Source organism: Scomber scombrus, chromosome 18 (assembly GCF_963691925.1).
Source record: "Scomber scombrus chromosome 18, fScoSco1.1, whole genome shotgun sequence".
NCBI classification, from domain to species: Eukaryota; Metazoa; Chordata; class Actinopteri; order Scombriformes; family Scombridae; genus Scomber; species Scomber scombrus.
The window spans coordinates 19,346,638-19,470,322 of NC_084987.1; the positions used below are offsets into that span (position 1 = coordinate 19,346,638).

Below are 123,685 nucleotides of genomic sequence, written 5' to 3' on the forward strand. Positions count from 1 at the left end.
CACAGAGATCCAACACACATCTGCAGACATGAACAGGCGCCTTCCCTCACCCACAGCTGGGGAAAGGAGAGAGACCCGCTCCCCTCTAAATCCCCTAGAGGACTGCAAGGAGAATCGGAGCCCAGTAAGCCCAGAATAAGCAGCCCTGATCCTGAATTAATGCATGTTGCCAGATCTGATCAGCCAAACACCTGGATGTCCATGAGCCGGCACGCAGTCTCACCCACAGAGCCACCCAAATTCCGTCAAGAAATGACCAGCAACTCAGAGAAAGAAAAAGAGAAGAGGGACAACAGAAGGAGAAACGAGAGCAGGGAAGAGATAGGGGAGTGGAAGAGATACAAGCTGGATAAAGCGGTAAAAGAAAGCAAAGGGGAGGCAGAGATTAGAGAAACTGAGGCTGAGAGACAACAAGGTGGTTGGTGGGAGGCTGATAAATTGGACGTAGAGGGAAAATGGGGGGCAGGAAGAGAGCTGGAGGAGGGAGAGAGGCCCAGCAGCCGCAGCAGCAGCGTCAGTTCTTCAGCGAGCCAGGGGAACGGCAAGGACGACGGGAGAAAAGGCAGGAAGAAGAAACAGAAGAAGCACAAAAAGGAAAAGAGACAGGCCGGCCCAGAGCTGGAGGAAGGAGAATTGAAGAAACACAAGAAGAAGAAATCAAAGAAAAACAAAGAAGGAATCAAGGAGGAGAGCAGTGGAGAGGTGGATGACAGATGGAAAGAGGAGGAAGACAACATTGAGCTTCCTTTTTCAGTCCAAAAAGTGCCTGGATTTAATTTTTGACTTTTTTTTTTTCCCTCCCAAGATACTTTTTTTTTGTATCACATTAATATCTAATATATGCATTATCCAAAATTAAATTGAACAAATTGTGAAGGAAAAGCACTTTACTATGGATATGAAAAATGAATGTGAATGAAAGCAAATGTTAAGATCTTTGACCTCTTGAATGATTTAAAGTTCAAGGACTTTGCACACGCTCACAAGTCGCTCAGGACTGCCACCAGCTGTGGTTCACATTCACTGAACCTCCAAAGTCGCAGCTTGCATGAAGGAGTTTTCATTTTGCCAAAGAGGTCAGTCAGTCATTTGATTTGTCTCACACAGGAGTGCACATAGAAGATTGTGAGGAAGAAATGGTTTGTGATCCATTTAAAACTTAAACTGTGAATATTTATGATTTGATCCTCTGTGTTGTATTTTATTTTTATTTTTAATTTTGTAAATGTTTAATTTAAAAGACGCTGTTGGATGGACACATGATTAACAGAGGAAAGTTTAGTTGTTCCTGTTTTGAAGGAAATAAAAGAAACATCCATAAAATGTATTTCTGTCTCTATGATTTCTTCTGTTGCTTTTAGGAGTTCACCAGTGATAGTAATGCAACTAACATCTCAAATATAGTGAAAAAAGTGATATGCATACACTGGAAATATGGATTGCAGACAATAAAAATGTGCACAATTTTCTTGAGTCAAATGTTTCAAGATTCTTTATAAGGGACAAGAGCATTAAAAAAAATAATCCCACAAGTTGCTACTGCTTATCAGATAACCTTTTGCAAACTTGGACCAAAAAAAGTTTTTAAAGTTATAAAAGTACTCCATTACAAGAAGAAAATTCTGACTTCAACATTTTCAACATTTTATTAAGGAAAAAGTACAAAAATATCAGCAAAAGGTACTTAAGAGTCAAAAGAAAAATGACTCATTATGCACAATCTCCCTTGTCAGTGTTGTATTGAAATTATATTGGAATATTATTACTGATGCATTCATGTGTCAGCAGCATTTTAATGTAGTTAGTGGAGTTGGAGGTAATATCAACTATTTTACATACAGTTGGGTAGCATCATACAGTATTTATTGAGATGTTTTGTATGTATAATCTTAGTAACTATAACTGTCACGTAAATACTTTGATCTGAAATGCAGTTGAGTCAAAGTTTAATGTAGCTTAAAATTGAAATACACAAGCACCTCAAACCTGTATTTAAACATATTAAGTTCCACCATTAAATCCTGCTTATTTTTTTATGTATTTATTTTATCGGTAATTCGTGTTTTCATTGTTCTAGTTGCTGGAGCTTTTGATGGAATTGCTCCTAATATTACATTAACATTGTTAACTATGAGTACAATTTATATTTTTTACTCAAATCATGAAAAGCATGAAAATCTCCTATGTGCCTTTAAAAATTCATCTTCTTGGGCACTAAGAGAAAGACCAGAATGCATTTTGACAAACTAGATGTCTTTTTTTAAAACCAGAAAGCAAAACTTTCTTAATAGGATTTTGTATCCTGTTAACTACAAATTAGATACACTCTCAGAATTGTCTTCATTTTCTTCATCGTTTTCCAATAATTTTAGTTATTGCCAGTACAGACTTGAAATCCTCCTCAAAGTCATCTGGGTGTGACACGATGTTCTTACAGTAGCAATCACAAAACAAGGTAAGTGGTCTCTTCGGGCACCTAAAGTACACTCATTTAACATCTCTATGCTGTTCCTCTTTCTTCATTTGTCCATCTTTCATTCCAGACACCACGTTAGCCCCCCACCCATGCAGACGTCCCTAAAACCTCAGACAGTCGGCCGAAGACTGAACACAACATCACCTCCCCTCCCCTCATCCATCTTCTCACCCACATGCCAGGTAAGGATGCCCACACTGAACGCAACAAATATACACTTTTTGCTTTAATTATATTACCTCTGTGCATGGCACTCCTGCTTTAACTCAAAAAGCAGTAAAAAAAAAACATTAATGGAGACATCAAACGTGCAGTTTAACCATGAACAAAGCTGTGCTCACACACTCAGTTTTCAGAAAGGTTGGTGGCTGTCCGCTTTGTTGGGGTTTATTGTTTGTGCAGAGGGAGGCAAGATGTTTAAATAAATACGACAGACATGTTCAATATGCCTGCTGACTTTTCTGGCTTGGGTTATTGCGCCCGCTGTGCGTGTGTGTATGTGCAAGTTGATGTTTGAAGTGTATCCCAGCTTTTCTTGCTTCATTAACTCACTACAAGGAGGAAATGGCAGAGATCCAGCATCCCTGTCTGTCTTTCTGTCTTCTCTCTGTTTTTTGCCTTTGTGACTGCAATCGCTCGCTGTCGTGCCAAAGGCATGCTGGGACGGAACAGAGGAAACCTGATCGGTATGGGATGCCCGATTTGGCTTGCGTACAAACTTTTGGCAAATTGATGAGATTGGAAAGGTGTCAGATAAAAGGCAAGCATCTCTATCATGCTTTCACAACAAAAGGTATAATCTCCCATTGGCTCGCTGTCCCCCCCCCCAAAAATGGCCACCAAACTTCACGAGCTCTCCATCAGCATCCCAACTCAGCTCTGCTTCCTGCGACGTCTTGGCTGCTTCGTGTGTAGGTAACACTGCAGCAGGCAAACAGACAATAGCATGTGTATATGTACATGGTAAACTGACCAATAGATGACAGAGGAAAGCAGAAAGTGTGAGAGACATCTACAGACAGACACATAAACACAGACCAGATTGACATAGATAAAGCAATAACTGCAGATTAAAATGTAAAAAAACACAGACAAACACTGACCCTACATAACACAAAGGCACATTTGAAATTATGAGACAGCAGCCAGACAGACACAGACATACAGACAAAGATCCAGGCAGGCAGAAGGACAGACAAGTGGACCCTGTAGCTGCGTGGATCAGAAACGAGGTACGCTTTGCTGGATTTATCATTCAGAAGCCTTATGTCTCTGTCGTTTCACCATCCGCCGCGCTTTGTTTCCTCCTCTGTGTTCTTATTTTAGCCTCTTTCTTGTTTTTTTTTGTTTTGTTTTTTTGTCTTTCTTTCTTTTTTTCTTTCGTCTGGGTTTCCTTCCCTCCTTTGTGCCTGTGATGTGTGCCGACGTCTCAGGGCGCTGTGCCAACGCTGCCCTGATGTACCCAAGCTGTGTGTTCTCTTGTTTGTGTGTGTATGCAGATTGGCTTGTTTGGGGGCCGGCGGCAGCTGCAAACACTTGTTTGTGGCATTACATGCGTGTGGGGTAAAAAGCCCACTGCCAGTCCGTCCTGCCATATAAATGTGTCTTTCCTTATTGCTTGTTGTAAAAAATATATGTATATATATTCAAACAAATTCATCAAGTGTTGGATGTCACAGAATATTTTAAAAAAGCCAAATTGACGTGAATTTTTCACAGTATGCAAATTTGCTTGTTGTCTTGATTTGACTTTGTGACGTCATTTCTCATCAGTGTAAATCTCCTCAGCAGCTTGCATGTGTCAGCATCCTTTGATGAACAAGCAAGAAGACTTTTGAGTGTCCAATACTCCATCCTCATGTTTCTCATCAAGTTGTTTGTCTATCGAGATGAATAGAGACCAGAAACTGTAACAGTGAAAGAAAAGTACATGCGATTTGTTGTCAATGGGCACAGTACAGTAAACATGTAAAACCATAAGTAAGACACAAAACTAGTGTGAGAAACAAAAAGGCACCAGAGACCTTCATTTATTGAGTCTCAGGCTGCAGTATGTGTGTGAAAATACATGAAAATATGATCTAACAACAGAAATATTTGTTTTTGTAATTATTTTCCTACAACAACAGGTGGAGTATATGGCGCTAATGCTATGCTGGGGCTCCATAATTATTTGCACCCACAACAATATGAACCGCTTTGAGTTGAAACAGATTTCAAATGTGGTTTGAGTTTAGTTGACTTTCCTGGGTTGTTGTGCAATAGCTGAAGACAGGAAGCAGGTGGACATTGACTAATGTTTAGCTGAAGGTCATGGGAGGTCAGAGACTCTGTGCCTTGCTCAAGGACTCCATCGCAGTTACATAATCACACGTACGCACACACACACACACACACACACACCGAATGTGTGGACGCAGTGATGCAAAGCTCCTTATAGTTTATAGCCGATTGGGAAACAACAAAATTGTGGGTTTTGTTGTTACATGACTTTCCTGTCAGTTTAAATGAGAAAATGGTAATGCTTTATTTCTGTCGGGGAGTATAGAGTCTTGGGTTTAATGACCTCTAGTGGAGAAGTGTGGTTAAACAGGATGCAGTTGATAGGATGGGAAAATCAAAGTCAAGAGATTTTGCAGGTTGAATAATGACACAAATGAAACAAAAAAGGACATGGCCACTCATGCTGCAACACCCTAAAGATTCTCAGAGTGATGTTGTTGCATATAGTTTCTGCAGCAAGTGTTTCTATAACCCTACTTCGTATTTTTGCCACTCGGTCCCCTCTCTCTCTGTTTCATGGAGTGCCAAGAGGAAAGCTTGCTTTGAAAGAAAGAGTCTATTGATGGCAGATGTTTCTCTGGCAGTGCTGGAATGTGTGTGTGTGTGTGTGTGTGTGTGTGTGTGTGTGTGTGTGTGTGTGTGTGTGTGTGTGTGTGTGTGTGTTGTGTGTGTGTGTGTGTGTGTGTGTGTGTGTGTGTGTGTGTGTGTGTGTGTGTGTGTGTGTGTGTGTGTGTGTGTGTGTGTGTGTGTTTGCAATTGTGTCTATGCAAATTAGGGCTGCTTTTGTATTTTTTTTTTTTTTTCAAATCTTGTATGGTATTTAGCATTTGTAATGTGTCATGACAACATGTGCCTCGCTCTGTGTGTGTGCGTGTGTGTGTCTGCACTCCTGCCTGGCCCTGTCTGTGACCACAACTGTGTGCAGAATAACAATGAGCATCTCAGGCTACCCAGACTGCATTTGAGAGTGTGTGTGTGTGTGTGTGTGTGTGTGTGTGTGTGTGTGTGTGTGTGTGTGTGTGTGTGTGTGTGTGTGTGTGTGTGTGTGTGTGTGTGTGTGTCTTTGCCAAGGGCTAGTTTTGCCCTATTGAGTTTAAGAACAGATTTAAATCCCACCTCCTCTCTCCTCTCTTCTCCTCTCCTCTCCTCTAGTCAAAGGTCGTATGTGTAACTTAGTTGGAGACTTTACCTAGTTGATGTGTGTGACAAGACCATTTTCCAAAGCCATAAGTTATTTTTTTGTCATTTCCTTCCTGTGAGAAAGCCATTTGTTTCTATTTCAGCTCGCTATGACAGTCAACATACTTACAGAAAAGCTCCTCTTGGCTGTAAACATTTGCCGGCTTTATTTTTTAATGTATTTACAAGCAGGAACTGTTTTCCTGTCCTTGCTGTTATGCTCATGGATGCTGCAGAAAAATGTTGCATCCCTAGGCTATATTTTATTAAAAACTGCTGTTTGGCAGTTGACTGCGACGTCTTTGATGTTAGTGTTATCGTGTGCATCTCAACACACCAACAAAAGCTCATTTAAAAGAGTCACAGTGATGTTACAATCTCACCTCAAGGTCAACTTGTTAGCTTCCTGGAGAATTCAGTCATACAGTATCACATGATCTTCGTCAGCAGATGAAATGTGTTACAGAATTGGAGATGTTCAAATGTATTTTTCCATTTCTCAACCACTTTAAGGACTTATGGCCCATGTTGTCTTAAAAAAATGAGCATCAAGGAGTTGCTGTCTAAAGTAGATGTAAAATGTTAAGTGTTCAATTAAATGTGTGAGTTTAATACATGTAAAAAATACATGGTGTTGGTACAAGATGTACCACAGTTTTAATGACTAAACACTAGTTAGGAATATGGATTAAAAAAAACGAAGAGATGGAGGGAAGAGGAAAACACATGAAAATGGGAAGAGAGAATTGAACATAAAAACATGTCGATCCCTGTTATGGTGTGAAGATGAAAACATTGCCTCGTGTGCGTGTGTGTGTGTGTGTGTGTGTGTGTGTGTGTGTGTGTGCCTACAAGTCTGTGTCTCTCCTTGTGATGATGTGTTTTTTTCCCATGCGTTTGTTTACATACCTCTAGCTCTGTGCATCATTGTTCGTGCATGTCTCTCTCTCTATTTCTCTCTCTCTCACTTCCTCTCTCTATTTCTCTCTCTGTCTCTGCTGATTTGTATGTTCAACACACACCAGGGGCATACTGACGGCTGTGCTGTCTAGACACCTTATTTATGGTTGTGTGTGTGTGAAAGAGAAAGAGAGAGAGAGAGAGAGAGAGAGAGAGAGAGAGAGAGAGAGAGAGAGAGAGAGAGAGAGAGAGAGAGAGAGAGAGAGAGAGAGAGAGAGAGAGAGAGAGAGAGAAAGGTATTGACCACTCTCCAAAGAAAGGTAGTCATGTGACTTTTTTTTGCGACTTGCACACACACACACACACACAAACACTACCTACAGTGTTTAGCTACTGGGTATCTAAATCACACTTCACACAGAAAAGATATTTACCCATGTGTGATATGTGTGTGAGTGTGTGTTTGTGTCTGTGATGTCTACATTCCTCTGTACTCCTGATTGGCTGAGTGTGCAACATTATGTTTAATTAGCGCGTCCATAGCAACAGCTTATTAACATGCGTAGGGGAGGGAGAAGAGGGGTGGCTGTGGGAATTATGCAAATTGGCGTGATGTCTTGTCATCAAAATAAAGCCGGACTGGCATTCTGACACACACTCAGTCATGTGCTTGTGTGTTAATTATAGATTCATTGTTTTTATTTGTCTAAGTAGATTTATTTCCGATTTTTGGTCAATTGAGGTATATTATGCATTTACATTATTTTCTTTATCTCAGAATGACAAATTTCTATGACATTAATTATGCTAATGAAGCCGTATTGAAGCATTTTCAGGATACAAGACTTCAGTCAACAGCACCAGTTTGCAATATTTAGTTTTTGTTTTAATACTGCCAGTGAGAGTACTGGGCTTTATCATACATAGTACACGAGGTACATGGCATAGTTACAGCGGCTCACGCTGGTTTGGTCTGCTTAGATTTTAGTATATATCCACTACACTATATAGTCTGTCATGTTGTTTAGTCTGTGTCCTCCTAATTATAAAATATGGGTATATGGTGATACATATTTTTTCATCTCTAGTTATCGTTTTTGGCCATCATTTGTCCATGTGAGAGAGTGCAACACACAAAAGTAAGAGATGGGTTTAGGAAGTAGGAGAAAGAAAATGAGGGAGAAAAAGCCTGTCTGTGTGTGTGTGTGTGTGTGTGTGTGTGTGTGTGTGTGTGTGTGTGTGTGTGTGTGTGTGTGTGTGTGTGTGTGTGTGTGTGTGTGTGTCTGTGTGTGTGTGTGTGTGTCTGTGTGTGTCTGTGTATGTCTGTGTCTGTGTGTGTGTGTCTGTGTGTCTGTGTGTCTGTGTGTGTGGCTGCTGGTGTGAACCATCTACTTGATTGTCCTGCTGCCATTGATATGGAGATGGAGAGGGAAGACATTAACTCAGCCTGTGTGTGTGTGTGTGTGTGCGTGTGTGTGTGTGTGTGTGTGTGCGTGTGCATGCCTAACTGTATTAAAATTGCAGCGTCATAAAATGTTTAGAGTGTTGTAAAAATCTAAGACGTTTGTTAATTTTATCCAGAAGTGGATAAACAACACATTTGGGATGCAATAGACAAAGCAGTAAATCAATAAAATGCAGAAATCAGACCCCAGCATATCATCACCCACTGTGGTGACATTTCATCTCATGTTACTGCAATCAAATTTAACACTAAATCCCCAAACGTGCCATACAATACAACATTTAGCACAGTAAAACATAAGATGCACAATTATAAGTGTGCAGAAACTCAGGCTTTCAAATGTCTTCACACTATTATATTGTCCCAGATCTTCTTTAATTCCACATAGACATGGCAACTTTTCAACCATTCTTCTTCAGCACGTTGTCCTTCCATGTAGATTTTTGTTGCCAAGCACCTGCAAAAATGTCTGGATGTGCCCATTGATGATTGCATGATAAAATACCTGAACATAGAAATATTGCAGCTTTATGTTATCAAAAGGACTCCACGTGTGCATGAGGTGTAATAGAAAAGTGCCATGCTCCTTTTCAAACAACTGAACAGCGCAGTATTCACAGATTAACGTAGATGTATGAAAAGGTGTTAACAGAAAGGGAGTGTGTTTGGTGTAGATTCACTCTTAAAGCATTAACAGCATGCGCATTACAGCATTTGCATTTCTGAATGTAAATTAAAATGAATGACTCCCACCTCTCATTGTAAAACTCTCACCCTCATCTCACCCTCCCCTTTATTTTCCTCTCTTACACTCTCCATTTCTAATCTCCACTCATTTCTCGCTCTGTCTTCTGTGCTCACTGAGATGTGAAGTCTGTGCAACCCCTTCCCAATGTTATTCTCTCTTTCTCTTTCACTGTTTCTCTCACCTCGGTCTCTTTCTCTCTGTCTCTTTCTCTCTCTCTCTCTCTCTCTTTCTCTCTCTCTCTCTCTCTCTCTCTCTCTCTGTGGCTCACATGCTCTCTCGCTCTCACACTCCCTCACTTTGACTGTCATTGCTGGTCTTTTGTTCTTGGCAGAATGAGAACCAATTGCAGTTTGGCACCGGGCCAGAATCCAGCAGAGATGGGGAGGGGAGCGCATACACACATATAAACACACAAACACACACACACACACACACATATATATATATATATATATATATATATATATACATACAAGTACATATATATATAAATATATATATATATATATATATATATGATGATATATGATACATAATGATTAGGGAAAATGTTTTGAAGTTTAAAAGATCAATCCATCCATAGAAACTGCATTCATACATGAACGGATGCAGGCATTCTTGTCTTCATCCTATAAAGACTGGAGTGAATGAATTCCAGGTGGTGGTAGCTGTTTGTTGTAGGCAAATATATATGCAGATACTTATTAAAGGTGCTGCTGAGGCTATTGATCAGTGTATGTGGCCATTAATACACCACTTAAAGCTCTTGTTGAAATGCATCTTGGCACTCATAGCTCTCAGCTCAGATCTAGAGACGTGTTTACTATGACAACAATGAAGGAAAAAAAGGAGGCAATATTATTAATAAACACTGATGGACCTACAGCTACCTACACCTTGAGTGTCACAACACCTCCCACACATTTTCTTGCCCAGAGAGGAGAGAATTATTAGCACAGTTGCTTTGCTTTCCTTGCTTAAACGAAAAGTTGGGTAAAGACTTGAATCTGCCCTTCTTGAGTTCTTTATGTTGGGTCTGACTGTGTAACACCTCTCCAGGAGCTTTCTGACAAACGTGTCATATCCCCAGGCTTTCAAATCTCTTAAAAAAAAAAGTTTTTTAAATGAGCAAGCAAATTATATGTTTGTAAGACATGCTATACATACTTGTGCAATACATAATTTACACTATTTAAGGTTGTGGCCTCTGTTGCATTGTGCTCAGATGAACAGAGAGATAGAAAACTTATAAATAACTAATAAATAGCCCATACGTCCATGAGGCACCTTTATATTCTTTAACAGATTTGAGATGATGTGTTGGGTTCACTGGTTGTGGCTCTTACTGTTTCTAAGCAACTACAAAGAAAATGTTTGAAGTACACCACAGATTCAGGCTGAAATGTGTCAGGAACAGAAAAATGTTCTCCAAGCAACAATATAAACACATTTAGTAACACATAAAATATCACATTAAATCCATCTGTACTGACACCAGTAACTGCTAAGGATTATTTCTGGTTGTAGAAAATGTTCTTTTTTTTTTATGTAAAAAAGCTCATGCAACTTTAAAAAAAAACAAAAAACTTTCTTTTTTAATGTTGATCTTGATGAATAGAAATCATCAAGGAAAGCATTTTCTTCACAGTCTACAGACAAGAAGTTTGGAAATGAATCATTTGGATCATCAGTCTTTGAGATAAACTCCACTGCAGTTTAAAGTAAGACTAGTTTGTTCGTATGTTGCATTTTAAGCTAAATCATTTATTGTTAAATGTAGCTTATTATTGTCTGTGTGTCTCATGAAAAGGGTAATATCTGTGACTAGCAGTTTAGACTTTTGTACTTGAGAGACTACATGAGTTTTGAGAGGTTGGTCTGTTCATTTTGCTTGCCAAAATATAACAAAATGTACATTTTGGCACCAAAGTCATCCAAAACTTACAGTACAAGAGATCTTCCAAAAATGTTCTCCTCATGTAACATCTTTAGATCTCACTATTAAAATGTGTTTAAAGTTGAATTTGAGTGAAGCTGCTGTGAAAATGTTAGTGTGTGTTTGGGCAGACTGTAACTCTACACTGTTATAAATAAGTCATGTAGACACAACCTCTACGTGAACACCCGTCTCCTTGCATACACACATCAGAACTGATACGTACTTTTATCTCGTTCTTTTTTTCATCTGTACACCTCTCTCTGTCACATACACACACACTCTGGGTCCTCTTCACTGTTGGGGCTTAATAGTGTGAGTAACCAGGGTTTATTAGAAGGCTGCTGGGAATCATCATGGAGGACAAGAGATGAAGGAAAGAAATGGGGAAAAATAGAGATACGTGATGAGAAATGAGTGATGAATGCAGGGTCTGCAGAGGGAGGAGAGAAGAAAGGAAAGAGTTGATGATAAAAGGGAGACAGGGACAAGATGAGGGAAATGTTAGGGGAATGAGTGTGTGAGGAGCTTTTGGGATGTTACTTGTGCGCTGTAGATGAAAAAAATAAATATTTTCAAATACTTACTTAGGTGCCACAGTGGAAAAGTGTGAAAGGAAAGAAACCACTACACAACAGATGCTGAATGTTCTAAGATGCATCCCAAAATCCCAAAATCTAATTCATTCAAACTGAAACCAGCCAGCTCTCTTTGACTACCATTAGCAAAGTGGAAGGTTACACTTAGATCCCTCTCATTGTTAGATTATGTAGCTCCCATTTACACAGTGTTGTACCTTTATGTTTTTCACTGAATCAAAACTATTACAAAGCAGTTGCTCATTGTTTATGCCGGTGAAGCATCAACAACTGCTTGGAAATGTTGAAATGGTCAGTCACGTAAGAGCCAATGGAAAAGATAAATATGATCCAGGAGTGAGCCCACACATGTCTCCACTCTATACAAGAATTATCAATAAACCGCTATATATCAAAGTTCATGTTGTAAGAATATTCCTCACAGAGAGGAACATCATAATTTACTGTAGGTAGAAGGAGTAAAATAACTGTTTCCTCTGAAAAGGTTTTGCAAGTGGATGCTTAACTGTGTGCACATGCACGTGTGTGTGTGTGTTTGTGTGTGTGTTTGTGTTTGTGTTTGTGTGTGTGTGTGTGTGTGTGTGTGTGTGTGTGTGTGTGTGTGTGTGTGTGTGTGTGTGTGTGTGTGTGTGTGTGTGTGTGTGTGTGTGTGTGTGCTATTGTGTGTGTGTACGAATGTGTGTGTCCAGATGATTGCTGGAACCAGGCAACCAATCATTCATCTTGAAACAGAGGATAAGAAAAGGAGGACTGAATATTTAAATCAGAGTTGGTCCATCATGATAAAACTAATCTGCATTGCTAACCAAAGGTCTACTGCCAATTTAGTGTGAGCGTGTGTGCGTGTGTGCGTGTGTGTGTGTATGTGCGTGCATGCGTGTGCATGCATGCGTACGCATACACGTGTGCTCATGCCTGTGCACCATCCTGTAGAAATATGATGCATTGCATCTGGAACCTGCTCTGGCGTTGCCATGGTAACGCCCGTCACGCTGGCAGGCCCCCGTTGTGCATTCAAACACACATACACACACACACACGCACACACACACACACACAGTGGTAATGAGAGACCGAGAGACTGGCAGCATGCCAGGACAATCTACACACACCCCTTCCCCCCATGCGCTAGAACATTCTGAGCACACACACACATTCGCACTTCATTTTGGGCTGCTGGCATGGGGGTTGGGGCAGTGTGTGTGTGACTGTGCGTGTTCGACGAAGGTAGAGAAAAGAGGAACATAGTAAATTTCTTTAAAGAAGCAGAATAGGAAATGGAAAAATAATATTCCATCTTCACATTTTTTGAAGCCTTAACTAGATTGAGAATAACCTTCAATAAAATTAAATTTAACTGAGGTCTTTGCGACAGAAATACACAACAGGAGAGTTGAGAAAGAGGTCGATTAGACTTCTATGACGACATTTAAAGTGATGAAATCCTTTACTGTCACCTTTGCCAGCCTCTCTCTGTCTCTCTTTCCCCCTCTCATCTCCTGTGTCTGACACTCTCTCCCCTCCCATCACATCATTCTCCTCTTTGTCATTCACACTTTGAACTGCAGAATCACACACACACACACACACACACACACACACACACACACACACACACACACACACACACACACACGCTCTCCACAAGGGGTCTGCTGGCCCGTCCAGCATTAACAAAAGGCCAGCAGTGGCTCTGGCTCTGTCCATGACAATGGCTCTCAGGTCAGCCTGCATTCCACACATTGCATCATGAACACAAAACTGTGCTTTCTGTTACAAACTTCCAGTAATGTGATACTAATTGGCCAGCCTCCATTAGTCAAATGTTTTGGACTTTCAGTAAAACCACAGTTTCATTTTCAAAATCACACAAAGGTTAGAAGGTTCTGTACTAACAATTTAAGTAAATATTTACGTTTAATGTTTTAAAAATTGTATTAATTCAACTCAAATGCTTCATTCTTCATTCTTCTCGTGTTAAATTGTACAAACTATTCATTTGTTTGGTCTTTAAACTTAATTTCTTGTGAAAATTGATGGTTCATATTGGACCAATAGTAAAAGTGAAGTTTCAAGCTCTGATTTTTTTCAGACTCATCAGAGACAGCATACATAATGTGGTTTAACTTGACTTTCTATGCTGAATTAAAAAATAATAATGATCTGTAAATATTTACTTTGTAAGGCAGGAATTCTCCATCTCTCTCCATCTCTCTGAGTGATTCATCCTGCCATTACTTTTTTTCCATGGCAGGTTAATGATGAATTTTAGTTTTCCAAAGAAAAGGGTGACTATTTGTGGTTTCTCTGATACGACAGCCCTAATGTGGAATAGCTTGTTAAAGAAATGTTTTGAGTGAATAAATGTCTTTGACTGTAGAGTGCCAGCTGCTGTCTGTGGTTTTATCAAAACATGTTTGTCTGCTCGCCAATTTTGCAAGTGATATTTTTAGGGTTAAATGATCCTATTCATGCTGGTAAAAAAAGAGGCACAGTCCAAATAACAATCTAAAAAAATCTTGTCTCTCACACTGATACTTTAACTATTTGACAGCTTAAATGAATAGTTCAAGTGGGAAATATGCTTATTAACTCTCATTATGCTACTCTCATAGCTATCTGTAAGCTGTTGGTTTGTGTAGCTTAACACAAAGACTGGAAGCAAGAATAAAAAGCTAGCCGAGCTCTGGCCAAATGTAATAAAATCCATCTACCTGGACCTCCATAGAGTTACTGCACCCATCTAAGAAGTAGTCAGCATATAATCCAGTGTAACACTACTATTTGTCATCTCTACACTGTGGTTTGTGTGTAGATTAAACAACAAGATATAACTTCTTAATTAGAAAGCTTTCGAGGTGCTGGTAGATTGCTTTTGGCCAGAGTTCAAATGCCTGTTTCCAGTCTTTGTGCTAAGCTTAAATTTCAATCTTTTCCTTGAATAAGCATATTTCCTAAAATTTCACACTATTCTTTTCATATTAAGTCTGGAAAAGTTAAAGTGGACTTTTCTAACCTTTTCTCTGATATATGTATACATTTTAAGATTAAAGTTTAGCTTATCTGAAGTCTTCACAAAACAAGTTATAAAAAGTAACACTGGCTCCAGAAGTGAGCTCAGGCTGCATGCTTTTCCACTGAAATGCGCAAAGTATTTTGTGTTGGAGTGGCTGGCCTTTGAATGTAGACTACTGAGCCAAAAGGACATTCTTCTTTTACCTCATCTCCCCTCCCCTGACATCAACCCCCACTCACCACACCTACACATGCACTCCACTGAATGAACAATACAACGGTGCCAGAGCTGTCTTTGGCACTTTCATGGACTGATGTTAGCACATGGTGGGGTGCATGTGATGATTCCTGTACTGTGTGTATCAGTGTGTTTATGTATGCCAGAGATGAATGATAGTAAGACCAGCCAATCACTGTGCCCTGTGACCACTGATCTGCATGAGCTGCTGTGGTAATAGAGAAGCAAGGCCAGCATTGGATCAGTGATATGAATATAAATGAGGGGGAATTTGAATAAAGAGGTACATTAGAATATGTTATTCTGTCACCCAGCACACATATCAAGACTATCTGCATAATCAAGTCCTGGTGATGGATTATAGGGACCTAAATGGAAAGATTTGCTGGAAATAATGCAGTCGCTGTCTCTATATATTGCAGAATAACCTGTAGTTGTGTGTATGTGTTGTGTGACTGTGCAAAACAAACGCTAGGGTGAATGAAAGTCATCTGTGTGTAAAAATCACAAGCAAAAGACTTGATGGATTAGGTTGGTATTATGTTTGTTGATGTGTGTGTGAATGCACTGAGAGCTGAAAGGATGAATGTTCAGGTAATTGGTTGAAGACCAGGTGCAATTTAGCCAAAATAAATCAATTTCAAAGCTTGGATCCAGTCAATGAGAGAACTTTAGAGATGGAGAGACACAGAAAGAGCTCAACAGAACAAAGAAAATATCACATTTTGGTTCTTTTTTTAAAAGTCTGTGCAGTCAGTTTATTCCTGCAACTGTGCCAAAAAAAGAGCTCAGTTTCTTGTAAGGATGAGAAACTGCTCTTGTTTTAACGAGATACTTGTGTATAAAGTATGTCATATATCAACGAGATACTTGATACACAAGAAAGAGCTCAACAAGATATTTTTCAAATCACTTCACATTAATGACCACACAGCTAGGCTGGAAGTGTAATTGCCATTGGTTAGGAAAAGTGAAAATAATGGTTTATATGGTTTGATTAAGTTCTGTTTCATGCTTGGGATGGGTTTAGTTCATTGGTGGATTTAGATACTATAAAATAAGTTATCTTTAATGTCAAGGTTTCCCCTTTTGGATTGTAGCTATAGTTTGAACTCATATTGCACTTTGAAACATTTTTGCCTTTACGGTGAGTGGTGGGTTAAGGAGATTTTCCTTTTCTAAAATATTACTGCAATCAAACAAATGACACCTAAGTTTATTTTAGAGTTGCAAGCTAGCCCAAACTTGCAGATTTTCAAATTATGATAAACTGTGTAGCGTTTGGAAAAGGCAAAACATATCTAAAATGTGATGTGAGCAGTTTGTGTTAATTCCAGTCAAAAAAATACTAACTGACCCATCCAAACTTTAAAGGGACACTGCATCGCCGCACATTCATTTGAGATGGGAATTGCTGTTGGATTTGTTTGTTGTTTTTATGATTCGTTTTTATTTATTTATGAGGGCGATTCATATTTTTAAGCACAGGGAAAAAATAATTAAGAGCATCAGAAATTCAAAGAAGCATAAGTCAGTGTGTGAGTGTCTGTGTATGCTCTTGTGTTTGTGTGTGTGTCTGTGCCGATAGAAGCTGAAGGAGGAGGGTGGAGGCAGGGAGAAGATAATGACGTTGGAGAGGGAAAACATGAAAAATGAAGGGGCTGTAGTGGTGGTGAAGTGTAGACTGGATGGGGGAAGGGGGGGTTTGAAAGAGTGATGATTAGGATCAGACTCAAAAGAACAGTGAAGAAAGAGGCTGAGCGACATTAGCATCACTGGCACACTTACCTTACACAGACACCCACAAGCACTACATATATACATATTGATTGCAAATTATTGCTTATTTGTGGTTTTGTACATGCTTTAGAAACGCAGCAATAGAGGCAGCAGTGATTCTGAGAGGTGCAGTGGCAGCTAGTTTAGGCTGGATGGCTTGCAGAGGAAGTAATGCACTACCTGCACATGCAGTGTGCTAGACACACACACACACACACACACACTCTGCAGCACTATGAACACTGCAGCTTAGTAGTGTGCGTGTCTGTACTCAGGACAAGCCTATTACTACTTGACATGCAAATCTCTTTTCTGACCTTCTTCTGTCTGTCAGTCTGTCTCTCTCTCGCACTCTCACCCCCAACACATAATCTCTCTCTCTCTCTCTCCCCTCGCTAACTTTATCTTCCCTGCCCCTGCCTGCTCACTTTCCCTTTTCCTCCCCTACATTCACATTTCAGTTCAATTTTCTATGCCCCTTTCTCTCTCTCTTCAGTTCAATGGTCTTCCCGTTTTTACACACTCCCTTACTCCTGCAGCTGCAACTGATCACTGTGCCCTGTGTGTGTGTGCATAACCCACAATAAAGACACTTATGTGTGTGTGTGTGTGTGTGTGTGTGTGTTTGTGTGTACGCGCATATGCATGAAAGTGCATTTAAGGTTTTGTGGCAGTTGTGGTGATGGGTACACATGTGTGCAATTGCATAACATTATCGCAGCCTATGCTGTGTCAGTAAATGTGAGCAAACATGTCTGTATGCATTTGTTTGCCCAAGTAACCGTGGACTATTTCCTACATTTTAACTGTGTGTGTGTGTGTGTGTGTGTGAGTGTGAATGATTAAACCTTGGCTTGCTCTGTATACACGGCTCTGTCTGTCAAGGTGACTGCCTTGTCACAGACTATTACCAAACTCTTCACTGCCCCCAGTAAACCTATTCATACGCACACCTAGCTGAGTTTCAAAACTGTAGATTTGTTATTCATTGTGACATGCGGCCAAAAAGTAGTTTTCTGCCCTTTTAAACACACACACTGTTGGATATTGGTTTGTAGGCTATTTTAAAATAAAATGTATAAGCTAAAATATAGTTCTTACTGTGTGTACTTGATGTTTCCTCTTTTACTCTTTCTGTAGCAAAGTGGTGTTTTGTTCTACTCCTCTCTGTCTTGCTTCATCAAGGTTTTAACTACGACTGTCTCTGGACTTTTCTGTTTTGTTAGCTTAATCTCATTTTAGTTTGCTTCAGTACATCCTAAAACCAAAAAACATTCCTTCTTCTTCTTCTTCTTTAGTGTGGTTGACCTAATGTTTAACCTCACCAAAGTTCTGGGTTCTGACACAACTTGACCATGGTATAGAAAGCAACTTCCTTAAAACCTACAATTAAGTTGCTCTCAGCTATACAAAAGTAACTGGATTTTTCAAATTTATCTTCACCAAACTTGCAAGATTCTAAGTTTGACTTTCTCCTAAAGTGTAGCTTCATTTGGCACCAAATTAAACCAAAAAGCAAAACAAAAAACATTACTAGAGTTGTGACTTGCCATCTTCTGTCAAAAGCTGTTATCACTTTGTGATAGGTTTGTGAACTCTGGCATTTGTTTGCATGCATGTGTCAAAGTGCCCAAAACCATCTGCTATCATGTTAGTTTGTCCAGTAGACTCTTGGTATGTTTTCCTGTCTACCTCCAGCATACATTCAGAACAACTGTGGGATTTGCAATGAGAGCCAAATAACGTTGATGTAGGATGTTTGGATGAATTTATGAATCTGTTTTAGAAATTGAAATACAGTACAGTATGCTATCAAACATGCACTAGCATCCTGGAGCCTTCAGGTTGCCAAGCAACTAATGCTAAATCATATCAATGTATGATTATTTTCATTAAAAAGTTCTCTAAAAGTCATGACTCCACGCTGAACTTGCAGAAAGATTTCAGTTCTTGACAACCTGCCATTACTTAGGAATGACGATGAGATAACAGCAGTAAAACATATATGGTAAAGCTGTTATACAAAGGATTTTGTAAGCAAGAAATGCCCCAGTTTCAATTAGATGAGAGGTGGTTTATTTACTGTATAATCTAATCTCACTGTCTTTAATACCTGGTCAAATCAAATCATTACTTGGCAGTAAATGAACTCTGCCCCTCTCTCTCTCTCTCTCTGCCTCACAGTCAAATACACACAGATAAGGGAGGTAATTTGTGCACAAGGTTGGGGGTTGTTTTTGCCATTGGTGGGTCAATGGTCACTGCTTTGTTGAGCAGGCGACACACAGACACATAAACACCCACACACGTATCACCGGTCTCTCCTGTAAGCAGCCATAGCCTTTGTGTCATTGGTGAAACGTTGGCAGATTCCACTCTGTATTTGTTTCTCTGCTGTTCGGGCATCTTTCTCATCTCTTTCCTCTCTGTCTCTTTAAAAAAAACTATTTTTAATGGTTGTTTTCCTACACAACCAAACTCATGCATGGACGGTGGAGACAAGCTTATGAAAACAGTCCTTCAGTCTAGGTTTGTAAATGTGTGTGGCAGATATTTGCCTTTTTCTACTGTACATACCTTCACACTCAGCACACACACCAGGTCATTTACATTTTTTAATAGGGTGAGTTCCAGCTAATGCAATTAAACATAATGACAAAAATGAGACTCATTATATAACTGTCAAGGACGTTCTTATTTCATGTGATATCTCCTCCACAGGGAAGTCAGAGGTCAGAGGTCACCATTAGGGATTCACTTTTGTGCTAAAGGACACTTGAGCAAGGCGGATGCAGACTACTAAATGTCGATGTGGGGGTCTGACTCAGGGTCCTCCTGCTGATGGTCTGTCTCCCCCTACTCTTTCTGAATAAATTATTAACGCTATTGTCTGGAATCTGTTTCCTGTGTTACCTTATGTAGTTTATGTTTGATGTGTATCTTGCAGTCTTTCTTTACACATTTCTAAAGGAATATTTGAATATATTTATTTTTATGAGACAATAATGTCTGTCAAGAGGAGCAGATTGGCATAAGTTTGTGCAACTTGATGCCACTAAGTCCTACACACTGGTCCTTTGAGACATTAAATTTGACTTCCTATGACCATTCAGTGTAATTTGTTGAATATCAGCTGGACAGGGCTGCAGCTACCACTTATGACATTGAGGTCCAATCTTCTATTTATTTTATTCCTGGCAGTGTGGGGAAGGTTTTAACAGCATTTTACACCTTAATTTAAAGAAAATACAAGTTGGGAAATGATATTAGAACCGTTAACTCAATAAATGTAATGTGGAAAAAACAAATTATTAAAACATACCTTCTTAAAGCTTTCCTTTTGGTTCTTGGTCATAACTACCTGAGGGTGGTGAGGGGTGTTGTGGGACTAGTACACCTAAATGTGATTTCTGTACCTGATAAATAATTTTAAAAAATGATCGATGGCTTCTGGTATATCTATTTCTACATGTTTCTCAGCCCTATATATTGTCCTTATTAGCCTATATGGTTGCTTTTTTTATTCTATAAGGAATTACAACAAAACACACCTGAAAGGCTATTGTTTCCCTCTGACGCATTTGGTACCATGATTACGTTACTCACAGCATTGTTAATTTTAAGTCACAGAGCTGTTTTCCTTAAACACACATGCTTTCGTTTTTCTAATTTCCCTCGTTACGATTCAGTCACTTTTGGATGTGTTTAGCTTTCACAGTCAGAGGATGTGGTAGATGCGTTTCCTGCTCAGAAACACAGACACATACACAGAGAGAGAGAGAGAGAGAGAGAGAGAGCGAGTGAGCGAGAGAGAGAGAGAGAGAAAGAGAGAAAGAGAGAAAGAGAGAGAGAGGAGGGGAAAGCAGAGCTCCAGCGAGAGAAGGTTAGCCAGCAGCGAGTGAAGAAAATGGCGATCATGCAGGACGAATGCCTCCCCTCGTAGATGCTGCAAACGCGTTGAATTTTTTTTTAGCCTTACAGCCGGCTTTCCTTTCCACTCTGTTGCACTTTATACTTCAATGAGGTGAGTTCGTCTTTTTGACTGTGTGTTTCTTTTTCGAGCTAATGCATCATTTAAGGGAGCAGGGAGACCCGGGTGAGAAGTTTTAGTTGTTTAGTTTAGCCGCGACTGAGCTAAAGCTAACACCGGGCAAGGCGGCTCGGTTGCATCGCAGTTTGCAGCCTAAGTAGCAAACGCATAAACAGGCTAATCAACGGATTATGTTTGCCTGCAGGTGACTGTCAATTTTAAAAAGCATGTTTGACAGGCGACGTTTGCCTTTTGTAGGCAGGTTAACCCAATTAGTGCTAACTAGTACGGGCATTGGTTAACCTTAGCTTGCCAGCTGTGCGTACATTTCTATCAAAACCGATATTTCGTAAGATATTGTTTTTTCCAAGGATTTGTTTATCCATAAGCCATCGTTGTTTATGGATTTCATATGCTGTTGTGCTTATTAAAATAGCGGAAACGTTACATTTGAGGTAAAACGGGGTAAGGTGGCGTTAACTAGCCACTTCGTAACGTTAGCTTGTAGCTAGCATTAGCAGTCATGCAAATTTGACGACGCAGGTTGATTCGGCGGAAACTCAAACAACTAAGTGTCTGGCGTATTGGTAAAATGCAGATAGGACACAGCTGTCCAAATGGCGATACATATTCAAAAGTGTGTGGTGAGTCGTACTATTGATGTAAATTTGGTGGGGGAATTATTAAAACCCTGCAGGGTTGTAATTCGGTTTAACACCCTCTGTCGGCAGAAAGGCTCAACATTAGATATCCGATATGATGGTTTTGCAGTCGTATTCACCTAACTTTTATGCACTGGCCCGACGAGGCTGCAAACACGTTCAAGCCACATAATAACTGAGTTGTATCGACTGTAACAAGGCGCCTTTGCGAGTCTGTTTGTTAGTCTTGGTTGCGCTGGAAAAATACCAGGCTCGAGAGAAGCCATGTTGGTTAAGCTGTAAGTCAGGCAACAGCTGAGATAATGGCCGATCAGGACCCGAGCTGTAACTCTGACCTACACACTCACACACTTCCTTTATCTGTCACTCTCAGACACAGATACAGACACACACACATACTCTCCATTCACCTTCCAGGCCCTGGTCGTGCATTGCCCTGTTATGCAGATCAACCTGCATTTCCACATTGGCTTCTTGAAATAGTTCTCATGTTACCGCAATTACTGACGAGTCTCACTGTTTGTTTTTGTTTGCGTGTCCTTGCATAGACTGTGTGGGTGAGGTGCACCTCTGTTAACCTGTGCACCACAAACAACAAAACAACTTGAGGCATTTAATGAGAGTTATGGTTGCCATTTCAGGTTTAGCAGAGATGAATCAGGAGCATCAGTCTGTATAATCCTCTCCCATGTAGTTTTTACAAGGTATTTCCTAATCATAATAAACCAATATAACTGCATCACACACACTGTGTGACAGTACATTAAATTCATGTTTTGTTATGTATCTTAGATCATGGTTCAATATGATTTTGGTTCAGAAGGGAATAAAAGAAATTAATGAAATAATATTTTAGGCTTTCATTTTGAAAAAAATGTAAACATCCAACAATGGCTCATTGGTTCAAAACTATTTCGGAAACAGTTTATTTGTGCTGTAGTTGAAAAGGAAAACAGCCCTTCTGTTTCCTGCATGAACTCAGGACACCTGCTGACAGCTGTTTTATGCTGATTTATGGTCGCTCAGAACCGGTTGTTACGACGTGCTGTTCAACCGCGACGGAAATCAAATGTGTTTACAGTTGTTTCGAACAGTTTCACTCAAAGGCGAAGTAAAAAGCAGAGAGCAGATGAGGAAATGGTATTCATTTGAATACAGGAAAACAACACTTATTTCATTAATGATGATCACAGGGACACTACATGAGCATGGGTAACCAGGGTAACTTGGCTAAGCCGCCCGAACACACACCCATGAGCGTGCTATCCACATGTTACAGCTGAGCGGTGCACAGCAAAAACATTGTGGTTGGAACTAAAGTGCTAAAATTATTGTTCTGCACATTGGAGTTACTGGATTAAACTTTTTTGACAGTAATAGTTTGGGTCAGGAAGCGTACCGAACCAAGGAAAGTCATATACCAAACCGAACATCCTTTACCAAGTGGTTTGGGATTAATTCACATACCATTACACCCCTAAAACACGCAGGCTGTGATTGATGTTTGTTGCTGTGGTAGTTCATATCTAAGAGATTAACCTTCTTACTTATTCTTATTTTTCAGAGATTTGGAATTGGAAGCTGTTGCCACCAAAGAAACTGAAGCATCTAAACAGGTGAGTGTGCCACCATTAACACGTACACACACTAATTTGTATCAAGTGTGTGAGCTAAGGACCAATTTAGGTCACATTTCTAGCCACTTCTCTGTGAGTGTCTGTGTGTGTGGTGGTTTACCAAAGGGCCTGTGTGTGTGTGTGTGTGTGTTAGGGGGACATGGGATGGGCATCTGCTGCTTATGCAAGCACATGCAGTTCCGTTTGAATTGAATTGGAGGGTCTGGGTTGGTCTAGGCCGCATTGTGCTGAGTAAGCTCTGCTGTTTTAAAATCGCTAAATGAGAAGCCAGAGTCCTGATGTTTTGTGTGTGGAGAGGTGTTTGTGCAGCTCATTGTTTCCATACAGTTGGTCTACATGCAGCCGCACAAAAGAGCCACGGAGCACAACTAGTCCATCACTCCGCTCCAGTGGCCCTGTTTAATCTGTTTTCTGTTTTTAGATCCTAAATCTGTTCATGAATCTTGTTATCATGTGCAATTTCCTGAATTGTTTTTTTTTTTTGGATTGTGCTGTAATTATGGAACCGCCAGTACATCAGCTCTTTAACACATCATCTCCAACAGTGTCGTTTGTTGTCAGTGTTCCACCAAATATCCATCCAATGTGATGTAAAACAAGTCAAGTGCCTTGTTTTTAATGCTGATTCAGCCACATTTCTCTTCAAATATATCGGCTGTGTGTCATGGTTTAAAAATATTATTAGCCAATTGCCTTTAAGGTATTCTGTTATGTTGGTTTGTGTTGTTTTTTCTCACATTGGGACATAGGTCTTAGCTGCATGCATGTGGGAGTGACTGCTGCTTATTAATGTAGTGGGAAACTATATTAAATGAAATATTTTAAAGTCATGATGCATTTGTAGTTTTATCACACACATCCCAGACTAACATTCAAATGATTTGCCTCTCAGGAATTATGTTTCATTTGATCTGAAAAAAAACAACTGAATACATGAGCCTAAAATACATTTCCTACAATTTTACTCCAAAATAACATTTTTTATTGCGTTAATTAAATGGAAACTCTGTTTTTGTTCCATGAACAAAACCCTGCCAACAGTGCAGTGCTGCTTGAGGCTATTTCAGTTTCATATCATAGTTTTTGGAAAGTGGTTTCACTTTAATGTTTAAAAAAAGAAGTCCGTCCTCAAGTTTACAACATTTGGTGGATGCTTCTATTTAAGTCAACTCACAGTACATACATGTAATACATTTATAGCAATGGCACCAGTGGGAATTAAATCCTTTAGAGCAAAAACTGAATAAATCTCCAGCACTACTTCTCTCAGGCCTTCGAGTTATTCAGAAGAAAAGTTTTGAGACACAGACTCAACATGCAGAATATTGCATGTGAACAATGTGTGCTGCATAGCCTGACTTTCACTTTTGATTTGTCAAATAGTGACACATTTTTTCACAAGTTTGTGATGTACTGGTGTCAGAGTACTCTTATAGTCTTAAGTTACATCAAAACATCCAACATTTACTCATTATTTGTAATTGAATACTGCAGTGCTGTAAATTCTTGGCTGTTGCAGTGCAGCTACCTTGGAAAAGTATCAGGTATTTGACCATTGCCCCTGCGAGCAGTGAGGCCACACCTGCAGATGGATCATGAAACTGAAAAGAATCAAGGAGCCAAATTGAGCAGTTGTATCTGTTGACCTCTGCAAGCTCAGGCAGGATGAACAGTCCATTTTACACAAGCAAGGATGGGAGAAAGTGTCTTTGGCTTTGTGTTTTGAATTTATTTAATGTAGCTGATATAAGATGTTTGAAACTTCACAAAACCTCAACTCCATTTTCAGTCTCGGGTATAAAGGTTTCGACTTAAAACCTGCACAACAAAAGTATCATATTTAAATCTAATATATCATTGGACTCCTGTCTTTCCACTATTTAGCATTTATATGTTACTTGACGCTGGTTAAGTGTAACGGCCTTTAGGAAATATTTTGATTCACGGCTTGCCCCACCCTCTGCCAGCATCAAAATTAAATCGCTTTTCCAGCCAGAAATATCATATTGCCGTTTTTAAGTGACCATGACCTGAAATGAACCGTCCTGATTTCGGCTGTGCTGTACAAATGGCTCATTTAAAACTGACAGGCTGGAAATGTCACATCTTTCAATGACGCCTCACAAAGCCTCCACTGTTAGGCTGTTTGTGACGAGGAGATAACTTGTTGTCATCCCCTAATTGAGTGATGGCTTTTCTGAACGGGCCTCCAGTGTTGGGCCTCGGTGAGAACATGCTAATGCAAATTGATGCAAATGATGCGGTGTTGTACATGCAAATTAGCCACGCGACTATCCTCTGGTTTTTTGTTCTTCAAGGACAGACAAACCCTTGTGAGTGTATGCGTATGCAAGTGTGTATGGGTTATGTTTGGGTGTATGTCTGGTGTTTTTTTGTGAGAAAATGACTACTTCCAGAAAGCTACAAATAGAATCAATACTCTCTCCCATAAATTTAAAAAGTCCTTGCCGACTTCACTGCATGAGTCAATACTGGGAGTGAAAAACACTCCTACGGGGTCTTAAGGATGGAGTAGTCTGAAGCCTCTGATGTCTGATCTCTACCTCCTCAGAAGCCCAAATATAGTTTGATTATTTTTAAAGTGTTTCAGTTTTATTTGACAGCAGGCAGAAAGGAGTTGACAGAAAGGCGAGTGGGAGGCAGAGGTAGCTTTAAACTGAACCGAATGTAGCTCATCCCCCAAAGTTAAGAGTTGAAAGAAATTAAGCATAAAATGTTGAATAAAGCAAAGGAGTAATATATATATTTTTTTAATCCGAACCAAAATACTTTGAGAACATGGTGTACTCCAGTTCTTTGTTTACCAGGACATACGGGTTACCCCAAATTGTTGAAGAAGTTATTAGTTTAACCTACGGTGCCGCAGAGCCGTGCATAACATCGCTATTGACCTTTCACAACTATTTTCCTTGTCTTTCATCTGTCAGCTGCTCTTTATTCCCCCCCCCCCCCCCCATCAGCCCTCCGTCTGTCTCAAGATGGAAAAACCAAAAGGTATTCGCTTAATAGTGGAATCAACCGTCCAGATTGTTATTTTATCCTCTTTAAACACGACAAAGACCATATTTAGAGACGAGATATTTTTGGAAAGCATCTCCTGTTCATCAGTCTGCTGATGTGTATGTTACAGTGAAACTGGCTACGCTTTGTTGTGAAATAATGCAGGACCTTGGCGTTGATCTTAAGGGATATAAGATGGAGCTGTGTTTATAGTGGACAGTATTATAGAGTTGAAAGTAAAATAGACTTTTTCTTGCTGAGTTTCATGTTGAGTAAACTTGAAGTAAATGTTTCCGGTTGGCTTGATGGACTAACACGATGAACCCATTTTAGGCAACTTGGACAGAGTATGATTTCATAACTTACATTTTACTACAATGATTCAAGCATATAATAGCAGTGACTATGATAACTGCAAGTTTGTATATGCTAAGTTTACTGCAGACACTGTTGTTTCTTCAAGCACCTTTCAGACAACAAGGAAGGACAATTTATGTTTATTGCTTACCTAATGTGTTTAGATTTGTATATTAACAGACTTGTATAAGAATAAAAACAGAAAGCACATGGTCAGTGGCTGCACTTATTAACTTTGAGGTAACCTAGATTAAGGAAGAAGTACTGGTAATCCGGTTTAGCATGTTCCTAAAGCCACAATTTCTCCATGTTTTGAATCATGGCCCACATACAGAATAAAAAGACTGAAAAAGTCAAAGTACAACAATATTAGTACATTTCTCAGGCAGTAAAAAAATAAATAAAACCAAGGTAATTACTATTGGAGTGACTTGCTAGTCCTGGAAAAGCAAACTTTGTTATTATTTCTCTATGCGAGTCCACCTTCCTGAACCCTGACACACTAAGACACATACCTCACCTGCAGCCATGAACTGAAAAGGTGATAGTTGAGGTGACTGTCCAAAAGGGCTGCGTTCAAATCGTAAACATTCATCAATCAAAAAAAATGTAAGAGACTGTGTAGGTGTGGGTGTGCTGCTACAGGCTCCAATGAGATAATGAAACGCAAACCACAAAGTCCAGCTTGATAAATACAACAACAAGTTTTAAGTCTTATCAGATACCAACACTCCACTGAGCTTTATAAATACTTTGAAAGAAGATTTAACATCTCTGGAAAGTCCGGCACTTTCTCCTCCCTCTCAATGATTGCTAGCTAAATAGAAGAAATGGCTCTCAATTAATCACTGAGTTAACTTACTATAATCACTGTAAGTGATAAATAATGGCCAACTTGTATTTACATGTAAAATATTAAAGGCTCAATGAAACAGAAGGTAGAGCGTCTTTAGCTTCTGCACTGTGACGTATTTCCCAGTGAAACTATTTTTGAGGTGCATAGTTACAAGAAGAGGGATTTAAATCAAATCCTTTGCTTTAAATTGCTATAAAAGTGGGCGGAGTATACAGAATAAAGTGTGATACAGAGCTGTAGAGGACTGTTAACTCCACACACACCTCCCTCACCTGTTGTAAGACCAGGAGGACCTCTATGACATTGTTTTGGAAATGAAGTTTTTTCCCCACTGAAATTCAAACACACAGCTCTTCTTTTTTTCTCTCCATCTTACTTAAACCCATAAAAGATGAAGTGTGGTTTTATATGATCAGTGTGTTTAGCTTCTGGCCCAAAGTGACATTTGATTGGATGAATTTTTGTAAACGCCTTTAAGTGCAGGATGAGTCATCAAACATTTGAAACTGTTGTGCAGGGAGAGAAAATACATGGATTTTGATGCAAAAATACTCTGATACTGATTTTTTTTTTTTTTTTTAATATAATGAGACAAATGAACAGTTAACACAGGGACGCAGATTTAGAACTGGAAAGACGTATTTTTCATTTCATTTTCATTTACGACATGGCAGATGTGTCCCTACTTTAAGATAATAAATATTTATTGCTCCTAATTGGACAGTTAAGTAAAAAGCTCTCAGGAATAAACACTTTTAGTTGGATTCATACAATAATGCATTTTACATTTTATTATACTGATATTTGTCAGCTGTTAAAATGCAGGTTTACATTTAGGTTTTTTTTCTCCCTCAGCACCATCTGGCACTAGAATAGGATAAAACAAACCATAAAACATATTTACAATTGAAACTTTGATGTCTCCTGTTTCTCGTCTTTCCCTCCCCCTGCTCTGACTGCCTTGTTCTTCTTTATCCCTCCTTTTGCTTTTGGTGACTTGTGGAGCCCCCCCCCCCCCCCCCCCCCAATCCCTCTGTCAGCTGTAGCTGTCGGGGGATGGGCAATTGTCGGCCCATTCATAAACAGATGCTGTCCGTGGTGTGTGTGTCTGTGTGTGAGTGTGCACTCCAGGAGGGCCCCCACCATGCTCTGCTGCTGTTGTTGAACCCAGAACCATCTGCTGAAGCACTTGATGGTTGGAAAGGAGACGAAAGGGGGGGAAGTGTGGGAACAGAGGGAGGGGGGGTGGTGACTTAAGGTGCTAGCAAAAAAAGGAGATTCTGTGTTCATTTACTGTTGAATTATAACAGATGAAACCAAACGGCTGATGATTTCAGATGATAGTTAAGGGAAAACATTTGAAAAGTGTCTGACTTTTAATACTCGTAGCAGCAATGTATGTGGCTATCCCATTCTTGGACTGCTATTAAAGGTTATTCTCTGGTCACTATCAGATGTATGCAACTGTTGTTCTGCATGCAACACTAAAACATAAATTCCCCTGCATGAAATAAAATGTACAAGGCCTTTTTCTCTCATATAGATGTCCTATGGATATACAGAAGGCAGCATAATAATCACTGATCATTGCTGCTCAAAGTAACTCAGTTACATTTTCCCCCGTGCATATCTGAATATGTAAAACAACCGGTCACAAAAAAGCTTGCATCACTGATATATGCTTAAAATATCTGTTTTCTGATTTATTGTCTCAATTTTTTATGCAGAACATTTTATCAGCATTGTGTGACAGTTAGTGACATTCGACACCAACATTTCTTTGTGTTATTATTGAACTCAAATGGTGCCAAATGATTATACATTTAATGTTGCAGTCGTCGTTTCAGTATCTCTGTACGTCTGTCTGTTTATAGCAAAGGTAAGTGCTGTGCTGTAATCCCATTAACGGATTAGACTGCAGCCCGCAGCTTTCTCCTGCAGGCTAAATGGCACACCCACAGGGCCCAGTGTAGCTAAACTTAACACTCACTGAGGGAGAGCTACAGTCTGATTACAAACTAATAGGACACTGATAGGAAGATTTCTTTTTGGGGGCCAAAATGAGCCTAAAGTAGGGAAAATGTTTTAATACAGATAAGTGTAGAAGTTTCTCTGTTTAGAAACCAAACGTCTTCATCTTTTTTCATATTGTTACCAGGCGGTGTAAGCTTTTGAAATAAAGTCACAAATAAATAAAAATTGATGTGGAAGTGCTTTATCTATTAAAGCACAGCACCATAGACTGAAAAATGAAAGGGATTAGATTCATTCTGTATTAATTTGTCATACCTTTGTTTTTAATAAAATATATTGAATCTAATTAATCAATCAAATAAAATGCCTACGGCCAAGTCGACTTCAAGTGGTTTGTTTTTTTTGTCTGATTGATGATGTTGGATTTGTGAAACCTGAAAGATATCACTTGCTGTTGTAGGATCCCCTCATCTGCCATGACAGTTTTTTTTGGTTCTGTATAAATTGATCTTGTCCCTTGTTTGGATTTCTGCTGCTCGATTTTGTTGCGTTTGATGTCAACTTGTTGCAAAAAGAAAACATTCACTCCCTTAAGTTTGGTTTGGGTTAGAGAGAATTTAAATCCTCAAAAATCACCCGTCATCTCTGGTCCACACGCTTTCTTTTCACACGTTGCCATTGTGCCTCATTAACAATAGCAATTAAAGTGCAAGTAATGATTCCTCCTCTCGTATCATCCACAGGGAACACACCCACAGAGGGAAGAACAGTGGATGGAAGAGAGAGAGAGACGGAGTGTGTGACGAGGAAGGAGGATAAGAAGATACAAGACTGGACAAAAGGTGAGAGAAGTCACGGCATTCGGTTTCATCTTTTCAGGAGCTGTGGGGAAGTTGAATTTGTATTTCAAGTGTGAAATAAAACCTCCAATCAGTAGTTTAGTTAATTTTATTTACATTAGGTCTTGTTTTTATTCATTTGACATTGTAAAGGAAGTCTCCCTCTTTGAGGATTTGTTGTCTTTGTGATGTATTAGCAAACACTGCTTCTAGGACACAAACATCTGTTCACCTTGCACAGAGCTATTTAAATTACCAATGTGTTGTTTAAAAAAAGTCAATTTGTCAGTGCTTTCTCAACGTGTTAACTTCTGCGAAGCACTAAATACAATTCTGCTGAGAAACCAAAGGATATAATTAATGTTGAATATCGACCCAATTCTAGGTAATATAAAAGGATCACAATAAACTTAAAATAGTATCACAACCCTCAGTGCTGTGGTTGTGTGGAGGAATGAATCTGGCAACACATGAGGAAGGAATAAGAATTGGCACAGTATAAAATAGCAGAGCATGCTCCACTCCCTGAAGGCTTAACAAAGTCCACTTGCTGCTTGGCTCAAAAAACATCAACTTAAAAGAGAATGACCGAAAACACCCCAATTGATTTTTAACTATTAAAATTATAAATATTAAACTGCCCCCCCCAAACATTTCTGTCCGAGTCTTATCCCTATTTGTCTGCCCCTGCAGTGATATGTACTTTGCTCTAATGACAGAGAGAGCCGGTGTACTCTGCCATGTGACGTAGTGCTGTTTTCCATTTGAATTGCTGTTACAGTTTCCATTGAGTCGTGTTTGTACGAGGCGACTACTGTTACAGCTGCAACTACTGTCATGACCGGCTCAGGCAGGAAGTCTGACAGCCTCTATCTCTGACCTTGAGCGTGCCTTCATGTTTCAGTTGCTCTTTCTCAGTCATCCTGTTGTGTCTGGGGCTCGGTTTCACCCTCTTACTATGTTGTGAGATTTGGGTCTGTGTCAGTGTCAGTTTTACCACTGATTGTGAAGTAACCATTAATTGTCATGGTGGCTCTTCCCTCCAGATAATAGTACAATAACAAGAGCGTAATCATTGTTATTCTGAAAGACTGTTTAAACTATAGGCCTATTTGTTTCAATTCAGTTCAATTAACTTTGATGTTGAATTCAACAGAAATATGACATAATAAGACCAATATATTCTGCTTCCAGCTTCTGTAATGTGAGGATTTGTTTTTCCTGTGCAATAGTATGCAATTTGGTTTGTCTGACAAAAACAAGCAGTTTGCTATTTTTTTTCCATTTTATAGACCAAATGTATAATAGGTTAATTAATTAAATAACCATTAGATCAGTGAGTAATGAAAATAATCATCAGTTCTATACACTGGAAAGAAACAGGACAAACATGTATAACTTGTTCTCAGTGGTTTGAATGCATCTGAAGTGTTGAAGTGTTTAATCAGTGATATGAACATGTAAACAGATGCGAGTACAGCATGATAATCAGCAGGAGTAAATCTGATTGATGGAATTCCCGGTCATTAATTAATTTCAAGAAAATACAAAAAAAACGTCCCAACACTAGCCTGTTATCTGCCAAACTGGCTGCTAAAGATGATATGAGTTTAACCTTAAAATAATTTCACAACCCTCAGTGCTGCAGTTTTGTGCAGAGACATGAATCTGGCAATGCATGATAAGAGTTGGCGCAGCATGAAATAGCAAAGCATGCTCAACTCCTAGAAGACCAAGTCCACAAACTGCAAGGCTCAACCTGATAGGTAAAAAAAACAAAAAACAACATTGCTATTGATGAATTTTTAACAGTGTCTAGAGAAGTTCCTGAGAAAGCGAGGTGGAAAGCACTACCACTGGCTGTGGGAGGACAGGTGACTGTAGAGTGAAATAGATGACTGATTAATGAGCACAACCTCGCAAATGAGTCATAGGCAGAAACCTTAGGCGTGCACTTTTGCACATAGTTTCTTACGTGTGCCCCTCAAAACCCCTCCCATAGTTGACATGACATCAGTGGGGAGCATGACTAGTACGCTTATCTGCTTCTGCACATTCACTGCAAAAGCAATCTCATGTAATGCATACTGTTTTGAAAAAGATGCAGACATTCACAACACACCACAACACAGTCACATGTGCACTCCCGTAAATGTCACCTCCTCTTCTCTACTCTTCCTCATGCTCTTCAATCTTTCATGTTGAACTTGTGTTAAACTAGAACCGGAAAGAAGAAAAGATTCAGACTGCTCGCTTTCACTCCCAGGTTTCCCGCAGATTTCTCTTTAGATTAATAAGAGGTTTTATTTGCAAGTGAGACACTGGCATTCACTTCTCGTGTTGTTATCTTGCTCGGACAAGCCCAAAGGTGCTGGGAGTGTTTAGGAACGTTGCCTTAACAACGGGGTCTTCCCTAATAAGAGCTCTTTTTCTGGTTAGTTCAGTTCCAAAAAATAGATTAAAGGTTGGGCAGCTCCAACAAGGATTAAATTCAACTGAGTTTGCTGATAATCACATGGAAGATCATTTTTTAATCTGTCAAAAGTACTGTATAGTATGAACAGGTTGAAGACACGGAAATACACGCCTCAAAATTAAACATGTCGGTGAGTATGAGGGATGTTTGATAATTTCCTTGTTGGAGCTAGAGCAGATTTTCAAATCCAGCAGTACAGAGGCAGGGTCAGAAGACGAGGAAATATGGCCATGTATGAGGAATGTTCGAGTGTGTATTCCTGCCCCAATTTTTGTCAGACATGCAGTTCTGTGCTGACCAAAACCTGGGAGAGACTCAGCAGCCAGACATTTCTCTGTTTAGGAGCGGCTGAGATTGACAGGCAAAAGCGGGTGCACCTTAAAGGTCAGTCCCCGTTAAGTGAGCCCGGACAGGTTAGGCTAACCCATTGTCGCCAACTTCCTTCACTTTTTAAGCAGTGTGGGAAGCAACAGACGAGACCTTTCTTGGTCTTGGACTGTACATTTACTGTGAGATTAACAACTTCCTGCTAACCTTTTCCTCTGTTATGCTCACATTCACTGTCTTTTCTCTGCCACCCGCACTTGCTTAACCCCACCCTTGTTGCACACACACACATTACGCACAACCCTGTTCCTTAAAGCAGCTGCTCTGCTCTTATAACAGCACCTTTCGTGTAGATAATTGAAGAATGAAGACAGGGAGGATTCTGGGATTGGACAGTAACATAGTGTGTTGTCATGGTTTCATAATATATGAGTGAAAATCTTTAATAGTCCGTTTCAATGAATGATTGCGTGCGTGGTGCTCACTCTGCCGCTGCAGAATGAATACAGGGGAAACACTATCAAGTGAGGCTCTTTAAGTTACAGATGAGATGAATTTTACACCAATACAGGACAACTATCATTTATCTCCTCAGGTATGTTTATTTATACTAGTTATATCAGCCACTCTCAGCGCAGCCTTAATTTTCAGATTTTATTTCAGTGAGGTTTGTTTTTTAATCAATAGTGCTGAGGTTCTGATGTTTTACTGACATGCAAATTATTTAAAAATATGTCAGCTTTTGACGACAAAGCACCATGCTTCAAATAGATTTTGCAGTTGCTATGCAACTGCAGGACACATGAAAAGTGCCTTTAGCTAAAACCAATGTTCAGTTGACTGTCACTACATCCAGTGTGTTTTCAAACTGTGCAAAGCTTGTACAATTCATCTTTTGTCCATATAGGTCTCCAGTAATTGTTTGGCTGGACTTTACCCATTTCAGGCAAATTGAGCTACCCCTAAACCCAAAACACACTTGTTATAAATGGGGAAGGAAAGAGATTCAAAAGATGGACCTTGAGAAGTTTGAGATCTTCTAAACATTGAAAAACCAATGAAAATTCAGCAGCCCACCTCAAATGTCCATATAAAAATATCTATTTATCACAGGGTTTGTCTCTGTTCAACAGACATTCATTCAAAAAAAGCCCACCATGTCTATTCAGATGTATCTTGGTTTAGATCCACCTCTGTTCCCCTCCTACTCTGCAGGTTAGTTTATGTAACTGGTGAGGTATGAAACAGGCTTGTAACACTTTTCTCATTGCTTCATTTTGTTGTTCCTTTACTTCTATCCAATGTTTCAGCATGTTGTCGACATTGTTCCTCCAACACTGGTTTCTTTGCGTCTTGCTTTGTCTGTTAAACTGAGTACACATTGTACTGGATACATTTGCCACTGACTTCAGGAGTTTGACCTCTTTGCTTTTTATACATGTTAGAAGCTGCAGCTGCATTCCTCTTACATCAACCTCAATGACAGGCTCTCATCGCCTCCCCGTCCCTCCTTTTTTCACATTCCACTTCTCCTTGTCTTCTCCTTTTTTTTCTATTCCTATTCTTTTGTTCATATTTCTTTCTCTTTCCCCAACTCTCTCACTCTGTCTCTCTTTGTGTCTTGTCCCTATATTCCCCCCACCACCACCACCCCTCCGCCTGCTCTGTCTGTAAGATGATAGCAGCAGTCGGGTTGCTGCCAACTCCAGGGGCCTTAATGAAAGCCATTCTCAGATGGAAGCAGGGGGAAAGGGGAACAAACTGTACACTATGTACTGAGCTGCTGCAATGAACATGCTTATGCACACTAGGTTTCAGTGATGTTAATAGTGATGTGCGGTGTATATAATTTCCTAACTAGCTAAACAGATGACTAAATAAATTGTCCATCCAAGTAAAAATCCTTGCAATTTTAAGACTTACTTCAATGTGTAGACACATTTACACCATACTGTATAAACTGGGGATTTCATGCATGGAAAATAAATGCTCAGAAAAAATATTATTACCCCAAACTGTACAGGCATATCCAATTATGTCTTAATATGTGATGAGCACCTCCCTTATGTGAAGTGTTAAATGTCTTTCTCCATTATCTTGATTTGCAATGCCTTATAAGGATAAACACTTTGCCTGCGTAGCTGCACTGAATCAGATGCTTTGGGGTTGACAGAGGACTTTCTGTGTAAGAAGGTTGAGTCAAGATTCTTTGAAGTAAACAACACTGTTTTCTGGATGGGCCATATTACAGCTGGGAACAGGTGCTGGGAGGGGGCAGATCTACTGTGTGGGCAATGCTCTACCTCTCTCCTCTTTCTTGTTTTTCTTTTGATTATTTCTATCTTTTGGTTAATACTTCTTCTTTTAGGGCCTCTTTCTTGTGAGTTTTTTTGTGATGATATCATTGTCCTGTCTCTTTTTTGTTTGGTTCCAGAGGGCGACTTAGTACCTTCTGGCAGGCTTTATGTTTAGATGCTGGCTGTATGCCCAGGTTTAGCTAGTGAGCTGTAAGTTAATAAAGGTGGAGTTTAGCCTCAGTTAGGTGCGTCTGGTCAACATGTGAGATTTTGATCCTATCAGTTGCTGGTTTACATGAGAACTTTTTCATGATATTAATTGCTATAGCTAGATTACATTTACTTAAATTATAATAAGGTTTCTCTTAGCACATTAAGCTCACCAGATGGCACTGGATATCAAAATCAATAAAATTTGTAACGCAAGCTCCAACCTTGTAACACATGCATGCTTCATTGGATCTGCACACTTGCTCATTGTCCACACATGGGTTTGTTTGTTCACTTATCATGTTGGCTAGTGAACATAGTGGTTGCTATTTGAACTCAGTGGTTTATAAATAGACCTGTGTACTGCTGCTGCAGGCAGAGAGTGCTACCACACTTACTAACCTGCACTAAGAAAAGGTCAGGAGACACACACACAATTTTCTCCTTGCTGTCAAATACACTGGTCCACTTTCACTGAAGGGCGCCTGTGTCCCACTCCTCATTTGCTGATTTGTGCCTTCCTTCCACCTTTTATTGTCTTCTCCTCACTCACCCTCACTGCCTTTGTCCCCTTACTTTTTCTCTTTCTCTGCTCCAGAGTAAGAGGACAGTGTTGCCAGCTGTAAGCCTGTTGTGTAACTCTAATCTAGCCTAGTCTATATCCCCCCCCCCCAGAAGGTGTGCGGGGTGGTCAGTCTCAATCCTCCACTCACTCTTTCTTCATGGCACATTTCTGACAATCCTAGCTGACGCACAGACTTGTCTCACACTCTTGTACCATAAGCAGGCGAGGAGAGATGGGAACTAATTTGACTGCTTCAATGGGAGAGTAGGGAAGAGAACAGAAGGACGGGAAAGGCTTCAGGTGTTCAGTCTGCAGTTATATCACAGACTCTTTATCACCATTGCGGGGAAAACTGTAGGTCCTGGCTGCAGAGCAAACACCAGTTGTCCCCCCAGCTAGAGATCAGTGACCGCAAAGACGACATCAAGCAAACCAAAGAAGAGCACAAGAATTTACTTGAATTTTGTGCAATTTAGTAGTTCAAGACACGATTCGTGGCGATCATGACCTGATCACAAGGAATAAGAAAAGTACAGTGGCTTACATCAGAGTTAATAGTGCAGCAGAGAGACTGCTCTCCACTGCTGGAGATATGACGTTCGTAACACAGTGGTGCACTCCGTCTATCCCTCATTTTGTAATTCTCATACCGGCACGAGACTTTTATTTATCAATTATCTATCTATTTATCCATCTATCCATTTATCTTGACCATTTATTTAATTGCAAGTTATCTTCCATCAGTTTACTAAGGACACCAGTGAATAGTTTGGCACACAGTATACTGGAGCAAGAGACTGTAGTGCCCTCTTTTCTGTTCATTCAGTTGAGAATTGTTTTGAATCGAGAAATGATTATGAATCGATTCGGACATCCAATAATTAGTCCGGTTGAATCCTCAGATTCCCAAAGATTTACATCCATAATAACTGCAGTTACTCAGGCTATTGATAATTGCACAAATCAGTCCTATTTTCTGTAGCTTGATCAGGTAAACCCTATTATCGTCACCCCTTTACAAAGTTAGTAAAATAACATCTGCATTTTTAAAGTGTATGAATTTGTGCGTCACATCTCAGTTGCTATGGATTAAGATGAAAATGTGCGTATTCTGTGAAAAAGACTAGTTACCTTTCATAAACACTGGTGGGGTGGATTGGTGATGATGTGACTGAGTGATTCACAAGCTGAGTATTATGTTTTTTTAATTACTCATAATGGACACATACTGTATGATGAATTAACCTACCTTTTCCCCTCTTTTCTCTGTTTTAATCTGCAGTGCCAGAGTATACCAAGTCCAGGCAGAGTCCTAAATCTTAACCACGCCGCCCCCATCCCCCCTTCCCACACACAAACACACACATTCAGTCTTCAGCACGTCCTCAGCGATGCCAAGGAGGCCCGATCAGCCTGCTGCCCACTCTGAAAAGCCCTGCCTCTTCACCCCAGACCCTTGAGGCTGTGCCCTCTGAGATTTGACGATTGACCTCCCCCTTGTCAACCTGGGAACCAGAGGTCACCTGTTCTCCACTGAACCCGGGGAGGCCCTCCTGCCTAGTCAGGAGCCGCAGCCACGTGCCGAACTCACAGGTAAACTATGAAAAGAAACAAAAAAGCAAAAGCAAACACGCTGCATTACATTCAAAATTAAATCTGTGTCTCTAGTTGCATACAGAGATGCTAGCCCACACAAGCACACTGTCTGCCAATAAGCACAGTGTTGGATAAGCAAGGAAACAATTACATTTAAATGGCAAAACATTTTAAAAATGTGGGTGTGCTCTTGCTCACAGACCATGATGAGGTTTGTCATCTACCTCTATCCTGAATAATTGGGATATAATTAATTCAGAGAGGTGGCTTTTCTGAATGGCATCCTTAACATGATTCACTTGTTTTGAGATAAATGTTTGGCTTTTGAATTAAAACACATTAAAATTGCTTAAATTATTTTAAGCAGCATTTAAGGTTGGTCACAGCTGTAATATTCAGCAAAATAACTGGAACATTTATTTTAAAGTATTTAGTGTGCCACCATGTTATCAGAAACAGGTTGTGCTGAAAGGGTAAAACATTCAAATCGATGATCAGCATCACCAAATTCAGCTCAGATTCATCACTGCATGCTGAGACCCAGAGTTACTTAAATTCAAATAGTACATTCATTACTTTGTATTACAATATGCATAAACAACTAACTGCCAGCAGCCAGCTGTGTCTGTTTACTAATACTCTGACTTGCAAGCCCTTCTCACTTTGAACCCCTCTGACTGTAACACTCGTATTTTCTCCTGTTTGCTTGATTCCCATTGATTGATCTTTCTGTCTTAATTATTTTCTTTTTGGTCATGCACATCTCCCCACTCTGTTTGTTTTCTGGCCTTTTTCTCTAACTCCCTCTAAGTCTGTTTGACAGTCTTTCCTCTCTCTGTTTCTAGGCATGGCTCCCATTCGGGATTCCGTCAGCCACTCCCCTAATCAAACAGGTGACTACACATTACCTACCTTCTTCCCCCTTCCTCTGCATTTCATTCTTCATCCCAGTGTCTTACTTCGGTTCTCTGCTGATATCGTCAGACTGAATAGACACAGTCTGACCTGACCTTGACTGATTATGTATTTTATTCATGGTATATCAGAGAGACAGAGAGACATAAATGAGTGTGAAAGGGTGCGAGAGGAGACTTGGCAGCCGAATAGGTTAAGCGCCACAGAGAGCTGGCAACCGTTTTATGTGAAAGTGAGAGACACTTGGAGTGAAATGGAGTAGGAGATGGGCTGCCAATTGGTTCGAGGGACTCGTGGTTGGTAGGTCACAGTTTTGGTCTCAGCAGCAGACAGCTGGTGAGGAAATGGGAAAGTGAGAACAGAAATAAGCGGTAGATGTTGTCATGATGGAAAAATATGAGGACTTAACCATGAATTCTTAAATGAAAACTGGTATTTATGTGATAAAAGGGTGCTTAGCAGCTTCAGAGCCATTGCTTTGGGCATGTTGGTCTTTATACTTTAAGTCCAGCGGACAGGGACATCAATAGGGGAAAATCTGGCACCTCTAACTCCATCTTTCTTCCTTTGTTGCTCACAAACCAAAAACAAATGTGTTTTTTCAGACGCTCTCCTTTCAATTATTTTGTCCTCACAGCATTTCAGATCACCAACTTTCTGGCAAAAACGTGAAAGAATAATTTCTATTTAGTCTGTTTGGCAAAAAAACAACCTCAACTATATTATTAGCTAACATTGTTTTCAACACTGTCAAAGGTTATAGTACTACCAAAACATTAAAACACAGTCATGATCAACAACATCTTTAGCCATTAAAAATTAGCTTACCACAGCAAATCATTGCAAGAATGCTGACAATATGCTCAAAGAGTTTCTGTGGTACTGAAATTCAGGTAGTCGCCATTATGACTGATTGTGTGCATAAAAACTATGAAACCAAGTCTTTATCTTTTCATTCGCCACCGCCACATTTACTCCATTTCCTCTCATCACTCCCTCCATCCTCCCTCCCTCCCTCTCTTTACACTCAATTGCCATCTCCCCTATGCCCTCCATCTCTCCTCTCCTGCTGATCTCCGTCCTCCGCCTCCCTGAATCGTAGTTTATAGCTTTGGCATGCTTTTGGGTCCCGCTGTGGTGACAAAATGGTGGCAGCTGCGTCCAGACTCAAGCCTGGCGCTGATCACACCCTAAACAGTTGGACAGCTGAAGCTTGGAGCGAATGGAAGAATATAAAATCAACTGTGAATATGAGGAAATTTAAACCACTTTGGTTTTATCATTTTAATTTTGTTAAATGTAGTGCATCTCACTGATATCATTTTTTGACAATAATTAATTAGTTCCTTCTGTCAGTGCTTTATTAAATTTCCTCAGATTTTGGTTTTGAGCAACAAAAGAAATTTAGATTTTTTAAATCGCTAATAGAAGTCATGTGCACCATTTCTCGTTCCAGGTCTTGAGCATCCTGGCTTGGACTCGCAGTATGAGCCTTCTCCCTGGTCCTCTGGCTCTCCCTGCAGCAGTGACAGCAACAGCAACTGGGGAAAAGTCCTAGTGGACGGAAGCACCGACAAACCCAACAACCCTTCTTCAACTAACTCTTCCGTCTGGCCCCCCTCCTCCTCCTCATTCTCTTGCTCCTCGTCTTCTTCCTCCTCTGGCTGTGGGTCAGGATCAGACCCTGAGTTGGCATCAGAATGCATGGACGCAGACTCTAGCTCCTCGATCGGCTCAGAGAAAAACCTCGCCGCTGTTGCTGTGACAACAGTGATGATGATGTCAGCAAATGCTTCTTCCTCTGTGTCTTCTACGACGTCTTCTCCCTCCTCTTCTATGGTGACTTCTGCCATGATGGTCGGGGTTTCAGTGAACGGAGACAGCAACGGCAACAGTCGTCAGGTTATTAGCGGAGGAATGGGAACCATCAGTGGTGCAAATAATGGAAATAATAATATCACCGGGCCCTCCCACTTCTCCGTCGCTGGGTCCAGCAGTATTGGCAGCAATAACATGGGTAACCACAACAACAAGCTTGTCAATAACAGTGGTGTATGGGGTACCCAGTCAGGCAGCAACATGATCACCACCGGCGGAAGCACCCCCTGCATCAATGGAGGGTTAACCCAAAACACTTTAAACCCAAATGCCAACCACGGTGCCTGGCCACAGAATCCAACCCCAAGCCCAGTGTCCCAGGGCCAACGGCCTCCACAGGCTCAGGGGATGAGTTCCAAACTGGGTATAGCTCCCCAACAGGGCCCCTTGCTGGGCTGGGGTGGCATGGCAGCTCCAGACAACAGCAGTATGATGGAAGACACTGAGGTGAATAATGGTACAGCAAACAGCAAGGTGTTAGGAAGCAGCAACAGTGGAAATGGTGGCCTGCAGCCTACCAACCTTAACACTGAATCCAATGGACCAAATAACACTATAATGATGAATACTACTACTACTACTACTAACGCCACAATGACCTCTAGTCCACCAAACTCTACCGCCTCACCCCAGCTCAGCGGGGACTGTTCCTGGGGTTCCATTGGAGGAGGGAGTGGGGGTCCGCTGGCCAATGGAAACCCCGCATCAGCCCCCCAGCACCCCAAAGGAGAGTTGGGGGGTTCTGGGGCCTTCGGTACGCCTTGGGGCGCAACTACCTACCCTGGAGACAATTGTCCCCCAAATGCAGACACTGTGAACCCCCAAAACCCTGCCTTAATGCAGGCTGGGAACCCCCAAATCTCCTCTACTGCTGCTTACAAGAGTAATAATAACCACAATAACACTGGGGCTCCACGCTGGGACCAGGGGCCTGCCAACAACCCAAACCAGCCTCAGAGCAGCTTGTCCTGGGGTGTTGGCTCAAATCAAATCCCAGCCTCTGCAGGCCAAACACAAGGAACTGGGAACCAAACTACAATGGGCCCTCCAGTAGGGATACCTCGCCCCTGGGGAAGCAGCGCGTCCTCTTCTTCCTCTTCCTCATCGTCCTCTTCCACATCTAACAACAAGATGTCAAATGGAGAATGGGGATCAACAATTCCTGGTAACAACCACACAGATGCTGGAAGTCATAAAGGAAGCGCTGCCAACAATGGCTGGAAAAGCCTAGAGGATGACGCCATGGGCATGGGAGGTGGAGGAGGTGGAGGTGGAGGAGGAGGAGGAGGAGGAGGAGGAGGAAGCCATAGTTTAGGCAGTGTGACTGGAGGATGGGGTCGCTCTGGAGGAAGTGAGGGAAGTGGCGAGAGCTCTGGAGGCCGATCCAGCTCAGACAGAGACAGCAGCCAGCAAAAAGGGGTAAACCGCAGAAAAGGTAACGTTACTCCAACATTAGTAACAAATGTGAGCAGGGTTGATCTGGACCCAAGGGTTCTGTCCAACACTGGATGGGGACAGACGCCCGTACGGCAGAACACCGCCTGGGATGTAAATTCTCCTGCTAACAAACAGCCCCAGGGTTCCAGGGGAGACGAAAGAAAGCATAGCAGCGGAAGCTCCGGATGGGGCACAGCAACACCGGCAGCTCCTTCCCAGGCCTCTGGAGGTATGTGTGTAATCTGTGTGAAGCTTGGCTTTTATGGACATCAACAGAAACATTGAAAATTAATTGACCTCTCTCTCATATATTTGCAGGTTGGGGAGGTGGGCCAGGAAGCTCAGGCCCAGATACAGGAGGTTCTGGCTGGGGAGAGCAAAGGTCAACCTCTGGTTGGGACAACAAAGGCCCAGCAAGTGGAGGAAGTGGGCAGAGTGGCTGGGATGATGGATCCAGCTACAAGGGGGGCAACAACAACAGTAACACCTGGAGCAACAACATAAACAAAGATGACAGGTAATTTCAGTCTATTATAAAAAATACGAATTATAGATATGTTGTCTGCATTGAATTCAAGATATTTTGGTCAGTTGTTCATTTTATAGATTTAAACAAAAACCCTTTTTTTCCAGATCCAATACCTGGACTAATGCGCCCAAACCGCAGCAGGGCTGGGGTTCCAGTACTGGAAATGGAAGTGAAGGCTGGGGTAATGGTGGAGATCATCCTAGAGCCAGGGCCAACAACCACTGGGGGGAGCCCCAAAAAAGTGCAGGCTCAGCGGGCTGGGACAGCGACAGTGACCGATCTGGCTCTGGATGTTGGAGTGAGCCAAGCCGAACCAACACCAGCAGCAGTAACACCTGGGTAGGGAGCGGAGGATCAAATACTCCAGACCAGAGCACTCCAAACCCAGGCTCCAACTGGGGCGACTCAGTCCACAAAGCCAATTCTCAGAGTAAGAGCCAGGGCTGGGGTGAGCCAACCACTAACAACCACGGAACCCAGAACTGGGGTGAGCCGAATCCCAAGACATCCAATGAGTGGGGAAAAGGTCCTGAATCCAACATGTCCAGAGGCAATCAAGCCCCTAGCAAGCCCACAGGTAGTTATAAAGTGTATTCATCTGAACCAGTGACTGGAACAAACATTTTATTTTGTTTATGAGCAAGTCCTCATTGTTGCATGTGTATTTATTTAGTTATAATGTTTAGTAAGGGACGCTGTAGTGCTCCAAATATGGATTCTAACTGAGATACTGTATATTAATACTTTTTAGTGTAAAGACATAAAATTGATGAACCACTTTCATTCTTCTATCAGGCTGGCTGGGAGGGCCCATTCCCACAGGAGCTCAGAAGGAGGAAGTGGCAACTGGGTGGGAGGAGCCTTCTCCAGAGTCCATCCGTCGTAGGATGGAGATTGATGATGGAACTGCAGCTTGGGGAGACCCTGGTAAAAACACTCGCAACACTGGTAAAAACACTCACAGCACTGTACATTTCTTTAAAAAGAGCCGAGCACGGTCTGGTCAAAATCATAGGAATTTGGAGGTCATTTTCAGCTGATGACTCACCATCCAATTAAACTTTCCTCCTAGGTAAATACAGCGGTGGATCTGTCAACATGTGGAACAGGACTGGCCAATCAGACCAGGAGGCGATGGGTCCAGGCCCATCCTCTCAGCACCAGTCCCACCCAGCACACAACACAATGCATCCTCCACCACAGCCCATGCAGCAGCAGCCCGTCGCCCAGGACAAAAGCTGTAGTTCTGGTAAGTGGGAATATGTGTGCATCTACGTACAATAACAAATTAGGTCTGATCAGTCAGGAATAGATGTGGTTTTAAATATTAATAACTATTTACAGACTGTGTGAGCTGAAACGCACAAGAAGCCTAATTCTCCTTCACAGTAATACACTGCATGTTTACAGTCAGGTGGGAAAGTCATTAAAATATGCCGTGATTAAGTTCATATAGAGGAATAGTGACATTAAAATGTACCAGAGGCCACCACATTTGGGTTTTTACAGCTAAAAGGTTTCTTTTGGGGTCTTGCTCCCGGACTTGCCTAGCAGGCTACTTTTTTTCCACTGGCTGGCTTCTCCATATCCTTGTGGAAAGCCCTGCTTTCCTGAATGAGAGTTGCAGTGAAATCTAACGCTTGTAGTGACAGCAGGTTTCATTAGCTTTCAGATAAACATGGATTCACCCACATATTGTTTTAGTTATAAGATACAATATTAAAATGCATTTGCAAATGTATAAAGTTACCAGGATATGAGCCAGTTCCTACATGTTAATGCAAGCCCTCTAGTGCAGTCTGTAAGCCTGAGGAATGGATAAGAAGGTGCAAGACCCTCTTTTTGAAAGAAGGACTTCAAAGGATTTCAATTAGACCGTGCAAACACAACAAGGTTGGATGCACTCACAAATTGTATATACAAAAGCATATACAATTTGCACAGAGGCATGAAGAAAAAACAAACACGCACAGCCATTCTCCTTCATCTCCCTACGGTGTTGTCTATGTTGAGGGATTTTTGTAAAGCCGGTTGAGTCATCCGTTTGGAATGCTAAGAGCATCGATTTTTCTCGTCTCTCACTTGCCTTTTTTTCTCCTCCCTTTCTCTCTCACCCGCCAATTCTGCTAGCTGTAGAAACGAAGGCTTTTGTGAGGTTTCAGAGAAAGAGAGAGACCATGAGAGGGTAAAGGACAAGGTTTGGTGACTGAGTAATAGGAATGGCATCAATGTAAGAGATGGGAAAACTAAAACGAGTAAGGAAGCTTTTCTGTAGAAGTGGGCTGAGAAGGGGACCAGAAGGAGGGTTTATTAGGGTTATTCAAGGTTGCTGACTAGTGAGCTAACTGGAGCTGCAAAGTGGATGGATAGGAAGGGTGTGGCAAAGTAGACGGCTACTTCATGAGGGAAAAAAATCCAGTTGTAGATTCTTTTTCTAAACACTGAAAACAGCAACATGGCTAATTTAGAGAAGATTATATGGGCAATAGATACATACTTGGACACAAAATTTAAACATGGGCTCACTCTTGTACACTAAAATGTTCTGTCTTAAAAATACTTAATTTTTCAGTCTGTGTTGCTGGCAACTAAATTCTACAAATTGTCATACATGCAGAGACAGACATTGTGTTTGTCATTCCCAATTTATTCTTGTGATCGCTGATTCGCCTACATACACAGGAAAACATAGCTATAGATGCTGGCCAGGGTTACAGATTGTCAATTGGTGTGTGTGTATTTATCTGTGCACTTGCACAGAGGGTCCAAAAATAACATCCACCAAGTGCCAAAGTCAGGTAAATGTTCCGTTTGGCAAGTATGTCTCAAAGGTTATCTGCAACACTGGCAGGTAAATGTTTGTACCAAAATGTTCATGTGATAAAGTATCTGGCATGATGGCCACAGAGGAAATTACTTTGTCACTATACAGAGTAGATGTGTGTTTTTACATTCATTTATTAATTTGACTGGTAGAAAACATGCTTGCCCAGTGCATTTTTTTTCTACCACTCCCCTTGGCAGGTGACTCAAAAAGTTGATTTCAGACAATGGTTGCACCAAAACCCCTGTTGATAGTCAATGGTTAAATTAGCTTCAGTGCATGCATGTATGTTACAGTCAGTATGCATGTGTCTACCTCTGTGTCTGTCTGTTTAGCTGTATGCGCATGTTTCTTTGTGTGTGTTTGTGCATGCCCTGTCACATGAGGGACACTGAAGCCTGAGGCCACCCCATGATCTGTCCTATTTTTACAGGGAGGTATCCCTGGCATCTCCCCAAACGCCTCCTGTGGAGGGAGAAAGTAGCGGGTCTGGGTGGTTAGCTGTAACAGGAGCCTTTTGACCTCATACAAACACACACATCAACACAGATAGTCTCACATTTGAAAGTGTATAAGGGCCCCGCACACACATCTATATACCCACAAGAGTTAAAGTAATCAACACTTACATAAGCAAGTTGACACGGGGTTCCCCACAGACATGAACATGGCTCTCTCCTCAAGCTGTGTTCTCTGATTCCAGCAGAGAGAAAAAACAATCAACTCGCGGGATCATTGTAGTGTAAATATTAAAATGTAAGTTTAGCTCCAATAGTGAATTTATGCATCTACATTGATGCCACTGACCTTCCAACTCGTGACCAGACACACCTGATTTGGTGACTCTGAATGAGGAGAGCTGTGATGAAACAAATTAATTGATAAATGAAGCTTCATTACTCATACATTATGTATTACTGTATGAATATTTAGCTCTGCACAGGTTGCAACATCAAACCAAACAAGGTTTAGGTGTGTTCTGCCAGCAACGATTAGACTTCTTGTACCTGACTTTAGCCTCAATAATTGACACTTTCAAAAGTAAGATATATACTTAGTTTTTTTTAAAACAATATCAAGATTATTTGATAGTGTGAGAACATAGAGTAATCTCAACAGGAATATTCTGACATTTATTGTTGCTGCTGCTGACTGATCGTGTCAGACTTTGTGTACAGTGACATCACATGCATACTCTATATGGTCAAAAATAAACATTTACATATATAGGAAAATGCAAACGTGAGGAAGAGTGTTTGGTCTCCTTTATGCCCTCTGTGTATATTTCAGCTTTTGGATCTCAAGATTAGTTTTGTCCTAAAACTGGTCGTCAGTTTTCATTATATAAAATCCATCCACTACATGTGTTTTTTATAATAAATGAAATGAATGCAAAAATGTCTAATTGGTTGCAATTAGTATTGATGTTTAGTTTAAGATGTTGGTTTAAGACTTAATCTCTGAAAGTATATCCTCCTTCTCATGTTACTTTCCTCTTTTCCTCTAGGTTGGGGTGAGCCCTACCCCCAGCAGAAGGAGTCCTCAACATGGAGGGAGCCTACCACTGCTCCGCCTGTGACAGTGGACAACGGGACTTCTGCATGGGGGAAGCCCATGGACACCACATCCAGCTGGGATGAACGCAGCAGGGAAAGCAGAGAGTCTGGTTCGGGATGGGGCAACCAGCATAAGTCTGGTAGGTGCACACATGAACATGAATATTCTGCAAAAACCTGAGTCTGAAGAGAATTATTAGGTTAAAACTACTGTGAACTCTGACCCTTCTGTGAAGAGTAGCAGGAGAGAGAATTTTTCTTTAGGAAGTGCATTAAAAATGAATAACTGAATCACTCGCTAGTATTCAGTTTCTAACTCTTCCCTCCCACTTCAGTAGCTCCAGGTCCCAAGCCCATGGAGACATGGTGTGGTGAGGAGGTGTCCATGAGCAACAGCTGGGACCAAGAAGAGGAGGTGGAGATCGGCATGTGGAGCAACAGCCAGCAGGACAACAGGTCCCATGACCAAAACACCTGGAACTACAAGCATAAAGGCTCCAACAAGGTTTGTCACCTTAGTTTTGCACATTTGTTCATCTCAAAAAATTCAAACATTTACCCCTGTTTGAAGCAAACACTTGCTGACATAAAAGTAAAGCAGTTTAATGTAAAATGTATACTTCTCTTAATTAACCATGTGAATTTCTGACAGAATAGCAGTAGTTTCAGTAGCAACATTTCTGTAAAATATAGTAATGCTTGAAATAGATTATTTAAAAAAAGGCAACCCTGCTAATGTTTCAAGTGTCTGCAGTGACTTATATTGTTAATAAATGTGTTTTCTGTGTTTCAGATGAACAAATCAGTCAACAAACAGGATGAACCATGGATGAAACCTTTCATCAACCAGTTCAACAGCATGAACTTCCCTGTGAGTACTGATTCTCATTGTCAGTCATCTTTAAATGACTGTGTTGTTCTGTTGTCTACAGATCTTATGTAAAAAATGTATGTTGGTAACAAAAACAAACAATATTATCATGGCAGTAAAGCTGTTGTTGCATTCAACTTTATGTGCAGAAGTGTAATTTCTGTAGTTTTGTAAATGTATTATTATTTAAGATGGTTGTTTGATGATTATTTTTGCTTTTCTGTTTCTATAATCCAATTTCCTTGTCTTGTCCCCTTTCAGCGAGACTCTCCTGACGACTCCATGAAAACAGGAGCAGGGATGGTGCAGGACAAGCGTATGGACCTGGGCGCTATGGGAGACTACAATGGAGTGATTGGGAAGAATCCCGGGTCTCGACACCAGCTCCACAAGGAGTCTGCCATGGATCGCAGCTCTTACTATGACAAGGTAGGCAGAAACACTGCTGTTTGCTGGGTGTATTAGCAGTGGGGGTAAAAACATAGTACACAGAGGTTTGGTCTGTCTTTCTGCCGTTGTGGTGATCATGAGGTAGGTCTAGAGCGTCTGAGCTGCCTCAATTGTGTGCCACTCTCAGCCCTGTTGTGCCCCATAGTGGTTGTTTTAACACACTACATTTGATGTGGAGACTATTGAAAGGGATGTTTCATTTGATACTTTGTGTTTGCATGACCTTGTATCTCACCTCTGCTTTACAAATGATCAGTTATGCTTTGTTACTTATGAGCAACAAAAACAAATGAAAGATGACCACTAACATGCTACATTCAGGGCTTAAAGGTCTCAGGCACTCACACCTGATTTCAATGAATGAATGTCCATTTAAGTTTTAAATGGATATAATACTTAATTCAGCACATTGTACACATTTCTTCCTGGAAAACTTTTCAGGTTCACAAATCTTCCTCATCTTTAATCCCTGTAAACTGTTACAATAGCAATTGACAGTTTGTGCGAGTGATTTTGTAATTAGGCAGGTACAGTAATGATTAATTTCCTTTTATAGTTCTGTAGAAAGCTATCGTGGGTTTGTTTGGCTTTGCTGCTTTTCCTTCTGCGCTCAAAGCTGCTTTCTCTGCTCTTTCACGCTTTCCTTCACTACTCAATCTCTCTTTTCTGTCTCCACACTACTCTCCTCCTACTCCCTTTTTCCAAAATTAACTCTTTTCTTCCTTTTCTCCTTCCCTCTCTGCCTGATGATGTGCTTCCTGTCCCTCTATGCTTGCCGTCCATCTGCTGTGCACCTGGCCTTGCTTCTGCAGCTGTCTGTTTCCCCCTCTACTTACGATAGTCCAGCTTCTGATGGGCTCTCCTCCAATCAAAGCGTGAGCTTTCCCCCTTCCAATTCTGCTCAGCCTATCCCTTGTTACGACTCTGGGCCGTCTCCTGCCCACTCTAGTCCTGGGGCTGCTCGACAGGTGAGTGTTGAAGGATGAAGAGGATATTTTCGTTAGGTCTTGAGTCTATGTGTCTACGCTCTGCCAAATACTCTTGGGATACTAATATCTGTCACTTCAACTTAAAAAATCGACATGAATTGAATGTGTTTTGCTTGCATTTTATATGGATGGAACTCCAGCAGGGTGCCCATCAAAAAGTTGTTAAAATGTCATTTTCAACAATCTGACATTTAATTTTTTATTGTACTCCCTAACGACTTCATTAACAGCCTGTGCTCACAAATTGTTCAGCTTGTGTTTAATTACATTGAATGAAAAAGAAAGTGTTTCTTTGTTGTTTGACCATTATGTGTTTGTGTCTTCCCTGCTTAGAATGTAAACCCTATGTTGGGTGGCAGCAGTGTAGCACAGGGCCGTGGCGGCCCCCAGTCCCAGATCCCCCCCCAACCCAACCTTCGTAACCAAGTGCCTCCGCCCATCCTGCCCTCTCAGGTAGCACATATACAAAAAAACACTTTTCCCCCCCCCATTTCATTTATTTTTATCTCAACTGTGCAGCAACATAGCTGCCATTGCATCTTCTGCTCATTATGTTTTAGGCTGCTCTTTCTCTCCCTCTCCCTCTCCCTCTCCCCCTCTTGCTCAGAGTTTGATTTCATGTAAACACAATACAATAAAACAAGAAAAACAAAATGATTGTAATAATGGCCACTAAAACCAGAATCTCGTCTGTGTTCAGGTCCCTCCATCCCTGTTGAAGTACCCAGGAGGTAACGGAGGCCTGAACCCTCTGTTTGGCCCTCAGCAGGTGGCTGTGCTCAACCAACTCTCCCAACTCAACCAGCTGTCACAGCTCAACCACATCAACCAGTTACAGGTAGAGTGATGTAAACACTTAAACACACATACACACACAGCCATGGAGAAAATGTAATTAAAATGTCTGCTGTCTGAATATATCAAGGTTTTAGATTTATATTCAGTGCTGTGTTGCCCTGAGATGCTGCTCACTTGGTGCAGTTTGTAGGCAACAAAGTTCAGACAATTATAACTGTGTTACAGGATTACAGCATCCATATTTGTGGTACCTAATGAAAAATGTTCATTTCTATGAACTGAAATGAGTCAGATCAGCTGTTATTTACTTTTTTCCACCTTAACTTTCCTCTGTCTGCAGCGTCTTCTCCTCCAGCAGCAGCAGCAGCAGCAGCAGCAGCAGCAACAGCAGCAGCAGCAGCAGCAGCAGCAACAACAACAACAACAACAACAGCAGCAACAACAGCAGAAGGCTCAGAGCCAGAGAGCCATGCCTGTAGGACGACAGACTGAACAGGTGTGTGTGTGTTTACCCACAATTAAAGGGTTTTTATTGCAGAATACATCAGTGTCTCTGTGGGGTTGTCTCATTGGTTGTTTTCATCTCCTGTTCTTAGACACGTCCTATTGGTTCGTCTCCATCAATGATGCAACCGCCACGGCACCTGGACCCCTCCCTGCTAAAGCAGCCCCCACCCCTCAAACCGTACATGGATAACTACATGTCCCACAATACCCCTGACATGCAGAAGGATGCTGCAGCTCTTGGATCCTTCAGCAACTTCCCTTTAAGTACGTTATCTATCATTTTTGAAAATGAATTAGTCATTGCATGCACAGTACCAATCAAAAGTTTGCTCAACAAGAAATTCTTTGTAAAATATTTACTATATCATATATTTGAATTACGTAAATTACTGACTGTGACATTTCCTCTCTCTGCTGTTTCTTCTATTCCTCCGTCATTCCCATCAGGCTTGAACTCTAACCTGAATGTATCCCTGGACATGGGTGTTGGTGGTGGTAGTAGCGTAGGCGGAGCTGTGAGCTACAAAGAGCCACCCCAGTCCAGAATGAAGAAACTTTGGGCTACTGACCCTCTGGAGCAGAACAGCAAACCTGGTACAGAAGAACCTATTTGTGTTAGAACAGTGCATGCTTGTAGCATCAACTGAGAAACTCAAAGTGCCAATGTTTATGCTTAAGAAATATTTCATCCCGCAGGTGCTATGTCGTCTGGGCTGCGTCTGGAGGACTCTCCCTTCTATGACTTCCTGTCTCCTGGCCCATCTCCCCTGAGTCCTCCCGGCCAATCAATGGGCTCGGTGGGCGATGGCTGGCCACCCCGTGCCAACTCCCCCCCGCCCCATGGAAACACTGTCACCTGGCCCCCAGGTACACCAGCTTTCACATACAAAAACACACAAATACAAGGAAGATGTTTGCATTGAAAACCACTAATCGCTGTGTGTTTGTTTGTGTGTGTCTGTAGAGTTCCGGCCCGGGGAGCCTTGGAAAGGTTACCCCAACATTGACCCTGAGACTGACCCTTATGTGACCCCCGGCAGTGTCATCAACAACCTCTCCATCAACACCGTCCGCGACACAGACCACCTCAGGGACAGGAACAACGGTAGGTCACGCACGTGGCAGAAAATGAACACAGACTATGGTTGAGTTTTAATCAGGAGTTACATTCTGCAACTGGTCCGATCTTGATCTCCTTTTTTCTTAGCCTAAAAACATACTGATGTGCACTAAGCCTTCTCTTTATGTCGCCCAGGGCCATCCTCATCACTGAACACCACGATGCCTTCTAACAGTGCCTGGTCATCCATTCGTGCCTCCAGCCACAGCGGTTCCCTCACCAGTACAGCACAAAGCACTTCAGGTGTGCACTCCTACTTGTTATTCAGCTCTTGCAATCTATTCCGATTCCCTTCACCTCTCAGGCCAAATCATTTTCACAAACTTTAAACCTGTTGAATCAAATCACATTCATAGATCTGTTAGCAGAGGCCAAACCATGTGAGAGATAAATGATTAGATTCAAGCTTTCTCACAGCAGAGAGAGGTCCAGCTCACTTTAGACTGATTTCCTTTCCCTTCATGTAAAAGCCTTCACTTTGCTGTCCTCTGTTCTAGCAGCCAGACCCAGTGAGTCAAAGTGGTCTCCCAGCGGCGGTTCTGTGTCTAACTCCTCCCTGGCCCATGAGCTGTGGAAGGTCCCCCTGCCTCCCAAGGCTCTGTCTGTGGCGGCCCCCTCCAGACCGCCACCCGGCCTCACCAGCCTGAAGAACAGCTCTGCCTCCTCTGGCTGGGACAGCTCTGCCCTTAGGCTGGGGGGGTGGGGCTCCACTGAGTCCAGATACACACCTGGTGAGAACAGACACACACACACACACACACACACACACACACACACACACACACACACACACACACACACACACACACACACACACACACACACACACACCACACACACACACACACACACACACACACACACACACACACATTCACACACTATACTGCTACCTGCAGTACTCTATGTTTGAGCAACTTCATCACAGACACAAAAGTGCCTATTGAGGCAGACTGTGAACAAGTAACTCACGAGCCATACATCCACACATCCACAAATAACTTACTTTTCATTTTGCCTTAAAGTTTTAGTGTCAAAAGCGACTATATTAACAATTTTCAAACACTTTATTTTTTAAATTTTGTGTAGTAACCACATTCCTGTGCCATTATTTTGTCCAGTGTCAGTTTAAAGAACACTTGGAGGGATTTCAGAGCAACATCAGCTGTATGTGAAAAACACAGCTGTCCCTTTTTAGATGCATTAATCCTAAAGCTTGCTCATACGTTCTCATTATAACACCAAATTGTTATGCATGTCCAGTATGTGCTCCAGATTTACCTGATAAACTTTGTATCAGGCCACATAGCACTGTCACATTATTCAAATGTATTAACTGCCTTTGAAGATTCATCTTAATGTGTCTGCGCAGAAAGAAAAACGACCAAGTTCTGATTAATAAGACTTGCTTTCCAGACAAGTACTTTGAAAAAGCCTGTATGAAGATCCTCTTTAAGTGGAAATGCAGGAGTATGTGAGCCAGTTGCTGTATTTTAGACATGTTAAATGACTAGAGGACACTTATAAGCTGTACTCGTGAATTGTTAAACCTTTGTATATTTGCACTAAAATCCCGCTTTGTGTGTGTTGGCAGGTTCCAGTTGGGGTGACAGCAGCAGCTCAGGGAGAACCCAATGGCTCGTTCTGAAAAATCTCACACCTCAGGTACTCGCACAAAAGTACTCACACAAATACATGAATGCATATGATAGATGTAGCACTCTCATCACACTTTTAGATATGTGCTTTCTTCCCTCTGGTGAGTGACACTAGTATTATTATTAGTATAGTAAGTATTTTAATGTTTTTTGAACACTCTTCAGTATTTTAGCTGCATCGTTTTTCAGTAATCCGCCTTACAGATGGATCTGCTTCTTTGTTAATCAATACAGCCTTTCATCAAAGGCTTCACTTGTGCTATTTGTGCTTCAAGTGTATTTTCTTCTGTTTAATGTGCTTGTAACAAACTGTTTATCCTCTGTCTCTGTGTGTTTGTGTCACAGATTGATGGCTCTACCCTGAGGACCTTGTGCATGCAGCACGGCCCTCTGATCACATTCCACCTCAACCTGCCGCACGGTAACGCTGTGGTATGCTACAGCTCCAAGGATGAGGCCGCCAAGGCCCAGAAGAGCCTGCACATGTAAGGACATCAGACGCACATACAACATAAACCCTTTAGAACTGTATTAAAGCAGCTATTCAGAACCTAAAGCTCATAATGACATTTTGACCAGCTCTTTCAATACTTGACTCAGTTCTGCTCTTCCTGAAGCTGATGGCATCATTCCTCATTGTTGTATCATATCTCTGCAGGTGTGTTTTGGGGAACACTACTATTCTGGCTGAGTTTGCCAGTGAGGAGGAAATCAACCGTTTCTTTGCACAAGGGCAGTCATTGGCCACTCCCTCCTCTGGCTGGCAGACCATTGGCTCCTCTCAGAGCAGAATGGATCAGCCCCACCCCTTTCCCAGCCGCGCTCCTGAACCTAACCAATGGAACAGCAGCGATCTTCATAGCTCCTCCCTCTGGGGCGGGCCCAACTATTCCAGTAGCCTGTGGGGGACACCCAGTGGCACCGAGGCGGGGAGGATCAGCAGCCCTTCTCCAATCAGCTCCTTCCTCCCGGTGGATCACCTGACAGGGGGTGGGGACACCATGTGAACCGCCTCCCAATCAAACAGGCTGGGGGAAGGGTCAGTAGAGAATTATCAATAATCAGCAGAAGAAAATATTGAAAAAAAAAAAAAAAAGTAGTTATAAACGCAATGGCACTAGTTGGACTCTTTCTCACTTACAAGATATTCAACAAAACGGGGTCTCCCCTGTGGAAAACAAGTTACGTTTCTCTCTGCACATATGTCCACTTTGTTTTAGCCCAAAAACATATCAGTCGGAATACTTGAATCATGCAGGCCAATTCTATAATGTGAACGGATGGATATTTGCTTCCAGGTAGTGCTCTTTCAGACCGAAAAAAGCTTCAATCGAGCTCATTACTATATATATATTTTTTGTTTCATTCGTCATGTTTATTTGAATTCCAATTCTTTTTATTTTTAACGTTTTCTTTTTGTTTTTTTTCTTTTTGTTTTCTTTTGTTTTTTTTGCATTTGTTTGCTGACAATGTTGGAGAATGAGCTTTTTTAACTTTGCACTGAATGTGGTTTTTTCTCAGTATATATAATCTGCAATATAGAGGGAGCAGCCAGTTTTTCCAGTGTAGCTGTTTACTCATTGAGGTCCTTACCGTATGTGTGTATGCGTGTGCACGCGCACCTGTGTGTGTGTGTGTGTGTGTGTGTAAGTACTGTGTGTGCGTGTGTGACTGCGTGTGTGAGAGTATGTGTGCGCTCCTCTCTGCCTTGGCACGCCTACCTTACTGCGTTGTCGTGGAGTTCAAGATCAACAGATAGTTAAAAGAAGAATAAAAGCTGACTTAGGAGGATTATCTGGTGATAGTAAAAGTGACATTAAAAAGTATTGCACCAATTTTGTTTTAAAACTAAAGAACGTTGAGCTCTGCAGTGCAAAGGACTGTAGCCGCAGCTGGGACTAGCAAGCCCCGCCCATCCTAATATAGGGGGCGGGGCCTATCTAGCAAGCCCTCCCGCAAGCCTCCTAGTGGGCAGGGGGGGAACAGCACTTTCAGAATAGGCTTTCAATGTTTTGGAGGTGCCACACTGCAACCTCTTGTTTACAAGACTTAGGAGGCGGAACGTGTGTTCATTCTTCATTTTAAAGAGAAGATGGAATAAAATAGAAAAAAAAACACAAAAAAAGAAAGATAAAACAATAAAAAAAAAACTTTAAAAAATGTATAAAACGAATTAAAAAAAGGACAAAAAAAATTTAAACTCTTATTGAGGATGAAGACGATGCTTTGTAACTCTGGGAATTCGGATCAGTGTTTTTGGCCATGGCGTTGGTTATTTGAACTATTCCTCTTTGTCTGCTAAATAACCAGCAATGGTTCTCAGGAAATCAAGCCAGTTTTCCCCCCCTTGTAGTTGAATAAAAAAAAACTACTACTCCTTGTAGGAAAGGAAAATCCAACTTCTAGCACTGAAAACTATGTATAGGTCTGTAAGTTTTTTTTTCTCTGCCAAATAACTGCTTTAAGCTGGAGAAGCTCAACACACTGCTTTCAATATGCTGTCTTTTGAGGGAGGGGGGATCCTTGAGTGTGTGGGGGGGTTGGAGGACGGGCTTTATAAATCCCAACGCTCCCTCTCTCCTCCTCCTCCTCCTCTCCTCCTCCACTCCTCCGCTCCACTGATGTAAAAGAAATCAAAGTGGGGAGTGTTTATTGTGTGAGTGTGTGACTGTCAGTGGAAATGTTCTGTCATGTCGGACTTATAAACCAAGAGAAAGGCGAATCTGTATCTATGCATACTGTAGCCTCTCACATGGCCTACAGAGAGGCGGTTTTTTTTTTCTCGTTTTTTTCCCATGTCTCTCAAAATGTTTTAAATGTTTCATTAAGAACAACAAAATGCGAACTATGACTTGCTTTCTTTTTTTTCTTTTTCTTTTTTTAAATCGCTTTCATTGCCACAAATGGTGTTTTGAAAAAAAAGGAAAGAAGAAAAACTTTACAAATCTTGTTTTGGTTGAAGATAATATTTTAACAGTGCAAAAGTCGTCCACATTTCATTGCCTTGATCCTAATTGTGTCCGAAGATGCAACAACAAGTCAAGTGGCTTCTACCTGTTTACAAATAGAATATGATTGTATTGTTGAACTGTTTTTGTTTTTGTTTTTCTTTTTTTGTTCTTTTGGGAGGGGGAGGGGGGGTACTCATCTGAAGTTCTTGACCTGATGAATAGTGTGTGTGTGTGTGTGTGTGTGTGTGTGTGTGTGCGTGCGTGTGTGTGATAGGATGCTCTGTACCGGCAGATGTGAGGTCTACCGCTGGAGGGGAATGGGTTTAATGGGGGGAGGGAGGGTTGCATGAGTGTGGTAGAAACAGCGTGAATGTAAATCCACCAGTGGTGTTTGTCGACATGAAAAAAAAGAAAAAAGAAAAAAAAATACACGTGTGAAATAATAGATTTACCTATCTAGCAGTGATTGTGTAGTTACTACGATGCACAAAATATTCGGGGAAAAACAGAAGCTTCAGAGAGTGCGTGCACGAGAAGTCAGCATTAGCGAAGCCATGGACCTTAATTTCTTTTCTTCATTGTGAACTGATTCTGTTTAAGCCTGTCGTGTGTGTTTTCCCCCTCCAGTATAGGTTTTTATTTCAGAAGTACTACAAACGTTGGCTTTAGTTGTGTTTTTAAGTTTAGTCGTGAATATTTAACAGCTTCAAAGCATATGTAGTGAGACAGAATCTTGAGTATTAGCCAGACTTGACAGTGGTGTGTGCCAGTATTGAACTGCTCTCTACCAAATAATTCAATCATACAAAATATTAGTTTACTTAATTCCAGTTTTTTTTTTGCTTAAACTATATATTATCTCTTATTTGTGTTTTTCTTTCCTTTTTTTGTTTTGTTTTGGTCTTGTTTAACAATTGTTTTCAAGTGGAACATCTGAACCATGTTTGTCATTTGTTTTTTTTTGAGTAACTTAATTGACAAATTGAACTGAGGAGCCTTGGATTTTGCACTTGGGTGGATTAGAGGAAAAGGCAGAGCGAGTGGGGAGCAAAGCCCAGACAGAGGGTCAGACAGGCGACAGCGGAGTAGTTTGGTTTTTCAGGTCTGTCTGAGGGAGAAGGTGTGTCTGTGACAGTATTGTGACAGGGTAACGTGTGTGTGTGTGTCTATATGTTCTCAACTGAAGTGGAAGGTGTGTGTGTGTGTGTGTGTGTGTGTGTGTGTGTGTGTGTATATGTATGTATGCGCGCGCTGTGACTAGAGAAGATGGTGCTTTGTTGGTCCCAGTGAGGGAGTGAGAGAATAGGGAGGGTGTGAGTCGCCCTCTCCTGGTTTACCTCTCTCTGTTCACTGGGCCGGCCAGTCAGAGCGGCGACCTCGCCACGCCGCCCGCGCTGAGCCAGAATGTAGCTGAAAACGGTTTTTAAAGTATATGCGAAGGCCGAAGCCTCAATCCGCCTTCTCCGGCACCTGATCAGCCTAAAAATAAAAAACATGGAACCACCGCACAGGAAATCAAACACAGTAACCGACGCTCGTCGTTTTTCGTATTCGAATAAGTATTCAACTACTGCTTTGACCACACCTTGGTTGTCATGGTAATAGATTTGGTTGGCTGTTCCCGTGTTGATGCTCGCATCTTGAGCTTGACTGAAACGAGGCGAGGCTTCTCGTTGGCCTGGTAGTGACTCAGGCAAGGGGAAGTGACTTGTGATTGGCTGGTTCTTCCTGGCTTTTCAGGGACACAGGGTTACACTTGCCTCTCTGCTGGCTTATCCAGGATCAGCTCTCCCTCTCCGACTCCCTAAGCTTAACTACAGGAGAGGAAACCCACAAACTGACAGGAGGCAAGTGAACTCTATATAGTCTTTATTCCCTTTCCGCTCTTGTTGAAATTATTTTACACTTCGTTCATTCTGATTTTGGCGATGCAGCTTTCCTAGCACTACTCCGGGAGCAGTTTTGTCCCTCCTCAGTATCCTTACTTTCACCATGAGTGGGACAAAACTGAGCTCTGGTCAGCAGCTGAGGAGGCAGCACCGCTCTGCTGTTAGAGAAGGGACAAGCAACGTCTGTAAAATGCCTCTCATTGATGTTCATGTTACTGTTTAGGTTCCCAGCTTAATCTCGCCCTGTTTCCGTCTCGTCCGATCTACTGTTAGTGTGTGTGTGCCTGTGTGTATGGGAAGATGCAAAAACCCAGTCTTGTGCAGAAAAAGTGTATGTTCAAACACATTATCATGCCAAATTGAGGAGGGAGGGTGAGAGGGAAGGAAAGGGATTAATACTTTTTGGGGGGGTGGGAGGGGAGGGGGGTTGTTGTTGTGTATGTGTGTGTACGTGTATTTAAAAAGCTGGACAATGTTAAATGCTTGAAGAAAAAAATGTCATTTGCAAAAGGATGATGTGAGGAAAAACCTTTTTTTCAGTAAGTGAAAACCACCATGAGCAATGTACAATCCCCAGGGCTGCCAAGCAGCTTCCCGACAGGGCCAGACGAGGGGAGGAAGGAAGGAAAAGAGTGTAGGAGAGGAGGGAAGCTGGCTGGTGATACTCTACTACTTTTTAATATTTAAGAAAAATAATGTGACTTTGTTTTTCTCTTGACTTAACTATCCTGTGAGCAAATGCTATATTATATCATAATACACACCCAACGGCTCCTACTGTCGATCAAAAGCGCTACGGCTATTTTTTTTTTTGTGACTTTACACACAAAAAAACCTAAAAAAAAAACCTACAAAAAAAACAAAAACTGTGAGAATCTGCTGTCTTTTTTGTCATTTTACATTTAGTATGAATACACACAAACCCTGAAAAGCTTTAGTCTAACCAGCACAAAGATGTGGGTGGGGCGGGTGGGTTATCGGGGTGGGCGGGTACAGCGTTAGAAGGGGCGGGGTGGGTGTCGCTCAGAGAGACTATGCAGTGGAGTGTTGAACCCAGGCTTCCATGTCCACCTTGGGTTTTTTGCTTTCTTTTAAAACAAACAAAAAAAAAAATCCCAAAAAAGATAAAAAATAAAAATAAAATACAGCTGAGATGGGATTCCCAATAATATTCCTCAAACATGTTGTGCCATCGTTGAATCGTACTACTAGTACTACTACTACTACTAATAATAATAAAAACTGAAAAAACCTTTATTACCTAGCAACCGTCTGGCCAGTTGTAGCAGGAGAGGAGGACAGGTTAAGATTTGCAAAGTCCATTTCTTTACTTTCACAGCTTGTCTCCTCGATAAGCCGAGAGGAGCGAGGCTGGTGAAACTGCAAATTTTACACAACTACAATGTTTTTTATAGAGATTCTATCAATCCACAGTGTGTAGTTGGATCACCTGTAAACCTATTATGCACATTGCTTTGGGAGACTGTTGAAACTATATATATATAATATAAATAAATATATATATGAGAATATAAACGTACAGTGTCTATAATCAACGAGAGGAAGTCTTCCTCTCTCACAAACAAAACAGGAAGTACCTTTTTATTTTCAAATGTCTTCCTCGGGTCATCAAAGGATTTTATCTTAAACTTTGGGGGAAACTGCACTTTTTGAAGGACAATCTTTATTTGTATTGGTATAACAATTGACAAAAACGAAGTCGCCTGATATTACAAGGTATAGAAAACCAACTCCAGTGTGCTCTAATAATGAATGTCTCCTCTGATGCTGTCTATTTGTTTGGTTTCATTTAATCTTTTTATTCTCCTTCCTTTTGTTGCTTGGTTTGTTCTGTATTTTTTTTCTTCTTTATTTTTTTTTCTGGATTTTAGTGCTCTTAAGAGAATCTGTACTAAGGTGTAGAGTAGTAAGTAGTGGGTCTTCTGTTGGCTGTACTCGTATACTGATTACTGTTTGTAACCCTCTGGCTCCAGCAGCCAGCATACAAAGCTGTATAACTTGGGTACAACCCTCAATAAAAGACTAACAAGACTCAGCAGAGGCTCCTGGACTCTTTGTCTCCGCTCGTCTCTTTGATAGAGGATGAAATGTGAAACCGCTCTTAACCATTTCAATTTCTATTTAAAGTCTACCTAATGCTTCTGTGCCATTTCCTCACATTATATTACTCTGCTAGATAATTTCCCATCTGTGGTCAATTGCTGGTAAAATCGATTATAGAACACAAGAATTGACCAAATTAAGCTTCCTCGGATTTGTCTATATTTAGTGCATCTCACTGACAGTTTATAGATCTATGCTTTAAGTAAACAGAGTACTTTCTGTGACTTTGAAATAGTAAATGTGTGGTCAAGTTTTTCATTAAAAAGTTGATTTTTTTAAATCAAATTTTCTGCACTATGAATACCAATGTTTGGTGCTGAATTCCTTTTGTTGAACCAAAATGCTCTCGTTTTCTCAAACTATTTCTAATGCTTGTCCTTATCTGAACTGTTTTTGACCGTAGAGAAAATACTGTGTACTCCGTAGGCTACTCCGCCAGGCCTGTGGAAAAGTTTTTTTTTTAATCAATGAATTCACTAAGTTATGAAATGTTATTCTTTCAGTTATTGCTACTAGGCCAGTGAGTTTTGCTGCGGATCAACTGGCTGAAAACAGCTGCAACATGAAACATGTTAAGCGTTCTCTTTTGGTTCAGAAGATTCCGGAATGACCCCATATTTACTATATAGTGCATTACCCTCCGCCATTTTGTGTCAGAATGCTGAGTGTGTAAATATCTCCTATTTTTTACTCAACTATTCCACCATAGAACGAAAAAAGTACTGTCCATGTACACTATTTTCTCAATAATCCCATAATGCAATGCTTCATTTTAAATATGTGAAAACTATCATCGCATGAATCTACAACTCATTGTGATGACACAAAATGATTGTCTGAAATCTTGATTAACTTTTGAAATTGGCATTAACCCAGTGACAGCTATATTACATGTTCATAATAAATTAAATAGCACAACAGTGACACAATCTTACATCATGTGTCTTTATTGATCTATTCATGAGAAATTATACATCAGAATCACAGGGTCGAGCCGGAAGAAAAAAAAATCCAAACTGTGATATAACCATATTTAACATTTTGTTTTTATCTCCGAGCTCCTGAAGCACATGTTCATTTAAATACAGTAGAACACAACACACGGCAGCTGACAACAATGATGCCGTAGAGGACAGAAGAGATGATGGGGAGTAAGTGGAAAATAGTTCAGTGCCCATCTGCCTGTGGGAACAAACCTCTCTGGAAGAAAAGGAAAAACATCTATTACAAACTAAGAACTACATTTAGATTCATTTGACTTGATTGAATTTTATATTAATGGATGATTCCACAAAAACAAATGATGTACCATCAGCTGAGTTAGGGAGACTTACCTCGTAAGTGATTAATAGAACAAATTATTCATAAACGTCCTTCTTGTCTGCGATGTACTGTACAATCCCCTCAGGAGTCATCAACTTCTCTGCTTCTGCGTCTGGGATCTCAAAGCCTGCAGAAAAAACGCACATATCCTGTAAACACACTACAGACACCTCTGCTAACAGCTGGATACACATTCTGCACCTGTGAGGAAAGTAAATCATCAAGAAAACTATGCAGATACAAATCAAATTAACTATTCTCACACCACCTTAAATCTGATTAAGCAGCCACATACTGACACAAATTGTCAATATTTGTCACAATTGTTTAATTTAGCAACTAGCAATGGCAAAAATTTGGAAGAAATGCACTAAATAGGTGACATCTTTAACTCCAAAAGGCAGACTGACAGTTCTCTCATGTAGAGAGCTCTCTTCTCTCTATAGAGAATCCAATAAAAGGTAAAGTTCATTCAGTCAAATGTGGACCAACAGTTACAACATGTCAGGTTTGTGCCAATGATCTGTATCTTTATATGAGAGGCTCGGTTTTTTCTGATGGACATAACTGCTGGAAATTGTGCTAATTTTACAATACAGGCCATATGAGACTAGCATGTCTTAGTTCACACAATCCTCAACTCACTATTATATGATTCCTGAAAATGTGATTTTAGGTTTTACACTGCTATATTTGACCAGTTTGTGTTGAAAATGTTACTTTTACATAAAGTAATTAACACACATTAGCCTGCAGGAAGAAAACCTAACATCTTCTATATCAAGTTATTTACTTCTATATTTCTTAGCAACACTGCGCTGTATTCATCAAGTCACTTCAATCCAACATTAACATTCCTCCCATGCTGACCTGATGCCTACACCCTCAGACAGGTTGCCATGCCAACAGATACTCACCAAACTCATCCTCCATGGCCATAATGATCTCCACCTGGTCCAAGCTGTCTAGACCCAGGTCTTTCATAAAGTGGGAGCTTGTCTGCAGCTGTGGAGCAAAAATTAACACTGGCATCAGAAATGTCTCTTTTCAGGATCGTACATCTGTCTTACTGCAACACAGTTCTGTTCTCTCTCAGAGGCAAGCCACTAAATAAATGCAGATGTATTCCTCCTGAACTCTGCTGGCTGATGTTATAAAAGCATCTTCAGCCATCTTCACCTCATCTGAATATGAAACAAAAAAACCCCAAAAGGACCTCCATTTTAGCATTATTACTAATCATAAACTAGATGTTAAGTGAACATAAGCTTCTCATATACACCAGAGAAGAACTCTGTGAGGTTTACTGTTTTCTGTCTAATGTAGATGTCAGTTCAAATAATAAGATCAGCTTCACTTGAAGGTCAGGAGGTGCAATGTCTATATATTAACTTGCTTTCAGACAAATCGCAACCTAACCACAGTCTGTAGCAGAATATCATAAGTAAACAAACTTCCTGCAAATAAAGAGGAAATCATTCTGTGTTATTTAGCACTTGAGCTAAATGTGAGCAGATGGCCTGAGAGGAAGTCCGGCTCGTTGGCGTTCTCACCTTCTCAGGGTTAATCTTGTCGTAAAGCTTGAGGACGTACAGAACACGGTCTTTGATGGTCTCTAGGGTGAGGGGGGGCAGGTCTCCATACTGTCGGCACAACACACCCACTGAGGGGACCTGGGAAGGACAAAGAGGGAGGGAGAGGTCACGGAAAAGCAAGACATCGGCCAATGAATGAGCTTGAAAGTGTTTATACTCAATTTCCATGTGTTTGTCAAACTGTAAACATGCAGCATATAAAAAGGCGCAGTTTAAATAGTCAGTGATGCAGATGAGTCAAAATGTAACACATTTGCACACACTATTGTTCATATTAGATGTACAGATGATTGAATTAGTGTATTCATTTACTTGTTTGTTTTGTTATTTAGTTCTATTTTATGCATGCATCAATAAAAACTAGGTAAGACTAATGTACAGTCACTGTCTCTTTACCAGGTCACACAGATCAACAACAGGAAAGCATCAGCTCCTCAAACTTCCACACAAAGCTCAAGATATTTCAGATCACATTATCAGCTCCAAGTGCAACACAGAGCCAACGTCTACCGTTAGTCTTTACATTAGGTATTGGTTTGGCTGCCCTGTACATGCATGACCTGCTCAGTGACTTCAGTCCAGTCAGACCTCTCAGGTTATGGAAGTGAGGACTGTGTGACATCTAGACTAGAATAAGATCTCCTGAGGATGTTTTTTGTTGTTTTAAATCATATTCTATGAAAAAAGAACCCAACAGTAGGTTCACATTCAAAAGCAAAGTGAAAACTCCTTAACCCACTCCTCTTTTTTTTTTACTCATTTATATTGTGCGTCTGTGAGGTGGATGTGCAGTTCATCACACTCTTTGCTTTCTGTTTTCTCCAGTATTATGGTTTTAATATTTACGATATTTATATGATTTTCCTACGTGTTGCTTCTTTTCTGCATTTTTACTGATACTAACACATTTAATATGTACTTGAAATAAAACAAGAACTAAAATGAAAATGCCGTCCTGAATGTAAAAGCACATGGGGGTTTTACTTGTAATGAAAAGAACTACATTCAACTATCTCGCATTCCCTCTAAATATCCTGACTGGTGTAAGGTCATTCAAGGCTTTTCATAAACTAAGTAGCTACATGTTGACATCCTCGCTGCTGCAGGTTAGCATCATAGCACTGCATCATGCTCTCCACCCCAGCAAAAAAACTGCTATTTAACTTGCACCAGTACCAAGCACAACACTGAAACGACATTTAACATTGCGTCATGCTTAACGGGCAACGCGTGGTTATCTTTCCTTTGGCTAAAATGCTCTCTTTGGAGAAAAGGCGCTTAGGTTAAATCTAAATATGTGTATGTTGCAGGTGATCGAGCAGCAGCAGCACTAATGTGTGTCAGAGAGCTCAATAACTTTGTCAGTCAGCTAAAAGGACACACACGGATGTGCACTAATTATTAATATAGTGTTTTAATGATTTCATGCTGGATTTAACACCAATATCTTATAACTCTTTGTTGAATAACGTGCTTGCACGCCTCCTTTAAACTCCAGCAGGCCATGTTAGCCGGACGGTTTTGAAAGACGTCGGTAGGTCACCGCTAGGCCCCACGAGACTCACCCGGCTCTGAGCGAGCGACCGCGTCCTCCGGCTGTCTACGACGAAGGACAGGGGTCGGTGAATGGCTACTGCCGGGCCGGCCACGGCTCTAACTGCCAGGTTACCGGAGAGGAGCCTCAGCGAGGGCCGGGCGAGCGAGCGGGCACACTGCTGCAGGACACGGGCCGCCATGACGGTGAGAGAAGTGACGTGAGGAACGAAGAAGAAGCTGGGTCAAGGGCTCCGCGGTACGCATGCGCACAAAATGCCTGCGTATTCATTTAGCAGTTTGTCTTTTTTTAAATGCTTTCCTGTTTTTATTTTATTGTTTAAATAAGTCAGATATATATCACTGTAAGCTTATATGTTTATAATAAAGAAAAAAATAAGTGCGAGGATGTATTTCAGGGAAGACCAATCGATCACAGAGTCATATTAAGGATTAGCTGTTAAATAACCATCTCGCTAAATGACCCCAAGGCGCAGGATAACTAGGCTATTTATCTACATTATAACTTTCATGTTATATATTTCAAGTATAACAAATATCAACCAAGTGTTTCCGTTGTTTGGCTTCAATAAATCCATCGATGATGTTTGCCCTCGATTCATATGGTCTGAATATCCAGTCATCAGAGTCGGCAGAAGAAGAAGAGGCCGAGCAGAAACAGACAGATGCGTTAGCTTTTATAATAGGACTATCATCAGTCTCCAATATAGCATTTCACATTCGCAGTCATGGAGTTGTCTGAAATACTGTACAACAAAGCGGAGTACATTGAGACGGTAATGTGCATGATTTGAAGCCGCTGTTAGCTAGTTGTTTGCTAATTTGGCTAGCCGGTAGCTGAGGGCGTAGGGCGGTGGATTGATACGTGAAATCATTGTTCGTGCTCGGTTAAAACAGAGAATTCAAAAAGAAACAGGCTTATTCAATATTAATACGATCTGACTTTTTATTCCAGGCTTCTGGCAACAAAGTGAGCAGACAGTCGGTGCTGTGTGGGAGTCAAAACATCGTCCTGAATGGCAAAGTAAGGGAAACATACACCTGCAGTGTAATAGTAGAGCAGTAATGTTTTTCTCTGTTTGAGGTGTGTGAATCTATTTGTTTTCTCTCTCCAGACTATTGTCATGAATGACTGCATCATCAGAGGGGACCTGGCTAATGTCAGGGTGGGGAGACACTGTGTTGTCAAGAGCCGGAGCGTCATAAGACCACCTTTCAAAAAGTTCAGCAAAGGGTAAATCAACCTTTTGTCATGTTTGATCAAATACTCAGGCTAGTGTTGTCTGAATTGTCAACAGCAAATGATATCATTTTTTAAAATTAAAATGATGCATAACGTGGTAATAGTGTGTATATGACTGTGTTGTTTTCATACGTAGGTGATATAGTCACTGAGAATATATTTATAATCTAGATGTAAATGGAAAAGCAGGCAGAGGTTATTATGCTTTATTTAATGCAAAACAGTCAAATATGGTCGAATGAAAATTAATCAGCATTTATTTTGATAATCAATTGATCATTTCAGTTTAGTCATTTTTAAAGAACATTTGTGAAAAGTCTCTGGTTCCAGCTTTGACTGGTGGTTTCTTTAGTGGTATGACAGTAAACTGAATATCTTTGCTTTATGGTCTGTTGATGGGGACAGAACAAGATATTTTATAGTTGCATCTTGGGCTTTGTGAAATGGCGATCAACATTTTTCACCATTTTCTGAAACTTTATAGACCAAATAACTAATCAGTTAATTGAAATATAATAATAAAATAATAAACAACAGATGAATCAATATTAAAAACAATCATTAGTTGCAGCCTCAGTTTCCAGTCAGTCAACATATTGATTATTTCCATGTATTTTTTCAACTTGGGTTGTAAGGTGGCTGGTATATAACAGATCCCTGCACATCATCAGGATATAACAGGTAGAATTGCAGGTCTGTTTTTGTGAGACCTAATTTCTAGGAACTTCATGTCTGTTAAACAAACATCTGAACTAAATCTCCCTCTCCACCATCTCTCCCTCCAGAGTGGCGTTCTTCCCGCTGCACATCGGAGACCACGTCTTCATCGAGGAGGACTGTGTGGTCAACGCGGCACAGATTGGTTCCTATGTCCACATTGGCAAGAACTGTGTCATAGTGAGTGGGCTGAAACTACACACACAAACACGCGCAACCAAACTGATCGACAGGGAAAGGAAAACTTACTGAGGCAGAGACATAGCTCTGCCTGGGTGAGCGGACAGAAACAGAAGTCTTGCCTGTGGCCAAACAGTCACATGGTAGTCATGTTGAGACCTACTGAACACTGATGGCTGGCTACTTTATTCAGACTCAGACACGAGTTGTATTATGAAATGAAACCCATTAAACAGTTTATTGATGGTTGATCAGATTATATTTAATTATCACTGCTTCACCTTGATTCTTCATTGGACACAAAATCAGAATGCCGTATGAAAATGAAGCTGGGTTTAAAATGCTTCAATGAGTTTCCAGAAATTCATCTTTGGTTACGGTTAAGCCCAGTGGCTAATTGCACAATCATGTCTTTGTTTTTTTTTTTTAAATAATTTGTTTTGCTTTTTGCCCTTATTGAACAGATTACAATAGAAAGAGACACATTTAAATTTGACTGGTTGACAGTTAAATCGTTTAACCAATAAATTATTTAAAAACAGGCGAGTGTCCATTGGACTTTGCCAGAGCCCAAACAGTCAAACCTGAAAGGACAGGTGATTGACAGCTCAAGACCTGACAATAGACAACAGATACTGTACTAAATTTATTTATTTTTTAAAGCAGGATCTATTTACAGTGGTAAATATGCAGCTAAGACTTTATTTTAGTAGGTGACAATTTCACAGCACTTTGTTTTTTATCAGTAGAAAACACCATTATGTAAATATCTTCTAGAGCAAACGTACACGATTGTGAAAATCTTGATATTTTGCAAGACTTTTAACTCAGCCCAATTGTTGTCCACCATTGCATACTGGACAGTTTGATTAAAGCATTTGACACAGGAGCAAATGTTTAACTCGCTGTCTTTACAGGGTCGCCGCTGTGTGCTGAAGGATTGTTGTAAGATCTTAGACAACACTGTGCTTCCTCCTGAGACTGTGGTGCCTCCTTTTACTGTCTTCTCCGGATGCCCAGGTCAGCCGCAAAAAAACCCCAAAAACCCATAATCACACACCTGTCTAACGTTTGTTTCCTTCTCTTTGTTTACTTCAATCATGTCTTTCCTTCTCTCGCTCAGGTCTATTTTCAGGGGAGCTCCCTGAGTGCACGCAGGACCTGATGATCGACGTGACCAAGAGCTACTACCAGAAGTTCCTGCCCCTCAGCCAGATCTGAGTACCGCCCCCCAAACCTTCAGCGGGGCCTGCCCACTTTCCACCTTTTAGGGTCAGGGTCACTGAAGGGACTGAAATGAACTCTGAGAGCTCAACTTCTGTCTTTCACCTCCTAGAGGCCCTGAGTTTCTCTCTGCCAAAGGAAAAAACATTTGGTCCTGTTATATGATTCTAGTTGTGTCAGCATGTGGAGAGCACATCATGAATATAATGTAATACAGCTGCACAGGCTCCAAACTGCAATGAAAATTCACAAAGCCTAGAAGGTGTTGCTACTAAACTCTGCAAAGAAGGGTAATGTTTACCACCCCTACTGAGTCTTAGATGCCCTCTAGAGCATACAGATAAAAACCTTTAATCGTAATTTTTTCTAACAAAAGTATGTTTGTGTAAATCTTAAATTTTTTTCCTGGTCAGTGTGCCGTGGAGAAACTCAGGGACCTCTGCAGGGTTGCTGAAACAGACAGAGGTCAGTTTGGAGGAAGTTGCCTCTTTGGCAGCGGCTGCAGGTGAAGATGAGGATGTGGAGAGAGCTTTAAAAGGAAAGGAGGTGGAGGGTGGAGGTGTTTGGAGGATCTGGCAGCGCGCCTTGTAATATAAAACACCCCCTCGGACCAAAACAGTTGCAGCAACAGTTGTTTTGAGGATGCTGGCAGGGCAGCACGCTCACTGAAGTACTCTGTTGTTTTATTCTCATTGTCCAATGTGTGTTTGTTTGCTTTCTCCTTTACGGATTTACACAACCTTGAAAAACTTATTTAATATTGTTTCAAACAATCATATCCACTACAATGTTAATTTGAATATGTTGTGTGCAGGATAGTCCTCATGTTCTGAAAGCATACAATAGGAAGACAACATTTTCAAAGCAGCAAATAAATATAAATGCTTGAAAATATTCCCAGTGTGATCAATGTGCTACGATGGATTACCTCGTCTTCATGTTTATCATTACACAAATCAACACTGTTTTCTTTTTCTTTGGAAGTTTCTTAATTGATAGAAATGCAGAGACAGGCAGATAGGACTGGACAGAATCAGGTAGTTTTCATCAGTATGTGGACATTTAAAATGCGTCACTCCAGCATGAAAACAGGTGGAGAAAGGTAAGTCTTTCTAATGTGTTCCTGTAGCACCACTCAGTGGTCTGTAGCAGAGCTGCATGCTAAAAGATAAATGCTGTCTCTTCATTTATTCAAACGAGTTCGTGTGAGATGTTCTTGCTTGGTCTCTTATTATGTACATTTCTAAACCTCGTTTTATAAAATTATCAAATCTACAGAAATGGGAATAATTGTAATGTATCTATTTACAGCTCCTCATATGCTAGTCGCAAATTCATTAGATCCATTAGTTAAGGGGAAGTTTGGAGTTTTCGTGTTCATTAACTGTCCGTTGATCTCTAGCGACTGAATGAATGAACTTTATTTATATAGCACCTTTCATGCACAGAATGCAGCTCAAAGTGCTTCACAATTCAGCAGCAAAAACAAACAAAAACACAAGTTTTAAAACCATACACATACACAAGAAAGAAGGGAGAAAATAAGAACAATGAGTGTTACTATTTATAAAATAGCATTTACAGTTTCTTTGGAAAGAAAGAGGAAACAGTGCAAATGTGACGTCCCATTTTTCAAGTTTGAGAGCTGCGAGTCAACAGATTCTAAAAATATTCAGCTGTGAAAGTTCAATCCAGATTCACGAGTCAAATAAATCAAAACTCTTGACATTTTCCATTTTTAATGAAACAGTCCATCCAATTGCAACTCAATGGTTTTATTTCTTTTACAATGTGAACCACATATATCATACCAACAATTAAATGTTAAGTATATAGATTAGCCATTTATTACTTTTTAAACAAGTAAGTATCAAGAAACAGCTGATAATAGTGTTGGCTCCAGAGACACGTGGCATGAGTCAGCCTTTTTCAAACACTGGATGAAGGCCGGTGACTGGCTCAGGGGGAGAAAAGAAAAACACAAAGTGACCCTCGAGTTTAACCAGGCTAATCAGCGGGGGTCAATGCTGCAGCTCTCTGCAACAGCGGGACTGCAAAGACGGCACATAGAAAACTCTTCAGTCGAGCTTTTAAGGAAAACTATCCATGTTAGATGTTTTAGTTTATTCTTCCTGTCAGCAGACACTTCACATCATCTCCCCTTTAACTGACATGTTGTCACGCAACAGAAACTCAGGGAGACTGGAACCACTCGTCTGTAGATAAATGCGTCATTTGGTTTCAGTCGAGAGTGCTACCGATGCCAATGTGGAGTGTTCACACACAAAATGGTGAGTAAAGTGTCTGGAGGAAGTAAATAAAAGAGAATATTTAAAATGTATTCCTGTGACTTAATGAAGAGTGTGAGAGCCTTCAAGATTCACTCCATCTCCAATCCTCTGTAGGTCCTCTGCACCGTATTCTCATGGGGTCGAGTCCCAGAGATTACGAGACTTTTAGGGCCTATGTTCCTATTTGAAATAAATGGATCCTTCCTATGATACATTATTCACTAGACCTGTGATAGCTGAGGCTACCCAGAATTTTCACTTTTTTTTTTTTTTTTGCAAAATGTACATTTTTAAACCCAAAAAGCCTCACCAGTGATTACTTGTTGACCCTCCGTCAGTCAGAGGCTCTCTGTAGGCAAATCAAATCTCAAATTTTTCCTAAAATGAAGATTAACATTTATCAATCAATCAGTGGTTTCACTTGTTACTCCTAAATGCAGAACTCTTCATTTTGACATAGTTCATCTCTTTTACTGACTAGCCAGCAATTGTGTAGGAATAAAAAAGAAAAAAAGCCAACCTATAAACGCAAGAAATTAAATCTGTGAACAAAATGTAACAGAAGTTAAAAACTGGCATGCTTTATACAACTAAAGAAAACCTGTGTTCCAGGTCATAGAAAGGTGAGAGGGAGTGAACAAGTCAACAAAAATGAGGGAAAAGGGAAGGAAACATCGACATCTCCACAAGTCAGCTACTGAGGGCAACACAGAGAGTAACTCGAGGGTTTTTACGCCTCGCTGACAATTTACTTTAGCACCACTACAGCTGGGCATCAATGGAAATATTAAGAATGCATTTACCAATTAGACAACTAAAAGATCTTTAACCTCTTACACTTTGTTAACTTCCTATGCTAAACCGAAGCATATTGCATGTAACAAATTAGTCTGTTGAGCCCACAAGCTCTTTTGTTAATACCCTAAAATAAGCCAAACATCAGTACGATACCAGTTCACATTACTTTACTCAATAGACCCAAGATTTCTGACTCGTGTGACATCAGTGTTTCTCCCTCTTGCTCCCTCGCAGAAGGATGGAAGGCAACAACCATTTCAAGAACGAAACAAGTTGCATTATCCTGTACCAAGTAAAAGCAAACCCATCCACGTCTCCTTTTTTTTAATGCACACACCCCTTTTAGAAAAAAATAAAATAAAATGTTTTAAAAAACAGGCCCTGTCTTAACACCCAATCAGACACTCTCCGGCAAAATTATCCCCAGTGACTTGTGTGCGCTGGCTGACATGTTGGTTGGGAACATTTCTGTTTTTTTTTTTTCATTTCTTTTTTTTTTTAAAAAGCACCAATTATCTTCTAATAAGTTAAATGGTCAGTCATACAGGGGAGGATTATCTGAATACAGCTGGATGAATACAAATAAAGCTCACGTGCAGAAACACCCCACAGTGTGATCAAACATTTTTGAGGGGGCTGTTGAAATTAGAGGGGTGTATGTGTGTGCGTGTGTGCATGAGCTCTGTTTCTAGTCATACCAAGTACTGACTTTTTTTTTCTAAGCACCAACCGGTGAGTGATGTGTGATCGGGCCAAAAGCAGGCCTGTTTAGCGCTGGACAAGGCTACAGCTGGGATTACAATGGAAGAGCCGATTTGTTTTGCATGAGTTAGAGGTGAAAGCTAAGTGCAAAAAATCCTTATTGCAACTCATCAGAATAATCACACAATCACATAAACAGCAGCTGCTTTTGTAATAAGACTAGGGCGGGGGGGGGGGGGGGGGGGGGGGGCGTCACAGGCAGCAAACAGGCTGTCTGAGAAGCTGTATACACAAAGAAAAAAAAAATTCCTTTCCATTATCCTTAACAAATACAAACAACAACAACAACAACAACAAAATAAAAAGGTGGAGAAAGAACACGAAATTAATTTGGCTATCACTGCTGCAAACAGTGGCAAACAAACCTAGAATTTTAACACTGGTGGTTGAACTAAAAAACAAAAACCGGACAACGGGCTGAACTAAAATGAAATCGAGCCACTGTTGAAGCAGAAGAGTTAGCAGAGAATAAAGTCTAAATGTCCAACATCAATAGCCTGCTATTGGTAGTTACATGCCGTCAATCTAGTAGCCAGAGAAAGGGGACTGGTTACAAGCGACACGTTGAGGCAGGACGATGCCACGGATTTACTCCTACTGGGCGATTTAGCTCCACCACTGACAGGCAACGCCGACTGAGAGCTGCAATGATGAAGTAACAGAAAAGAACAGGTGGGGGGTTTTGTTTGACGCAGAGGTGAGTGTCTGACAGGAGTTGGGTCCAACAGTTTTGGCAAGCAACTCCGTTCACTGAGTGAGACGATTTTTGATCATGGCCCTCACTTCCTTATTAAGGTGGTGGGTGAGGATGAGTGAGGTTAAGGGAGGGAAGAAGGGCACAAATGTGTCAAGGATCAAGTGGCTTTTACTTTTTTTCTTTTTAAAGCAGCACAGTGCATTTTTCACCCCGCTGAAAACTGTCTGCGTCCCAGAATGAGTCGGTGTCTTCCTCTGTCGTCTCCTTTCCAGGGCAGCGACGTCTGTGGGGTGTGTGGGTGTCGTTCCAGACCTCCCGATCGACCAAACACACACCTGCACAGTGTTTTGATTGCAGATCAGTGATTTGAAGTACTAGTGTAGTACTAGTGTAAGGAAAGGAGACAAAGAATAGATTCATCCAACATTTGAATAGACTGATCTGAGAACCTCCAGTCCCCATCTTTAGCCCAGATTCTTTTGCACAGCCAGGGATCCGAACGTCAGTCTGTCCATCTGCACATCTGTCCACATAAGCCCATCCATCCCCCTCTCCTAGCCTTGGCTTTGAAGGCTCCCCCCTCCCCCAACCCCCTCACACACATAAGCAGGCAGCACATCAGATCATCCTGTTGCGTTTGTGAGTAGGGGAGTCTGTGATGACGTCACTACACTGGGTGGAGTTTCGTTTCCTGGTTCCTCCTCCTCCGGCAGAGGCGGAGCCTGTAGAGTCCAGATGCAGTGCCATCTCCTCTGAGATGAAAGTGTTCAGGTCGACGTCTTGGAGCCCATTACGTCTGCTGCGGCACACCGGCCCTGAGCCGGAGGATCCACCACCACCAGTGCCGCCTCCGTTACTACTGCTTCCACTCACGTGGGTGGGGGACCCCGGCGCACCGGAGCGCACACTGATACTCGCCATGGCTCCACTCAGACCTGAGGAAGGAGGAGGAGACGAGATAGATAGAGAGGAGAGAATAGCAACAGAGAATGGAGGGGGAAAAAAATACATAAGCAACAAATTGTTGTATAAAAGTACATTTTTGTCAGTTTTGGGTTCATTTTTCTGAGAGCTTTTTAAAAATGGTAAAAATTATCTTGTCAAATGTTTTTGCATGATGGCTACATTCAGTTTCATTCAGCATTTAAAAGGACTGTCGTACACACACACAAGAGTACTTGACAGGACTTTACATCATTAGTCAAAGTCACTTGCTTGGGCTGTTATTTCATTCCCTGTCCTCGTCTCCAGTTTGGATTTCAGAGGTGAACAGGAGTCACAAGGTTCAGGCTGCTTGAGAATGGGATTGTTCGGATGTTTGCCACGAAATAGCAGCTACCTCTCTCACTCTCAAACCCTCACACAGGTCATGTCAAAGTTTACGCTGAACCCAACAAACTTTTGTCCCACAGTAGCTAATAAAACAGATTACTTTTGGCAACAGTGACTATATGAGGCAGAAAAAGGTGCAACATCATACGATACCGTAGCAAGCCCATCAAGAAGGCATTTCTGTTCCCTGAATGTAAGAGTCACTGAATGCCATCCAACTGGCTGATTACACTATGTGCTGTATTCCTGTTGTGTGGCTTTCTCATTTTGAGTCCAACAGATCTACACTGGTCTTCACCTCAGTGGTAATGTTATGAAAACACACAGCAACCAGTTTTGAGCTACAGATCTGTTAAAAACACATGAATGTTCTAATCCATGTTTGGGGATGTTGCCAAAGAACTTGTGAATCTGATTGTGAGGTTGCAGCTGACTTTTTTCCCCACAGAAAATCTAAATGATTGTATCAGTCTCAGCACACACAAACACTGGTGGTGAAATGCAAACGGTATCTGATGACTGAGAAAGGAGACACACTGGAACCTTCTGACTGAACTTGCATTTCTGTAACCTAAACCAGTAAATGCCTAACATCCTCATCAGTGCCCTCAGTAACACCCGAAATGACCCTGTAAAAATGTGAGACGCTGAATATTCACTTGCACTGACATAATGCCAGAACTACCAACACAATGTAAATTAATGTTACAATTAGAAACAGCTTAATCCACATATGTAGAAACACCTACCATTAAAATAACTTGTCTCAGTGGGGCATACTGTCTCACACACACATACAAAGTAAGGCCCTCTTTCACTGTTGGCCAATACTGCAAAACACCCGTGCAAAACATTCCCTTATCTCTGAGCCACGACTGACTGACACACACACACACACACACACACACACACACACACACACACACACACACACACACACACACACACACACACACACACACACACACACACACACACACACACACACACACACACAATATATGTAACCACAAATCCCAATAAAAGATTACTAGAAAAACATTTCCAACTCAGGAGACAACCTGATTTAGTAAAGTATCCAGTTTACTTTTCAGCATATTGTCCCCTCATATGAACGACCATATCTCACACGATCAATTTAGAGTGCATTGCTCAATCTCACATTTATTAAATGTGTGGAATATATTTGGGTTTTACACACAAAAGCAGATATATTCTTCTAAATCAGTACCACTGATTTTCTATCCAACAATGTAGATACCTCCTGAGGTGTAATTAAAGTTTTTTGATGGCGTCTACAATGACCACTGGTGTGTAAGCTTACCATGCAGTGCTATGGCCTCCCTGAAGGGCTGGAGGTCTGCTTCCACAGATGAGCCAGTCTCAGCTGGTGAATTAGCTCGGCTGGGGGCCACCATGGTCAGCCGGGTGCTGGCCCTGCCAGTCCTGTGAGGTGGCGCTTTCCCACATAGAAAGCTGATAAGATCCTCCCTACGTATGGTTCTCCTGCGCTTTTTCACCCAAGCCAACATATCCTGCAATACAATATAAGCATTTTTCATCCATGATTTTGCCAAGGTTTCATATTTATTAACATTGAAGTTCTACAATGATAGATTATTTTATCCCCCAGGTCTATAAACTTAGGGCAGTTTATGAACATAACCAGTAAGTATAAACAGCGTACCAGTCTATGTAGATAAAACAAAATTCTAGTCCCTAATTAAGCATATAGAGGGAGAAACCAACCTTATTACGGCGTTGGTGGCCTATCTGGATGCCCCGGTCAAAGCTTCTCTGATGGGCCTCCACACTCTCTGCGATGGTTGAAGACACCATAAACATACCAATCATCATCACGTATATCAAAGCAAAATGTATGGAATCTTTAAAAGTGACAGTATTTTGGTCCATTTGTGAAAACTTTTTTTTTTATAACCAATAGCTAGTGACTTCCAGAGGGTGCCAGCTCCTCGCCACTCACTAGCACTAGTACATAATCTACGTTGGAATCCTCTGCCCTTTTTTGGGAGATAAACTGCCAAAGCGAGAGTCCAGTCCAATCTCATTCTTACTGCTACAAATAACCTCTGTTTCACTGGTGGATTCCTGACATTGTTACAGAAAAGTTTTAACCTGTAGTCTGTTTTAAACCACACAATGAATGTGTCTTTCACTGACATACAAAAGCCTACACGCCCTGTGACAGACTGATCAATATGAGCTGATAAGGGTGATAATGACCATGTTTGTTTACCACATGATGGATACACCTGTCAATAAAAACATGTCTTTGTTTATAAGTTCAATGACAGGCAGCCACAGAGCATATTGATAGAATAAAGCACAAAAAGCAACTGTAGGAGTGGTAGGTGACAGATCAATAAACCCTGCTCAAAGGCACAGGGCTAGAGTGGAGAGCAACTTAGTTACCTTTGTAGAGGTTGGTAACTGCTGTAGCAGCATTCTGAAATGGCACCCACAATGACAGGCCCTGCTGATGGCATACTCTGTCTGTGAGAGGAAAGGGAAAATATGTTTGGTTTCTATACATAACATGCAAACATAATCTCAAAGCAAGAAGCGTTGTTTCATGGAGATTAATATGACCTGAGGACAACAAAACATCTGAGAGGCACAACAGCTTGGTGATATAGTGTCGAGGTGAAGATCATTCTCATTCGCCATTTTGTCTTGCATCTACAATTGCAGAGACAGGGTTTGGCATAAAAATAACTGTCAGCCAGCGCTAGATGGCCAGCTTGGCAGCAGCTTGTTTAGCAAGAAAGCACCGACACACCAACTTAACTGCCCTCTCAGCAGTAAAGTTGCTAAGCCATGTCAAACAAACATGCCAAACATGTATAGATCTAACACGTCCAGCTCTGTTTATACGGACCGCAACTGAGGGACTGAAAAATAACAGCCCTAGCAGACTGAAGACAAACCAATTTTTTTTCCACAGCGAACCAATAATATCCTCGCCATTTTGTGATTATAACGCTGGCTACACGTTGCTAAACAAACTGCTCACTCAGCAGCAGACCGGACGTTTATAAAGCAAGTGTGCGCTTTGGTGCTGGTTAACTCTATGTCTTTGTGGGACATATGAACTAACTAACTCATAACGTCCGGTATAACAGATGGTAACACTGACAGTGTTCAAGACACTGTCATCTGGGAATGTCGCGTAGATACGATTGTTGTTACCATCGCCATTTTGTAACTAACTTAGCTTGGCTAACCGCTGCTGTCTAACTTGGGTGTCAACAAGCTAACATTAGTTTATTGAAAAATATATTAATGTTCAGTTTTAGCTACTTTAACTATGTATGTCAATCAGGATGATGTTGTTACACCCTCGAAATACTTTTAAAACAACAGATCTCAATTCATAACTTATATTTGTTCAGCTAAATTTAGCATTGCAAAATCAGCTGTTAACGTTACCCAGTACTGGCTAGCGAGTTTGCTAACAAGCTAGTTAGCATTGTGCCGCTAGCGTTAGTTCACAGTAACAGCTCGGGTTAGTCAGTAAAGGCTGGGCTGCGAATCAACAAACCAGAAGTACACTGACAATGTTGGAAACACTGACTGAACAATCACACATATAGCGCCGGTTTGAACCTTTGTATAACTGTGCCACAGCAGTGGCAGAGTTCTGAAACAGATGCCACAGTTTCTCCTGGTCGTTATCGGCCTGCTCCTCGCTCGGCTCCCTCTGCTCCGCTTCGGCCAAACACTGCCGCTCCCATTTTGAGAACCAGTGCTCGGGTCCGTGTTCCTGTATCTCCGAGTCTCCGTCTTCTTTCTTCTCCTCCATTTAATACACCAAAACTCGGGGGGAAATGTACCACTACGTGTTAAAGGTTGAATAACTGGACACGTTGTTACGAATTATGTGAGCAATTTCATGAATACTGTTACCGTTATTACTATTTCGCACTATAATATCTCGCAACTCGCTATTGCCACCATCTGTGACGAGAAGCTTAGCTAACTATTTTTCTTAGTTGCCGACGTCGGGATATATACAACGCAAGCTACCCTGTTATGCGCTTCATCCCGCCCCTTCACTGTAAAGTCTAACGGCAATTGGCTATATAGATACTGCAGGGAGGGCCTGAGCGCTGAGCTCAAATTTTATTTGGCTCTTTGACATGTCCATCATAACACTGCCACAAAAGAACCTCAGTGAAAATTCCCCATTACTAAAGCTTGCAAGAGAGTACGAGTTTTGTCATGAAAACTGCTATTTATAATATAATATAATATAATATAATATAATATAATATAATATAATATAATATAATATAATATAATATAATACATTTACATTTACATTTACATTTACATTTACATTTACATTTACATTAATAAAAAAAGCTTTAACATAAACCATAACAGCAACATAAAATGAGATAAATGAGAGTGAATCAATAAGAACAGAAAACTGCGAAGGCACATTATGTCAAATGTAGCTGCAGTATCATTTTCCCCCCACTGGATGGTGTCATTGATACTACTCAAATAATGAAGGACTGTGCATTTTAGTCATGGACCGTCTGGTTGTGGCTCTGCAGATAATGTGACTGTATTATTGTGGAAATGGACACTCCCTTGATAATGGGATACATTGTGATTATATTTTATCTGTTAGTGGAACTCAGTAGTGAGTACACAGTGACTTTAAGGTTGTCCTACACAATGCCATATAGAGGAGTTGGTATGTTTCACTAGTGAGTAAAATAATAAGCATATACCAAGCATATGAATGTCAGTGCATAAGAAGCATCAAAACTGTACATTTCAGTAATTAGAATTAGTGACACTCTTCAGTTTGTTATGTACTGATTAATTAACCAATTGACACATTCACACCCCCTATGCGAAATGAGCAACAAGGTTTTTAGTCTATATGAGCCTACTTCAGGAATTCTGAATGAAACACCTACAACTGTAGTTTCTGCAAACCCTACTTAAACCTTTCAGTTTGTTTAACACAATAATATATTAGTTGTTTTATTTATTTAAATACTGTCATCCAGTTGAATATTTAGGCTGCATGAGCCTATCATTTTCATGCAGTGCAACCAACATACATTTACTAATGATTTAAAAATAAAAACATTAAAATAAATAAATAAGTAGAGAATTCTCAGAAAAAAAGTCAATTCCACTAAATAATAATGACTATGTAAATAAGTAAATAATTAAGTAAACAGACTTGTTTAGACTTTGAATAACACAAGAACAGTATTACACTGATTGTAATTTGAATTATTTCAAATAATGTAAATGAATTTGTAAATAAACTAATAGGCAAATACAAGTAAAAACAAAACGAAGCAAATAACATACTGTTAAAAAATAAAGGTTGGATAACTTTCAGTCACTTACCAAACAGTGCTGAACATTTTTTAATGTTTTACTGAAGTGATAAAATACTGCCTTGAATGCCCTTAATAAAGATGTGTTTCCTGACACAACACACACAACACATTTTGTGTACATTTCTATGTACACAATGGATGTACTCACTGGCCAATTTGTGCTGCTTATGTTAGTGAATCAGAGTCATCCTAAATTGAATGGTGCGTGTCCGCTACTGTAAATTAGAATACTGCCATGCCCCCATTTCTCCATATAAGAAGAGCTCGGTTTTGAACAGTGCAGCAGTGGGCCGAGCATTGCAAAAAAAGGCTGTGATGTTAAAAATGTGGTGAAAAAAGTACTGCACCCAACTGTTTTGCGACGGTTTGGGTAATAAATTATTTTTAGTATGTGAAATCACTTTAATGATTTTCCATGTTACTGTACATGATTAATACATTGTGAATTATACTGTCAGTGAGCCGGATGACATTTTTAACCTTATTATTGTCAATTCTCTGAGTATTTTCATACTCAGAAAGAAACAAGATACTGTTTCTCATTAGCTCCAGTCATTGCAAGTAAAGTATTGGTCATACAGGTGTGCTCAAAAAAAAAAAAAAATACAACAATCCCCTTGCAATTTCAATTGTAGCCTACATCATGGAGCATCATCAGTTTATTTTCATGTTGGTCTTGAGCTAGAGTGCATAACAGCAGAATTTAGCAGACCACCATATCTCCGTGAATGAGTGAATGAATGCATATATAGCCCTATACTGTAGGCTACATAAATAAAAGAGACATAAAAAGTTGCTCCCTTTGATCAACAATGAATATTTGCCTACAGATTATAAATATGAAATATTATAGATTAAATAATAACATGTAGTAACAATAAATTAATGAATATGCAAATACATAAATGTATACATGACCCTATACTCTAGGCTACATACATTTAAAAAATTAATATAAGCATGCTGCATTTCTGCCATCACGCCTTTGATTGGTGTAATAGGGGTTCATACCACAATTGAACAAAATTCCAGAGTTCACTTGCAAGCCTCAGTGAGGTGGACCAGTGTCTACTTGTTGGGTCCACACCAGAGGTGTCGGCCTGCATTCACACCAACCCAAACAGACATCAACCAAGGGGTAAACACACCGGAGTTCAATTCAACCGGGCAAAACAAAGTTGGTGTGAATTCAAAATTTAAATTTAAATTCAAAATTACTTTATTTATCCCTAAGGGGAAATTCGATTAGTCTGATAACTCTTCTGTAAATTATTGAAGAATTAGACAGCCTGATGGCTTTAGGAGCAAAGGATCTTTTAAATCTCTCCGTCCACTGCTGTTTTTTGGGTCAATAAAAGTGTTGTGTAGCGGATGATCCGGGTATTTCAAGATGGCCTCGAACATCTTGACAGTGCATCTCTCAACCACCTCCTCCAGTGTGTCCAACCTGGCTCCAATCACAGAGCCAGCTCTTTTGACTAGTTTGTCCAACCGCCTTGCATCTCTGTGTCTGATGCTGCCTCCCCAGCAGACTGCAGCATAAAACAACACACCACCACAGACTGATAAAACATCTGCAGCATCTTACTACAGATGTCAAAAGATCTGAGCTTCCTTAAGAAAAAGAGGCAGCTCTGCCCCTTTTTGTAGAGAGTGTCTGTGTTTAGGGACCAGTCCAACTTATTATCCAGGTATATACCTAGATATTTATAACTTGGCACCACCTCGATGTCCACCCCACAAGTATTCACTGGCTGAAGAGGGGGCTTGAACCTGCGGAAATCTATGATCATTTCCTTAGTCTTTGAGGTGTTCAGTAGGAGATAGTTCTTGTGACTCCAGTCACTGAAGGCTTTTATCAACCTTAGACTTACAGGTCAGTCTTGACACACTGATAGACTGAAGACAATTTCCCAGGTTTCATTGTTAAAACTGGGTGGAAACAAAGAGTTTTAGAAGAAAAAAAAAACCTGCACTGCATAACCTGCAGAATTCTTTAGGGTGGCCCTTCATACTGGGGCAGGGACAAGCAGTTCACTACAGAGAAGAGTGGAGGAGAGCATCATTTCAAGTAAGGTGTATTCTGAACAAATGTAATCTAAAATCTATCTCATCTTTGTTAACAGCCATTCTCGCCAATCTCTGACTGTCTGGTATCACAAGACTATAATACACTGTGCATTGAGCTGTCTCAGAATGTGGCTTGGATAATTGTGTTTTTGATGGAGTGATGACTAGCAGCTTAATCCTGCATGGTGTCCATAATTACCCAGGCTACTGTAAGGTTGCATGGTCTTTGTTACACACACATAGACACATGCACACAAACTCTTTCTATTGCCCTCACTTTGCATGTCACTTAGGTACAAATTAGCATGTACGAATTACAATGGCTCTCTCCCCACCTTGTCCTTTTCATAAAGTGGTTGGGAGGCCAACAACATAACTTTGTCTTCATGTTAATAAACGTTATAAACATCCACCTCTTGTTCTAATATTGGTTCTAGAGTCACATAAGTCATCCTTAGGCGAACATGAATATCTGAACATTTCATCACAGTCCATGCAACAGTCAATGAGAATGTGCATGTCTACAGCAATGCTAACATCAGCACGCTCACAATGACAATGCTAACATGTAGTCAAAGTCCATAGAATTCATCCCCTGGGGACCATGGGTCTCTGTACCAAACTTCACAGCAAGCCAATCAAGATGTCAAGATATTTCAGTCTGGGCCAAAATGGTGGAAAGAGCACTAAAATGTAAAGTAATACATCTTTCCAGGTTTCCAGCTGACCTGTGTTGTTGGTTTGCATTTGGAGGCATCGTGGTTGATTCTCAGAATGAACCTGCAGGCACAAAAAAAACAAAATATATTTCCTCAGCTGTCATAACATAGCGCTGTATGCACTTTAATGTTCATCATGTACATATCTGAATGCACCAACAGGGAATGTACATAATTAGTTGATAATTAATCACATTTAAATCATTGGAGCTCCATTTATCACAACAAAATGTATTTTGGGTTTTCTAATGCTACAACCCTCATTTGGAAAAATGTAAGCATTTAAATTTTACACCAGATAGTGCCACCTAACCCATGCATCCATCCATCCATCAATCCATCAATCCATCAATCCATCCATTTGTTGGTTTAAGCTGGGTGAGTAGTGGGGTACACTTGGAAGGGTTGGCAATCTATACAGTACATATAGAATAATTAAATCTATTTTAAAAAATATATTCCTTGACTCACTAATTAACCTGAAGTACGTCGTCCGACTGTGGGAGAAAAAGCATACCAATGGAATGGTAAATGGACACTCAAAGCGCTTTTACACTACGTCTCATTCACCCATTCACACACTGTTGGCAGGGGCTACCACGCAGGGTGCCAACCTGCTCATCAGCAGCCCAAAGACACGTCGATATATGGACCGGAGGAGCCGGGAATTGAACCGCCAATCTTCCAATTGGTGGACTACCGCTCTACCTCCTGAGCAAGTAAACTCATACAAAGGCCTGGCTGGCCAGCAGATGCATACTTTGAGGCAACCATGCTTACCACTGAGCTTTTTTTTAGCCTAGTTAGGTTGGTGATTACATCAACACCACAGTACATTTTCCCACTGATACACCTCACATCCCTCATCAAATACATTGTTGGATAATTTTATATATAAACAATCAAATGGATATCAAAACAGAGAGACTACTATCTCAAATACTTAGGTAACTTTTTTCCCATCCCTTATACGCCATTTTAAATGGTCACACAAGCTGAGTAAATTGAGTGATGTATGCTTGCATCTCTCAACGTGACAAATCAATCAGTGAAGATTCTCTATTTTCCTGTCATTGGAGTCAACTGAAGCCAAGGTCATGGTTATCCAAGGAAGACTAAATGGAGGACAACTGGGTTTGGATATCTGAATATGCTTCTTCAGTTCTAACTGACTGTGGGGTCAGTAATAGCCTACCACTTAGTTCATTAGTGCTCCTGGCTGTTGCAACGACAGTTGTTAGAGCCTGAGTCCAAGTCTAAACCACAGTCGCTGGAGTTATCACAAGGCCAAAAACTGTTCTATTCAACATAAATTAAATGTATACTTAAGCTCTACGGTACATTGTCTTTTCATGATTCCATAGAGTGGGTTTAGCATGTTTTTGATTACTTTTATTTGATTTTGTTTAGTTGCCCAGGACACCAGATGTGCATGGACCGGCCCTGCTTCAGTGGTACATGTTTCTGTCTCGGCTATCTCTGGGCTGTCGCAGTTTTCCCATGAATGTAATACATCCATGGGTTTACCCAAGCACGCTCCAACAATTAACCCAGAGCGCCCCCTCGTGGACAAAATAAAACACTATCAAATTACAACAAGAGAAGCATCATATGTATAATATGCCGTAAACATTTCAGTATGGACGGTTCTTAGGCCTAGAAAATGAAAAGACAAAAATAATGCATTGGATATTTGTTTCTCTGGTCATCAAACAAGTTTACAATGGCTTATTTGGACGGAGGCTACATGAACCTAGTTGAATATCAGTAATGTATAAAGTCCCTCTGTGCAATAAATATACGGTCTTTCAAATCAGATTAATCGAATATACCAAAATCGTACTTTGCCCAGCACATAAGTTTCCACATATAGACAATACATTTGACTGCTTTCGTGTTTTTGGTAAATCTGTGATTACAGGGCCCAAATGCAACATGTAGGCCAAAATGTGAGTCTCATAGCCTAATTCCTATTCCATACTAAGTGTTTGTTTTTCTATTTGATTTCCCTCTTTTTTCCCCAGATGCTCACGTCTGATCCCTTGCATGGATGTAAACCTGGCCGGGGATGGGCCAGTGTTTGGATCTCCATGCGGATGTGACATTTCAGAGAAGAGCGCGACCGCCATTTTGAGATTTACAGGCTCAGGCTCAACACATCACACACACACCACGGGAGGAGCGGGTTGAGGGCCACACACAGCCCAGGTTAAGCGTTGTATGACCGGGCACATTCTTTCATCAGAAACAAGAGGTTAGCTAGAAATGCAACGAGCTGCCGTGTTTTGTTGTTTATATTGTTAGGGGTGGTTTGGGGGAATCGGTTTGTGTCGGACTGTTGCAACTCTCGTCTCCGCTAACTTCCAAATTAACATTAGTGCTATTCCGTATTGGAAACTGGTTTGAATGGATAGCTTTTTCCTCCGCTCTCCCCCAGACGAGGGACAAACGGAGGAGCACACGGACTGGGGATATCGCAGGCAAAGTTGTTAAATGTGTGACTATAGCAAATGAGCCTTTGTTTTCATTGTTGTTGTACCTATATTCGCAGTTGGCTGCCTAGTGTCAGGTAGCTTAACGCTAGCTTTAAGCAGGGTATTTGTTCCTCTCGGTGCAAGTCGTACTGTGAGTTGTCTCACTGCCCCACATTTCCCGGGGTGAAGCCGGATTGATTTAGCTAGTTTCAGCGGGCCTCCCTCCTCGGAGCCCCGGCCCATCCATCCCAACCCCCCTTCCCCTGCCCCCCCTCACCGTCAGCCAGCTACTCGCTACCCACCAAAGGCGCCGAGATTGGGCGAATAGCGAGCAAATACGTCCGCGTTTCTCTACCCGCTCCCCCGCCGACCTCCCCTCCTCACTCCCCGGCGCTGACAGCGGACAAGGCCGAGGTCGCGACAGAGCAGGCCCGGCCGCCGAGGCTCGACCTGTCCACCCCACCTCCGCATCCTACCACACCTCACCAACAGCCCAAAACCCGGTTCCCTGCCGAGCCGGCCCTGGACAAGGTCGAGGGTAACAGAGATAGCAGGGAGCACCGCATCACCACCACCACAACAACAGCTGCCAACATGAACCACCACCATCACCACACGCAGCAGCAACAGAAAGCCGGCGAGCAGCAGCTCAGTGAACCGGAGGACATGGAGATGGAAGGTAAGACACGGCATCACGCGGGGAGTGAGCGGGCACTTTACAACCTTATTCGCTATAATTTAACAGTTGCACGAGAAAAAGCATGAAGTTGTTTTGGTGCAAGCTGAGCCGAACTTTACAGTAAACACAAGGCCCGAAAAGCTAGCTCGGATAGCCGGCTGCATTTTTGCTGATTGTGCGTCCATTGCAGCATACTTGTGTGGAGCTGACCTCATTTGCGTTTTAAGCTCGCTAGCTTGTATTTCTTTCTGTATGCTTGCACATAACGTTATTCCAGAAGAGCCACTCTTCATCCACCACTCACTGTTAAGAGTAGTCACACAAATGATTCATTCGGATCAGTAACTGTTTTCCACACGAACTGTTAAGATTTGTTCACGTTAGTTTGCTGTAACAACTTGTCAGATGCAGTTTGTCAAATTGTCACCGTTTAAATCATAGAGTTCCGGGCCCACCGATCATTCATAACCGAGCTAAATGTTTGTAAACACTGTGGTTGTTATCTTGCAATTAACATGGAACCATCACTAGGTAAATTAATCGTGCTGCTCTGCCTGCACTGTGGGCTCGGGGTGAATCCTGACAGTTTCGACATCTCCGTTAATCGTCAAAGTTGGCTATTCCGTGCATAAAGTTAAGTGTAGGTTCTATTTTCTTACCGGTAACGTTAAAACGATGCCTGTTAATAACCGTCTGACACCGCAAGTTAACGTTAGTGTGTTAGCATCGTGTTTGATAGCTTATACACGATATGTGGGGCCTGTAAATATCGGTCAACATTGCAGGGTATATTCTGTCAGTTGGCCCGCTAAAGCGCCAACTCCCTAAAATTGACTTTAATCTCTGCAGCAAATGCGTTTATTGCAGAAAGCGTCGGTTATCTGTTTTATTACCATTTGTGTTAAGTTGGTAAAAATGTAATGCACATTGCTAGCGGGGCAGCTAATTATAAGCTAGGCATTTAGCCTCAAGGCCCGTTTCGGTGCGTTCATTCGCTGGCTAGCATGCTAGTTAGCTGATAGCTAACAGTGGCGGAGGGGGTGTGTGGCGATCCAAAATGGTGGCTTGTATTTTGCAACGTTCAGTTTGGCTGTTGCGCGAATGTTAGGCCTTGAACATTTGGCTCGCGTAATATTTTCCCGTTGCCTCTAATTGCTGTCTAACGGTATAATGTACATACGTTATTCTGGTTGATGTTTTTCTTTACCATTAATCTTAGCTTGTTAGCCGGTACTAGGTTTCCAGCTAATGGTAGCTAATAACGGCCTGCAGATGAATCTGTGGCTAGTGTTTGCTAGATAGCTGGTGGCTAACGCAGATGCGTCAATCCCGATTTGCAAAATTGACAATGATATAACAAGTTTAGCCATTTAAGTAGAGATAACGACAATGTAAAACGCTGGGAGTAAGTTATGTTTCTGTGTAGCCGTTTGTATGTTGACGTTTGACAGTGTTATTTGAAACGTGCGGCAGTGCTGGCAACTAGCGGCAGTTGCCTCTGCGGTAAGCCAGGCCCGCACAGGAGCAGCGCGGGGATTTGCTGCTTCATTGTATGGAAGACCAAACGGCATGGAGCTCGCCATTTTTAATGATCAGTGTTTTTGTTACTCCGGTTTGAAGTCAGGACCACCGCTGCTCGGGTATAGCAAGCGTTTCACACAAAACATTCACCCCTCTATCATTTTGATTACGTTTTTTCTGTACTAACATCAACTTTGGACCGATTAGAGGCGTGTGGGAGCCCTCAGCATCACTGCGTCATTTAGTCCTAGTGATTTTATTATCTGTTCTCGCTCTCACACCGTTACTTGTTATTTGGTTGCACACAATAATGCTAATCTTAATGAGACTTAGAAATAAGCAAATAGAAATAACCCCAAGTTCAATTTGCATTTCTCAGTTATTCATTTTATTACTCGTCCCATAAGTAGCAGGTGCATTCAAAAGACTTCCTAACCCTTTAGTTGCTGGTTCACCCTTCATGGCTAGTCTTGCAATGCAGACTTACAAGGACAGTAAACACGTTGACATGGTAGAACAATTTTTCTGAGTGGATATAGCAACACAGAGCACATTACGTTCATGGTTTGAGGCTATATACAGTTGCAGTGCCATTACTCCATCATCTGATCTGCATAGCTCAGCATTTTATCTGTTTTGCCACAGCAATGAGACCATGATTTCAGAATGTTACTGTCATACGGTCAATCGAATGTTTATGCCTGTAATAGCTCTCCAAAAAAGTTGAAAATTATGGAGATGAGCAGAAAATAAACAATTTATTACTATTTGTCTGAAGAAATCTTTTACCAAACTCCATTTCTCTTGTACCATGAGATGACAGGTTATGATTAGTGTGCTAGTAATGACATTTTTGAGTCAGGAATTCATTCACTGATATTGTTTTAGAGGATTTTCATATCTTTTCTTCACTGGTAAATGATCAGAAAGTAGAGAAACTGAGCTTTGTGTGGACCGATGCTTTCAGCCTCGTAGTGCCAAGTCATTGTAACAGGATTAGCTGTGCTGTTTTAACCTTGTTACTGCAGGTTAAACACACATCTGGATTTGTTTTTCAGTTTGTGCAGCATAAAGTTGTCTCACAGGAGAAAATTGTTAGTGATTATTGAAAACTTTTACTTGCAGTTTTCAGTCCACAAGAATAGATTAGAATACTACACAACTTAATGGAAAGATATGTTTTGTACTTTTTATTAGCAGACATTCAGATCAATTTGTTATGTTTTCTTGGAACCTGTTAGAAAATAATAAATCAGTCTGTTGAGATGCGTTTGATCTTTTCCGCCTTCCTGCCCAGTTTGTAAGTTCTACATTAAGCCTGTGGTATTTTGGTCCGATATGAAATCCTACATCCAGCTCACACAGATTTCAGTGACTGATCTGTCAGTCCGTATTTCTCAGAGGTTTCATGATAGACTGACTCAGTGGGCGGGACAAGAAGTTGTCACACAGTTGACTGACAGCCCCCATTAGCAGAGTGTAATCCACTTGGGGAAACGAGGTCAGTCTCCTGGACATGGAGGACTCGGTCAGTAATGTTACCTGGAGACACACACAACTGACACCACGACCACTGCGTCTGTCTGCTCTGAGGAAGACAAGGAACACAGATACACATGTGTAAGAGACAGACTGATACGGCAATGCATTTAGAGAAATTATGCTCGGAGTGATCATATTAATACTGTTGTTTCTCTGAAGTTGTGGCCTCCAAACCATTACTGTTATCATCACTGGATTTAGGTAGATTTCAGTCACTCCTTGAAGTCTGCACATAGCTCCTCTGATTGTGTCATCATTGTGCTTTGGTAGATGAGACTGTGCATCGAGCCATCTCATGATTTGCCAGGGATAATTGTCGTCCTTTTGTACGCGTGTGTTTTTGTTGGAGCGATGACTTGCAGCTTAATCCTGCATTGTGTCCATAATTACCCAGGCTACTGTAATGTTGCATGGTCTTTGTTACACACACACAGACACGCACACACACTCTTTCTGTTGCCCTCGCTCTGTTAGACTGGGAAAGAAGACCTGTCATGCTGTCTCAGCAGGGTTTTCCCTGTAAAATGTATGAAAGGGGAAGGGAAAGATCACTGCATGGAGATGGAGAGAGTAGTTGTACAATAACAGTTACTCAGTTTTGTTTTCTGTTTGTTTTTTGTTCTGTCCTAATTGATGCTGTGTTTTGCCTTTTTAAATAATTCCTGCTACTTAAAAGGTATGTCAATATTCATAAACATTAGGCAAAATACGATTTTAAGAGCTTCGATTATAACAAGTTGAAGTTTTCCTAATTTTACTACATTATCTAAATTGTTGTAAGGATGTGATAGAGCTACACTGGTTTGTACATTTATATTTTCTTTTACTAAAATGTTTTTCAGAAATCTAGCAGATTATCGGTCTTAGCTTAAATATTTTTTTGTATTCCTGGATTGTGACAGATAAATATGGATTAAAATGAATTCCTAGTCAGACAGCAACTTTTTTTCAGCTCTTGATGCCCTATTTCACTGATCTTGGTTGGGAAATGGTCATTTTTGACCCTTCCTACAAAGCTATACCTCTTGCTCTTATAGTACGAGCAACACGTTTGAAGACAGGTTCCTGCCCATCATAGCATTCACTGTCTGTACAGTCTTATCACATTGTCCCTCTCTCTTTGTGCAGCTGGGGACACAGACGACCCTCCAAGAATCCCAGCCAACCCAGTGATCAATGGTAACGTGGCCATGGCGGATGGACACAACAACACAGAGGAGGACATGGAGGATGGTGAGGAGCAAGTGCATTTACACAAACAAACAAAGTTACAAACATTTTACTCTTTTGCCTGTTTCGATGATGTGGAAGAAGACGTTCTAAGTAATGATCCAGGCGTAACATCATTTTGTGAATGACTCACTTGATTAACTATGTCTACCCCCCTCCCGTCATCTTTCCACAGACACCAGTTGGCGGTCAGAGGCAACCTTCCGGTTTGTGGTGGAGCGCTTCAGCCGCCTCAGCGAGTCGGTGCTCAGCCCATCCTGCTTTGTCCGGAACCTTCCATGGAAGATAATGGTGATGCCCCGCTTCTACCCCGACAGGCCACACCAGAAGAGCGTGGGTTTCTTCCTGCAGTGTAACGCAGAGTCCGACTCCACGTAAGTGTCTTGGTTGGGATTCTGGGGGAAACTGTGTAGATACTCGGACACACCCCTAAAACATTTGGTTTAGTTTCTTCTATAATATTAAACTAATTTTCAGACTTATTTTCATTTAAGAGGCAAACATTTCAGAAAATCTGTTTTCAAACAGAAGCAGACATATCTCATTAGTGCTATTTTGTTTTAAAAAATCACTGAATATCTGTAATTTCAACCAAACTCCTGCTCCCCCTCGCTTTTGCAGCTTTAAACGACACTGTGTTTACAGTCTGAACACTTCTACATTTTGTAAGTTAAATGATTCGTTTAGGATTTGCTTTATACTGCAGTAAAACATTGATATAATAGTTCCTTCATAAAGTACTGCATGGATCCGTGTTTGATTACTTTGAGTCACAGTTGATACAGTGGTCGACAGAAAGACTTTATATCAATTCAAATCTTTTCAAATTAATTTACATTTAGTACAGATATGAAGAAGGAGTTACATAAGGATTCCTTTTCAGTTTTCTGTATTGATTTTCTAGCCGAATATCACGGCCTGTTGCAAAAAAGCATCCTCACAGCATGATGCTACCAACTCTTTGATTCATGGTGGGCATGGTGTGCTTATGTGCAGTGCTTTGATTACGTTAAATGTAGCTTTTACTATGATGCTCAGAAAGCTCAGTTTTGCTCCCATTAGACTATCAAGCCTTGTTCCAATTTGTTAGTCTCCCACAGCACAGCCAGACGAGACATGTTGTTTTTCTCCAGTGTTTGTCTTTGCCACTCTGTCTTAAAGCTTTGACTAGTGACGCATCAGTGCAACATTAATCTTACTCATGGCACCCTGCAGCTCATTCAAAATGGCCATGATCTTCTTGGTGCCTTCCCTCACTGATGACTTGACAGGCAGGGTAGGCTGTGTTTTGGGGGGTTCACAGCTGCACCACATTCCTTTTTTTTGTGATTAAATAATACTCTGAGGAATATTCAGTGAACATTTTTTGCATTCTTTACTTAACCTTGTCCAAATGATTTTGAAGTAGTCTTTGGTCTTGATGATGTTGTTTTGGCTAGGAAACTGACAGGTGTTGGACCTTCCAGATTCAGATTTCTATCTTCTTTCTTTGTTGCCGCTGTGACTTCAGCCATTAGTTTCTGGAAAGGAGGTTACAAATCCTCAATTTTGTTTGTGATCGTGGCCGCCTAATCTTTCAGTCAGGTTAAAGTATTCTCAAAAATACAGTTGATCTTTTTTTACATGTCAGCAGCCTTTTAACTAAAAGGCATTATTTAAAATCACCACCAAGACACTGACATGACATTTTTTTTCAAAAATCTTTTTGTTTTGTGGGTAGCAAATTGTTGGCACTTCTTGCTTTAAAAAAACACAAACTATATATGTGAAACACAAGTTTATAATTGTGCATGAATCTCAATGGAATAGAGAGCCCTGACAGCTCATTCCTCCACCATGGCTACACAATATATCTATATCCATCATTGTAGTAATAAAATCCAGATCTGTCTCTAAATACACATTGAACACATACGCCAGAAATCTTTTATTGCAATTGGAACAATTATTTCCTAGCCTGTGCACACACACTTGTAGGGAAATTACACCTTTTTTTTTTAAACTTACAACTAAGCCAAAGTAAACCACCAAACCAGTTCTGTCGAAGTGGCAGAGCTCTTTACAGCAGGTCAGAAATGTCTCAATTCATGAGGTTGTTCATGAGAAACTGGACGAATTAAAAAATACTCTGTCTCACGATATGAAGAAATCCTAAAAAGTAAAGTATCTTTTTCTCTGTGTTTCAGGTCATGGTCGTGCCACGCACAGGCCATGCTGAAGATCATCAACTACAAAGACGACGAGAAGTCTTTCAGCCGCAGGATCAGTCACCTGTTCTTTCACAAAGAGAATGATTGGGGCTTCTCCAACTTCATGTCCTGGAGTGTGAGTACAGAAAATGAAATTGATCAATGCCGAAGAGATTTGAAATGAACATGGCAAATGAATTGTAGTAACCAGAGATGTGATTAAAAAAGAACCCATAGAAACACTGGCTGCCTATTTTAGAGCTGGTAGAGAAAAATGCTGTCAGGAACCGAATTTTCATGTGTTTGTTGATTGGGTGGATAAAAGAAGCTGTGCTAGCAGGCCTGTTTTATTTTTGTGCAGCGTAAGCCTATTTGCTCATTGTCTGTTTGGTCCTCTCTGTGTTTGTTTTTTGTGATGAATAAAGGAAGATAAATAGAAAATACTAATAAATGCTGGGTTTTTTTTCTCTTTCTGCCCAACCTTATTAACTGCTTTTTATGTGATGTGTTTCAGGATGTTACCGATCCAGAGAGGGGCTTCGTCGATGATGACAAAGTCACATTTGAAGTCTACGTCCAGGCCGATGCCCCACATGGAGTGGCGTACGTAGCTTTTCTATTTTCTACATTTCTACAGTGATACCAGGTTATATTTTCTCTGATTATGAATTATAACACTAACAAACACTTTGTCTCTGTAACCAGCTGGGACTCTAAGAAACACACAGGCTATGTCGGACTAAAGAACCAGGGAGCTACTTGCTACATGAACAGCCTGCTACAGACACTCTTCTTCACCAACCAGCTACGACGGGTACGATTTCACCTTTGTGTGTCTGTGTATGTCTAAGCTTAGATTTCTTTAAACCGGAGTCCTAAAAATGTGTATTTTGTTATTGGTCAAAATTTAGAAATGGTGTAGGTTGGCACAAAATGGTATAAATAAGTAACTCCAATGTAAGAGTCATATCAACTACACCCATTGGACAAAAATCCTGGTGTGAATCGTCTCGACTCCTCTCTTCCCAGGCCGTGTACATGATGCCCACAGAGGGAGATGACTCTTCCAAGAGCGTTCCCCTGGCACTGCAGAGGGTTTTCTACGAGCTGCAACACAGCGACAAACCCGTCGGCACCAAGAAACTCACCAAGTCCTTCGGGTAGTGTATTTCAACTTTTTTTTTTTTTTTTTTTAACAGACAGCTCTTACCTCAGTCCTCAGATGACAAGGATGGAGGCTTAAATGACAAGGAAAACCAATATTTATTCATTTTGGCTCTAGCGGTGTAATTGTAACATGTTTTTTTCTGTATTTTCTTGTTGGCATTGTAATAAAAAATATTGAATATGGAGAAAAAAGTGAGATACTTCAACAGAATTTTCTGCGATTGAAGATCTTCTCATTGAGCTTAATTTGTCTGCCTTTTTTTTTAATTCAATGAACAGCCTTTGAATAACTTAAATTGTAGTTGGTATTATTACAATTAAAGAACATTTTTTGTAGTGTGCTTGTCAAGCTTAGTTCTTTGTAGGATGTTACCTCAATACATGTGTCCTGACCTGCAGCCATTGTTGTTGTTTTTTTCTTTTCTTTTTCTTTTATTTCATAAAGGTGGGAAACACTAGATAGCTTCATGCAACATGATGTACAGGAGCTGTGCAGAGTGGTGAGTTCTCTCATACGGTCTTAAAGAATATTAATATATGTACGTGTATGTGTGCTGAATAATTGACCGACTGTGCGCATGTGTGTTTCAGCTCCTGGACAATGTGGAGAACAAAATGAAAGGCACTTGTGTTGAAGGAACCATCCCTAAGCTCTTCAGAGGAAAGATGGTGGTATGTTCTCTCCCTCTCGCTCTCTCACATCCCTCTCTCATTCCTCCTCTTTCTTGTAGAGGAGGAGGATGTGTGCAGCTTATTTGTAGAAGGTAGAGATTTTCAGACTTTTGTATTGCACAGTAATGATGTGAAGTGGTTGGACTTAAGCAACTCTGCTCAGGATGTAGCCTGGAAAAAGCCTCAGTTTAAGAATAGCAGGAGGTAAAATAAAGACGTGACCCTCTTAGAAATAATCTTTTTGACTCAACAATTGAATCATATAGTCTAACTCCTGTGGGTCTGTGTCTGTTCTCAATTTCCAGTCATATATTCAGTGTAAGCATGTGGACTACCGATCGGAGCGGATAGAGGACTACTATGACATCCAGCTTAGCATAAAAGGAAAGAAGAACAGTGAGTACCATCATGAACACAACTATAATCCATACTAGCACAACCATCTGTAATACTACACTGTTTTTTGCCCACACTGCCAGCCCTTATATATATTTTTGCCGCTAAGTTTATTTATATTGAAGTAATGTTGATGTCATAATGCTACTCTTTGTCATGTGCAGGTCTTTTCTTATCTCTGTGTCATACATGCTCTGTTTATTTTTCAGTCTTTGAGTCATTCAAAGATTACGTCGCAACCGAACAGTTAGATGGGGATAACAAATACGACGCAGGAGAGCACGGCCTGCAGGTGAGGCTTCACAATGACTGGATCAAAATAATTGAGAATGAATCTCTAAATTATCAGGTGGAAAAGCTGGAAAAGGTTTTTTTATTCTGAATTTATGAATTTCCAAATGTGAAAAACTACTCAGTCCTTAGTATTAGCACGGAGGACAAGGAGACGCAATAAACAAAGAGAAACGTCTGTCCAGAGTGGGTTATAAGATTTGAAAAATGTGTTTTGGTTGAAATAAACGACTTAACGCTGGAAGCATTCGTGGTGACAGTATGAATGTAATAGAGCTGTCCTGACCAGATGGCTGTGTATGTTTTGTGCCACAGGAAGCAGAAAAGGGAGTGAAGTTCCTCACCTTCCCTCCGATCCTTCATCTGCAGCTGATGAGGTTCATGTATGACCCACAGACCGACCAAAACATCAAGATTAATGACAGGTAGAACAAACACACCTCAACCCAAATGATCCTTCTTTTTTTTATTGTGCTTACACGTATATTACTTTACAAATGTATAAATACACTGTCTAGTATAAAAAAGCAGATCTCTCCCTACAGAATTATAGACACAATGCGTCAGTGGCCGGTGTTCAGACATTATTTCAAAGAAGGGCTAGTCCATATTAACATAGATTGAAGGAGCACGTCTATTTCTAGAAACAGCACTTGAGCCTGCATGGCCTGACCTCCTCTGCACCTAGACAGTGAGAAAGTGCGTCATTGAGAGTGTTTCCTGTAGGCAGTATTGCTCCGTTTAAAGCTTAGTGGGAGCTAATGGTTTTTTTTACAATCCACCAGGATAATGTGACACTCGGAGCAACACACACACACCCGCCATCCAGAATAGCTAATTTTCCTCTGTAGCGTCTCTCTCAAGCTGTGAGTCATCCTTGCGACGCTGCCACCGGCACCCAGCCCCCTGAGGGCTTTGTATACATACACACACAAATCCAGGATGTGTAGATATGGGGTGGCAGGCTAACACAACCGAACAATCTTGTTAGCTTTCTTTGTATATCTATATTGCTCCTTGTCTTAATATTTGACCCTTTTTTCCCTGACCTATCCATCCTTCATATCTTCCGCTTTCCTCTCCAATCTCTCATTTTCTATCTTCCCTTTCTTCATTTTCTCTCCACATCCTCATCTTCACCCTGTCTATCCCTTTGTGCCTCTCCTTCCTCCTGTCCTAAATAGGTTTGAGTTTCCAGATCAGTTACCTCTGGATGAGTTCCTCCAGAAGCCGGACTCCAAGGACCCAGCCAACTACATCCTGCATGCAGTGCTGGTTCACAGCGGGGACAACCATGGCGGTCACTATGTCGTCTATCTTAACCCCAAAGGAGACGGCAAAGTCAGTGTCAAGGAACCAATAGTGAGAACAACTTTTTTTACACACCTTTCATCAAAATTCTGTTTACATGTGTCTTTGGAAGGGGGGGGGTGTGATTTTCATGTGTTAGTTTTTAGAAACCCTGGCACACATTTCTGTCTCAATTTGGGATGAACTATACCACAGGTGCTCAACCTCTGTACATATGAGATCAACTTGTCATTTTAAATACACTTGTTCCTCTACAGTAAACGTCTTCACTGGTCTAATAATGCGCTAACTTGGATACTAAAAAGACATGACGAAGACAAATTAATCAGTCTTAATTCTTGAATGATATTTCAGTCAGGATATTTTACCACATGAAATATGTATATTAAAAATGAAACTCAAATGAAAACTAATATGAATAGCTTAAAGGTAACCACTAAAATGATGAACATGCAGAAAGTAATCAATGTTAAGCAATGATATCCAACTAGAGCTGAAGCGATTCCAGCTTTAGTTGCTAAATTTGCACGTGACATAGTTTCAACTGCACAGTTCAGTCCCTGTATTACAATTGTTTAGCAATTCTGGAGTAGCTGTATGTCTTACTCCCTCACCTACTAAAACCCTCACTCTTGCAAGTTCAGTGTAATGATACATTACTGATAGGTGATGTCAACAGGTTGAGCACCCCCTGTAATAATAATTCCTTCAAGAAGAGTTTGACTTTGTGTCATACTGCTAACACATTGATGCATGCTGTCAGTGTGTTCTTCTTATTCAATCAATTGATTAGTTGATATTGGAGTTGAATGAAAACATTTCTCAGGATGACTTGACATAAATGGTTGTCTTAAGTGCTTTTTGGTTTTCTTCTCTCCTTCCTTCTTTCATGCTCCCTCTCTATTGTTATCATCCTCTTCCTCCTTTCTCTTCCTCATCTCCTCCACCCCCCTCTCTATCGGTCACTCTATCCAGTGGTGTAAGTTCGATGATGACGTGGTGTCACGGTGCACCAAGGAGGAGGCCATAGAGCACAACTATGGTGGGCATGACGATGATCTCTCAGTGCGCCACTGCACCAACGCATACATGTTGGTCTACATCCGTGAGTCCAAGCTCAGTAAGTAACACCCTCCTTTCTTTTTTGTCTTTCTGCCAAACATTAAAAAAGGAAAGGTTTGCGTCTGAAAAAACTGTACATAAACAAGTGAAAGGTTCCCCACACTCAACGCAACCAATGTGTTGTTAAGTACAGAAGTTTACTGTCATAGTTATTATCGTAAACACAGATACGTTACAGTCCTGCATCCTTTCCGCCTCGTGATTCTCACTCAGGGACCCCCCCCCCCCCCTCTGTTTTCCAGGCGAGGTGCTCCAGCCGATGACTGACGTGGATATCCCTCAGCAGCTGGTGGAGCGTCTGCAGGAGGAGAAGCGGGTGGAGGCACAGAAGAGGAAGGAGCGCCAGGAGGCCCACCTCTACATGCAGGTCCAGGTAAGGATCCAGGGCCGCCGTTCATGTGATCTTGTTGCTATTTACAGACTTGGGAGTACCTCGGTGGCTGCTTTTTAATTTTAGAGCTGTACTGGTGCAGAGCTGCTAGGAAGGAAACCGTCCGTCATTTTGGCTTTATTTAAGTTTTACAGAATGAAAGATACAGAATGAAACTAGAAGCTTTCCTTCGTTTTTTGCTGCATTGCTTTGATTTATGTAGGAGAGTAAAGTCCTGCTGATTCAGTGTCAGCATGCTGAAGCAGCAGACTGGGCTCTTACATACTGCAATGTGAAGGATGCTGCTCATTATATCGAGCCTGCACTGGCGCAGGACAGCTAAGAGATAGAACTGAGATGGGACTTGATGAAGTCATGCTAGCTGAGCTACAGCTGTGTGTGGTCAAGATTACAAGAAAAGCAGTAAGTGATAATGAGGAAACGGCTTGTTACAAGATAAGAGGTTTATCCTGTTCAACGACGTTAACCTCACTGACTTTATTATTTAGCTTTAAGTGAGGACAAAGGGCTAATGTCTCTCACTACTTTACTCTGGAGAGAATTAAACAAATGAAAGGAGAATATGCGAAAACTCCAGTGTGTGTTTTTCCCTATAACCCTATGGAATTTTCTCTTTTTCTAATTTGTTCAAACTGATGTGTTTTTGTTTGTTACAGACTGGTAGTTTTTGTGTGTGTGACTAAAACGTGGGCTTGTTTTTCTCTTTCATTTAGAATTTCTGAATGTGTGGAAAAATAAATGCAACCACAGTGATCTGGTTAGATGAGGAGGTGTCGGAAACGAGCACTTAGCAAACCTTAAGTCTCCATAATCTCAATGATATAAACTGCAAGTCAGAATAAAACTATCAGCACATGGATAGTTATTGATTTAACTTTTTTCCACAAGCGTTTTGTTCCCCCTATTCATGTTTTGCTTCTTTGTCTTGTTTTGCTGTCACTCACTAAGGAGCTTTGTTTCCCTCTCATTTTCCTCTTCTGGTAGATGGTGACAGAGGACCAGTTCTGTGGTCATCAGGGCAACGACATGTACGACGAGGAGAAAGTGAAGTACACAGTCTTCAAGGTCCTGAAGAGCTCCACGCTCCAAGAGTTTGTCCAGAATCTCTCCCAGACCATGGTGAGAGGCTCGAGTGTTTGTATGTATGTGTGCGACTAAATAAACAATGGAGGATCTGTATGTGTGTAGCTTCCTGTGCAGACACGTTAATACTATAGAAGCCTTAAGACTAAGTTAGAGCACATGAACATCAACTTCAGTGCTCATTTTTAATGCAAGCTCATCCAGGTGCAAAATTGCTGAAGAATAGATTTAAGAAGGTTTTTAGGTGATTTGATGAGCAGAATTTATTTGGATTTTGGATTTGATCAAATGCTATCTTATCTAATTTTACTTTCTAAGATGTATACTGTGTACATACAGACTGCTCATTGAACTTGATGTCTTGCCAGTTTTTGAAACTGCTAAGATAAAAAAAGAAAAAAAAAACCCAAATGATCCCATAGGAAAAAAAAGTGTCAACACTCAATTATTCACTTTTTTGACTTCTCCACTCAGGTTTTTACAGGTTTAAACTAAGAGTCAGAATCAAATTGTTGGACAGAAACTCATTTATTGATGTGCTTGCAGGGTTTCCCACAGGACCAGATGAGGCTGTGGCCCATGCAGGCCCGTAGCAATGGAACCAAGCGACCTGCTATGTTGGACTACGAGGCTGACTGCAACAAGTCGGTAAGTGGTTGTGCTTGTTTGTGGGTGTAACCTGCAGGTATTTTTAGTGTTTCAGTTCGTCTGACATTTTCAACTATTGTCATCTGCTGTCACAAGCTGACGTTAACACTGCATCACTGTATCACAGGCACATGCACCTAATAAACACATCAGGATTAGTTTTATTATGGATATCTATCATGAATGTTATAATAAATGTTATGCACTGCTTTAGCTGGAAGGAAAAAGATTTTAAAAAGAAATATATTCGAAATATAAACGTGTGCTGCTGTGTGAATGAGTGTTCCACTCTTAGAAAATGTCAAAATTTCAGTGATATTATATTATAGTGTTATTGGCATTAGAGAATATGATGGTTTTTTTTTTAAATGTTTGTGCATATTTGTTTCAGATGATTGACTTGAGTGACAATGAGAACCCCTGGACAATATTTCTGGAGACGGTGGATCCAGAGATGGCAGCCAGCGGGGCCACGTTACCCAAGTTTGACAAAGACCGTGAGTGTCTCCATTTTAACGTTTACTTTGTAAATGGCATTTGATTCAGAGAGCTCAGTGAGTCATTCTTCAAAGGAGTCTGAGGTTAGTTTAAGCTTATTGCAGTGCAACATGACCTCTACCTCATCCAGGTTTTTGTGTTTGTGTTGGCACAGAATAGGGCTGTCAAGCGATATTCTAAATTTGATTATATAATCAAATGGTAAACAACAACAACAAATTAATATTATATTATGGGGTGGGGGGGGGAGCAGAGCTACAGTGGCCGTCTGCCTCGTGAGTTACTGTGTGGGCCACTGCACTGAATGAAAGACAGGAGTCACACAAAGTCACTTTAATTGATTTGAAAATGAAATGTAGGTCAAGCTGAAACAAGCGAATAATTCAACAACAACTGTGTGGTAATGATGGCAGAGAGTTCACTACTCATCTCGGCCGCAGAGAGCAATTTTCACTCCAAGCAATCTAAAAAGCCCCGTTTATAAATACTTACGATTTTGGTAACCAGTATGAATATTACTTAACCTAAAATCTATAAAATAACATATTAATTAATTGGTTTATTTTATTTGTTTAGCCTATTTTGTAATGTGTAGGTATGTAGCTCTTTTAAAAGACACGTTTATGTTGAAATAAATGTACCAATATAAGCACTCATGGGCAAAAATTCAAACTTGTGTGTTTTAATCGAACATCATTTTGGGACAAAGCTCTAAATACTACAAGTGCTGCTTCATATGGTCTTATCACTGGGCTGTTACTGACTACACTGTGGGAAACTGACTAATGTGGTGGGAGTAGTTCTCTGTGTTTAAATTTAACGCTAGTTGTAGTCATTTAAGGTATTCCTCCACCTCTAACAACAACGTCTTTGTGAGGACTATGTTGTTTTTCTGATAATTCTTCAGTAAACTCTAACTACTTTGTGAGAGCTTCTCTATCTTTATTGATTTTTTTTTTTTTGTCTCCATTTTAGATGATGTCATGTTGTTCTTGAAGATGTATGACCCCAAAACCAGAAGCTTAAATTATTGTGGACATATCTACACACCTATATCCTGCAAAATAAGTAAGTAACACCCAGGCTTGATTTAAGCTTAACACATTAGATCACATGTGTTAGTTTTAATAGCATAAATTTGATTGAGTTCGCTGTTCGCAGTAAAAAAAATAAATAAACAACAACAATGATGCTTAACGATTAAATTATGTTTCTGTTCTTCTTTTCTGTGTAACCAGGAGACCTGCTGCCAGTCATGTGTGAGAGAGCAGGGTTTCAGCAGGAAACTAGCCTTATCCTCTATGAGGTGATCTATTTATGTAGCACTCACTTGCTGACACATTCCGTTTGTCTCTTTCTCACTTGTTATCACTCCTCACGCTCCCACCTTCGCACTCTTGTATCCGGCACACGAGCCCTGTCTCACAATCCCTCTTGGGCACATTTTCACACCGTCACTTGCAGCATCTCCTTTTTCCCCTCTCTCATACTCCTCTGTAGTTCGCTTGTTTACATATTTAAACAGAATACTCAGTAGACAGTTTTGCTTTGGCTTTACAGCAGGTGACTACATTTTCCATTATATCTTGTGTGTGTGTGTTGCAGGAAGTAAAGCCCAATCTAACAGAGCGGATACAGGACTACGATGTCTCTCTGGACAAGGCCCTGGACGAGCTCATGGACGGGGACATCATTGTCTTCCAGAAGTAAGACAATTTTAAATTAAACTTCAGATGACAGGTGTTTAATAATGCATGTTAGCTTATATGTACAAGTTATACTGCCCACCACTGTTACCCCAAATGTAGCTGTACCTTTGAGATATACTTAAATGATATGCAAAGGAGTTCACGTCTCTGGACTCTTTTGTTATTTCTGATGAAATATGAAGAAACAACCGAAAATGGAGATAAGAGAGGGGGGATAAAGAGAAGTGTGTGGCATTTGCAGGAAAATCTTGCTCAGATCTGTCACTTTTTAAATTTTCTACATTATTTTAATTCTTTCTCACGCTCTGCCATCTCTCTCTATTGCTTCCTACCCTCTTAATTTCTCTCTCCCAACCTGCCCCCGTTACCTCCTGTCTTGCTCCTATTCACTGCACTTTCTCCCCCCCCCCTTTCATCTCTCCTCCTACTACCTATTCCTCCATCTGCCTTTGGCCACATCTGTCTCTTCCCTCCTATTGTTTTTCTTTTTTTTTTCTTCCCACATCCTCCTGCCAACACTGCACATTCTGTCCCTTAATTTATCCTTTTTTTTCTTGCTTCTAATCCTGCAGGGACGACCCAGAGAACGACAGCAGTGAGCTGCCTACCGCCAAGGACTATTTCCGGGACCTCTACCACCGAGTGGATGTCATTTTCTGTGACAAGACCATCCACAACGACCCTGGCTTTGTGGTCACACTCTCTAACCGCATGAACTATTTTCAGGTATAATATCACAGATACTTGAAGTGAATGTTTCAATACTGGAATTTATTGAGCTTATTACTTTCTATTTTATATGAATTTTGACTTCTTTTTTTCCCCCCTTTTACTTACAAATTTCCTTAAAACTGACCCAAATTAAAATCACACGACAGGTCCACAGTGACCCCCGTTTCTAATGTTTGTGCTGTGTGTTTGTCAGGTGGCCAAGACGGTAGCGCAGAGGTTGAACACAGATCCCATGTTGCTGCAGTTCTTCAAGTCACAGGGGTAGGAGGCTTGTCTCATCAACACTCTTTCTCACACACACACACACACACACACACACACACACACACACACACACACACACACAACATGCTCGCAGTAATTATTTCACACAAGAGTCAAAACTTGTGTGAATGCTGCGATAGTAATGACACAAAAATCTACACCTGTCTTTCTCACTGTATGTCTGCTCAGAAGCATTAAAGTATAAGATGTACAGATGTATAACTGGTAAATCATATGAGGCTGAAGGAAGAGCTTTACTGCTTGTTCCTATTTAAAAAGCATGAGACGTGAACTTGCAGCGTGATTCCTGGTGTAAAAATGGCACGAGGCTCGACATACAGAAAGGAATGCATCGTTTGAACAATGCACTCTCATTCTCACGGCTTGTGTCATGTTCGCCTTTGATTTGATTACTTGCGGTTGTCAGTTGAAATGTTGCGTAACCTGTCCCCCCCCACCTTTCTTTGTTGTTTTTCCTCTTACTCCTCCCACTCTGCCTCCTTCTCCCTTTCCGCTTCTCCTCCTCCTCCTCTCTGTCTCTGCGCCTCTCTGAATTTTCTTGTCTTCTCCTCCTGTTCACCTCCGTATCCCTCTTTTCTCTCCTTGTCCACCTGTCTCTCTCCTATCCTCCTTCGTTTCTTCCCCCCCTCCCCCACCTTCTGTTTTTCTTCTCTTCTGCTGCCGTGCTTCTTTCCTCCCCTTCGTTGTCCTCCCCCCCTGCCTGGTGGTGTGGTGGCCAGGTACAGGGACGGTCCAGGGAATCCTCTCAGACACAACTATGAGGGAACGCTGCGGGACCTGCTGCAATTCTTCAAGCCTCGGCAGCCCAAGAAACTGTACTACCAGCAGGTATGAGTGGTTTGCCAACTCTGGGCCTTCTGGGGTATAATGTGTTTAATACATTTTTTTTGTGTGTGTTTCCTTTCACACATATACCAACATTTTTAAAGGCCAAGAGAGCTTTTAGTGCCCCAAAACGTGTTTTAAATCAGTTCCTGTAGTCTGTATTGATTTGTTTGGTTGCTTTTCACTGTGTCCCCTGTTACTCATCATCTTTATTTCCTAGTCTTTGTCTATCATAACATTTCTTAGTTTTGGGTGTTTTCATTCTGTTCTGTGTTCATCTTTGTTATCCTGAATCTTCATTAGTATAGCTTCATGTATTTTTTAAATTTCTAAAAGGATTTTACATTTTCTGGCAGAATGAGGACAGACAGATGGTTTATCCTTTTTCTTTCAAATTAAAGATGCTTTCTGCATTCTTGAAAGTTAAGCACAAAAACAGCTCTGTTTAGTTTTTTGTAGTAAGCCATGTTTAGGATGGAGAAACCATATTTATGACACATGCTGAACCGGTAGATATGCCAGCAGGGGGTATCTTCTCCTGCCAGGCCAGCTGCTCCTTATGATGTAACTGAGTTTTTTAGCTGATAGTCTAAGCGGAGCTAACAAAGTTTAGGCTACCTTGGTTAGCAGCTAAGGTAAACACGACAGTCCATCATCCTTCATGGCTATATTATTTACTTAATGACACAGATGGTATATTCCAGCCTTGCTGGTGATTTGAGACTCTTATTTTTATGTGTGAAGGTAAATGTGAACTCGAGAGTCCTGCAAATTAAAAATGCAGCAGACACACGGCATCACACTCAATTTGAACCTCTGGGATCTGAATTATGAAAAAACATTCATAAATCGCTGCATTCTATCCAAATGAATTGTAACAGTTCACACTAAAGGAGAAGTACACCAATTTTAGCCGAAGTGGAGTTAGAAAGAGTTGGGCTTGCCAGACTTGTGTAGCCTGCTCATCCTCAATGCTTAAGGCTACATAGGCCCCAGGTTAAACAAGAAGGAAGAAGAGTGGAATTAAAAAGACTTATCTCTGGTGCTGCCGCATTACTTTGCTCATGTTTATAGAAATGTAATGCTCAGTAGGGCGTGTACTCTTTGTACATCGCAAAGCAAAACTGTGATTCTTTTTTCTCCTCTTCATGCATCCACAGTTAAAGATGAAGATAACAGACTTCGAGAACAGGAGGAGTTTTAAATCCATATGGCTCAACAGCCAGTTCAGAGAGGAGGTAAAACACACACACACACACACACACACACACACACACACACACACACACACACACACACACACACACACACACACACACACACACACACACACACACACACACACACACACACACACACTTTTTATTCCCACTTAATGTGTGACAGTCACACTCTCCCTCTTGAGAGGAAGGAACATGTCACTACAGTCACTCTATCAGTTTTATTTGAAGTGCAGAATCACCATGCAGCATGGTCCCAATACACTTTACAATTAAAGAGAATACAGAGGACAAAGCATACAGCAAGCAATTAAAATAAAGCCACACTAAAAACGTCCATATTAAAGGGATGTTAAAGGTGATGGACCATCCATATTATTTATAATAGACATACTTCTAATAATCATATATTTGGAGATGATGTCACCAAGGGGGGGAAAGCATAGGGCCAAGGACTGATTTCTGGGGTTCATCAAATTTTACTTGAGACACTTAAGAGATTGTATTGTTGCAACTTACATGTATGATAACATAAATGAAAAATAAATATGAATGAAACCATAAAAACCCTGGCACCAGGATACCAACATGCTTCTCCAGATGACCTAGAAGTAGACTGTGGTCCAAGGCACTATTCAGTTTTTAAGATTATCAAGAGAGTCAGAATTTGCACTACAGGAGTCCGGTATGTCAGGTTAACACGCAGCCAGTATAGACCTAGCAGTGTCACTACAGCGATGAGTATATTTATCAGGCTTTGAACACTTGGAATACAGAGAGAAACACTGAAAAAGATGCAGGAGTACTCAGAGACTAGAACTTAAAAATATATAAGACATCAACATTAAACCAAGGTCCAGTGTACTTCTACGGTTGTGAGTGGCATTCTTCTGGACTAGTAACATAATTTACATGCTAGTTGAAATCACCCAGTAAAATTCCTCTCACAGCAATCAACAATAATTCAGAAACACTCTACACATGTAACTACACACATGAGTCAGTTGTGTTAAATGATATGAGCAGAGACATGAACTGTGTATATGTTCTCATTGCAGGAGATCACCCTCTACCCTGACAAGCACGGCTGTGTGCGGGACCTTTTGGAAGAATGTAAAAAGTCAGTTGAGCTTTCTGAAAAAGGCTCTGAGAAGCTCAGGTAACTCACCCTTCAAGTGTGTGTGAAATATACTTACTAGGGGGTTGATTTCACAGTGGTCATCATCATTTTCTTCCTCTGATCATGATTCTTTAATTTCCACTGATCTCCATCACACAACAAGCTCTTCCTTTCTCATCCAGTCCGACCTGAACTACATTATTATATTGTAATATTATTGGAAACACCAGCCTTTTTACTTAAAGCCTTCAGAGTGACTTAAGTCTAAAACAGCAGCCACAACCTAGCAAGCATAATTTTTTCTAAACCTGCTGTCTTTAATATCTGTGTGTCGTATGTCTTTCCTCTAATCATTATTTTTGTAGACACATTTTTATCTTTATCTGGGTTTATACATATATATGATTTTTAGGCTCTGCAAATGCGTTTGTCTTTGAGAATCTGCTGTAGAGTGTTAATCCTCACTTTCTGTCTCCTCTCCAGGCTGTTAGAGATAGTAAGCTATAAAATCATCGGGGTTCACCAGGAGGACGAGCTCCTAGAATGTTTATCTCCGGCTGCCAGTCGCACCTTCAGAATAGAGGTAAGTGTGTGCAGTGTTCCCTGTGCTTCTGTTCTTGGTTTATCTTCTCTCTTTTAGTTTATTTTTACTTCCCTTTTCCATTTTTCTTCCACTTAAAGAAACCCTCACCCTGATATCCTGACAGTTATAGTTTTTTTGACCCAGTTTGCTAAGTTTGTCTACACAAGAAGCCACTTTGGCAGCATCGTTTGCAGAAACCTTCTACTTGAAAGTAATCAGGTTCAGTTGATTTAACTTAAAGCTTCAAACCTGGTGCATCTGGAATGTAAGAGGGATGTCTAAAATGATGACCAAAATTAATATAATATAATAATGTTAGAGCTGTCCACACACTCCCTGAAGTTGTTACTCTTGTATCCATCTCTCCTCTCACCTTTCTGCCTTGCTTCCCTCTCACAGGAGATTCCTTTGGATCAGGTGGACTTGGACAAGGACAGCGAAATGCTAATCCCTGTCGCTCATTTCCACAAGGAAGTCTTCGGCACCTTCGGGATCCCCTTCTTGCTTAAGATCAGACAGGTATGTGTGTGTGTACGCAAATATGTGAGACTTTCCTACTTAGCATGACTTGATGCTCTGTATTTGTCTGGTAGTTTCCTTCCTTGATTGTCACCCCGCCTCTCCCACAGGGTGAGTCATTTCGGGAGGTGATGAGGAGGATCCAGACCATGCTGGACATCCAGGAGAAAGAATTTGAGAAGGTATCTTTCTTTGCATACACAACCAGAGAGAATGACCTGTATTAAGTACAATTTAGATATTTAATGTTTTCAGTTTAATATTCATGAAATGTCACCTGATGCTAAGCAGTGTTTTATGTATATTTTTTATATATCAGTTTGGAAGCACTCAGAAAGCAGTCATGTTTCTGTCTAAAAGTCAGTGTTGTGCAAGTTTACAGTGGTAGGCTGTTAAGTAACATGTGTTCTGTGTGTTTTTCAGTTCAAGTTTGCGATTGTGATGATGGGCCGGCATCAGTACATCACTGAAGACGAGTACGAGGTCAACCTGAAGGACTTTGAACCACAGCCAGGTATATACTGCTTCTGGGAGTGCTATTTATATAAACACTGCTGATGTTACTGTACTAATGGCAGGAAGTGCAGTCAATACTAATGATTTTATAGACAGAATGATTCATCAATAATGAAAATAATTTAGTTGGAGCCCTAGTAGATAACTTTTTAATCTGAACACCTTAATTTACCTCAAGATCTTCCTGGCAGATAATTATATTTCACACTTTTTAATCCTTTCTGGTGCCCACAGCAAAGCAGTCCTTTTGTATTTCTGAAGAAGACGCCTTTAGTGACTGTTTGCTTTAACTTGTGGAAAATGTGACTCAGTTTGATTAAATTGGGAACTCGTTGCCGCTGGTCCCCATATTTGTCTTGCGATGTAATGCAGCAGTGAACTGCCAGCTGGAACACAAGGCTGGGTTTTGTCTGTAATTAAACATAGAGGACCACTTTATGCTTTATTAGCATTTCTTAAGCTAAACATTCTGAAATAAACACACACCACCTTGACACCTGCAATATGATTTTTACATCAAATTCAGAAACACAAAAATAGAAACATTACCGTTGCAGTTATTAACACCTTCTCTGTCCCTGAATAATCAAACAAGAGACTTGACATGTAATGACTTCTCTGACGTGTCTCCTTCTTCTTCCTGCTGCAGGTAACATGTCCCACCCGCGCCCCTGGCTAGGGTTGGATCATTTCAACAAAGCTCCAAAGAGAGGTCGCTACACCTACCTGGAGAAAGCAATCAAGATCCACAACTAAAGCAGCCCACCCTTCCTCGTCGTCCTCCTCCTCCTCATCCTCCTCCTCCTGCTCCGCCTTCCTCCCTACCTACCCTACTTTAACACACCCATAACCACAGACTGTAACCAACTGTGTGTGTGCGTGCGTGTGTGTGTTTGTGTGTGAAAGACTGTGTGGGTATGCGTGCGTGCTCGTGTGTGTGTGTGTTCATCACTTTTAACACCCCGCCTGGACACCTCTACAGCTCTACACCGGCACTATGTCTTCAGCGATACGGATCTTGCTGCAGCTGACGGATTATTCTTCAACCACAAAATAAACTGCACCAACCACCTCCTGACTGTTTATTTTGCTGTTTATATCTTTTCTTTTCTTTTCTTTTTTTTTAAAAAAAAGCCCCCCCCTTACGTTCGAGGCTACTTGTTTTGGTTTTTTTTTCTTGTTTTTTTTTCTGGCTTCTCTTAACTGTTGGCTGCCTGTTTTGGTTTTTTGTTTTTTCCCCTATTTTTTTTGTTGCCTGTCTGGAAGTGTGAGAAATGAAATTGGATTTTAAAATGAAATAAGCGGAGACGGGAGAGGAAGTGGGACACAGTATAAATAAATAAAAAATATATATATATACATAAATATATATATATATATATACGAACTTCTAGACTTTAGGTTTTTTTTTTCCCCTCTCCCATGTCACTCACCAGCTTTTTTTTTCCCTTCGATTTTCCTTTTTTTTTTTTTCTTGGGTTGTTTTTAAATAAAGAGTTGTTTGAAGAGGCATCATGCTGCTGTGTGGAGAGTTTGATGGAAGGATGTTTGCGAGGACTAACTGACAAAAAAAAGGGGGAGAGGGCCCGATGGCCGTTCTGCAGATACATTTTTTTTTGTTTTTTCAAAAGCGGCTGCTAACTGGCGTCCATCCTCTTTTAAAATGCCTGAGGCTCACTAGTTGCCCTGATGTGGTTCTTATATTTTCTGTTCCCATCCTTTAGTGCAAAAAAAAGAAAAAAAAAAAGTATTTCCAAGTTTACACACACTTCTTTCTCACTTAGTTTTGCTGGGAGGTAAAATAAATGATTTTTTTTGTCTCTTTCTGCCGATCTTGTATAATAAAAATAAGAATCCACAGCATCTGTTTAAAAATAAATGGGGAGAAATAAGGAAGAAAATTTGTCTGTATTTCATCTTGCACGTTGGCACTTAACGTCAGAGGTTTCTCAGGACTGGCAAATGTACATTTTGGCTGTGATTTTTTTTTAGTTTTTTTTTTAGTTGCTTAGTGATTTTAAAGGAACACACACACACACACAAATACATTACACCCTCCTTGATTCTCTTCCTGTTTGTTATTTGAGGGTTTTCATGTCTTTTTCAGTCATTCCTCTGAACACACACACACACACACATTCTCTCTCTCTCAAAGCTTCATCTTCTCCCTCCCATCTTATCTTGATTGAAACTGTCGCCTCCAGGTGGTTGGGAGCAGTAACTGCGCTGTGCTTTGGTAGGGAGCTGCAGACACTTAGAGCCCCACAGGTTTGAGGATTTGTGTAGAGACAAAACCAGCATTGTAAGAAACACTTTAAGCCCTATGAATTTATTTTTCTTTTTGGTTGTTTTATTTCTTTTAAAGCACAGATTGAATGCTCCCCTAATAGCGCATAGCTGGCTCTGTAAAGACAACATTTAAGAATTGTATATTTAAAAATATGAACGTGTAAAATTTAAGAGAAACACGCGCCTTTGTTGTTGGGTACAAAAGGAGCCAGGTGTTCATATTTCTTGTGTGTAGGGTTTATTTTCTCCTTTTTTTTGCGTTCCTGATGTACCATTGACGATTTTTTCTGTTACATTTGGAGTTTTTTCTTTTCTTTTCAAAACTAACGGCATTGGTTTTGTCTTGTTAAAAAGTGCAGTACAAAGATGACCTGCAGAATCACACCTTAATTTGATCTTTTCCAGTTTAAAATCCTCAGTGTAGCAGCAGTGTACGACAACTATTCCTGTATATTGCCTTTTTGCTGGAAAATGTATGTTGAATAAAATTTTCTATAAAAACAAAAACACTACTCTGCTGCTTGTCCATACGAGTGGTCGACCAGGATAGAGATCTTATGTAAACATCAGACGCAGAAGCTTCGTGAATACTTTTTCAGGAAGGTCATTTTTCTTAGTGAGGTCAGAGGTCACCTCAGCGCTGACAGTGACGTCTCAGTGATACTTTCTCGTAGAGTGCTCAGCATGCTGCCCAGCCACCTGCCACTTAACTTCAAATTATTTGATTAAATTTCAATTTAAAGCCCCCCTCCACTGAAACATTTGTTTTGCTTATTTTGAGTTCTTTTGGATGTTTGAGCTTCACTGTGCAGAATGATATTTGTTTTCACATTCATTTGCTGAAGGGGGAAAAAGATCTGCATTCCCGAGTTTTTAAGACGTGCACTTATGAGCGGGATTTGTGACATCATAACTAGTAAGGAGCCAGCGTTGATCCGGTATGCAACTTAACACAAAAGTGATGTGGGAACTTGATGCCTTTAGTTCATACACACTGAGAATGGACTTTAAAGTGAAATAGGAGACAACTTCATCCAGCATTTAAACCTATGACATGTCTGGAGGGGGTCATTAAGAGTCTACAGCCATATGAAACCATGCTAACATGCTAATGCTAAATAGGTATAACTGCGCACCATATTCAACATCTTGGTGTAGCTTATTAGCATGCTAACATTAGCTATTAGCGCTAAACACAAAGGACAGTTGCGGTTGATGGGAATGTCAGTAGCTTTGCAGGTATTTGGTCATTATTGGGGGGGGGGGGGGGGGGGGGGGGGTCCTGATTGTGCGATATGAAAAGTTGAGGGACTACTTAAGCTATTACAATTCTTCCTGATGCTGACATTAACATATGTACCAAATTTTATGACAACGTTTCCAATTGTGGTGACATTTCACCGAAAACCACAAATGTCAACCTCATGGTGATGTCTGGGGGTAACAAAAGTCTGTACGCTTCATCCTCTGGCAACAATAAATGTCTATACTGAGTCTCTTGGCAATCCATTCAGTATTTGTTCAGATATATTAGTCTGAAACAAAGTGAACCAGACTGACCTACATTGCCATCCACAGATTTCAGTTTTATTCAGTGACAATGTTTAGCTAAGGGAGATAACATATTTTGCCTGCCCTCATTTAAACATTGCCAGTGTGAATTGAAGCAGAGATCTCACTTTTTATCAATGTACATCAGCAAGATACCTGCAGATAGTTCAGTGCAGACATGCTCAAAAATATTCAAACAATTTGGAACATTTTATTTCAAGTGTCTTGATGTTGTTGTGGTCTGAGCTATTCTACTTGCTAAATCTTTCTCTATGTGTGAGCTCAGTCCACGTGTTCGTTTTGATGAAAAAATAGGAGAAGAATATTCGGTCTCAACACGCTATTTATTTAACAGTAAATGTATAAAGCATATACAGAGCTCCGGGTCCATTTACTCTCCCTGACGTCAACAGCATCTCTGTCAGCGTTCGTAAATTTCTGACTCCTATCTCTTTCCCTGACATTCTTAAATAGGAAAACAGAATGCAAATTGAAATGTGAGTTGTGCCGTCTCCCGCTGGGCTGTAGGTCTGGCTTCATCCTTCATCTTCTGACTCCAGGATCTGTGACCTCCCTGTGAAAATCCCTTACAGGTGGGGTAAGGTGTGATTCCCGTGTTGACCCCTACAGAATCTCCAGAAATTCTGCGGGGGGTCTTTCAAGGGTTCGTTCCATTTGTCCAACAAAAGGTTAAAAGTTACCCATACAAACAAATCCAGATGTTTTCTGACCCTGTTGTTACCAGCTGATCAACAGATGGAGGCTCAGGACTATGTTAATACAGTCACCCCCTTCCAATCACACCTCCGTGTGACACTGGTTCCCATGCTCTTCACATGTATTCCTATCCTTATGACACACATCATGTTTTCACTGTTATACATTGTACCACATTTAACAATTGAAACAAACAATACAGTACTAAATCACATTATCTGATATTTTAGCATTTGACAAGTTATAGCATATATCTACAATGTAAACAAACATTTGCACATAAAATTAGCTTTTCTTTCAACATTACGTTACAAACAATGTAATTATAAGAATAATAGAAACAACATACAATAAATATTGTTTTGCATTTTAACACTAATAAGACATTCTGATCGAATTTCATTCTGATTAATCAAAAATGTACTGTGCTCTGGTTGAATGTCTTTGTGTTGGCTTGTTTGATGGATTTAATCTTTTATAGTGTTTATTCAGACATTGTGACAATCCCATCACATAAACAGCTGGTCCATTTAGAATTCAAATGAACAATCCCCTGAAACATTAAAAAAAAAATTATACTGCAGGATAAAGTCTGTACCTTCATTTCAACAACATTACTTTCATGTATGCAAAACTTTCTAAGCAGGATAATAGCAAAAGTTTTTTTGTCTCCCAAAAAGTGCATGCTGAGTGCTTGATTTCACTTCAAAAGTGAGTGCAAGATATTTAAAGGAGAGCGAGTCGTCCATTAATCGGAAGATCAGTGGATCGATACCTGGCTCCTTCAGACGATGTCGATGTGTCCTTGGGCAAGATACATAACTTAATGCTCCTGATGGCTGCATGAATGTGTGTGAATGTTAGTTTCCCTCTGATGTACAGGTTGCCAACCTGTGAATGGGTGAATGTCACTTGTAGTGTAAAAGCAGTTTCAGCGGTCAGAAGACCAGAAAAGCTCTATATAAGTACAGTCCATCTACCATTTACTATGGACGGAGCTTTAGGAAAGAATCTTCTAATGGTCAGTACGAATCAGATGGGTTGACTGCTGACAAAGGTAACAGGATGTTATGTCTTATTTTTTCTATGGGCCCATCTCTGCCTTCATGTCCGTCATATACAGCATCCTCTCTTGTTCATGTGCAGGACTCTGTTGCAGAGGGGACACGTGTGGTACACATCCTTTGTCTTTTTCCAGAAGACGAACAAGATGAATGGGAGCAGGCACATGGTCAACCTGCAGTGCGCGCACACACACATACACCAACACACGCACGCGCACACACACACACACATACACACACACACACACACACACACACACAAGTAATTAGTGTCACATAGTAAGTCCTTTTCACCACTTTACATTTTTGTATTTGATCATTTGTTATTAAATGAGGAACAATTGCATTTATACAGTCAAAATGACTTTTTAAAATTTTTAAAAATTTTTTTACCATTGGTGCCAATAAGAAAAAACTATAAAAGAAGGATTAAGTATGTCTAATTTATAAGAAATTACTCTCTGTTTGAAAAAGCTGTTTGCTCAAATTGTGTCACTTTTGAGTTACAGTACACCAAACTGCCATCAAGAGTGGTTCAAATTGTATTTAAATACAGCTGAGGCATCTACACCGGTTGATCGCAACTTTTGCCAATTTTTTTGGCTCAACTTGCTACACACAATATGTATATTTAGACTGTTTAGAAAACCATTTGAGAACTTTTGGCAAGATCAGGGACACATTTTTTTTTACATTATACTGTTTGAAGAACATCATAATGCCAGCTAAAATGTTGTAAATCAAGCCTTCAGAGCAGTCTGTGTTTTTTTCACTTTAATGAAATGGGGTTTTTTTTGGGTCTGTACTGGCTGTACAGAGATCTACTATGGGGAGGTCAGAAGGGGCACAATTAATCCAACCATGCCAACACAACCTCAAAGAGTTTTAAGGTGTGTTCACATCTGTATTTAGAAATACTGGTCAGATCAACCAGGACACATTTTAGCTCAAATCTTACACTTACCCGAGGAAGAAGAAGAGTGCAAACATTTTCCAGGCAAAAGTCCCAGCTTTGTAGGTAACGTCGGTCATGACCTGCTGCTGGCAGGAGGTGCAGATAGCCATGCCAGGAGAATTCCCCAGTGTTGCGTCGTAGCTCACAGAGTTCCTTTGGTGAATACCAGATTCGAGACCTTGTCCTTGGTTGATGTATACTGATGGAGGATAAGTGAGGATGAGGGAAGTAGGACAGGGGAAGCAGTGTTGACCCAACAAGAGCTTCTTAATTTTGATGACACAAACGTATAGTGTACTAGAACACACTGTAGATAATGTTTCTGATATGTGTCTGCAGGAAGTGTGAGTTTACCTGGTGTGTTGCGGACCTGAGGTATGGGGGCCCGTGGGGGAGGAGGGGGAGGAGGGGGTAACGGAATGTGGTAAATGTGGGTCCCGTTCCCCGGAGCTTCAACTGGAACAGAGGAAGAAAAGATAGTGAGTTAATCTGAAGATGAAGATGATAGTGATGATGATGATGTGATCATGTGAAAGTCACTACAATGTTTCAAACTTTATTTAAACCCAATATAAGTTTCTTAGTTTTGATGGCACTAACTTACAATCTACTAGACTAAACTAATGTTTAACTGATGTTTATAATAGGTGTCTCCCTCAAGATAGAGTTACAGAGTTAGTGAGCTAATCTGATGATGATGATGATGATGAAGATGGCGATGATGATGATGGTACAGTATATGTGAGCATGTCTGTGTTTAGGCTTACCAGGTATGTAGGGAGGAGGTTCTTTTTCTTCATCTGTACTCATTGTGCTGCAGAGAGAGAGAACACATAGAGAAAGGGATTGATGTGAAGGCTGCTCCTCTTCATTAGCATTAAAGACAAAATACACTAATAATTATTTTACATTTATTATTCATGCACATAGATTTCTGCTCGAGGCTTGTTCCCATTAAAGGTCTGTTGACACTTTTGCATTACTTCATTCGGACAACTCACAACATACCAACAAAATACCATGTTACTGAGAAATGTAGTGTAACTAGTAACACTGCTACTTCCGGTAGCACTATTGCCTAACACTGCCAGGAATATACCACAAACACACGCAAAACCTGTTGTGTCTGTCAATACATTCCAGTAGTAAAACCAAAACAGATTTAGGCTAAAATGAATATATTAATAATGATTTAATAGGAGATGAAACACTGGAGATGATCATTCTCTTCCACTTTTTTCTTCTGAAGTTTATAACAATAAGCTTGTCACACGAATCGAAGAAAACAACTTTATAATAATAAGCAGTCCTTTCCTGCCTGAGCATTTAAGATAATGTTGATTTTATTCGATGACTAAATATCAGCTGTTTCTTATAAACTCAAGAAACACAAAAAATCTGATCTCTCACTCAGGGGCGGAGATAGGGGGTGGCTTTTGGGGTAGCAGCCGCCAATGTTTCCTCAAAAGCTATTAAAAAAAAACCCTGGTTAAAGTCACTTTTTATAAATAGTGACTTCAACCAGCTGCTGACTGAATCTGAGTGAGTTTATAAGAAATTGTCATTAAGAGTGACACTTCTGAAGACATTTCAGTTGAGGCAGTGTGAAATTGAAAACTTACAATATCTGTTGTTTTCCTTTTATTCTAATTCCTTATAGTTTTTTATTTATTTATATGTGCAATGTTTTTAGAAAATTGTTAATAAGGACCCAAAAGTTCTACTACTACTACTACAAATGTTTGCAGTAGTCATACAATACAGTGAAATTCAGTTCTGTGCATGTAAAAAATAGTCTCTGGGTGCTCTGGGCATAGCCCCGGATCTTGTCACCTCCTAAATCCACCCCTGCTCTCACTCCCTCGGTATGAAATAAAATCCTCTCTCTGTACATCACATACTTATTTCTGGCATTCTTACCTTCGCAGGGTGTTATTGTCAGTGAGCAGAGATGTGTGTGTGAGTTGCTTCTGATGTAGAATCCTGAAATGTTGTTATTGGCAGGTACACCAGTCTCTACAAGCCTCCCTGGGCATGCCCACTGCCCTACCTTCATCAACCAAGATGTGAATATGCAGCTGTATATTGACCTGAGTAACTTTCAGACATCCTGCAAAAAAAAAAAAGTTTTTCACTAGGTCTCTGTTTCTGAGAGATTATTGAGGGAGGGAGTGTGTATGTGTACCTATGTGTATCTATTATTCTCTAAAGGGAGAATAATCTGTTTCCCTCGTTAAAGGGGACCAGTTATGCTCTACCTTATTTTTAGTCATATATATAATGTAAAAATGTTGGATGCTCATATTAAACATCGCAAAAGTATCAAATAATGAGGTAAACATGTGTAGAAATAAACCCTGTGAGCAAAAAGCACTGGCTTCAGACTGCTCTGAACACGCGGTTTCAAGCGTTTTTTTCTACCAATTTGTGACGGATGTATATTTAAAGCTTCACACCAAGAAGGCTTTTATTAGTCTATAGTGTTTTATTCATCAGTATTGTCACTGAGATTTGTGTCCCACTATTAGTATTTAGTAAAAATTGGTCACAGTGCCTTTTTGTCAGGAGATCAGCTGTATATATAAGGAAGGGGTGGTAAAATAAAAAAGGAAGCAGAGAGTAAGTTATAAGACATAAAGAGATACTGATAACAGCTGCTTACTGCAATTTGTGGGAACCTCAAATCCACCATGTGTCATCTAGATAAGCTACACACTTTATAATTTATAAGGAAAATACTTTGTGCTGTGCCTGAATGACTGGCATTGATCATGGTAGCTGGTGGCATGGCATGCAAAATTGACATTAATGTCTTTTAAGTCATCTCATGACCTTCAATTCTGAAAATATAATTTAAGAGTAAGACTTTTGGTAAGTAAGACTTTTGGTTTTGGTGAGTTGTTCAATTTTGGTGAAATGCAACAAAATTGACTCATATAAAAAAGGTTATGCAACAGTTATTTAAAGTGTATGAGATCTAATTTGGAAAAATGTTAATGAAGACTGATCTGATTTGTTCTGTACAGTATGGAGGTAACTCTTTGCATGTCATGGTTTTTGGACTCTTTGTGTTTGTTCTCTTACTTTCTGGTGTTATACTCATCTTGACCAGCCCTTTTGGTCATTTGGTTTTTCTTTAATATATATTTGGGTTGTTGTTTGAAGGACTGATTGCATTATTGGTTAGCCGATGTTTACTTGGGTTCATATTAATGTGTTTTTCTTTGATGGCTTATTGTATGTTGGCTTGTGTGTAAGGGTGTGTTTTCTGTTGTTGTTGTTTTTTAATCTATACACAAAAACCTCTGGAACCAGTGAAATACAGTGACAATGGATTTATCTGTCACTTTTATCTTTGAGTCTTTTGCTTTTAGCCTCAAGCAGATAGAAAAACGATATCCAAGCTCTTAAAGCTTCTCTGTGATTTAAAAGGGGATTTAAATGGTTGTTTGGGTTAGTGATGTACTGATCAGCTGTATACCACAGTTCCATCATCTCTCTCCTCATTTCATTGTTACTTCTGTACAAGTAATCTCTGTCATTGGTCAGCTGTCGGTTGGCATGACAATGATGACGATTTTCACAGTTTAAAGACTCCTTTCCTCCGTGCACTTTCTCAATGGGATTCCAATGATCCACCACTGTGGAGGGCTCGAATGCTGGCTGATGGGTGCACTGGACACTGAAGAGCCTTCAGCCATCTTATTCATTCACTGCATTTTGAAATTAATATTTTGCATTCTTAAAATGATAAGGGGCACCATTCTTTAACTGAAGGGCAATATTCAATTAAATTAATCACTCTTACATCTGTAAGTCATCAACTCTGAATATAGGGACCTCAATTTTTGTTATAAAAGAGTATACAATACAAGGACATGATGATACACCAACATATTTATTGAAGTAACAAGGGATGAATGGTTAGTAACTGAGCATATGAACATATATACAATTAAAATGAATGAATGGTAAGTTAAATTAAACTGCAGACAGTATTAATGAAAAAAAAACATCTATAAATCTAAATGTCTATATATCTATCTATATAATTTATAAAATTGAACAATTTTATTCCTATTGGATACTCACTCATTTCTTTTGTCAACGCTGACATCATAAAACCCAGCGGGAAAGCACTTAGAAATTGCAATATTGATTAACCAAATAAATAAAGAATAAAATCTTAATATAATAATCTGTAGTAAATAATTATTAAGAAAGGTGTACATGATCCTAGCACTGGAAACCATGGCAAAATGATACACTCATTTGTTAATATCAAAATAAATCCATGTAATAACCGTGTGTGCGACTCATATCATGGTCTAAAGAGCTGTTACTTAAACAGTCAGTAGGTGGCTATGTGGCACCATGTAAATAATCCGGTTTTGAGACAGCTATTGAAATTCCTATAATGCCAAAATAATTAAACTGTTCTGAAACACAACAAAGGTTAACATTGGTTAGAGTCTAGATATATATATTTACCCATTTTAGTGGCATCTTTTATTCTAAGTAAGACTTTTAAAAAAACTGTGAGTTAATCCTTTAAATTCAAAACACAATCACTCCCGGTCTATTAATAATATGATGTAACGTGGAATTCAAGCATGTTTGATTTTGCTTCGGCTTGTGCAATGGCCCATCCATAGAAATAAGCTACCTTTAAACTGCAACCTCTCCTCAACAATTTCATAAGACTGGTCAACTGTAGTGAAAGGTAACCGGATGTTATGTCTAATTTCTATGGGTCCAGCTCTGCATTCATGTCTGTCATTTACAGCATTGCCTCTTCTCAACGTGCAGGACTCTGTTGCAGCGGGGACACGTGTGGTACGTATCCTTGAAGTTTTTCAGGAAGAATGGAATCAGGCAGCAGCACAGGATTAACCTGTAGCACACACACACACATATGCAGTTAATGTCATGTAGTTAGTTTTTTTTTTAAACCATTATATTTTTTGTGCTTGATCATTTGTTTTTGGTTTTATTAAATAAAACACAATTTCATTTATACAGTCAAAATGACATCTTTGAAACTAAATGACACCTTCTATCATTTTAGACCCTTAGTGTCAATAAGGAAAACTCCACAAAAGAAGTTATAGTTAAATTACTTTCTGTTTAAATTTAAAGCTGTACGGTCAAATTGTGTCACTTTTAAGTTCGAGTATACCAAACTGCTATCAAGATTGGTTCAAACTGTGTTTAGATGCAGCTGAAGCGGACAGGTGATCACAACTTTTGTCAGTTTTTTGGAGTCAACTTGCTATACACCCTCACTAAAATATACTGGCATGAATATTTTAAGTGTTTAGACAACAATTGAAGAACTATCAAGGACACATTCTCATTACATTAAAATGTATGTGTGGACTCATGCATCCCTAACCAACCTTCAACACAAGGTTGGATTACATATGCCAAGTGTCATTTGATAATTTTATTAATAGTAAAATATGCCTGACTAAAGTGCAACATATGGTGCATTAGTACAGTCCCCCCATTCTCAAAAGTATTTTTTGTTAATGAGTTTGACACTATAGGAGGCTGTTTTCACATTTACCTGCAGAGGTGGGATTAGGATTAGATGGACACATTTTAGCACAAATTGCTAAACTACAACAACAGGCCCGAACCATACACTCACCCGCAGCAGATGAAGAGTAAGCACATCAGCCAGGCATAGGTCCCAGCTTTGTAGGTAACATTGGTCATGACCTGCTGCTGGCAGGAGGTGCAGGTTGTCATACCGGGAGCATGCCCCAGCGCCGTATCATAGCTCACAAACTTCCTTTTTCCATCTGCAGACTCGAGGCCTGAACCCATGCCTCCTCCTCCGCTGGTGTACACTGATGGAAGGATTTAAGACAGGGGAATCAATGTCAAGAATAAACCTTCAAACTTCATTTAAACCCAACATGAGTATCTTAGGTTTGATGACACAATCTTACAATGTACTAGAACAAGTTATAGCTAATGTTTTTGATATGTGTCTCCAGGAAGTGTGTCTTTACCTGGTGAGACCTGAGTCATGGAAGACTCTTGTTCAGAGGGAGGGGTGAAGGGAGTGTGGACATGGTAAACCCTCACTCCAGCCCCTTGATCTTCTACTGGGACAAAAGAAGAGGAGAAGAAAGAGATAAATATAGGAGGGGAGCAGAAGAGAGAGAAAAGCAAGGCAGACTTTGTTATGATGGTGCTGGTGATGATGATGATGATATATGTGAGCGTGTGTGTGTTTAGGCTCACCAGGTATGAGGTAGGGAGGAGGTTCTTTTCGTCCATCTGTACTCATTGTGCTGCAGAGAGAGAGAGAGAGAGAGAGAGAGAGAGAGAGAGAGAGAGAGAGAGAGAGAGAGAGAGAGAGAGAGAGAGAGAGAGAGAAAGAAGGGATTGATGTGAATGATTGATTCTCCACTAGTATTAAATACAAAACATACTAATAGTTAGATACTTCATACTGTGAAAAGTGACTGTAAAGTTATGAGACACATGTGATGTTGCTTTCTGCCACTAGATGGAGGTAGGGCCAGATTGATGTAGCCATTCATCCAGAAGCTCTGATAAAAATGTTTGTCAGCCCTTGTTGACACATATCTAGCCCAAAGTGATGACATGATTGTCAGCCAAGAGTATGCACTGCGCTGTGTGGTCCTGGGAGGGGAAATACCTATGTGTGACTGTGATTGGGGTGTGTTGGTTTTCATATTTCAGGTGCGGTCATTCAATGAAATGTTTTGTTTAGTCTCTTTCTCTGTTCACACAAAAAATCTTTCAAGACTTGTTCTATATGTTTTATTCAGATATTTCTTTCATAATGATTTATAAATGTTTATTTTAAACTTCTACTTGTCCGGTTCACTGAACCTCATGTTCTTATATTGCTCATGTTTCATCTGTGTAAACTCTATTTATTAATATGACTGTGACTTTTCTTGTAATAACTAATTATACTTACAACTGGTTGTATATTTCAAATGTGAAAACTAACATCATTCTATGTGAAACATAGAATAGTTAAGGGGCAATGAAGGTTTTTTGATCAGCAGTAACGTAATGCAGCTCTGACATTGTACCATTAGAGTAAACACTGAGGCTGATATCAATGTATAGAATTGAAAAAATTACACATTTCATTGTCTTGTGCTACTAACAATGAAAGCTACTACACAGAGAGTTAATGACAGAATGTAAAAATCTTGGATGATGATAAATAACATCAAAAATCAGGTTTGATTTCATGAAAATTGTAACGATTAGAGCTTTAACACTAATTACTCCAAAGATAAATCGAAACATAAGTCAGTTTAACAAAGATAAGAATAAGAAAGGATTAACATAGCATCTAAATATCTACAATCAAACTCTATATGAGGAAGCTGCCACACCTTGAACCAAGCTAACTCACAAAAAGGTGAAAAACATCTTGATAGTCCTACTTGTGGAACATATATTTAAAATATAAAACTGCATAAATAAACTGTGCATAAATCCTTATTGTCAGTGTGGTCATTCACTGTGGCTACTTCCCTCTTACACCGTCATATATAACATTAATAGATGCTAATTCTGTGTTAATAGATGCCATTTGTATGCCCAAACCACACCAGTAGTATGAAAAAATGCCTCTAAAGTGCCACTGACTAAACTAAGGATGAATGTCCAACTAATGTCACAAAACACACAAAAACCAGAGGACAACCAGTCAAGGGAAGAAATGAAAGGGAGTAATATGAAATGAGTTTAAGGTTTGAATGTCTGTGATGTTAAAGTGTTTCTTCACAATGAGGCAATCCTGCCATTCAAGAAGATCTACAGTTATTACTGCCATTAGTCTGCAGCTAAGGACAGAGATGAACACACAGTGCAGGATGTAGCCTTATTGAAATATAATTAGGATACTTTTCATGTGACACTAATCTGAACTACAAATGATCAAACACTGTCTCATTATACTATTACAATATTATCACAGTAGAATAAGGAACAAACTATTCAACCAGACACATTTTGAATATAAAATGTTACATATGGAAAAAACATTTTAATTACAATATTTAGAGCTCCAGAATAACAAAGCCATGACTGCAGTACGGTTTAAAGATGCTGGAATTTCACTTCATTTTGTTATATTTTGGAGGGAAATATGTTTATTTTTGGACTTATTCTGTTTACATCCTTTTGTCTCCTCTTTTTGTGTCTTTTTTTTTGTCATAAAACAAACAGAAAAACACGCTCACTGGTATGACTAAGCATCCTTTAATACAATAACACACGCACACATTTCCTGTTGAAATACAAGGACAAGCTTGACTATCCTGTTAACGTCCTTTATGTAAATGCATCTCAGTTTCTCACTTTCTGTCACACACACATACACGCACGCACGTACGCACGCACACACACACACACACACACACACACACACACACACACACACACACACACACACACACACACACACACACACACACACACACAACACACACACTCACACACACAAGCCTGGCAGACTTTCCTCCAGCCATTCATTACATGCACTGTCATCTGTCATCAGCTTGGACTTGCTGAAGATGACAGACTGCTTTGCCATTGTGTCATACACAAACACACACACACACACACACACACATGCACAAGCACACGCACACACAGACATGCACACGGACACACACGCACAAGCACACACACACACACACACGCACACACACACACACTCAGAGCCTGTATACACCCATATGTTGGTGTAGGAATGTGACAGGGCTGCATGTTTCTCTCTGTCACAGACCTGAGGGTGTGCCGCTTGACCCTCTGAGGATGAAAGTGCTAAACTGCTGCCTCCCACAAATGTATCTAAAATCTGTCGAGTGGGTTTATCTCTGGAGGGAACGAAACTAACGTCATGTTGTGTGAGTGATGTTTTTTATTTTAAAAAAGGAAAAGTGACAGCTGAATACAGTCAGTGTGTGGGAGTCAAAAATGAGAAACCTGATTTTGAATAATCTCCAAATGGGATTTTTAATGTATTTCCAAAATGTTTTCAGTATTGATCTCTATGTTGCTTCACAACTTAAACACTGTACAGTTTATTCCTTCCAACCTGATTCAAGGCAGGCAAGTCTGTTTTGATGAAGAACAAAGTCAGGGTAGGGACTGCTGATCTTGGATAACTGGTTGCTCGTTCACTTCTTGGCTTTGATGCACTGTGTTGTGAGCTGCTGGTGTGACATTACTTGTGCAATTTGGGGCGTGTTGTGTTCAGGTTAGGCAAAAAAACAGCTTAGAGAAGTACTGCAATTTGCTGCAGTGCAGTCATGCTGAATTCAAGAGCTCCTAAAAAAAGCAGATTTGATCTGACTGGGAATTGCTGCTTGATTGTTTTTCTTCTAAATTTCAGAGTTCAGTTGCAGCCTTGTTTCTATTGTAAAAGATTACATAAAACAAATACAGTGGAATAGTAAATTCTAGCAATAAATACATAAACAACAAACAAATGAAAAAAGTGAGAAACCATAGACAGATGCTAGTGGAGGCCGCGACTGGGTGTGGTTGCTGAAAAATTCATCTTCCTCACTAAAGAGATGCTTTAAAAGTGACAATAGGGGAAAGTTAGTGGCAGCTGCTCAAACAATACATCTACTGTGAGAGAGGACTGAGACACATGACCGGTGTTTGCTTTCGCTGAAGCTTTATTACTGACAGTCTGAATTTACTGCTGAAGTCAGATGCAGGTGCCTGGGAGTTGATTTAGGAATGGTTGAGACAGACGAATGAGCAAAACCTCCCATTTATCTTTTATCAGTTCACAAAGAAACATCCAAAACGCAGGTGGATGAGTTAAATATATAAAACTAACATCAGCCAGTCAGAATTTCAGGGGATTTTATGGTGGAATGGTTAATCAGCAGTTTAATTTCTGACTTTGGTTAAGATAACAGATCACCTGCAAAATGATCTGTTGACCTCTGTGTAACTGCTGTCTCTAATGCCAAGCAAGCCCAATTGTTATGTAGACAAATTAACACCCTGAGACGCATCCGAATCATAGGTGTGATCGTGGTGTATGTGACATCTGTGCTGGTCGAAGCTGACTCTCTGACTCTCTGACTCTCTCTCTCTGTGCGTGTGTGTGTGTGTGTGTGTGTGTGTGTGTGTGTGTGTGAGAGAGAGAGAGAGAGAGAGAGAGAGAGAGAGAGAGAGAGAGAGAGAGAGAGAGGAGGGAAGAGAGAGAGAGAGAGAGAGAGAGAGAGAGAGAGAGAGAGAGAGAGAGAGAGAGAGGGAGAGAGAGAGACAGAGAGAGAGAGAAACAGAGAGAGAAGAATGTTGCTATGTGCCTTGATGATGCATTGAATGATTAGTGGATAAAGGAGGATTTAACTGGAAAACACCCAATTAACCACTTATTCATCAGACAAATAGTGATACATTTTGATCCAACTGTATTTAATCCAAACATGTATTTTCCATCGAAATAATACATTTTAACCACCATGTTATATAACAATAAAACAATATACTATA

At 40.6% G+C, this 123,685-nt stretch overlaps 8 protein-coding genes across 14 annotated transcripts in view; 4 read left to right on the forward strand and 4 right to left on the reverse strand.

The window, feature by feature from the left end:
* The window catches only part of LOC133999154 (E3 ubiquitin-protein ligase RBBP6-like), a 19,482-nt gene extending 18,014 nt beyond the window's left edge, over positions 1 to 1,468 (forward strand). The window contains exon 19 of the mRNA XM_062438330.1: positions 1 to 1,468. This exon is cut by the window's left edge and continues 696 nt beyond it. Within this exon, the coding sequence (XP_062294314.1) occupies positions 1 to 783 (783 nt within the window). The 3' untranslated portion in view covers positions 784 to 1,468.
* A 19,005-nt stretch (positions 1,469 to 20,473) lies between these two features.
* On the forward strand, positions 20,474 to 56,853 carry LOC133998898 (trinucleotide repeat-containing gene 6A protein-like). 5 transcript variants are annotated; one of them, XM_062437925.1, is made up of 26 exons: positions 20,474 to 20,642; positions 22,875 to 22,926; positions 29,899 to 29,997; positions 37,152 to 37,462; positions 38,311 to 38,358; positions 39,837 to 41,924; positions 42,014 to 42,212; positions 42,329 to 42,801; positions 43,020 to 43,151; positions 43,297 to 43,473; positions 46,556 to 46,744; positions 46,940 to 47,109; positions 47,398 to 47,475; positions 47,737 to 47,904; positions 49,248 to 49,367; positions 49,615 to 49,752; positions 50,053 to 50,208; positions 50,309 to 50,483; positions 50,667 to 50,813; positions 50,916 to 51,086; positions 51,184 to 51,324; positions 51,475 to 51,582; positions 51,837 to 52,070; positions 52,934 to 53,004; positions 53,343 to 53,482; positions 53,656 to 56,853. In XM_062437925.1, exons 5-26 carry the CDS (start codon positions 38,313 to 38,315, stop codon positions 54,002 to 54,004), a joined length of 5,670 nt encoding a protein of 1,889 aa, XP_062293909.1. In that variant the 5' UTR covers positions 20,474 to 20,642; positions 22,875 to 22,926; positions 29,899 to 29,997; positions 37,152 to 37,462; positions 38,311 to 38,312; the 3' UTR covers positions 54,005 to 56,853. The 5 variants fall into 5 exon arrangements, with proteins under 5 accessions (XP_062293909.1, XP_062293907.1, XP_062293908.1 ...); XM_062437923.1 differs by having other exon boundaries at positions 20,475 to 20,642; positions 43,020 to 43,172; XM_062437924.1 differs by having other exon boundaries at positions 20,475 to 20,642; positions 43,020 to 43,172; positions 51,840 to 52,070.
* A 4,039-nt stretch (positions 56,854 to 60,892) lies between these two features.
* On the reverse strand, positions 60,893 to 64,644 carry LOC133999550 (acyl carrier protein, mitochondrial-like). The gene is made up of 5 exons (XM_062438767.1): positions 64,445 to 64,644; positions 62,838 to 62,957; positions 62,202 to 62,289; positions 61,296 to 61,411; positions 60,893 to 61,161 (listed from the first exon to the last, which is right to left on the reverse strand). Exons 1-4 carry the CDS (start codon positions 64,613 to 64,615, stop codon positions 61,320 to 61,322), a joined length of 471 nt encoding a protein of 156 aa, XP_062294751.1. The 5' UTR covers positions 64,616 to 64,644; the 3' UTR covers positions 60,893 to 61,161; positions 61,296 to 61,319.
* A 421-nt stretch (positions 64,645 to 65,065) lies between these two features.
* dctn5 (dynactin 5) lies at positions 65,066 to 68,969 on the forward strand. Its single transcript, XM_062438913.1, has 6 exons — positions 65,066 to 65,209; positions 65,389 to 65,457; positions 65,549 to 65,667; positions 66,462 to 66,573; positions 67,491 to 67,593; positions 67,697 to 68,969. Exons 1-6 carry the CDS (start codon positions 65,162 to 65,164, stop codon positions 67,792 to 67,794), a joined length of 549 nt encoding a protein of 182 aa, XP_062294897.1. The 5' UTR covers positions 65,066 to 65,161; the 3' UTR covers positions 67,795 to 68,969.
* A 550-nt stretch (positions 68,970 to 69,519) lies between these two features.
* hapstr1a (HUWE1 associated protein modifying stress responses a) lies at positions 69,520 to 77,690 on the reverse strand. The gene is made up of 5 exons (XM_062438856.1): positions 77,305 to 77,690; positions 76,111 to 76,191; positions 75,427 to 75,494; positions 75,002 to 75,212; positions 69,520 to 73,280 (listed from the first exon to the last, which is right to left on the reverse strand). Exons 1-5 carry the CDS (start codon positions 77,498 to 77,500, stop codon positions 72,964 to 72,966), a joined length of 873 nt encoding a protein of 290 aa, XP_062294840.1. The 5' UTR covers positions 77,501 to 77,690; the 3' UTR covers positions 69,520 to 72,963.
* A 6,858-nt stretch (positions 77,691 to 84,548) lies between these two features.
* usp7 (ubiquitin specific peptidase 7 (herpes virus-associated)) lies at positions 84,549 to 108,483 on the forward strand. Of its 3 annotated transcripts, none has more exons than XM_062438244.1 (31): positions 84,549 to 85,012; positions 89,204 to 89,308; positions 89,481 to 89,679; positions 91,492 to 91,630; positions 92,009 to 92,097; positions 92,200 to 92,308; positions 92,524 to 92,654; positions 93,107 to 93,161; positions 93,253 to 93,333; positions 93,639 to 93,729; positions 93,939 to 94,021; positions 94,336 to 94,445; positions 95,205 to 95,382; positions 96,307 to 96,451; positions 96,696 to 96,826; positions 97,829 to 97,963; positions 98,474 to 98,575; positions 98,967 to 99,072; positions 100,049 to 100,141; positions 100,312 to 100,379; positions 100,679 to 100,779; positions 101,355 to 101,508; positions 101,708 to 101,775; positions 102,519 to 102,627; positions 103,785 to 103,862; positions 104,903 to 105,003; positions 105,448 to 105,547; positions 105,947 to 106,066; positions 106,177 to 106,248; positions 106,490 to 106,580; positions 107,232 to 108,483. In XM_062438244.1, the coding sequence occupies exons 1-31, from the start codon at positions 84,928 to 84,930 to the stop codon at positions 107,336 to 107,338; spliced, it is 3,336 nt and encodes a 1,111-aa protein (XP_062294228.1). In that variant the 5' UTR covers positions 84,549 to 84,927; the 3' UTR covers positions 107,339 to 108,483. The 3 variants fall into 3 exon arrangements, with proteins under 3 accessions (XP_062294228.1, XP_062294226.1, XP_062294227.1); XM_062438242.1 differs by having other exon boundaries at positions 84,792 to 85,012; positions 102,525 to 102,627; XM_062438243.1 differs by lacking the exon at positions 84,549 to 85,012 and adding an exon at positions 88,036 to 88,153.
* Positions 108,484 to 112,252: 3,769 nt separating this feature from the next.
* LOC134000017 (cell death-inducing p53-target protein 1-like) lies at positions 112,253 to 116,859 on the reverse strand. The gene is made up of 5 exons (XM_062439327.1): positions 116,771 to 116,859; positions 113,926 to 113,972; positions 113,513 to 113,614; positions 113,168 to 113,357; positions 112,253 to 112,376 (listed from the first exon to the last, which is right to left on the reverse strand). Exons 1-5 carry the CDS (start codon positions 116,857 to 116,859, stop codon positions 112,253 to 112,255), a joined length of 552 nt encoding a protein of 183 aa, XP_062295311.1.
* A 1,075-nt stretch (positions 116,860 to 117,934) lies between these two features.
* LOC134000233 (lipopolysaccharide-induced tumor necrosis factor-alpha factor homolog) lies at positions 117,935 to 119,459 on the reverse strand. Its single transcript, XM_062439574.1, has 4 exons — positions 119,414 to 119,459; positions 119,197 to 119,274; positions 118,812 to 119,016; positions 117,935 to 118,052 (listed from the first exon to the last, which is right to left on the reverse strand). The coding sequence occupies exons 1-4, from the start codon at positions 119,457 to 119,459 to the stop codon at positions 117,935 to 117,937; spliced, it is 447 nt and encodes a 148-aa protein (XP_062295558.1).
* Between the last annotated feature and the right edge of the window lie 4,226 nt (positions 119,460 to 123,685).

Bases quoted from the DNA above. Each gene is read 5' to 3' on its own strand.
- LOC133998898 (XM_062437923.1), top strand. From the start codon at position 38,313: ATGGCTCCCATTCGGGATTCCGTCAGCCACTCCCCTAATCAAACAG. The intron at 41,925-42,013 runs GTATGTGTGTAA...ATATATTTGCAG, and splicing joins TCCTTCCCAGGCCTCTGGAG to GTTGGGGAGGTGGGCCAGGA. The intron at 53,005-53,342 runs GTACTCGCACAA...TTTGTGTCACAG, and splicing joins TGAAAAATCTCACACCTCAG to ATTGATGGCTCTACCCTGAG.
- hapstr1a (XM_062438856.1), bottom strand. From the start codon at position 77,500: ATGGAGGAGAAGAAAGAAGACGGAGACTCGGAGATACAGGAACACGGA. The intron at 75,495-76,110 runs GTAACTAAGTTG...CAACCATCGCAG, and splicing joins AGTTACCAACCTCTACAAAG to AGAGTGTGGAGGCCCATCAG. The intron at 73,281-75,001 runs GTAAGCTTACAC...CTCCTTCCTCAG, and splicing joins GGAGGCCATAGCACTGCATG to GTCTGAGTGGAGCCATGGCG.
- LOC133999550 (XM_062438767.1), bottom strand. From the start codon at position 64,615: ATGGCGGCCCGTGTCCTGCAGCAGTGTGCCCGCTCGCTCGCCCGGCCC. The intron at 62,958-64,444 runs GTGAGTCTCGTG...TGTCCTTCCCAG, and splicing joins GGTCGCTCGCTCAGAGCCGG to GTCCCCTCAGTGGGTGTGTT. The intron at 62,290-62,837 runs GTGAGAACGCCA...TTTGCTCCACAG, and splicing joins ACAAGATTAACCCTGAGAAG to CTGCAGACAAGCTCCCACTT.
- LOC134000017 (XM_062439327.1), bottom strand. From the start codon at position 116,859: ATGGCTGAAGGCTCTTCAGTGTCCAGTGCACCCATCAGCCAGCATTCG. The intron at 113,615-113,925 runs GTAAGCCTAAAC...CCTCTGTTCCAG, and splicing joins ACCTCCTCCCTACATACCTG to TTGAAGCTCCGGGGAACGGG. The intron at 113,358-113,512 runs GTAAACTCACAC...ATCCTCCATCAG, and splicing joins TCAGGTCCGCAACACACCAG to TATACATCAACCAAGGACAA.
- LOC134000233 (XM_062439574.1), bottom strand. From the start codon at position 119,459: ATGAGTACAGATGGACGAAAAGAACCTCCTCCCTACCTCATACCTG. The intron at 119,275-119,413 runs GTGAGCCTAAAC...CTTTTGTCCCAG, and splicing joins TCCTCCCTACCTCATACCTG to TAGAAGATCAAGGGGCTGGA. The intron at 118,053-118,811 runs GTGAGTGTATGG...TGTGTGCTACAG, and splicing joins TTACTCTTCATCTGCTGCGG to GTTAATCCTGTGCTGCTGCC.
- usp7 (XM_062438244.1), top strand. From the start codon at position 84,928: ATGAACCACCACCATCACCACACGCAGCAGCAACAGAAAGCCGGCGAG. The intron at 91,631-92,008 runs GTGAGTACAGAA...GATGTGTTTCAG, and splicing joins CCAACTTCATGTCCTGGAGT to GATGTTACCGATCCAGAGAG. The intron at 93,730-93,938 runs GTGAGTACCATC...TTTATTTTTCAG, and splicing joins CATAAAAGGAAAGAAGAACA to TCTTTGAGTCATTCAAAGAT.
- dctn5 (XM_062438913.1), top strand. From the start codon at position 65,162: ATGGAGTTGTCTGAAATACTGTACAACAAAGCGGAGTACATTGAGACG. The intron at 65,668-66,461 runs GTAAATCAACCT...CTCTCCCTCCAG, and splicing joins TTCAAAAAGTTCAGCAAAGG to AGTGGCGTTCTTCCCGCTGC. The intron at 67,594-67,696 runs GTCAGCCGCAAA...TCTCTCGCTCAG, and splicing joins TGTCTTCTCCGGATGCCCAG to GTCTATTTTCAGGGGAGCTC.